We start from the raw sequence: 105,824 nt of genomic DNA, 5'->3' as shown, positions 1-105,824 counted from the left end.
TTAGACGCGAAAATTGAATGCATATTTAGAATTTGTCTTGATTGATGTCAAGGTTAGGAAGAAATGATTTTGCAGTGAGTCAGATCAGTCGGTCGGTCGGTGGGTTTTGGGTGAGTGAGTGTGAGTGGTTTAACGTGGCATTTTTTTATTCCACACATTCACTCGGGTCACTGGAATCGAGCTATCTTATGATAAGAAGGATCGGTGCGCTAGCCTCCTAAGCCTTGTGGTAAAAGCGTTGCTCGCCGCGCCGAAGACCCGGGTTCGATTCCCCACATGGGTACAATGTGTGAAGCCCATTTCTGGTGTCCCCCGCCGTGATATTGCTGGAATATTACTATAAGCGGCGTAGAACCATTTTCACTAACTCACTTATGACCAGGTGAGCTACAGAACAGGTTGTCTTCGATCAGTATATTCAAATAAGGTTATCATAACAGCAAAACCAGGATTCGATTCTGACAGGAACGAAAGTTGATGGTGCTCGAAAATGAGCGCTGACATCAACTGGTCAGACAATACAACTACATTGAGTCATGGTGAAATTTGAGAGGTTTGTTTTATACGTCAGGCACGTCAGTTTTCTTGGATCTTTCTGTTATTTAATGATGGTTTTATAGTCAGGGAAGCTTGGTTATCATCTCCAGTCTTAGGCCCTGAGTTCTGCTTGGCTTCTCCAGGCAAAGGATCAGATGAGTGTAGCCGCCATGAGTCGGGCAATTATCAACGGGCCTAAAAGTTCTTCCTGTTAAATACGTCAAAACAAACGTGTTCTGGAGGTAATGGTAACTGAGAACGCATGCCGCCCTGGCTATATTGGGATCATTCGTCATCCAGTTTACGCTTTTCTCCTGTTAATAAAATCTCGCCATATTGCCTAGTCGCTGGTTTCCCTGATGGGATGCGCAGACGCCCGGGCTTAGGTACCTAGTAGATGTTAGTAATTAGGAGCCCAGTCCGATAAAAGCTTATTCATCAATAGTTCCGTAAGAGATGGGACGGCACCTTTTTAAATGTGTTTTGTAAAGTTTTCATGTGATGATGAATAAGTCAGCAAGTTCCGTATGAGAATGAGTAATCGTGAACTGATCGGCCCGGAAACCCTCGAGTGGACCCGAACATTTGAAAACGTGAAAGTTAATTTAAAGAGTGTAATAAAAGTTCAATATTTAACAGTCGTCTCAGAGCTTGTTGCGACTTTTGCAGGGGGATGAATGTTAAACTTTAGGAGTAATATCCCATTTTATCAACCAGAACATTCACGTTATTAAAATAAACATTTACGGCGATCAAGAATCTCAGTTATAAAAACAAAACAAAAACGATAAACATATAAATAATAACACCCCAAAACAAACACACACACAAAAACCGCAACAAAAACAACACAAAACAAAAACAAAACAAAACAAAAACAACGAAAAAGAAACCCAAACAAAACAACAACGAAAGAAAAAAAAAACAAAAACCCTGTGTGTTTGTTGTTCTACGATATTACACGACAATGACGATAATGACGGTGCCCTTTCAGTGATCGGGTCTAGACAGGACAATCCAGTGATCATGTTATGAGCAAGGCTCCACAATCAGCCATCAGCGATGTTATACCAGCATATGTTGCAGGAGTTCACTTCTATCTTTACCCGACGGCAAAAACTCACCAGGCATACGTTGCTCTAAGCTTAAGAGTCGCAAAATATTGAATTGGTTTTGCGATCGAAATGAGGAAATTGATACAAATGATTAGACTGCGTTTGGAATCTACCTCCCAGACAGGACCGGGGGGTAAAACAGGTATGATATGTTAGACTACAAATGGGATTTAATCAAGGAATGAGAGCATACGCTCATGTTTGATGGGGCTGAAAATTAAACAAACAAGAAATAGCTATTCAGTGCTGATGTTTCTATATAGTTTTTTCAGTTGTGTTTTAGACCAAAGGTTTGAAGTGTTTTGGCAACGGGTTTTAGCCCGGTGACCTATTATTGTGGGTTCGAATCCAGGTTAGTCCTCATCATGTTTCCAGATTTGTCAATACTACATCCGTTCTCGTAGGTTTCATAAAAGTGGTAAACGCTTTAGATCTGGACCAGCATTACTTCGGGTTTTCCTCCCACATTAGGCAGACACGCCATGACATAACTGATTTGTTTGTTGTTTAACACCGCATTCAGCAATATTCCAGCTATATGACGGCGGTCTATGAATAGTCGTGTCTGAAACAGACAATCCAGTGATCAACAGCATGAACATCGATCTACGCAACTGGGATACGATGCCATGTGTCAACCAACTCAGCGAGCCTGACCACCCGATCCCGTCAGTCGCCTTTTACGACAAGCATGGGTTGCTGAAGACCAGTTCCAACGCGCATCTTCACTGATGGCATAACTGAAATAGTGTTGAAAGAGGCTTCAACCCCAGCCCTTATTACTCAGTAAAAATGGCCTGTTACATCTTAATTTGATATGGGGCTACACTTTAGTCCTGGTTTTGTAACATGATGATACTACGATACATCAGTTGATCTGCTGGTGTTGCATGACAGTGTTTAGCAATAACCCAGCGCTTAATGTGGCGTTCTTAGCATGGTGCGCTAGCTTCCCATTCCCGAAATAGTTAAATGGCCTTCGCGCTAGTCTGACAACTATACGAGTACTCTATTGATGTTACCGTTTAAAACTGTATATGTTCCTCTGTGAACAGGTACACAAAAACTATTTCCAAGCACTCAAATTTTCCGACGTGAACACATTGCGAGTGAAAAAGTTATTTTTCTGAAATTGTATCGTGTTGCAAGAGTTTTTATATCGACAGCTGGTATCTTTCCTCGCTAGTGGTTTTCAGTGTACCATGTATAGCTGGTAGATGGTAGATGGTAGATGGGTGTAAAGAGGGACATGGCTGGGAAGGTATGTTGACGTTTAACAGGTGTTACTCATACAAGCGTCCTAGAGCCCGAACGTCCATGTGTGTAGAAGACGGTAAGCGTTTAATTCGATTCTTTTGAAAAAAAAAATATATTGACTAAGTATTTTAAACTGGATTGCATTTGTATGGCACGTTGGTTCCGTGTACTGTTGCCCGCGGTTCTGTGCAATGTTGCACGAAGCCCAGTGTACGGCTGCACGTGGTCCAGTGTACTGCTGCACGTGGTCCTGTGTACGGTTGCACGCGGTCCAGTGTACTGCTGCACGTGGTCCTGTGTACGGCTGCACGTTGTCCTGTGTACGGCTGCACGTGGTCCTGTGTACGGTTGCACGTGGCTCCATTAATATAAATGGTATCGGGAGTTAAGGACAAAGCGTTTGTTTGACGTTTGGAGTTTCAGCTCGTCTTTCCGGCCGCCAACTACGATTGCCGATGTCGAGAACAAACATGGCCCAATAGTCATTCACACCAGCTATTGCCAAGTTAAGTAAAGGGTGACTATTGAGGGGGAAACAACTATTGCGATAACGATAGCCTATTGCAACATACTATTGCGACCAACTATTGCAATACTATTGCAATAGTTTTTTCCCCTTGAATTACCTCATTTGAAGTCATTTCCCAAATGAATGTATAGTTTATATGAAATAAAACAGGTTGAAGTAGTTTCATTCTCTTGACTGACAAGAAAGTTGAAACCCCGATCAACAGGTAAACAGTTAAAACATAAACTCAATGAAGCTGCAAGTCTGTATTCTAAATCAAAGTGAACGAATCTGGTACTTGACGGAAGTCAATTAGTAAACTATCGATAGTCACACATACTATCGATGCATCGATAGTTTATCGTTTCTACCAACGATTAATTGCTATCGGAGTCTCAACAATTGCAATGAATCGATAGTTCGAGGCATCGTTACAGCCCTAGAATAAGTTTTGTATAAATGATTGTCGAGCAATTAATGTTAATTACGTTAGTGATGTCCTTATTACTGACTGACTGAGTTTGGTTTTACGCCGCTTTTAGCAATATTCCAGCAACATCACGGCGGGGGACACCAGAAATGGGCTTCACACATTGATGTCCTTATTAATTTGTGTATGTGCTGATGTTTGACTTGTGCTTATGTAAATGATATTTCCTTCGGGATATTGAAGTGCTATCGTAGACGTTAAGTAACGTTGCTCGCAGAGAGAATCCTTGGCTGGATGACAGTGTTGGGTAGCTTCACTCCTGCTGGTTTCTTGGGCTTCTGGCTTCTGTGGTGGTTGTGATTAACGGCTGAGGTTAGCATTTCAGTACAGGCAATTAGGTGATTCTTGACTATATGCCATGGCCACGTGGTATTTAGCCGCTGGAATAGGATGTTCAGTCGGACAATGGTTGCCCTGAACTGGTTGGAGTGTCATTGGTATTGCTGAGTGAGTGCTAGACTAACAACTAGTCTCTGAAATGAACATATTTTACTGAAAAAAGTTCATAGTAAAAAAAAAAATATATAATGAAAAGGAGCCCTGAGACTTTATTCATTTTCAGAAACTGGAAATCTAGACTTGCCACATTTTCTAGACTTGCGTGGGCTTTCTTGGATATATTTGCTTCAGGGTCTGTATGGCAGACTATGTGAGTGCGTGAGTGCTTGAGTGAGTCGTTGAACTTTTCCTAAAATATCAATTATAGACGCATCACGGCTTGTCAGTGGGAAGTAAACCCAATGTAATGCTGTTCTGTCTGTGAATCCATGGCCACGGGAAAGTGATCAAGGATACACGGATCATAATCGGGGATTCGAACCTACGATTATATGATTCTGACACGCCTGGGGGAACAACTACACAGGAAGTTTGGTACCTTTAAGTGCCCCAGTCATATCACTGACCACAGTCTTATGCTTCTTTTATGTCACCTACAGAACTATTCTCTCTCTGAATGCTGGTGGTGGGGCAATCTGATGGTTAAAGCGTTCCTTCGTCACACATAAGACCCATTCAACAATGGGTACAATATGTGAAGCCTATTTATGGTGTCCCCCGCGTAAAGGCCACTGCAAAATTCACTTATTCTTTTCGCCTGGACTACTGCAACACCATCCTCTCTGGCATTTGTATGGATCAACTGCACAGATTGCAAAGTACAGCTGCAATTATTGTTACTAAGACTAGGCCTAGAGAAAGCATCCTGTACTCGAATCACTTCATTGTCTACAAGTCCATGAAGTCCAATCTAAAGTCTTATATCTATTGGCTTACCAATCAGTCCAAAAGATCATATCTTCATCTGTTACTGCAGTGCCTCAACCTTCCAGAAACCTTCGTTCAGTTGACAAATTCATCCTCTTGTAGTACCTCCCTACAGGTTGAAGACATTTGGTGCCAGATCCTTCAAACACTCTGCTGCCGCGCTATGGAACTCTCCCCCTTCATGTCAGATGCGCTCCTTTCTTGACTCCGTTTAAATCTGGCCGCAAGACCCATCTGTTTCTTAATTGCTGACAATTGTCCATCTTTTCAGTTGTATGTGCATAGAGTATGTCTGTTCGAGTTCAATGCCGTATAAGTGGCCTTATGATTATTGTTACAAAACCTCACTCACTCACTCACTCTCTTAAGGTAAGCACCAAGTCACTCATGCATGCATGTGTTTTGATGAGCAATCGTGAATTTTTCCGACAAGGTTTGCTCATGACTCAGTGTTTCCTTCTGATGTAGAAATATGATGCACTTTGTCAGTCACAGCACGGTGAGGATTTCCAACTCTATATATATGCTAAAGCGCTTCGATTTTCGATACGCGCCCATCAGATGTGGTTAGTAATTATCCTTCACTTCATTGAGGGAATGTAACAGGATTAAGAGGATGCCATGACGAAAGGATGCGTCAGGAAGGTGACTAATGTATTAATCTAATTTCTTTGTGACGACATAAACTTTCTTCTGAATGCACTTGATGATCTGCAACGAAGCTATACTTGTCTCCTTGCATATATATGTATATACTTATCATTCCTGTTTTAATAATGTCTTAAATCTGAAAAAGGGATAGTGAAATAATAAATTTTGAAAGAAAGTATTTTCGTGTGTGTAAAAAGAATTCACAAGATAATCACACGAATTTTCACAAATAGGCGTACAATTGATGTAAGGCTGAATGCTTGTGAACCTCTTTTACCTACCAACTTACCATCGATCTATTTCCTCATCGGTATTGACTAATTGTTATCCGTGGCATAACGGTACAATTGCTGACTGACAGAATGAATGGGACCCGGTTGATCCCGGATTATACCGAGTGCGGAATTAGAGTGAGTGAGGTTAGTTGTTACGCTGCTTTTAGCAATATTCCAGCAATATCACGGCGGGGGACACCAGGAATCGGCTTCAAACATTGTACCCATGTGGGGAATCGAACCCGGGTCTTCGGCGTGACGAGCGAACGCTTTAACCACTAGGCTACCAGCACGGAATTAGAGCGTGTGACAACTCTTCACATGACATCCGACAGCTCACTTTGTTTCTGATCATCTTTGCAATACATGAAACTTTGGTTAGTTTAATCATGATGCATGTGATTCACCTTAGGCAAGTGAGCTTGTATAAAAATTGTTCACCCAGCAGAAAATGGGTACCCGGTGGGATAAGTCATGTGACTATACCTTCTAGCACCTCACATGCAGCTTGGAGTATCCGGGTTATCAAAGATTATGCCTTTTGAGCAGGATATGAAGCCTTAAAGGCGCGTTACAAATATTCTTGATTATACTTAATTAGTATATATCATTTTGGTGCATGTTTGGGTCAACACTGGTGATATACGAAATAGGTGTACGTAGCGAGTTTGAAGAGGAAGCAAATCATGTCGACACCGTGTCGCGATGTACCATTCAGAACTCAGCTCGAGCCATGGCTCGTGTTGCCCGAGTCAGATGTCTGCACTGTAGATGTTGGTATTGGATTAACTTACACATACTCCATCTAATCGTATATAGCATCCTTGTCTCGAAACCAGAGACGCTGAGCTTTTTGCAAACTGTGAAACCATTTCGACTTGAAAGGCTCTTCAATGGCCTTTGGACTATGCTGGTAGTTGAATGTTAGACTGATTGCATTTTCGTCGGACAAATGTGGTAGAAACAGTGTATGTGTCAGTGGTATCTAAAGGGCAAGAGTTCTAGTAATAGGTAAGGCATGGGGCTTTTATGTCCTGTACTTGTTGGGTGAAATATATGTCAGTTTAAAACAATGTGAGGATCAAAGGCGGCATATGGTCAATAAAATATTATTTTTGCCCTATTTTGGGTGAGTGAGTGAGTGAGTATGGTTTTACGCCGCTTTTAGCAATATTTCAGCAATATCACGACAGGTACACCAGAAATGGGTTTTACACATTCTACCCATGTGGGGAATCGCAACCGGGTCTTTACAATGTGTAACCTGACCAGTAGGTGACCAGTAGGCACATCAAGAACCGAAATTTCAACTAATCCAGAGCGGATCGCACATCCAGCCTCTTGGATCCGTGACGTCATATGAGGAATAGCTTTGGATCCAGAGCCGGTCAGCAGAATTCATCTTGGATCATTTTTAGGGGGTAAATTATCGTGTTTATCACAGCCACCATTGGATATAAACCTGAAATCGTGACAGCTTAAATCCATTATATTATATCCATTAAATCCGTTGTGGAAAAAATAGAAGCTATATGTCTCTCACAATCTACTGTCATTTTAATTTCCGTGTATATCTCCGATAATCTGCTTTCACTCTCCACTATATGCCTAGTTATCGAGGATCTAATATATATAGAGCTCACTACCGCCAAAAAGCGCTTTTGAGCAGTTTAAAGGTCACATAAACCCTAGTTACTTAACAACAGTGCACAATTGTTTTCATAGACGATTCTGTCAAAATCGATTGGTCAAAATCGATTGGTGTCGTTAGGCCCCATTTGTATAATGACTGATCCAAATTGATCCCATTTCTGTGTTGTTTTACCTCGATATTTAATCATGTCATGTAAAAATCTGTTTGTATTCTCAAAACAGTGTCGGCCCATAAGTTTTCACATGCAATACAGCAATTAATACTCCCTCGTTGTAACCCGTGTTAGGTGGTATAAACCTACATGTTATTTGTCATCATTCACTTGATGGTCAGTTAATGAATTTATAACAGGTATAATTAGTGGTAACACACTTAGATTACCCGACAAAGGTTCCCATTTGGCATTTCTTGTGTCTGGAGTAAATATTCAACATTATAAACATCGATCAAAGGATTAAACCGATATAACACGCTGATTGATTAATTACTTTTATCTTACACAGCGGAATTGTCAAAAGGTAGTGTTTATGTATGTAGATTTACTAATCTATACTGAATTACACTCTGTCGTGTCGGTGTCTGCGTAAAAACAACGTCCTTCTTTTTCAAAGGATTAACCGGCAATACATTTGATTGATTGCCCATTATTGGCTAACTAAATTACTGTTTTTAAAGAAAGGCGGACATTATGCAATTAGTTGCCAGGTGTGCTATCTTGGGTGACCAATGAGACTATACACCAATACCTGAAAAGATTTATCACTTTTCGTATATTAAACTGTTAAAAGACACATCATTTGGAAACAGTTTTGTGGATATTGATGGATACATTCCTCGAACAAGGTAATGGCCTGATATTGTTCCTATAACTTTAATCTGTTTTAATTTTAATATTTGCATTTTGTTTTATTCATTTGTCGTAGCATTCAACAGAATCATTGTTTTAGCCGTGAAGTGTAATGAGGACAGACAACATGCACTAGGGTGTGTGTGCGAATTATGATTCACATTGGCAAACTATAAAATGTCTAGATATTACAGTTCTGTTATAAATTCACTATAAGTATCAGCAGATCGTCAGCTTTTTATTTAGTTTCAAAATGCATACAAGTGTGATAATAAACTAATTAGGATTATAAGACCAAATATAAAGACGCACATTGACTAGTATCTACATACTGGTGAGTGGACATTAACCATGGGAATGTATAGCAAGAAATTTATCGCGCAGTATTGTGACTTCGACCCCCACCTCGCTTCCGTGGAAGAAATCGTTATGTTATAAGTTGTGTCATGCAAAATCCGTTTGGTTATGATTCCAATACATATTTAACAACGAGTAGAAAGTAGTCTTGATTTTCTAACTTGATGAAAACAAACTATAATCTCATTAATTCTAACAGATTTTTTTTATTTTTAAAAATGGCGGCGCCCTGTCGGGAACATCCGCCAGTCTGAGGATAAATGGTATTTAGGTTTGTTTTCACCGAGTTACAAAATCAAAACTACTTTCTACTGGTAAAAAATATGTATTTTATTGATGGCCAATAGGATTTTGCATGACATATAGCGTATATCATAACAATTTCTCGTGGCAGCGAGGTGGGTGTCAATATAATACTACTTACAATATTATTGTTACTTCGACCACAACCTCACTTCCGAGGAAGAAATCGTTATGTTACAAGTTGTGTCATAGAAAATCTTTATGGTCATCAATCATATGCATATTTTACTACAATTAGTAAGTAGTTTTGATTCTTTAACTTCCGTGAAGCGATCTGAACACAAGTAAGATATCGTTTCAGGCTTCCACAACGCTCGCTTCGCACTCACAAACATAACCCATTTAGCACGAACTGTGGGTCCTGTGGAAATCTGTGCATGGGGACACCATCGCCCGACCCCTAGGAGCAATTCACGACAAAGCAACGATTCGGCATGTCGTCGTTGATGTCGAGAAATCATCAAAATGATGAGCGTGCTACACATTTTCTATACAACTAACTGAAAATCGTTCCTCATATGACGTCACTGCAGTGCTCTGGCGACAGAGTTACGTAACCTGTCTGTGGTTTCGTTGGCGGGCGAGAGGGAAGCAGGCGACTTTTTGGCCACTTTTAATCGCTCGGTATTAATTAACCACAAGTTTTTAAAGAATAAATTTGGTGTTCCGCATAAGACTAACCACAAATCTTTCATATGTAATGGTTAAAAGAGTAACAAAAAACAAAGTTTAGTGGTTCTTTAACAGAACTGGAAATAAGCGCTATATAAATATATATTTATTATTATTATTATTATGTCGCAAGCTGTTAACGATAAATTGCCATTTATATGACACACAGCTGTAGTCCTATCAGACACGGTGTCAACTTCCACGAGGCCAAGGTTGAGTGGGATGTAAACTATTTATCTTGTTCTCTAGATAATTTCCCCCATCTATTGTTTCACAAGGGTCTGTATATCAGACTGACTGAGGTTAGTTTTTACGCCGCTTTTAGCCAAATTCCAGCAATATCACGGCGGGGACACCAGAAATGGGCTTCACACATAGTAGGGGAGACCGGGGTCAATTGTAACACTTTTTACTTAACTTCTTGTAATTCGATACTAGTCGACTGCTCACCAAGTTAATCGGTACTAACTAGTACATTGGCATCTTGGTTTTAAACCTCAGTGTCATTTAAAGTTCACTATCATGTCGTTACAAAGTTATTATGCATAAAATGCAATGACTGCAAGTGTTACAATTGACCCCTAGCACGGGGCAATTGTAACAGGCGGATGGGGCAATTGTAGCAAAGAAGGTTCAAATGTAACAATCTGTTTATTTTCCAAATAAAATAAAAATAAAATGTGGAAAGATGTTATCTTGATCAATTGAGGTGGAAATGGATTAACATTAAACCTTTATCACCATCGACATTTAAAATGTTTTTTGGTTTAAAATTCTTGTATTGGTATGCCCAAAATATAATACCAAAATATGTCACCCGAGGGCTAATACTATCAACATAACACTGGACATGTTCTACTATGATAAAACTAGTAAAGAACTAACATAAAACCTTCATCATAATTTGCTTCATTATCATAACACAAGGGAAAATTACAAGTGTTACAATCGGTAGTAGCAATGTTTCATGCCACGTCACACGTTAACAACTTTGGGCTTCTCAAATATTTCTACGTAATACCTCAATTTTACACTTGTTAATTAATTTCATACAAAGCAACATTTACTGCATTAAGAACCATTTATTACGTTTTGTGAAAATTTTACTTTCCTATGTGAAAAACGATTCTTCGTCAACTGTATCTCGCCATGAGCGAGTAGCTGAAAAACGCCTGGATGCGTACCGCAGGAAAGTAAAGGGAAATAACTCTACTCACCTACACTATGCTTGAGCGAGTAATCGCCCTTGTTACAATTGCCCCCGGTCTCCCCTACCCATGTGGGGAGTCGAACCCGGGTCTTCGGCGTGACGAGCGAACGCTTTAAAATCTAGGCTACCCCACCGCCCCTGTATATCAGAGACACAAACATGTTCGACGTATAAAGGTAGAAATCAGCCGATTTGATGGTTGTTAAGCCAGTGTTAACGAAAGCCATATTTCAGTGATCTTGTGAAAAGCGTCGTATACGTGGTTGTGACATTGGGGGTACGAATTCTCACGGAAGTCACAAGGCGTCATTTCATTGAGGTGTCGGTTTGTTTTGTTGTTGTTTCGATCGGACAATTCAGTGATTGACACCTTGAGCATCAACACAATATGACAAGTATACTCATGGAAACAAATAAGGGAACACATGAAAGTACAAGTGTCCATTTATTCCTTTACACTATGGGTGTAATTCTGGAAATAAATAGGAACACTTGAACTTTCCCGTGTTCCCATATTCGTTCCATGAGTATATCAAAAAAGTCAAAACAACAACAATTAAAGTTTCCTGTTTTAAGCCAAGGGGTATATGGGGTACAGCGTGATTTTTTCATGATTTCAGGTGTAATATTCTAGTAGTCTGAACATAGGTTGACTTTACAGTTATTTATTTTTATGTTTCAGACTAGAACAATCCGACCCCAATTATAACCAGTAACGTAAAGTTGGTCTTGACCTTTGGCCAGACTCTTGACGACCAACTCAAGCCAAACATCAGCGAATTTATAGAAATCACCCAGGTACACCGCCCACTCGTGAGGGATCGTCCAGTACCATGAGTTCTCGGTTCGTGATATATGTGAAAACGGGGGACCAGCGGGGTGCGGGGACGGACGCCAACGTCACCATCGTGCTCCATGACAGCAACGGTGTTAAATCGGAAGCTGCCGACCTTGACAACTTCTTGAGAAACGACTTCGAGAGAGGGCAAACTGATAAATTCTCTCTTTCAAAAAGCAAAACTAACGCGATTGGGCCGGTGATCAACAAAGTTGAGTTTTGGCGCGACAGTTCGGGGATTGGTTCTCATTGGTACCTCGATCTTATCACTGTGGAGAACATGACAACCGGAGAGACATTCGAGTTTCCGGTCCTGCGCTGGATTGAAAGTGACTTCCATTACGTTATCACGCACCTGGACACGTCACTTCCGCAGTTTGACGAACAGAAAGCATTGAGAATAAAAGAACTAAGCAAGAAGAAAAAGGTCTACGAGTACTGTCAAAGAGCGGAAGGGATGCCATCACAGGTAGGCGTTTATCGTTTATGTTTAATGAGCATTCACGGTTTAAATATATCATCAATTCAGCATCACCCATGCTATAATCCATATTCCACTTACCTTTAGTGATTAAAAGCCATTCCCTTGTAGAAATGTCCCGATTTCAAGCGTAAATGTGGTAGCAGGCAATGTTTACCTTCGATACGGAAGTACGCTATTGCAGCTGCGCAGAATTACCGGACTCGCTTGTATCATTCATACTGTTATGAGAAACATTTAATAATAGTTTCGAATATTCCAAATATGCAGGTGATGTGGTGATACACAAATGATAATTGTTGTAATATTTAATGACGTCACAATATGTGATGAACTCATTCGTTTGTCACTGAACATGGTTTTCAAATACATAAATCATATCTGACCGTACTCACTACTTAAATTCGGAATACAACCTTCTCCCTTCAGAGGATACAAAGTTCCAATTGTGAAAACTAAGAGAGCCCGTACATCCTTTAAACAAATGTGAAGATGCCTAAATCAAAGAATTTATGTAAATATGTTTGGTATCTCTCTAATGTGTCAGTAGCTCTGCTGATGTAACACAAATTCCAGAAAAGGCATTAAAGTATTATTCTATTCTATTCTTCTATTCTATAATCAACTGATGTTCTATCGTTGAGGTACGCGTACAAATCAGCAACCCATGCTTGTCGTAAGAGGCGACATACAGGACCGAATGGTCAGGCTCGCTGACTCATGACATCGTATTCTTGCCAGTCAGTGGATTACAGACCACCGCCATATAACCGAAATAGTTTGGCGTTAAACAACAAGCAAACAAACAAATCCCAAGTCAAAACATGGATTACAGACAAGACAAGACAAGATTTTTATTAGGTCAAAGACCAATACAATATAAATATACTGGATATTCGCCTGTGCACATGGCGAGGTACGTATATATAGAGAGAGCAATCATATTGTTATTAACATTATAGCCCAAGAGTGAGGATATGTGTGAACGATTTACAAAAATTCAACTTTGTTTCTTTCATTTAAGATATAATAAATACACTTTGCAGCTTTCAGTACTTCAAAACTGTTTTCACATTTTAACAATTTGATAAACTTAAATATATATATATTTCCAATAAAGTATTACTTAAATGCTGTTTCCGTATTTCTCGATATTTTGGACAAATCAAGAGTACGTGGTACTCATCTTCTATTTCGTTAGTACAAAAGGGACATAATCTATCAGCAAGACGGATTTTAGGCCTTTTTCAATCATAAGCATATGTAAACTGAGTCGGAAATGTGTAAACGCAATTCGGTACTTCCTAACATCAATATTAGTTAAATATTTCTCGATGCACAGAGTTTCCTTAATATGAAGATACAATCTAGTTTCACTCAGAGTTGATAATTGATGTTTCCACATTTGAGAATAAATATCCTTAACCCTTTGTGTAAATTCTCTCACAAAATCACAACTTTCAGGAACATATTGGGCAACCCAAATATAGCCAAAACCAAACCTGAAGAGCGTATCTCTCTATGAACTTGCCCAATTTTCAACATCAGGGTTCTCATTTGAACTATTCAATAATGAATTATATATCAAAACTATATATCTATCTGGTTTACTTCTCAAAATCTTAAGCCAATATTTGATAATCCTGACAAGACGAATAACTTTCAAAGGGAATGTACCCAATTCTCCATATAAGAAAGTTGATGGACTTGACATTTTGACATATAATATGTGTTTCATAAATTTCAAGTGTACCCTTTCGATAGCATTAGCTGCCATGAAGCCCCAAACTTCGCAACCATATGAGAGAATAGGAGAAACAACTGATTGGAATAACTGATACTGAATATCTGGAGTAATGTACGCATAATCGTTGAATATATTGTACAATGAACCAAGTGCCTTCAAACCTTGTTCTGATTTTCTGAGCTTGTGAAAAACTGCCACCTGTTGAAAATACTAAACTAAGATATTTAAAATTATTGATTACCTCAAGAGGTGAACCATTATACGAAAAATAACAACCTTAGTTTTTTCGGCATTTATGGTCAAGCCCCATTTCGTGCAGTAAGTAAACATCATATCCAAATCGTCTTGTAAACCTTTAAGACTATTGCTAAACAGCACCATATCATCCGCAAATATCAACAGAAGTAAACGTACATGAGAAATAACAACTCCCAAGTCATCAATAGAAGAAAGTTCTTCTACTATATCATTAATAAATAATGAAAACATAATCGGCGACAGATTTTCTCCTTGCTTGACACCAATAGCCGACATGAAAAAGTTTGAATGAATATTACTGGACAGCCTAACACAAGACTTAACCTCCTCATACATACTTCGAACTAAAGTTAGAAGTTTTGAACTTATCCCAAGCTTATATAATTTACACCAAAGTGCATGTCTATTTACATAGTCAAATGCTTTTCGATAGTCAATGAATGCACAGTATAATTTAACTTTATTTTTAATTGCAATATTAATTAATCCATGTAGAACAAATATACAGTCAACAGTGCTGTAATATTCTCGGAAACCGGCCTGTTCTTCAATAATTACACTATATTTTTCACACCAAGAAGAAATCCTCAAGTTCAAAATACGAGTAAATAACTTGCTGAAACATGACAGTAATGTGACGCCTCTATAATATCCGGAATAACCTTGCTACCCTTCATGTGTATAGGAACGATAACTCCTTCAGTCCATCCTGATTGGAAATACCCTGTTCTAAAAATAGCATTGAACAATTTCGTCATTACGGGAATCAATATTGATGAGCCATGAACCAAAAACTCATTGATAATACCGTCATAACCAGCTGACTTACCCAACTTCAACATTTTAACAGCAGTGGAGACCTCTTTTTCACTAATATCGACATCTAATTCCTCTATCCACACTTGTACATCATCAAGATCTATTTCTCTGAGAGTATTACACAGCAGTCTTGTTTCCTGCTGACTGGGTTCCGTCCTATTACGCAACTTACTACAATAACTAGTCCAGAATTTTGAGACCAACTCATTCAACTGGATATTTAAATATTAATCAGTATTATTTGATACGTCTAATCATTTGTATATTGCAACACTACGCTCCTTCTAATCCTTGCAAGCACGTCGTGCAGCGTGTTCTGACAAACGGAAATCGTGGACATCTCAAAACGAGGCTCGGCCGCTAGAAAGGTTTGGCGTTCTGGTACGGACTTGATATTATATCAATCACATTGTACGTTCGAAAAAGACACTTAATAAGCGCAAAGAACATATAACAGGTGTAACCAGTGAGCCAGATGAATTGTGAATCATTGTACGACCTCTTCAAACAGGGGCAGTCTATGACGACTTAGATGGTGACATGCTGCCGGTACCTCCACATAAAATATAGAAATACGATTTTTGTAAAGTTCAAAATTAAACTTTCTTATGAAACAAGGAATTGGAATTTCGTGTAACCATAGTTGTTTGTAGAGTCTCTTTTCACTTTCAGACGAGAAAATTCGGATCGGCTGATAAGTAGGTCATTGTCTGAATTGGTTAATGAGACTCGTGTTTCGGCTTGTGCCGGCAGATGGATTCAAGGTAGTTATGGTAAAAGAATGGCTGTATTATACACTGGATTACCGAAGATGGTTTGGACAATTTCAAAGAAAACAAACACAATAATAAGAAACGCAATAACGACCTCATCACATAATGAGCTAATTTCACAGAAGAGGATGGGTGTGTTTTGGTAGTTTTAAGAAAACATTTCCTTCCTTGTCTGTACAATGCTTTCTCGTTTAGTAATGTTGGAAGTGGAAATATGATAGAAACAATCTCTTCAATACAACCAGTTCCTTCCCTGTTCCTGACAAATGTGTCGGATTCGGAGCTCAACACAATAACCTTGTCAAATCCTGCAGCACAAAGACCATCGTGTATTTGGAGATCTTTAGCAGAACCATCACAAGACCTAAATGGTGTCTGGCACCATGGAACCCACTTCACTGTAGGCATGAACACTGTAAGCCAGTTGGAGCCACTGTGCTAGATTGTTGGGGAGCCTAGTGGGTAAAGCGTTCGCTCGCCACGCCGAAGACCCAGGTTCGATTCCCCACATGGATACATTGAGTGAAGCACATTTCTGGTGTCCCCGGCGTGATACTGCTGGAATATTGCTAAAAGTGGCGTAAAACTAAACTCACTTACTCTTGTGTCTTGGGGAAAGGGGGATGGTGTTTCTCAAGACGGCGTCCTTGCATGCGCATATACAGCACGGACAAGGATTCACAAACCGTCATCCGTTCACATAGACAATGGTGTCACGCATGAATGGGAGTACACTCTTTAGCGGCGATGGGAAAACCGGAAATCGTGCTCACACCGAACCGGATGTGTTCCTCCGCAAACAATAGTAGCATGTATACGACGCTGCTGTTATTGCGTATGTGTTTCCTTTCTATAAAATGACGGGTAAACAGGAAAAGGTGGTCGCTGCACCATTCACCAAATACAACCATAATACTCAAGCAGTAATAATATATGTTTATACAACACAATGGCTGAAGGCACGTCCCTATACACCGCTGGCACGTTTTATGACGTTGTCGCGTGACGAATTAGAAAGTCGTTAATATATCCTTATGTATTTACGCATGTAGATTTACAACATGATGCAGTGTTATGTAAGGCCTATAAAATCTGTCCCACAATCAATTAGTCAGAATTACGACATGTCGTATGACGCCTCTTTCCGAGTACGAGGTCATTATATCTGCCTTAGGGAGAACCATAAAGGTAATATCAGACTATTGATAATTGACTCTTCAATGGGAACGTTATTTTTGTATCACCCCATAGAATAAAATAAATCAAAACAAACCAGTAAAATGTAACACAAAACAAAATGGGGCATCATTTGTTTATGTGTTTCACGTAGCCACCAAATTCGGAACAGACAAAATTCTCTGAATAATGTTCTTGATTCTCATTTATTGTAATTCTTATTACAATTTCTCGCGTTCTTTGGACTTGTGGCAGCGACTGATTTAAAGATAAACATTTTATATGACGATGCGGTACGTTTTAGGTTCGATTCGGCGGTGTTGGAATGAAAAAAAAATTTTTTGGGGGGTCGGCAATAAAATTAGAAGAGTCGGTCGGGCGATGAGAAACACAAAAAAAATGAAAATGCTGCCCATATAACAACCAATCGCAACACGCGTACTCGCACTCACTCACCCACGAACGGACGCGCACACGTATAATCCTTTGTACTTATTGATGATGATGGTGCTGTTGATGATACGCCATCACAGTTTCACATCATTATGTTTCTGCAGCAAATTCTATTCATACAAGTGTTTATTTTCTTTTGAATTGAGAATTAAAGAAACGCGTGAAATGGTTATTTTTGAAATAAAAATTAAGGTACGTTTCTGATGACTTTATCTTTCACCCATCAAATTATTGCAATTGTCTAGTATTGTCTCCTTTATATACATGCATGGCAAACAATGTTCCTTGTACGTGTTGCTGATCCAGAGATAAACACGAGGACTTAATTGTAGTGGTTTTCGAGTGATAATTTGATTGAGGACATTGAACACAAACGTTACTTCCTCTTTCTAGGAAAAGTGATTTACTACACAATTGGATATTACCGGATGAAATCATTTACTGCATGGACAGAGTTCCGTGATTGATTGAAGCTTAATGTATTTATTATATATATATATAATTATATATAATTTATGGGCTCACGGCACGTGTAGTTGATGAGTTTTACATATGATACTCTTGGGTTAGGGTGAGGCGGTGGGGGTAGCCTAGTGGTGAAAGCGTTCGATCGTCACGCCGAAGACCCGGGTTCAATTCCCAACATGGGTACATTGTGTGAAGCCAGTTCTGGTGTACCCCGCCGTGATAATGTTGGAATATTGCTAAAGCGGCGTAAAACTAAACGTACTCACTCACTCTTGGGGCAGGGGTCTGTTTTATTCTTTTATATTTTTTGTTGAATATATTTTTCCTTATAAAAAGTTATAAATAGTTTTACACCAAGCTTTTAAAAGAAAGGTTCTCTGGAAATACTGGATTTCTAGAAAATGTTTCCTGACATGACTTTTTGAGTCAAATGTGGATCATCGTTCTTGCAAAATGCCATGGGTTGATGTAGATGAATCTTTTCAGCCTCCTGAATTGCGTGAACATTTAATATGAACATGTGAAAGTTAGATGCCCATGATGTCAATCACTGGATTGTCTGGTCCAGACCCGATTATTTACAGACCACCGGGGGCGGTGGGGTAGCCTAGTGGCCAAAGCGTTGGCTCGTCACGCCGAAGGCCCGGGTTCAAATCCCCACATGGGCACAATGTGTGAAGCCCATTTCTGGTGTCCCCCGCCGTGATGTTGCTGGAATATTGCTAAAAGCGGCGTAAAACCAAACTCAGTCAGTACAGACCGCCGTCATATTGCTTTAAAATTGTTGCGAATGGCACCAGAAAACCAACATCACACAACATATATATGGTGACTTTTGTCTGAGTTTGTGGAGTGAATGTGTGTTGTCAAACGATGTGTGTAGTTTCGGATCTCCATGATCATCGGGTGGTTTTCAAAATGGAATTAGGGGAGGTGGAGAGGCCTAATGGTTAAAACGTTGGCTCCTCACGCCGAAAACCCGGGTTCGATTCCCCACATGGGCACAATGTGTGAAGCCCATTTCTGGTGTACCCACCGTGATATTGCTGGAATATTGCTAAAAGCAGCGTAAAACCATACTCACTCAAAATGGAAGTATATTTCACTGTCTCCTGTTTCAGCAACAGGGAAGTAATATTTCTAGTGAAAATGATGCTCTGTGAGACACCAGGATGGTGTTTGCTGATCCCGGACATGCAGCATCTCATCTTTAAGTTCCTCTATGTCTTGGTATCACAGCACACGCTCTGACATGCGATTGGTTTATTCTACTGCAATGTACTGTCAGTGAGTGAGTTGGGTTTTACGCCGCTTTTAGCAATATTCCAGCAATATCACGGCGGGGCACACCAGAAATGGGCTTCACACATTGTACCCATGTGGGGAATCGAACCCAGGTCTTCGGCGTGACGGGCGAACGCTTTAACCATAAGGCTAACCCACCGCCCGCACTGTACTCTGGTGCGACAGGAACACAGAGAGTAAAGTCAAACATGAATAATTAGAAATATATCAAAGTCAAAGATATTTATTGTACCTAAGGCCACCGGACCATATACAGTTAGTAATACAAGTATATATACAGAACATGTTAAACACATTTCACAAAACAAATTACACTTCAGATTAGAGATTGCTTCTATGGATAACAGCATGATTTACATAAATCGCTAGATTACGTATTAGTTTTGGGGGATAGAATGGAAACAGAGGCAGTTGAAGGATATTTTAACATGTAATTATTTGGGATATATTGTTCTCTTAAATCAGCATAATGTGGGCATACAAAAGCAAAGTGAATTTCATCTTCTACAGCCGAGTTACATAATGGACATGTGTATTTCTAAACTGCTCTCTATTGAAAATCGAAAATTTACTGATAAGTCTAACAAGCCCAATCAAAAATTGACAAATGTGTGTCTGATATTTCTAGATGTCAATTCAGATAGATATATAGTTCTGGTTGAATTAAGCACTTATGCTCTATACAATGGATATATTGAACTATTGTCTAAACAGAAATGCCACTCTTCCAAGACACATTTCCCAAGACAATGCCTAACTCCATGTCAGAGAAATTATGATTCAATCCAGATTAATGCGATTTTAATGAATAATCTTCATATTTGTTTTTCGTTAATACAAAACAGCATATGTTATATTCAGTGAGACAAACATTTAACGCTACGTTGCGCGTTATCCTTTTACGTGCGCATCGAACAACTGCACACATGCGCACCCGGAAGTAATATATTCCGCAGTCAGTGCCTTCCGACCGAGAGATGTGTTAATATGAATGGCCCAGTTTGAACCACTAAATGTTGAGAAAAACAAATGACACATGGTGGCGTTACATCCGCACTAGTCCTGACGCTTGAAGTTGTGAAATAAGTGTCGTGCGAGTACAACAGCTTGATTGCTATTAAGAAACAAATTCTTAAGACATAAATAATAATAATAAATGTATATATAAAATAAATTTGTCTCATTGGTGTATTTGCAATTATACCCTTACAAGAATCGATTTTAATCGTTTGTATAGTTATTTTAGTTTAATATTCAAAATGTTACTGCAATAAACTACTACCCCTTTTACGGAAAAATGGTCCTTTCTTATGAACGATTTATTGTAAAGAATTTATTGAAAAAACATCATTGTAATCATTTGGGGTGATCCCACACATCTCTACTCGGTTGACACATGTCATCGTATCCCAGTTGCGTAGATTGATGCTCATGCTGTTGATCACTGGATTGTCTGGTCCAGACTCGATTATTTACTGACAGCCGCCATATAGCTGGAATATTGCTGAGTGCGGTGTAAAACTAAACTCACTCACCGTTTAGATTTCTTTGTATTTAGATGAGTAACACCACAATGTGCCTTCTTCCAACTATATGATTTTGTTCTGTAAATAATCGCGTCTGCATCGGATAAACCAGTGATTGACATCATGAGCATCGATCCATTCCGTCACGGTTGGATGCCACCGTCAGTCAGCGCCACCACCAGGTACCTTTAGGCCGCCTCTTAAGTCAGTCATAGGTTGCTTGGCATATTCTCACTTTTCTAATCGAATTCCACACGTTTTTTTCTCAGTGTAAATTGCATTGACATTTGAGAAAGTTGTCAAGCATAACGAAGCATAACCACACGCATTTATAAACATCTTCCGGATATAGAGTTTAGCGATGGGCCGTGGGAGAATATCCGTATGCAAGGTGTAATTTTCATCATTCGCGATCATTTTCTGCCACCGTCAGCATGTTTTCAAGCTCTGTCCATGTGACCTTTAAAGTGATACGTTCTTGACCAGGTAAACGTGTGGTTGAGAGCATGAATAACGATCCACATCTTCTCGGTACGACGATAGTATAGCCAGTCAGGTTACACATTGTAAAGACCGTTCCTCATTTACGGAGGGCGGTCGGGTAGCCAAGTGGTTAAAGCGAACGCTCGTCACGCCGACATGCAGTCGACCTGTATATAGGTAACAGTAACACAGACTAACTGGCTTTTACGGCAAACTTAAAGCATCATGAGTGAGTGAGTGAACATCAAGTGAATGAGGTTTACCGCCCCTTTTGGCAATATTCAAGCAACATTCCAAAGATGAAATAACGGTTAAGATTAGAATTAATTCAAGAAATCAGAGCATCTTCCTGTTACTTTATTACGGTAAACGTCAATTTCAGAAAAATGAATTTTAAGTCTAATATCGAGCACAGAATCAAAACTGACTTATATAGGTCAATCGATCCTAAGTGGATAAAAGTCAGGTGGTAACATAATATATATCACTCAGGGGCGGATACAGCATTTTGAGTTTGGGGGTGGGTGGTGGTGGGGGGTTTGCACAGTTCATTTTCATCCGTTTTCACGAGAGTTTCAATGGTCATTTAATAACTTTTCAGGACTAGTACAAGCAGCCGCACATACACGCGCATGCACATCGTCATATGAGCGAAATATTCTCAAGCACGACGTAAAACCCAATTTCACCTCACCGTTCACCTCACTTCAGGATCTTAGATCCGTAAAACTGATAAACAATGTTCACCTTATCTCATTCAGTATTGTATTCAAAACGAGACCAACCATGAAACGGATGTAGTACATCTTATGCTTTTAAAATATTATATCCGTTCCATTATCATTTTTCTTTTCTTCTTGAAATATTTTTAAACGGGTACATTGCTCATCTTTTGTGATCACGGACTTCCAAAGCCACGCTGATGTAAACAAATCGCCGTACACCTTGTCTTACTCATGCCGCAAGATCGATCAATTATTTCAACGAGTTCAACCTATGGCCATTATCTGTCAATGTTAATCGGTTCATGTTTGAGTTCCGATGACTCAAATTCCCCCACACACTGCCCACTAACCGTGACAGCCACATGTGACGTCACGTCACGTGACGCCACCCTCTCTGTATATAGCTTTATTTAGAGTCTAACTGGTTGGATTGATTCGCGTTTTTAGACGCGATAGCACATGGCAGCATACGAACAGTTGTGACAGCTGATCATTTCACCATGGGAGGGTGTTTTAGTGGACCACATTCAGAATATGTTGTGTATGTTAGGACGGGGGACAAGAAAAATGCCGGTACGGACGCTAATGTTACCATCATTCTTCACGATGACAACGGTCACTGCACAGGCGAGGTGAAGCTGGATAACTTTCTTAGGGATGACTTCGAGAAGGGGAGACTCGACACCTTCCCTATTCCCAAGAGCAAACTGGATCGGTTGGGAAAAGTTATAAAAGTGGAATTCTGGCGTGACAATGCTGGCATCGCCAGTGCGTGGTATGTTGAACGGATTATGGTGGAAAACAAAGTTACGAACGACATGTTTGTGTTTCCCGTATTTCGATGGATTAAAGCAGATTACCATTACGTAATCAAACATTTAGACACTTCACTGCCACAGTTTGACGATCAAGCTGGCCAGAGAAAAATGGAATTGGAATCGAAAAAGAAAGACTACAATTATGTACAACGTGCGCCAGGCATGCCCGCTCAGGTAAAAACTCCATTGGGTTAACCCTTTAACGGCAGACTTTATTGTGTCAAGCGATTAACGCGCATGTGCCGCCACGTACGCGTGCCCGTTATGTAACTGTTATCAGTATTTGATCACTGTTTACAATTCATGTTGGTATCTGAATCATAAAATAGAAAAATAACACTGGTTAGATATAACTGAATCATAACTTTAAAAACATGACAGTTGTTAGATCCTGATCTATAGATGATATAAATACAATTTCATAACATAACTAGTTGATGGACTGGTATGCTATGAAGCAAATGGAATGAAAAATTCAAGTCTTTAGTTTAAGAAGTGTGATAATTTTTGAGACAATGCTTCTTGAAAAATCCTATGTTTTAATAGAATTGTTTTATTATTCTATTATTTCAATATTTTTATACAAGCAGTTTCTACATCAGAGTAATAAGCTGATCTCATTAGAGGTGTATTCCCAACAGCCTTGTGCATGCTATATAAAGTGTTAAAATTAGAGTGTGACCTTTTGGCTGGACTAGCTGAGTCCGTTTAGGTGGGTGTTGCCCCTTGCACCTATATCAATGGGCTATTGACACAGGGCCCGCCCAAGGTAATGTTTTTATAGCAACACCAACCCAAATACCTTTGTTGGTATACGACACCCAGTCATGTCGCCATGTGATCTGTTTTGGTTGATGGTAATGACATGAGACACCTCAGCTGTTGATTTGTCTATAATGGTCAACTCAGGCAGTACATGGTGGTCAAACACATATGATTCTGTACAGCTGTCCTGTCTACCAGAAACATGTTTGGTTTCCACCTATATTGTTTGGGATTACACTTTCTTAGTAAAGTCAAAATCTAGTTCTTTTGGGATTCAAACCCAGATTCAAGTGAGACAGCAAATTACCAGCGCATGAAATGAAAGTGACAATTTGTAGACTAGACCAGGTACTTTGTGTACCATCTTTTTGTCAGCTGTAGTCTAGACCAGGTACTTTGTGTTCGATCTTTTGGTCAGTTGTAGTCTATACCAGGTACTTTGTGTTCAATCTTTTTGTCAGCTGTAGTCTAGGCCAGGTACTTGTAAATGTTTAGACTAATGAATATATCATTAAGGGGATGAACACTATTGCTTCTTGATGTAGAAACAAGTTCCTGATGTGGTCATAATTTATCTCATCACTGAATTAAGTCCATGCTAAACGCCACACACAGTTAGAGTGTATGAATTATCATGACAATAGCCTGCTTGTGTCACTGTCAGACTCAAAACCTATTTGTGACATGAATCCAGTGAACTGCTTAAAGGCTAAGTGAATCCGAGACCCAGAAATGCAAGCTATTTCACGCTTCACTTCAGGAAGGATATCAGATATTTTAGTCCAAGGAATTTAAGGATGCATCAAAGGTGTGTAGATATTTATAATTTTTTTATCATAGATCAAGGACACCATGACAACAACCAGAACATAATTCACTGCAACTGAGGGATATCAGCAACATTGTCTGTACTAGGGGTGACTATTGAGGGGGAAACAACTATTGCCATAGCGATGGTCTATCTATTGCAACATACTGTTGCCATAGCAATAGTCTGTTGCGACCAACTATTGCAATAGTTTTTCTCTCCTTGAATTGTCTCATTTGAAGTCATTTCCCAAATATATGTATGGTTTATATGAAATGAAAACAAGCTGAAGTAGTTTCAGTTTCTTTTAATAAGAAACTTAAAAACCAGATCAAGTTTGTTTAAGAGGTAACATGGGCGAATAACTCTAAATCAAAGTGAAAGAATCTGGTACTTTCTGTATTTTGCGCTGCGCATTTATCAACGGAAGTCAGTTACTAAACTATTGATAGTCATACATACTATCGATGCATTGATAGTTTTTCGTTTCTGCCATCGATTAATTGCTGTGGAAGACTCAACAGTATAAGTTACCTTAAGAAAACCGGGTTCAATCCCCACATGGGTACAATGTGTGAAGCCCATTTCTGGTGTCCCCTGCCGTGATGTTGCTGAAATATTGCTAAAACTAAAAGCAGCGTAAAAACCAAACTCAATCAGTCAGTCAGTTACCTTAAGACTGTCATACCTTGGTGTGGACTAGGGTTTGTGTACTAAAGGTATTTGTATGTCCAATGGACGCATAGGAATGTATTTTGGGGTACAAGGCATGAATATGGGTTCCAGGTTGACAATATGTGACATGCTTCAGTTCCAAGTCTTGGACACATATCATGTCATTTTACATCCTCAGAAGCCTGTAACCTATACTGCTAGAAGAAAGTAGAGGCTCACCAGATTCTTTCATGTTACTATAGCTCATGTTAAGTGCTATGATGGATAACTAAAGAACAAGGAAGGAATCAAGTGGGCCGTAAAATTTTCTAACTGGTTTATGTGGAGATTTCATTGTTAGATTGAAAAGATCTGACCTGATGTCAGCTATTATCTTCAGTGATCCTTGAATATTGTTTTTATAACTGATTGCCTTTTATGCCATTAGGAATGTGTTTTGTCAGGTAATAGTGACTGGTTATTCTCTGGTGTTGATGTGTTATATTTGCTAAATATTTGCATCTATTCTCAGAATATGTCATCGAGTAAGAACTATCTTGTATCCAGACCAACCCTGATCCTGAAACCACATGTTCCCAGTAAGAAACAGCCTCTAGCCCATAAATCCACAGCTTGTTATCACTGTGAAGGAATAGTCATTTTCTTACAATATCTGGTAGTGTTGTTAACGTTTGATGTAACTGTAACTTTTACATAAGCTGATCCTTTTCTACAGAATGCTTTTTCTATTCCTCAAAATCCAACGAATCCTCTGTCACATATGTAAGTCTATTTGGACTATCTGAAGCATGCTACTTGATCACCTGTGTCAGACTGGATATCATATAGCTTACCTTAGATTCCTTTAAGAAAGAGACCCAGGGGTGCTGAGATAGACTTGGCCCTCTGTTCATCACAAGCGGTGACTAAAATGGATTGGTTTGGGGTGGGGAGTAAGATAGATACTGACACACTGTGGGATACTACTGGCCACCGAGGTACTTCGATTCAGAGCTTTGTTATACAGATTGCAGGTACTTCTCTCTTGGACTTGTTTTAATGAAATTTTTACATGGGAGAATTTTATACTGTTGAAAGACTGCTACATATTTGTAAGAATGTCAGATTTCCTGACATAGATAATTAGCATAATTTTATCACTGTAAGGTATGTTTGTAATACACACTAATGGGATTAATGGTAATTAAACTGCAAAATGGAGCTAATAAGTTCACCTTGTAAAGATATGTTGGAATTGGTCTTCGGCAATCCAGGCTTTTAGTAAGAGACGACTAACAGGATTAGGTTGTCAGACTTTATAGACCTGGTTGATGCATGACTTCGTATCCCCGTCATGGGTTTGGGGCTGACGTTAATATTGCAGTATATTATACTGCAGTCACAGCAAATAGACAACTAATATACAGGAAGCTTGATGTCATTAGGTTTGTACTTTCTATTAATGGAATCTGTTGCTAATTTCTGAATTTCATAATTTCAGTTTTAACTTGTGTCGAACTTGAAGATGAAAATATGCATTTAGAAAGAATAAGATAATAGATGATATGAACATATAAATACCTCTCAAGCTCAAAGATGTTAAAATATGTATTATATAGGAAAACACAATATACCGTATATTACCATAGATAAGCCGCATTTTGAGGACCAAAAAAGGTGTCTGTAGAACGGGGTCGGCTTATCTATAGGTTACTTTTTTTCTGGTAGTAAGAAAAGGACATGGTATCGCTTCACATGAGTGATAAGAGAAAACGACTTTGTCAGTGAAGACGTCAAATTTGCAATTAAACATCACTAGGAAAGATTATGTACCTTTTCAGTTTTAGTTTGTTTTTAGCTAGGCTTTTGTTTTCCCCACATTCTATTGTATGTATTCACTAGGATTTGAGATTGTGGAATACCAATGTCATATCATACATGTCTGATGCTGTATGTGACATACTTGTCTAAGGAGCATCTACTCGTGGTGGAATGTTAATAATAAGCCTGCCTTGCTTCCCCTTAGGAGTCACAGGGTATGGAAGCTTCCTATCTTCATCGCTGATAACTGAGCCAGGGATGCTCCCATCCACGGATGACGAAGCAGTATCAGTGATAAGCTTATAGGGAGATATGAGTTTTATTACCCAGCTCTGAAGTTCTTTACTGTGTTTTCCCTAGCAACTGGGATGGGAGCTTGTATGTGTTGGTGGTGATGATTAGAGATGGTATGGTGTATGATCAGATATGTGTGGTATGTTGTACTCTGGTATGATTAGGACTATGAAGATGATAAGGTATACCATCCTTAATTTTCTGACATGTTGTCAGTTATGGTGGTAAATGTTTAGGCATATATTGTGGGTTGTTTCAATATTGTAAAACATAATTGGGAATTAAATATAATAACTCATATGAAAATCATTATGAATAATTGATAATGTTAAGGTAAAAATAAATCATATTTTTGATTTTATTCACATTTACCTCTTGTATTTTTAATGCATGATGCAAGAGTTAATGAGACAGTTAAAATCAGAAATCCAGCTAGCCCACTCTGGTCTGTAATGAGATGAATGTAAGGAAAAACATTTGCACCATATCTCACCTGAAAAGAAGATTAAAATGTTGAATGAGGGTAAATTTAACTAAGAGTATGTGTCCGATTTCTTGATACAGTTCATGTCTCTCACTCCTCCAAATCATACTCTGACCCCCCTACAACCCTGACCCCACCCTTGACATCCCTGATTCCCACCCCTGACAACCTGACTCCCACCCCAACAACCCTGACCCCCACCCCTGACAACCCTGACCCCCACCCCAGACAAACACTCACAGGAAACCACACTGATTTATCATGTCTGAGGACAGGTGTATCTTAACTCTGACTGTTAACTGCAAAAGTAGTTTTGTCAATAAACCTTAAGCGTTGTTGAGAGCTGTATCCGGTATGATACCTAAACCGATAAGTAGTTATTAATCTGTTAAACTGATATGTTGGCGCTAAAGCAGACATGTTTACCCTTGACAGGTTAGGAAATAATAGTTGTGCCCATACAGGGATGATTGGTAAGTTCTGAGCCTAAAAGTAGTGAGTGAGTGAGTGAGTTTGGTTTTAGGCGGCTTTTAGCAATATTCCAGCAACATCACGGCGGGGCACACCAGAAATGGGTTTTATACATCGTACCCATATGGGGAATGGAACTCGGGTCTTCGGTGTGACAAACGAACGCTTTAACCACTTGGCTACTCCACCGCCCCTGAGCCTAATAGTAAGGGAATTAGATAATACTGAAGTCTTTTGTGGTCAGCAGGGCTTGTGGCATTTGAGAAATGGACAAAATTCAGAATTACTGTTGAGTTAAGAGTGTCTGGATTCTTGTGTGTGCTGTTTGTTGTGTGTTGCTCTGTGAAAATCTGCATCAAATTAGGAGCAGGACATCAAATTACCCTGTAGGATCTGTCAGGTAACTGGAACCAGATATCTCTGTTTAGACGTATCTAATGGTTAATGTGTCTGTCCTGTTTGAATATGTCATGCATGATGACATGGACTGTTGCTTGTGTTATCAATCACTGGATTGCCTGACCCAGACTGAGTTATTTACAGAATGCTGAGTATCAGGACAGGCACCAACTGTAGCTTGATGACATCCTGGTTAGATGACAATCTGTCTACCTGATGCAACACTTTACTAACAGGATATACCATCATTCTCACTGACTTGATATCAATCACTGGATTATCAGGTCCAGATACGATTATCTACAGACTTCCATCATACAGTACCTGTGAAGGTCCGGGTTAGAATGAGCCTTCAGTAACCCATGCTTGTCGTAAGAGGCGACTAATGTGATCGGGTGGTCAGGTTCGCTGACTTGGTTGACACATGTCATCAGTTCCCAATTGAGCAGATCGATGTTCACGCTGTTGATCACTGGATTGTCAGGTCCAGACTCGATTATTTACAGACCGCCGCCATATTGCTGGAATATTGCTGAGTGCGGCGTAAAACTAAACTCACTCACTCCATCATACAGCCAGATATTGCTGAATGCAACATTCAGCAACAATAAACTTGATAGGTCCACTCATTGTGGACAGGTGAGAAAACTGCTAAAAACAAAACTTTGTTTTTAAGAAGGAAGACCACTCAGGTCAGCTGATTAATAGATAGCCAGTACTTTGCTGACCCATGTCGTGTTTGTCGACAAATATTACAATGTTTTGTTTATCTTGGGAATATCATGTACGTGACTAGTTGATTACAGGGTTGTCTCTCGTATAGGATTTACGATTAAATTATTCATTAGAACTCCAGATGTATAGTGGTAGCCCTGCTTTTTATTTATTGCCATGACGATTAGTGAATGGGGCCTAAATTTTTAATGCTGGCTCTATAATGTCAACACGTCTAACCCAAGCGAACAAGTCAGTGGTTTTAGATACCTTGGCATTGCCATTGAAAAAAACAATAGTCATGGAGAGGATGATATTTACTTAGACCTATTCGAGCTGTCCTCTTTCATGCCTGTGCAAGCTTTTACCTGTTTAGAAATTTTCTCCAATTTAGGTCAATATTTTCTATGGTTTATTGGTTTAGCTCTGTTGAACATTCACACATGAAGTGATTGATGATAGATGATGGCAACAATGGCGTGATCGGTCGGCCCATACACATTTACAACAACGGCTGCGATGTGTTTTTACAAGCTGTTCATGCAGGTCAGGAACATGACTTGTTCCATTTTTTTTCGTAACTTTTGTATTTTTTCGAAGTCATGACAAGGAATCGGTTCAGTCTGTTACAGCCATGGGGTTAACACAAACGCCATGTGTAGATAAACATTTGACTTGATTGTGAGTCAGTATAGCCAGTTATTCATGAAAATTAGATGATATTCTCCAAATGTTGTATTTGACAGCATCATTAACCCTTGTGATAATGATAAGACTAATCTACTAGACTAAATATTTCAAACAAGCACCTGTTGTTTAACTTTCACATTGGAGATATATTGTGATATGACTATAAATACAGTAAATGATTCTGTGAGGATGAGATTTAATTAAGCTCTCATGAAAAGTTTTTATCATTTAGAAAAATATTTTTTTAACTATAAATAATACAATAACTACAATAAGGCCAGACCAATTTAATTTCTTGTTTTATGGATTTTTGTCCTCACAAAACCTAAAGGCAGGAGGGAAAAAATAAATAAATAAATCACCAGTCAAAGTAATATTCCTTTTAAGTACTAAAAGTATTTTACTTTTGGCAATTTATGAAGTGTATATGGGGCAAAAAACAATCTAAACAAAATTTCTTGTAAGTTTACATTTTTGGCCGATAAAAAACATTTGGGATTTTATTTTTTGAGCGGGGAAAATTCATTATTATTATTTTTCGTATTCTTGGAAAAATACGACTGGAGGATCCGTGAAACAAGAACTAAAATTGGTCTGGCCTAAAGTAGTTTTTTTTCACACATGAATGACAGTCATGCTTGGTTTGAATGAAGGAAAGATATTGCCTTCGATGATATTCTTCATTCTGCAACAAAGTCTTCCCTTGTTAAGTCATATTAATTTTTAACCTAATGGATAGAGTATTGAAAAACATCTGATGTCATAAGACAAATGTACTTCTCACCTGTTTGACACCTTTGATTATTGATTGGCTTGATGTATTTTTATGCATTCGTTTGATGCTGAAGTTAATTACCTATAAATAATTAAGTAGCCTCTTGACACGTGGATCCTAGTGGGTGATTCTGATGGATGACATACTCTGTAGCCAGGGGCGGTGTTTATACCTAATTGTGGAATGGCTTCGACATATTTGTGTTCATGAGTCAAGTCCACATATCTTTATGTGTATGATCCTTGTTGGGTCATGGGGTGATTTAAGAACCCTTATATATAAGTGCCTCTCTTTTTGACTGTCTGTGTAGTGGAGAGAAGTGGTGAAGTGGATGGAACGACTTTGTCCTGAGAGCAGAAGGCCTATTCCAACAGATATTTAAGGTGGTACTTGTTGTTGCCCTGGCTGGTGCTTGCTTAATATTAAACAAGGACTCGTCAGTACTGAGTCGGTTTGCTGAGTCTGATAGCCTTATTGAACTGTGTCTCTTTGTACCGGGAGCAGAAGGTCTGCAGTTGTGTTGTACCAATAGACATTAAAGGTGGAACTTGATGTTGCCATGCCTGGCGCTTGCATTAAACAAGTCACTATAAGTACAATCATCTTGAAACATGACAGTAAACCCTGTTTCAACTCGGTCTTGTGTTTAGGGGTGGTGATGACATTCCTTCTACCCAGATTTTGGCAATCTTAAACCGAGTTCATGAATTCGCTCCTACACCGTTAACAGTAAAATAAATTAAAGCATTACTGGTACATTTTTTAATAAGAAAAAAATGTTTTAATAAATGTTATCAGTACTTTAATCCATTCTTAATGGCATTAAACATTTCATTAGCACAACACCAAAAGTTAATGCTTTATCATTGAACAGTAGTGTGAGAGATTCTGAAACCTGAACGTTTACAAAAAGGTATGGTTTTTGTATCCTCCCATGAACTAGTCGACCTACTTCAGAAAGATTAAAGTAGATTCATATGTTCAAGTGATTAACATTCAAATTTCCGATATACACTTAATGTTGTAAATAAGCCAACAGCTTTTAAGCCTGTTGACAATATGAGACATAAACCTGGTAGATGTTATGAAAGGTTGCAGTGTCTACTCAATCAAACACTTAAGATTCTAGAGTGACTCGGGACAGGTGAAGGCTTGTGACCTAGTTTTTGAACCTTCCCACACCTATAACGGCTCAGCTGATATAAATAGTACCATCTAGACCAGCATCCCCAATATAGATGCTGACAAACCTACCATGTTCCTGGAAGTACATGACCATGTAACTAATATATTCTTTAACAACCAACCCAGCCTGGTCTCATTAGCATGAAATATGGTCCTGTGCTTGGAGCTACGAAGATAGGATAATCTTTTTAAGTGTTCTTTTGATGTTTTTTGCCTGCAGGAACAGGGCTAACAAGAATCATTTCCAATTTATTTGAAGTTTTTAATATATGATTATGACTGGCAGAAGAAGACATTCTGTAATTATACATACATGTTTTTCACATTCATGATATTCTGAAGTAATCTTTGTTACCTTCTGTTATAACAGACACATGAGCTTATACTCCAGATTCCTACGATGTTAATATGTTGAATAATTTGTCATATATATTTGTCAGCTATATAGCGGCGGTTAGTAAATAATTGACTCTGGACCAGACAGTCCAGTGATTGAAATCATAAGCATCAATCTGTGACATGTATCAACCAAGTCAGCGAGCCTGACCACCCGATCCCGTAAGTTGCATCTTACGGCAAGCATGGGTTACTGAGACCAATCCTAATTCGGATCTTCGCAGGCATATGCATATAGGGAACCTATGAAACGTTCCCTTATACTGTTCTATCCTGCTGTGTTTTGCATGGATAGGTACTGTTACATTGTATTCTTGTATTCTTTTGTTCTTTGTTACATATGTATCAGACTCCCCACTGTGCTGTATCACAATGTATCACATTATGTTCTACCTTGTATATGCTGGTGCCTCTGTGTAACAGTTGTTGTTTGGTAGCTGTGGGTGTTAAGGTGACAACAATGTTGTACATGTAGTAAAATTGACACAGTGTTTTCATTGTGTTCAGATGTGTTACAACCTTTAAAATAGTTTCCTACATAGGAAGCGATGTGTGAAATTAACTGGACCTTGAAGTATCTTATTTAGTCAGGTTGCTCTAGGGTCAACCAAATCATTCATGGTCTGTTGCCTTGGTGATATGATAACATGCACAACAGAAAACTGATACCAAGCTTTGAAGAAATATGAAATGTTCAGTGCCCTGTTGACTCTGTAGTTGCTTGAGAACTTTCAGATACCTCATCAGTTCACAGTTCCCTGAACTACAGATTACAGTGGTGGGGTAGCCTAGTGGTTAAAGTGTTCGCTTGCCACTGTGAAAACCCGGCTTGATTCCCCATATGGGTACAATATATGAGGCCCATTTCTGGTGTCCCTCGCTGTGATATTGCTGTAATATTGATAAAAGCGGCGTAAAACCATACTCACTCACTCGTCACGCCAAAGACCTAGGAATCGATTCCCCACATGGGTACAATGTGTGAAGCCCATTTCTGGTGTTCCCCACCGTGATATTGCTGGAATGTTGCTAAAAGCAGCATAAAACCCAACTCACTCACTCACTACTCACTCACTCAGTCCCTGAACCATATTATTACCCATTCCATCTACCCCTTTCTGTAACAATAAGCAAGTCCTGGGTTACCTTTGGTTGTGAATCTCCCACCTCACTGGGGCTCCCGGCTTTTCAATGAAGTTCTTTGTTTCTACAGAATTATATGTTATCAAAGACTAGACATTATTCTATTTGCGAATCTGCATCAGTGTGGCAATGATGGTGTTGGACATGTGTGAATGTTGACTCTATCTCTTCTACCTGCGCCCTTTGGAAGTAACATTGGAATATTACAAAATAGATACCTTTATTGAAGTTTGGAATCCAAAATCCCATCCACTGACTTGAAAAAATTGTCCCTCTATTCAACCCACAGGCACATGATAGAAATTCAATATCTGAATCCCCTTACTCAAGTTACAAGTTCGAGCAAATTAAAAAGCCCAGTTTCCACCCCTTGAAATGTTTGACGGGAATGAATAGTCCTTCGAGATTTTGACAAATGCACTTGTGATTGTGCCTAACCTTAAAATACTCTTTAAAGGGTGAAGAGGATAATGCAAGGTACAAAGTTATTCTTGTAGTTCTTTGTGAACTCTGTTATGTCGATCATTTACTGAAGTTTTGGAGAATGCAAGGAATTCCTGCTTGTATTGTCCAATGGGAGATTTGATCATGGCTGTATACCAGAGTGTATGTTATCCATAATTTTAGAAACAGGTTCACCTTAGGTCAGGATTGAAGGAATGAGTTTCCTTTCCATAGACTGGCTATTGCAGAAATATTCTGCATTCATAGGCCATAACATGACACTGGTTGTTCCAACAATGGATTTCTGTCCACACCTTGGAATTTTTGTGCACAGCACTATGAAACAATACCTTTTTCTAGCATATTAAATTCTAAAGATATGGTTGTACTTGCATTAACTATAGAGGTATGATAGAATGCACTCCTACAATGTTCCATAAAGATATAATCTATTGCTTTCATCACAGGTAAGCACACCTGTATATAGATGGTTACTGATTGGTTTTTCCACATTGTAGGAAGTAATATTTGATGAATCATTTAGGGTGCATTCCTGTCATGACATTCCACAGTGTGATGGCGATATCACCTGTATGTGGACTCGTTAGGGCCCTGGAACTCCCTGATCCAACACAGTCCAGGGGCCCGATCCACAAAGCGTTCGGAAGCGCTAAGAACATTGTAAAACCTATCGTAACTTTAAGACAGAAATCTTAAGCGATCCACAAAGCTATCTTAGTGAAAACATCTCGTAAAGTTAAGAGAAAATTAAAGAACGGCCAGCGCCTATCGTAAATCAAACATTTCTGTCGTAACTTGAGAATTAAAATGGCTGCATATTTTCTGCTCGGCTTAGTTGAAGAAGAGTCAAAACCATCACGACCAAGGGTATTTCAGGACCGAACTCGGGTTCTCGATACGCTGGATGATGACAGCATAGTCCGGTGATATCGTCTACCACGTCATGCCATTTTTGAGCTTGTAAACTCACTATCACCATATCTTGCTTTCCAAACCGAGCGTTATGATGCATTGTCGCTGGAAACACAGCTTTTAATTGCCCTCAGATATTATGGTAAGGGATCGTTTTTCTCTGAGCTAGCGGACTTGCATGGGGTATCCCAGTCCACTGTGTCACGGGTATTTACCCGCACAAACGATGCTATTGTCAAACATATGAAACAAATATCATTCCCAAAGGCAGCATCCGACCAACGAGCCACCAGGAATCCTTCTATAACATTGCTAGATTTCCAAAGGTGCTTGGGTGTATCGATGGAACTCATCCCTATTATGCGACCCAGCGATGACGAAGAAGCCTCCTCAGCAGGAGAGCGACGATCTTTATTTACGACAATGCTCATAAGATAATGAATTTTCGAATGGATTAAGAACGCTTTGTGGATCGGTCATAAAAATAAGGAAAACTTTCTTATTTGCGATCGTAAACTCTTACGAATAACGTAGGCTACAAACACTTTGTGGATCGGGCCCCAGGTGTGTGTAATTTCAGGGTGTATTTGGGTTGTAGGGGGTGAGGAGGGTGGTGGTCAGTTTGTCGTGATATCCGACAGTATGATGGCAATATCACCTGTATATGTACCTCGTGGACCAACAGAGACCACGTTCGTGTGATATGTTGCAGGGTGTATTGGGGACTGTGTTTAGGGCTAGGAATTATCAGTTTGTTGTGATATCTGGCAGTAAAATCACCTGTATATGTACTTAGTGGACCAACACTTTACAGGTGCATGTGATATGTTGCAGGGTGTATTGGACACTGTGTTTAGGTGGCTAAGGGATTTGATCGTCAGCTTGTCATGATATCTGGCAATAAAATTACCAGTGTATGAACTCAGTGAACAACACCTTCCAGGTGTGTAACAGGTAATGTAGCCCCTATGTGAGTGTGCAGGAAGGAATGGTGCGTAGGGACCTACTGTTTGATATTGTGGAGGTGGGACTCCTTAGGATGATGTCATAAAACATGTGCTGAAGGTGGGGCATGAAATAAGATCAAGAAATGTATTTTCTGGGTAGGTCATGTTTAATCAGACACTCTTGTTTCTACAGCATCTCTGCATGAAATGAAATCACAATCTCCCAAAATAGGTCTCCCCAAACTTAGAAATGTCAGTCTCCAATATGTGAGCCCTCCTGAGATCGGAACTGAATGGACAAGAATGAATCTTGGGAAGGTCCAGTACAGTGATGTAGACCATCCTAGAGGCAGTGATTCAGTGGGTAAATGTCGTGAAATGTCAGCCTTGGGACAACATGACTGGGGTGATGGGAAGACGGTGTCTGCCATGCACTACTGTTGGGGGGAAGTTGAATCGGACATTCACCAGATCACGGTGCATCCTCTCTGTGTATTGTCCTTGGTTAACCCTTTCACAACCACTGTCCAATAAGGGTTGGCGGCTGTTACTTCAATATTTCAATGCAGGAATCGAAATAGTGCTGAATTTGCGTGCCATGGCACGTGAAATGTTGAAATGGCACGGGTAAAATATTTTCAGTGTGCTCTGGGGCATGATAAAAACTGTAGTACTAGAAATAATACACGATTCATTTAATGGAAAATTTGAACAACTTAAATGACTCAAAAGCAATGTTTGCACCTCATCAAACTGTTTATCTATGTCACTCCGAATCTCACAGCTTCTATCCCTGTATTGGGACAAGATGGTACAAGGAACTTGAAATCTGTGTCCTTAGTGATATTCTGGTATTTAAAAGGTCTGTGAACTTAATGAAACTTAACCCTTTATGGTATTACTGACATCAGTTTCTGTGTGCCGAGTTCTCCCTTAATGAACCTTTGATTGGCGGTTCACATTCAATTGAGTATGGTTTTACGCCGCTTTTAGCAATATTCCTGCAACATCATGACAGGGGACACCAGAAATGGGCTTCACACATTGTACCCATGTGGGAAATCGAACCCGGATCTCTGGCGTGATGAGCGAAGACTTTAGTCATTAGGCTACCCCTCCGCCCCTCACATTCCAGATTTGCCCTGAATATGTCTCTAAACTTGTCATCACCAGACTTATACTAGTGGCTTTCACCAAAGTGAAATATGTCCAATCCCTAACTCACACAATTTATCAAATTTTGAAATCTGATACATGTCTCAGTGTTCATGTTAGTGAAACCACAGTGAATTAATAATAGTTTCTAAAAAAATTAAACATAATTTATTCGATTGCTTGTCAGAGAGTAAAAATCTTTGATCATGTTCTTATGGGTTGATCAAGAAAATTTGATCACAAATTAACCATTTGCATGATTTTTTTCGTCATGCTTGTGGATCATTATTCAGTTTTCCTCTTTTCTCTTTTTTTTCTGGTCATGCTTATATCAAACTCAGCTGAATTTTACTGTATACTAATTCCATGCAGGTGCCAGACATGCAATACTGCTATTGAAGCACCATTTACATCATTGAAAGGATTTGATGGAAATTAAGCATTTGAATACATGATATAACCCAGATATCGTCTGACAATCTTGGCAGAATGTGAAAACTGATTGAAGTTTACTTGGAGTTGAAAGGGTTAATTGACCAGCTGTTGTTTGATAAGGATGACACAACTATCTCTCTACATATAAATTGAAGTATGTTTAACACCCAACCTCCTGTCACCACGACCTGCTTGTATCAATATTGATGCACACATTATACACCGATACCATTGCACCAGACCAGTTTATTGTAATTGCATGGAGCGCATATATTTTGTTAAATTAGAATATATTTTGACATTGTTGTGTGTAATTGCTAGCTTTAATATTTTTGAAAAGCCAAAAAATTATTATGTCTGACCTTGTCATGGTGTAATCAAAAGAGCAAATGTTTTTTAGAAAATAAATTCAATATATTTTGCATTTATGGGAGGTATGAACTAAAAAATACAAGTTTATACACATTGTAAATCCGTGTTGAAGATATATGCCAAGTGTGCACACCATTTTTTTGTGTTTATTTATGCTTGCTATCAATATAGATCATAAGATCGATAATCGTTAACTAAATATCAATCAATTACATGTAATGATAAATATCGGAGACATAGGTTTGGGCAAAAACACAAGACTCATCCTTTCCATTTTCAGCCATTCGAAACACAGTCGTCCAATTTAGCCTAAATATTTTGGTGGGTGAGGGTTGTTATGGAAACAAATACAACAATATTGCTTGGATAGCCAACAAACCAAAAGAATCACTTGTAGTTATTATATCGATGCATACAAGTCTACATAGTTTTGTGATATCCACTTGACAGTGCAGGCCACTCATGAGGATTTGAATGAGTCAAGAGTGCCAGACTTGAAGTACTTTCACTAAACTGTGTACCACTTAGCAGCCTTTTACTGGCTAAAATAGAGGAAACTAGTAGAAACTCTGGTCTGTACTGGATGGAGTCATTCTAACTTTGGCGACCCGTGAAGGTCTGGGTTAGAATATTCATGTTCAGTAAACCATGCTTGTCGTAAGAGGCAACTAACGGGATTGGGTAGTCAGGCTCGCTGACTAGGTTGACACATGTCATCGATTCCCAATTGTGCAGATCAATGCTCATGGTGTTGATCTCTGGATTGTCTGGTCCAGACTCGATTATTTACAGACCGCTGCCATATACCTGGAATATTGCTGAGTGCGGCGTCAAACTAAACTCACTCACTTTAACTTTGGCAGTGTAAGATGGTGTGTCAAAATGTCTTGTCTAGAAATCCTTGCATTTATATATATATATATATCTATTTAGTGAGTGAGTGAGTGAGAGTTAGTTGTTAGTTATGTTGGTAGAAAGCCTGAAGCGATGCAGGTCTTACATGCTCACCACTTTGTTGAAACCCATGGTCACGGGAATGATGTTAGCAAGCCTATAAACATATTGGGACGACATGAGATTTTAACCCATAATCATAGGTTCCTGGTGGGCCCAAGGGACACAACTCTGAAAGGCAACTGGCCCACTACAGAGGCTTAGACTTACCTAGGGCCATTGAATGTAGCATTTGCAGTAGAATATCTTTTTTATATCAATATACCCATTAGTTTTCTGTCAGTCCTGCTCATATCCATGAAATCAATGTTACGGTGGGGTAGCCCAGTGGTTAAAGTGTTCGCTCTTCACGCCGAAGACCCGGGTTTGATTCCCCACATGGGTACATTGTGTGAAGCCGATTCCTGGTGTACCCTGCCTTGATATTGCTGGAATATTGCTAAAAGCGGTGTAAAACGAAACTCACTCACTCCATTAAATCAATGTGACAAATGTGGCAAGGAGAATTATTGTGGAAATATTACTGTTTTATTGAACATACAGTCATGTGTTTGACACAATTGGGCAATTAGTCTCATTTTCATTCTCAGTCAAAATCTTGGCAGTTGTGAGTTATTTTGCAGTAAAGATAAGCTGGAGAGTAGTAAGACAATCACCATACATGGTTTCTGATGGAATGGAAAGGATTCATTCCCTGGCGACATATGCCAACCAAACCATAACAGCTTGTGCAGCCTGTTACACTGATATAAACGCATGTGTTGTATTATGAAATAAGAACTGGCAAAAAATACTTGTTTAAACAGATTTATTGTAATTAATGTTTTCTTGTAAGAGTGTGAAACCCAGCTTCCTTGCTTTTGCTGTAGAAAACATTTCTATACTTCGTATCATACTAGTAATTTACTGGGTATCATTTGTTAAAATTTGCTAAAGTATCTCGTTTGCAGAATATTGGACAACAATGTGTTAATATTGACTCTTACACATGTCGGACAAATTTAGGGGGTGCTATATTTCCAATATGGAAGAGGGGATGTTGCCTCACCTCTTCAAAACAAGTTGAAGAATACTCACTGTGCTGCAGTCCCAACCAGGCACCAGTATAGGAAGTATCCGTTCCTTACTGGACGTAGTTCAGTGATTGTAGTTTCCTTAAGTCAGCCACCCATGAGGTTTGGTTTGGTTGGTTGTTTTATGCTGCACTCAGCAATATTCCAGCAGTCTGTAAATAATCGAGTCTGAACCAGACAATCCAGTGATCAACATCATGAGCATCAATCTATGCAATGGGATCCGCTGATATGTATCAACCAAGTCAGTGAGTCTGACCACCCGATTCCGTCAGTTGCCTCTTACGACAAGCTTGTGTTACTGAAGATCAATTCTAACGCAGATCTTCACGGGTCAACCCATGAGTGTCCTAAGAGGCAACTAACAGAATGGGGTGGTCCGATTCACTGATTTGTTGTTGTATTCCAATTCCATCGACAATGTTCATGATGTCAATCACTGGATTATCTAGATCCAGATTCAATTATTTGCACAGTGGTGTAGTGGTTAGCATGCTGGCCTCTCATGCCAAAGGACCGGGTTCGATTCCCGGTGGAGACACCAAAATTTGTGACCTGGGTTTCATACTGTGTTGTGTCCCTTGGCAAGGCCCTTCGTCCACATTGCACTAAGTCCAGCCAGCTGTTCAAAATGGTTACCTGAGAAGTGGATGTACGGACCTATAATGTAACGCCAGAGAGCAGCATCGTGTTGGATTCTAGACGCAAAAAATTAGCATTATTATTATTATTATTCATGTTGTCATGTACCTGGAGTAGTGTAACAACACACGACCAGCCAAATGCTTATATTTACATAGATACATAGTGGACACCTTTTATGTGTATATCTGATTATTGTTGGGGTAGTGGGGTAGCCTAATGGTTAAAGTGTTCCCTAGTCAAGCTGAAGATCCAGGTTCGATTCCCCACATGGGTAGAATGTGTGAAGCCCATTTCTGGTGTCCCCTGCCGTGATATTGCTAGAATATTGCTATAAGAGGCGTAAAACCATAGTCACTCAATTAGTCCCAATTTTTCCAAAATATGTTTTTCAAGTGAAACTTATATCATTGAAGATAACATCATTTGTCACTTTATGTAATTCCTTCGCATTTGACCTAGAAAATCCATTAAATAAAGAGTCATGATGACCTTATCTGTTAGCATTCTCTGTGTAAAGCTGACATACATATGGACTGATCATCTGCTGTGTTAAATGGACTGTGTCTTCTCTATGTATTGCAAAATGGCGTAAAATCCCAGAAACATGTAATATCAGGTCACAAAGACCTCCCAACGTACTATCAGTTATGTCTAAATTGTTGCGCAACATGAAACTGCAAATATTACAGATCCTTCAGGTAGCTTTACTAGCACAAGAAACAAGCTTTATGTCTCCTTGTTAATGTTTTGCATCTGGTACCAGAATGCATGGCTGCCATACCACACAGCACAGGAACTGAGAGCAAGGGGGCAAGGTCTTGAAGTTCCCCTCCCTCAGCTTATATTCTGTCTCAGTCACTCAGCCACATTCCCTACTGCCAAGCTCACCCTGCAATGCTAAAGCCCTAAACGAAGCAAGTCTAGATTTCCTCAGGTTCTCACTAGGGCTCTTAAGACGCCATAATTTTAATTTTGTTGTTTAATACAGATTCTGAGCTAACATTTAATGGGTCAAAATAAAGCACACAAATTGAGTAGGTGAATATTTTATATTCTAGATGATTTAAAAATGTTTGGGGTGCGTCAGTTTTAGTGGCAATGAAATGAATGCCAACTATTTTAATGGGGAGGATGTTTACCATTTTTAAATGTTAACACGTATACATGTGCCTCATACAGTGAAGGCTTTCCGGTCTGTAGGTTGTCATTGCAACCAGACATAAATTTGAAATGCATTTGATTAATAATTATTTTAAACATTTACAGTTACTTGTATTGTAACTGTTGTCTTTGCGCTGTTGTTTTATTCTAATTATTCAGCATTAATGTTATTGGGATGACAATATATGTTAAACCTATAAAAAGAATTAGGATTGTGTATATGACTTTGGGCAGTCAAATCCATAATCAGGTATTTTTTAAATGTTCTTTAAGATGGATCCATATCCGAGTCACAGATTAATTTAAATTTAGAATGAAATTAAGCATCATTCTATAGATTTTCCTTTTTGCTTTGCAGGTATATATTTTTATATATATTTATACACTGAAGCTGATTCATATCTCAATGTTGGACCCATGAAGGTCCGGGTTAGAATGAATTGTCAGTAACCCATGCTTGTCATAAGAGGCGACTAATGCAGAGATGCCAACCCTTACGCTTTAGGCGTAATTATTACGATTTTGACCATTAAATTACGCCAATACACTTAATCTGCGAAAATTACGCTTTTCTACTCGTTTTTCGAAAATCAGTTAAGTGGATAAATTTTCACAGGGAAGTGTTTCGTAACGCACAGGTGCAGGGGTGCAGAAATGGCCTTGCACCGATAGGAATCGCTTACTCTTAGCATCGCACTCATTCCAATTAACTTGCAAGGAATTAAAGTATGTTGAGTCACATGACCAACAATTTTCGATGTATGGAGATTCATAATGATTGGTCACATGTGTTTCTGTCTAGAATCTTCCTTTCGTGAAAACGTGTACCATGTTGGAGCGATCGGCAGACAAGTATTACACTTTTTAGGTCCAATTACACTTTTTGACCTCTAGTATTACACTTAGGCCCCAAATAGGGTTGGCATCTGCTAATGGGATCGAGTGGTCAGACTCACTGGCTTGGTTGACACATGTCATTGGTTCCCAATTGCACAGATCGATCCTCATGCTGTTGATCACTGGATTGTCTGGTCCAGTCTCGATTATTTACAGACCGCCGCCATATAGCTGGAATACTGCTGAGTGCGGCGTAAAACTAAACTCACTCACTCTCGCTGTTGGCCACATGTCATAAAAGGGACACAAGAGGTCAACCTCAGTGACCAAGAAAGTCTGGTGTTAATTTTGAAATTTGACTCACCCATTTCTTTTCATGGCAGTATGTTTTAATCTTCAAAGGTTTCTCAAGTAAATTTGTAAACTGTCCATACACTTTTAAAGTATGTATATTGTCATTGAGAATAGAAATAAACATAATATAAATCTCTTAAATGGCGGAAATGTAATCAAGTTCTGTTCTGTTGAAATTATGTAATGGTTCTGAGAGGTGTGATATAATCACGGAAGCATGTAGATGAACGTCTTGGTTGCTAACGCTGTTATGAAAGGTAGAAGGATACTTGATGAAGTTAGAGAGGAAGGGCGTGTCTCACTCAGATTCTCCATCTTGGATGTCTCATGAGCTGTTTTATAACAAACAGCGGACATTTGCTATTGTGGAAACTTGGACACTGGGGATACTGTGCGTTTTTGTGTCAGACCTGAGTTCAAACATTAAAATTGTGTCAGTATTTCAAACTCCATTTCTGGAACATTTTCTGCAGTGAGCATTTCTGGGATTCTTAGTAACCCATGTAGAATCTTACCAGAGGCCCAGAAAAGCTGCTTATCCGGGTAAAATACACATAGAAAATTTCCAATTACGCATTGAAAAATAATTGTTGCATACCAATTACGCATTTAAAATGTAAGATATGCAAAAAGTTTAAAACAAATGCGTACAGAATATATTTATAAAAATCACTTGCGTAATGAAAAAGACATCGATTGCTATCAAGTTGTACTGTTAGTATAGGACAAGTGTTGTCTTGTCAGTATAGGATGAGTGATTTTTTTATGAAATCATTTCCCTTATATTAAAGTTGGTTTTGATTAGGTATGACATAAGGCAGGACATACCTGCTTAGTAAACTTACTCAATGACATATTACTTAGGTGAGTAAAATGACTGAAATACGCACATATTTGAAAGCAGTGGGTAACGGAAAATGAAATACCCACTCAACATTCATAATACCCACTCCAAAAAAAGACAGTGGGTACAGTACCCACATGAGCTAAATCGTATCTGGAGCTCTGATCTTACTACACTATGAGAAGTGTCTACTTGAATATTGGGTTGTTTGGCTGGTTTGTTGTTTAAATGCTGCACTCGTCAGTATTCCAGCTATATGGCGGTGGTCTGTAAATAATCGAGTCTAGACCGGACAATCCAGTGAACATCATGAGCATTGTGATACGATGGCATGTGTCCACCAAGTCAGCGAACCTGACCACCCGATCCTGTCAGTTGCCTCTTGCGACAAGCATGGGTTGCTTGAGACCAATTCTAGCCCAGACCTACAGGGTGTTGTATGTGTAGCGATTCTGCCCAAGTACTGACTATCATTACAGATCTGTAATACTGCCTCCATGGCTGTTTGGATTGAATAGCTGTCTTGTCAGAATGGAATGTCAGGGGTTTGAATCCTGGCAGTGTCATACCACACAATTTTAAAAGAGGGTACTTGTTGTTGCTCAGCCTGTGTTCTGTAAGGGGATAATACAGAGACTGGTTGGCTTGGAGTCTGTATTCTTTGGAGTATCAAAGTTAACCTGTTGCATGGTTTGACAGTAGGCTGGCGCTTAAATACAATATAAATTCAGACTCATTCAAGTAAACGTTCGCTCACTCACTGATAGAAACATGCATGGATGCATTCACACTCACTCACTCACAAAATCTTAAAACGTTATTAAACCAAGTTACATGACAGCTGCATGGTGGGACTGTACCCAAGTATTCCCAGCTGATACTTCTACACCCAGATCACCCGATGAATGGTTGCCAAGGGGAATGTGTGTACCTGTCCCTTATTAATTAGATGTCATGACAGGTGTGACTTATTTATGAATGATGCTGGAGATCGATCATCGCATATCGACCCCTCCCTAGATTCTTCACATATTGTAATTATGCAAGAGTTTGTATACAATATAATCACAAATGATGGCGGTTAATCTGTTCCTGTGCTAGGAGTGATTTATCATTAACTTTTAAAAAAATATCTCCAGATTTGTAATTTAAGTTGTTGGATAAATTATGGAAAAGTAAATTGTTTGAAAGCTTTTGAAAGCTTTAGTGTGTACGACACAGGATATGAAGTATATAACTCTATTAAACGATCCTCTCAGCTTTGGACAGGGAACAGACAAAAAATGTCTAAAAAACCCAACCAAACACAGCCTTATATCGTGTCTACCTGTGTACGAATATAGACATTGCTCTCAAGCACCAGCCATAACACATTTGTGTGGAGAGATCCAGTTGAAGTTAGAGGGACAATAAATCATTGTAATTCGATGTCAACAGAATTTCATACCAAACAAGTTTTTGCATTAAAATGTTGAGCACTGGAACAGTATCGCGTGACACAACCTGAAACCCCTTGCATTTCAGGGGCTCAGTTTATGCTGCAGCCCGGACTGAATGACAGGCGTGTGTGGCTGCCGGATGTTTTGGGGGATTGTGTGTGTTGTAGCTGATATTTCATATTGTTGTGCATGTTTGCCTGCTGCGTTCAGTAGGTCAACAGTTTTATCAGTAGTTTGATCTATTGCAGTGTTAAAGGGGTTGTGTTATCTCAGTATGAGGAGACTTCTAGTTAGTGTGAAAGGAGCTTTCTCATGTCAATGTAAGGGGTAAAGACAGTGCCCAGTCAGTGGCATAAACTAATGCTGTGTTAGGGAGTCTTGTCATCTCAATTTATGGAGTTCAGACAACATCTAGTCAGCGTTAAAGGAGCTTTCTCATGTCGGTTTAGGGGGGCAAAGACAATGCCTATCTAGTCTGTCTCACAGTCCCTGAACCACATTATTTTCCCTACTGCCTAGCCCTCCCTGCAGTGCTAAAGCTTGAAATGAAGCAAGTCTAGATTTCATCTTTGTTCTGAATCGCCCGTCACTGGGGCTCCTTTTCAATTGAAATGGGTTTATTTGTTGTTATTAAAATCAAATATTTTCAGAGACTAAGCATTAGTCTAGTGCCTAGTCAGTCGTATAAGCTAATACTGTGTTAGGGAGCCTTGTCATCTTTATTTATGGAGTTCAAACAATATCTAGTCAGTGTTAAAGGAGCTTTCTCATGTCAGTATAGGGAGCTAAGACAATGTCTAGTGAATGGCCTAACCTAGACTAACAACTAGTCTCTGAAATGAACATATTTTACTGAAAAAAAATCATAGTAAAAAAAAATTAAAATATAATGAAAAGGAGCATTGAGACTTTCTTCATTTTCAGAAGCTGAGGAAATCTAGACTTGCCACATTTTCTAGACTTGCGTGGGCTTTCTTGGATATATTTGCTTCAGGGTCTGTACGACAGACTAGGCCTAACCATGTGTATGACTTTAGACTTTTTCATAACTTCTACATAGAGAGGATAATCAATATTAAAGGTGCCTGTCACTCAGCACGTTCAGTGTAGAGAATCAACACACAAGAGCAGTGGCTTAGTCTAACACTGTATCCATAGGGTATTAAAATATTTATATAGGATACAGAATATTTACTTTTTATCTTTACAGATATTGGTGATGCCTCCGGATGAACAGTTTTCCTTTGAATACAAGGTAAGGTTGTTTTCTGCCAATTTGTTGGAGGGTGAATATATACTGGCTTTTTTTACCCTGAACAGAAGAGCCATGATGTGCAGCTAATAATGATATTTTTTTGTGTGTGAAACCCCAGTCACAATTATTTTCCCAATGGACCTTAACATGCATCCATAACACTACTCACGTTGACCTCTGTGTGTAGTCCGTTTCACAGAAATGAGAATAAATTAAAATGGAAACCAACTCAAATGTAGAATTATTGGGCAATCTAGCTTGCCTCAGCTCTTGACTAGATTGCCTGCCTTTTGGATGGATGGATGGATGGATGGATGGATGGATGGATGGATGGATGGATGGTGGGTTGGTGGATGGATGGATTTATTCTCTCTCTCTCTGTCTTACTTTCACTCACTCTATCTGTCACTTTCTCTCACTCTCTCTTTCTACCTCACTCTGTCACTCTTTATTTATTTATTTATTTATTTATTTATTTATTTATTTATTTATTTATTTATTTATTTATTTATTTATTTATTTATTTATTTATTTATTTATTTATTTATTTATTTATTTATTTATTTATTTACAGGACTAAATGTCGGTCTACTCTCTCTGACACAGTTGCTTTGTTATCAGAGTCTACAGGAAGCATGTGTCTGTGTGCACACATTGTCTAGGGGTCAGATAACATGCAGGGCTTGAGATTATTGTTGAGACTCTCACTGGTTGAGTGTTTGCAGATTCAATGCCATTTCCTGGTTTACATATCACTCTGACGTATCAACTAGTGAAACTGTTGTATTGGAGATGACGGGAACAAGGATAGTTTGGCACATTTGTAAACAAGAAACATCTCTTTTCTGTATGTTCATTTTAATTAGAAGTTACTACAGGTATAGGAATGTGTTTAATAGTATATTTTATTAATCATACTATCATCATCAGTGTAATCAGTTGGCCATCAATTTCAATGCATTTATCACCTTTATTTGTCCAAAAGCATATTGTTCAAAGCTTCTTTTTATAAACAAAGTTTAAGAGAACTACATTTCCAAGTGTGTACTTCATGCACTAGACTCTACCTCCTGTACTCTCTTCCAAGTGGAGACACCAATAGACCAGAACATAGATTAGGATTCTGTTTGTTCTGATCTTTTGAGGTTTCTTTGCACCAAGCTTTGTGGGTCAATTCAAAGGTAAAATGTTTCCCCATGAATAGCTGAAACATAGGACCTTCATATCCATGCTTGTCACAAGTCTAAAGTGGATTGGTTGGCTCAGTTCAGTGGCTTTGTGTCATCATGACCTGTGGGCTGCTGCTCATGATTTCAGCCTCTGTTTGTTTGACAAGGACTGTTTGTAGACCCTTTAGTCATATTAAACTGGGGGCGGTGGGGTAGCCTAATGGTTAAAGTGTTTGCCTGTTAGGCCGAAGACCCAGGTTCGATTCCCACATGGGTACAATGTGTGAAGCCCATGTGTGGTGTCACCTGCCATGGTGTTGCTGGAATATTGCTAAAAGCGGCATAAAACATACTCACTCACTCACTCACTCACTCACTCACGGGATTGGGTGGTCAGGCTCACTGACTTGGTTGACACATGTCATCGGTTCCCAATTGCTCAGATCGAGCTCATGCTGTTGCTCACTGGATTGTCTGGTCCAGACTCGATTATTTACAGACAGCCGTCATATAGCTGGAATATTGTTGAGTGAGGCTTAAAACTAAACTCACTCACTCACTCACTCACTCACTCACTCACTCACTCACTCACTCACTCACTCACTCACTCACTCACTCACTCACTCACTCACTCACTCACTCACTCACTCACTCACTCACATTAAACTAACCCAGCAGAACATAGCAGAAATACTGTTTGAAGCCGTAATAAATGAAACCATCCCACTCACTCACCCGTTAGCCACTGTGAAGGTACCAGAAAAGTAAAGGATCTCAGAACCCCATGTTTGCCTCCTGTAGATGTACTGGACCAGTACAGGATTCCTACACCTAGGTAAAGACAGTATAGGTCCCCAGAGAACAAACACAAATGCTTCCCAGGATTGTTCATACACAGATTTATATTATATAAGAGAGTCTTATTTAGCTGGAATGTTGTCGACAGCAGAGTACCGGTAGTGTGGCACTCACTATTTCGAAGTAATGCATACTTGACAAGTAACATGAACCTGGTTATGGTCTATCTCTTTTATAAAACAAGATGCTTCTTTAGGCTGCTGTCTTCAGTGGCAGCACTCTCATTCATCTCAGCCTAGGAGTAGTTTGAGATTTATTGCCAAGCTGGAAATTTACCTTTTATTCCTCATGTGTAACAGTGAAAATCTCATCAACCCTCAGGAATTGTGTTACATTCCCCAGGATAACAAGATGACCCTTGCCAGTAGCCATGGCAAATTAAGTTATGTGGTCTATTTCACATGGCAAGTGTACGTATCACCTGTCTGAGTTTATCTGGTATTGAGAGAAGCAAGTTACGGGAGACTAGGTAAAATTAACATAGCAAGCACAATAACACAAGCAGTTGTGGTGGGTGATGCAGAGCGCTGAGGTCACAGATAGGGGGAAATTTGTCTCCGAGAGTTGAAATGGTTGAGGGACTGTGTTCTGCTACTTGACTCCAAAGAGTCACAAGGGCATCGGTCGTTCCCTGCACTGAAGCTAATCTGTTACATGTGATGTTGGGGCGGTGGGGTAGCTTAGTGGTTTAAAAACGTCCGCTCGTTACGCTGAAGACCCGGGTTGATTCCCCACACAGGTATAGTGTGTGAAGCCCATTTCTGGTGTCCCCCACCGTGATATTGCTGGAATATTGCTAAGAGCGGCATAAACATAACTTACCCATTCACTGTGGTGTTTCCCTGTGCAGTGACTTTTATTTATGCCTTGGCTTACAAGTAGTTAATGTGCCCCATAGAATGAAGTGATCCCAGGTAATAACTGTTAAACATCTGCCTCACAGCCATTTCCGTGGTACTCTCCTCAGGGAGCTGAGAACTGAATGCCTACTGATCCGTTGACAGTGTTAATACAACATCAGTGAGCATTCTCCTGGTTCATGGAATTCATTAAGTTATAAATACACCTTTAAAATTATAAGTAACTTGGACTGGGAGATGGTATCATCATCATCATCATCATCATCATCATCATCATCATCATCATAACAATTATCATCATTAGTAGTATCTTGTTTCAATGGGTATTTTAGAAGGATGACTACCAAAAGTTTGTTTTTTAAAGTAGAATATATATATTTTTTATGTATTTAGCTCACCGTGACCGTCAGTGTTACAGATCTTTGACCATGGCCTGTAAGTCAACCCATCATTTAGTACCGAACATAAAAGTGTCTTCTCCAAATCTAGCGAATGCGTCACTGTCATTTGTTTTTGGGTTCTTTTTGTTATGAAATGGGTTTTTTTTCCTTTTCAGTGGGACATTTTGACAACCAAAGTCCAGCTGATTGCTACCAGCAAGATTGTTTCCTTCTCCGCTGGAGAATGGGACAGCCTCACAGCTCTGACAAACGTCTACACCAAGAAAATATTCCACACACCTGCAGTAAGTGTCATGTACTTACACATAATTGTAATATATTGTTGACATACCAGGGAAATATGATCTTTTATAACTTAGCATGTGAAAGAGGATTGGACAGATGGTTGGTCAGGTTCAATCATTTGAATTATAAGTCAAGGGTCCTTAGTAGTCTGTCGTACAGACCCTGAAGCAAATATATCCAAGAAAGCCCACGCAAGTGTAGAAAATGTGGCAAGTCTAGATTTCCACAGCTTCAAAATGAAAGTTGCAGGGCTCCTTTTCATTATATTTTTTTTTTCTTACTATGAACTTTTTTCTGTAAAATGTTTTTATTTCAGAGACTAGTCGTTAGTCTAGGTCCTTATCTAAGTGATTGTGACACATGTATATCATGGCACATGTGTATCGTGACACAAGTGTATCATGACATAAGTATATCGTGACAAGTGTATCATGGCACATGTGTATCGTGACACAAGTGTATCATGACATAAGTATATCGTGACACAAGTGTATCATGGCACATGTGTATCATGACACAAGTGTATCATGACACAAGTACTTCATGACACAAGTGTATCGTGACAATCTTATTGTTACATGGTAATCTTCATGTATAGCTTGTGTAAGTCTACACTGTTGTGTACAGGGTATAGTGTATGTAATGTCCAGGAGCTCTCTACAATGTTCCTTTGATCCGCAGGGGGCTGACAGATGGAGCAATGATATCTACTTCGGCCACCAGAGGATCGCCAGTCTCAATCACTCGCTCATCAAGTTGTGTAAAAGCATTCCAGACAAGTAAGTCCTTTTTAAGAAATCCCTGACCCATTACCAGTGTAATTCGCATGCATGATCAGAGCAAGAACAGAAGCTGGTTCTGAACACCCGGTCCCGTTAGTCGAATCTTACGACAAGCCTGAGTTGCTGAAGACCAATTCTAACCTGGATCTTCACGGGTCATGTGTCTCCACATTACATGTTGTCTTAGTCGTAATCAATACAAGCTGGAGCACCAGAGCGGATATATCTCGTAATAAGAAAAAATGATTGTATACTTTTTTATGAATATTCTGTATGTGTATTTATCAGAAACATTAAAGTCATGGCGTCTGTTTTTGTAAATTTACCTCAAGACAGCCCTGACAACACTGTGTCTCCTGTTATATCACGTTCGGTAGTCCATGCTAGATGCCGTTTCTTGAGCAATCTTGGAAAGTCGCCAATATTACTACCTTGATAGAAGTAGTGGTTTCCTGGGTCATTTTTATAGTTTCAAATGTTTGGAATTCTCATTAAATGTTTCCATGGCAGCTACTCAGACTTGATGGTAAATTGCGATACCGCTATTTCAGGAGAAGTTCTAGAAAAACATACAATGCTTTTTAACCAAACTTGGCACTTAAGAGAAGATGTAGTGGTGAACTGGTGCCTTTTTGGTGAATTGTTCTCATGGTGTAAATGTAACTGGTCCTTCTCTTCCAGATTAGCAGTAGATGAAGACATGCTCAAGCCATTATTAGAAGGAGAGACAATTGAATCAGCAATCCGCAAGAAACGTTTGTTTATCTGTGATTATGAAATATTGAAGGACCTTCCTCATCGACCAAACTTTGTTGTAAGTATTTAATGTCTAAAGTGAGTGAGTGAGTGACAGCTTGAAGCAGAATGGGTTATCATGACAGTTTGAAGCTGGGCAGGTTATCATGACAGTTAGAGGCCAACCAGAATTGGCATGACAGTTTGAGGAGTTTATCATGACAGCTTAAAGCATGACAGGTTTAAATGACAGTTTGCAGCAGATCAGGTTGTCATGACCACGAAAAGCAGATCAGGTTGTCATGACCGTTTAAAGCAGATCAGATTGTCATGACCGTTTCAAGCAGATCGATTGTCATGACAGTTTAAAGCAGATCGGATTGTCATGAATTGCCATCACAGTTTGAGGAGGTTATCATGGCAGTTTAAAGCATTACAGGTTTAAATGACAGTTTGCAGCAGATCAGGTTGTCATGACCACGAAAAGCAGATCAGGTTATTGTGACAGTCTAAAGCAGATCAGGTTATAATCAACGTCTAAAGCAGATCAAGTTATCATGACAGATTAAAGCAGACCAGGTTGTCATGACAGTTTAAAACGGCTCAGGTTATGAAGCAAAACAGCTTATAACAGTCTAATAGACAAGTTGAAATAGAGTTTAGAAATCTATGATATATGTACATAATTCTTTGATGACCTTTGATGACTTTATTCACATTGTTTAGCATCACTTACAGTTATTGCATTAGAAAGTTAAAGTCTGTGTTGTGTCATCCTGCCTGTTGTTTAATATTGATAGTCAGGGAGTTATATGTACTATGTTGCCGCTTGACGTCAATTAAGAGTGCTCTCCAGGGTAGGTTTTGTCTGCCAGTGTTAAATGTCATATAGTTTGTCTACAATGATTTGCAGCAGTGAAACCACTAGGGGACACAAGCAATCCAGGAGTAACGGTTCCATGTGATGGTGAATTTGTTGTTGATTAATTTGCTTTCACTGCTGCTGGTCTTCATTTCCTTCTCTGACATGTTCCACGAATGAAAGTGGGCGAGGTTAGAGGTGCATGTCAGTGATGACTCGACTGTTGACAGTACTATATTATACTTGCAGATGTGTGCTCCCATTGGCCTGTTCTTCGTTAACAGTAACAAGCGTCTTGTTCCCATAGCAATACAACTCTTCCAGGAACGGGCACCAGACAATCCTGTAAGTTTACAAAGTCCAATTGCAGGAGGAACAGAGACCAAAGATTATTGTTGACCACTTTTTTATTCAAGTATTTTACCCCCATCATACAGAAAAGAACCCCAAGGAAATATGACAACTAATGACATGGCTGTGCCGTTTGCAGATCTAATTTTGTTTATTGGCAAATTTGAGATGTGAACATTGCATCCTGAAAGCTTTGAGTTGCAGCCAGGAACAATGTGTGGTGTGCTTGAGTCCATTTGTTTCCCCTCACTAGAAAATGATACGAGAAAAGGTTTGGAAAAACATATGGGAAGCAAACTATGTAACCACAGCCTTTTTTGATGACTGGTAGTGGCCATTTTGAATTTATTTCACTGCATCAAGTAATGGGGGCTGGGATTTATCTAGACCTGCCTTGAGGGTAATATTTGGGCCTTATTGTGCAGCAAATATCTGTAAACATTCCAGGATTGGACTCAAACATTTCTGAATTCATGCTCTGGAAATTAGGACTGCTATTACAACTCACCTCTACGAATTAATAAAATAAAGTGATTTCTCCCAAGTTGCCTGCAAAGGGCAATTGGTTTCGATGATTTTATAAATCTTTGATGGATTTTTGTCAGTAGAATGATTAAGATGAGCTGATGGTGTACAGGATTTTACATGGTCATGTACCCGTGAAGATCCGGGTTAGAATTGGTCTTCAGCAACCCATGCTTGTTGTAAAAGGTGACTTACAGGATTGAATAGTCAGGCTTACTGACTTAGTTAACATATGTCATCGTATCCAATTGCGTAGATCAATGCTCATGCTGCTGATCATTGGAGTTTCTGGTCCGACTTGATTATTTACAGACATCTGCCATATAGCTGGAATATTGCTGAGAGTGGTGTTGAACAACAAACAAACAAACAAACAAACAAACAAGGTCGTGTACACATCCAGTGAAAGGTATTAGAAGTGTTGGCAGTGTGATACACCAGTGTGATATACTCGGTATCAAGATGTTATAAATATGCAAATGAGTTCACCAAACAGGAAATACTTTTAATATACTCCATATACTGCTTGATAAACTAAAATCTAATGTTCCCTTAAAGTTTAGATAGATGTTTGTCGTGTGCATGCTTGGACACAAACATGGCTGCAAATCATATTGCAGTTATTAATACATCGAGACGTAAAGAATTGTGTTCATCATGTTCATGATTAGTTTCTTCCGTATCTTGAACTTCTGCCATTTTCAGAGTAATAAAGAAATACACATTTGTATTCCTATATTGTAAATATCAAATATTATCAATAAAAATATGATATTTACAATATTGGAACATTTGGCTAATAATAGTCTGTATTTATCATTACACGTCATAAAGATAATTTTTCTGGGAATGAACTGTTGACAACCTCCTGCCAGAAACCACAATCCCTGACACCCAATTAAGAATAATATATATGTATTAACTCCAATGGTGAAACATTTGGCTAATGGTCTCTCTTTACGATTACAAGTGATCAAAATCAAACGTTTTCTGGAAATATACTTGTGACACCACCTTACCCACCCTAGCTGTCCTACTTTATAATGATCTACTGGTTAAACAGAGTTGGATTTCAATGCAAACATTTATAGTGAGGTATCTAAGTTTTCGGTATTTGTGACGTCAAACATGTTTCCGTTCCGTGACCATTGTGCTCTGGTGGTGTTACAGAACCAGCTGTTTACAGAGTGGTGTATAATTTGCAGTTGGTATGCCCAGGTCAACAATATAGCCCGTTATTACACCACACCCTCTAATTGTTTGTTCGGCATTCTTAAATATATAAATCATGACGTATTTGTTCAGGAGCTGTACTTGATAAAACTGTCAGTCTCAATGGGTGAATGACCTACAAGGATAGGTGGAAATGTTTAAAGTTAGCATTCTCAAATTATGTACCTCAGCTCTAAAAATTGCTGGTTAATAACATTTGGGTGTTTCATACAGATGAGTGAGTATGGTTTTACGCTGCTTTTAGCAATATTCCAGCAATATCATGATGGGGGACACCAGAAATGGGCTTCATACATTGTACCCATGTGGGGAATCGAACCCGAGTCTTTGGCGTGATGAGCCAACGCTTTAACCACTAGACTACCCCACCGCCCCATGACATAGTGTTATGAAAGAAATGGGCAATCTTAACTTGTTTTGAGTAGTATATATGATTATGATTGTAATGATGGTTAGTAAAAGCAGGTTTTAGGATAGGAATGGTCTTAAAAGAGAAGTGAGTTGGTGGTTAACGTCTCTTTGGAAAATATATGAGTTATACCACATGTTACTTTATATAGGTGGGAAGCATGAGGTCATTCAGGTCTGTTTAGATTTTTACCATATTTTGAAACCCATAATCACCAGTATAACAGTAACAAGATTAGAAATGATAATGAGTGAGTGAGTTTAGTTTTATGCCGCTTTTAGCAATATTCCAGCAATATCACGGCGGGGGACACCAGAAAAGGGCTTCACACATTGTACCCATGCGGGGAGTTGAACCTAGGTCTTTGTGTGATGAGCAAACACTTTAATCACTTGGCTACCCCACCGCCCCTGATAATAAGGGTAAACCAATTAAATAGGTAAGAGTACAGAATATAGTGGTATTTCTTTCTGTATGGCAAAAGTAAATGTACTTTTGTGGTTTTAATGTGTATAATATGCTCTCTATAAACCAGACGTATCAGAACAGAGTGTAATAAGCAGTGTTTAATGCAGGCACCTCAATAGTGAGATATCATGTAATACTAATTAATTATGGGAAAAACAAATGAGAGCAGTATGTATGTTAAGAAGGATTTGTTTGCGTTCTGGTAATATATGGGAAAAGAGTGTATGGGATAAGCAAAGAGATGGATGCTGCTGTAATTCTGGCCCTTGTATCAGTCCAACCTCTGGTAGATTTGATGTGTTTGTTTGTTTTACGCTACACTTAGCATTTTTCCTGTTATATATTTGGGGTCTGTAAATAATCAAATCTAGACCAGACAATCCAGTGATCAACAGCATGAGCATTGATCTACGCAACTGGGATATGATGACATGTGTCAACCAAGTCAGCACCTGACCACCACATCCTGTTGGTCGCCTTTTACAACAAGCATGAGTTGCTGAAGATCTATTTAAACAAAGATCTTCACGGGTACCTCTGTGAGAACTAAGGATTGTTAGAAACATTAACTTTGCTGCCAGGTAATTTAAATGTATGGCCATTACCCTAAAAAAGCATTAGTCAGGTGTGACAATTGTTTTTAAAACCTTTAATCAATGAAGATCTGATGAAGAGAGTATTGAATAAGACTAGAGGTCATTGAGTGCTGTCAACCGTTCACTTATATGGCTGCAGGTGTATGGGTTAATGTGTCCTTGTGTTGTGGATTCACTGTACACGGTGTAGATAGATATCGCATAGACTCCCCGATTATATATAGATAGAGATAGTAATCCATTCATTGATATCACATCCATCAGACTGTATTTTCAGTGTGTGGATTTGAACTTGGCAGTGGCAGTATATGGTACATGAAAGGCCTTTATGTTGGCTGGTGACAAGAGTATTACTTTCACGACTGCTGGCCTTTGATAAGGTGGTACAGTCCTTGGCCTTTGTTTGTGGACCTTCAGTATTCAGCTAGTACACTTTATATTGGGGTTAGTGGATACAGACCAGTGATACTGAGTAGAGAAGATATCACTTATATTTGTCTAAGTGAGCAATATACCAGTGTTTAGATGTAAGTTTGTGGCTTTGGAAAACGTTGATTTGAATTGACGTTTTTCTTCTCATGTGGCTTACAATGGCACTTCAGTCATTGCCTGCAGTGTTCATTCAAGTTGACAAGGAGCAAGACCCCATTGTATACTTGTGATTCAGTCAAAAATCAGCCTGTTGTTGGTTTGCTCATTCACATTAGGTCCTGGTTGCTGATCTCCAACTTCATGGGTGGGAGAATCAGTCTTTGACTTACCATCATAAAATTGCTGCCTGTTTTCAAACCATTTTTTTTTTTTAAAAAACCCAGTCTTTAAATACATGGCACCTGGTTGTCATTATTGAAATGCTGTACTCATTAAAAGACACCAGAAAGAGCTAAGATGATTTAGTTTGTGACTTTTTAAAGAAAATGTGGATTGTATTTGATTATTTCTCATTAGATGGAAGTGGAGTAAGGAATGACTGGTTCTGTAATGTTATGGTATCCATTTTAAATAAGGTAACTAATTCACAGAATTATCAGAATTTAAAATAATTTAATTTATTTTAAAAAAGAGGCCTGAAAATAACAGATGTTATAATTAGTTCTTCTGAGTAACTATTAATAACATTGTGTATTTAAGGTACTAGTCAACTGCAAGAGAGAGGTGTATATACTACTCAAAAGATGATTAGGAATACAATCTTTCCATATGTCTACATTATTGTTCTGTTGTGTTGATAACAGTTTAATGATAGTCACAGGAAACAATTGGGCATTCTCTAACTTCATTTAATTAGTATATAAACATTTTGAGTCTTGGGGGAGACACTCAATGGCAGTTTATGATGTAAACAACTTGCCACGAATGCATTATTGCCAAAATCAGTATCCTTTAAGGAAACTTAGACTATGAAGTATTATCGGCCGGCTTGGATAACGCTTTGGGTCATCCTGTGGCCTATACACACTGTGTGATAGTTTGGGGAAGTTCAAGTTGTTTAAGGAACTTGTTGTCAGCATTACCAGGGGCAGTGGGTAGCCTAATGGTTAAAGCGTTGGCTCGTCACTCTGAAGACCCGGGTTTGAATCCCCACATGGGTACAATGTGTGAAGCCCATTTCTGGTGTCCCCCGCCGTGATGTTGCTGGAATATTGCTAAAAGCGGCGTAAAACCAAACTCAGTCAGTCAGTCAGTCAGTCAGTCAGTGAGCATTACCATGATCACAAAACATATTTTTAGAAAGCATAAATATTTTACTGCATTATTTTACTGCAATAATCCTTTTGTTTGTAGGTGTTCGTCCCGACAGATCCTCCCAACACCTGGGCAATGGTGAAGATGTGGTACAACAACTGCGATGCCATGTATCACCAGTCTCTCACACATCTAGGTAAGTCGTCACTCGTCCTCACAGCTAGGTTTTGGTGCCTTAGACTACAGCATGATATAATTCAAACACCCCCTTGTCTGCCGACTTGAATGATATGAATATGACACTAGCTCCAGTTAGCATTCAGTGTTCAGGCCTAGAGTGAAAAGGGTTCCATGGTGCCGGAGACCATTCAGGTCTTGTGATGGTTCTACTAGAGTGAGTGAGTTTGGTTTTATGTCGCTTTTAGCAATGTTCCAGCAATATCATGGTAGGGGGACATCAGAAATGGGCTTCACACATTGTACTCATGTGGGGAATCGAACCAGGGTCTTTGGCACAATTAACAAACGCTTTAAACTCCTAGGTTTCCCCACTGCCCCTTTTCTGCTAGGGATCTCCAAATGTAGAATGGTCTTTGGCATCACGCTTACCTAGATGTGTAAGTCATCGCTAGGGCTGCATGGTATACTGGTATGTCGCAGTATGCTTTTCAAATGATAAGTATTACAATAATTTTTTCTGAGAACGGGTATGTTGGGTAAAGAACATATATGAAGTTTTGTGATTATCTTTATGATCTAAAATAAATCTACACAGACTTTCATTCACAACAGATGTTTTCCTTCATTATTCAAGCACAAAACGGCATAGTGTAATACTATAAACTGTATAAAAGAGGAAAACAGAATCCATGACCATGCAACCTAATTTTGAGATTGCTGTTATCAGAACCATAACATATATGTTTAGGGACTTAAAATGTAGAAAATAGGATCGACATCCACAATTAGTGTCACTCACTGTCAAACACTTAAGTTCCCCATATATCACAATATGTATTACAGGCATCCCTCGCCATAGCTCGGGTCTTGGGGTCCATGGATGACCCCACGCGTTATTAGACACCCGCGTTATAGTAACGATTACATAACGCGGAACAAAGGCCAAGTAAAATCGTATTTTCCATGGACATAACAAAACTGCTATTTTGTGTATTGTGCCCAGTCAAAACTATATCGTATTGTTGGAGGTGAAAAACACCAAAACTTTGTAAATCAAAAATAGATGTATGTACATGAAACTTGCAATCAAACATCACAAGACATGATAATTCAATTGTTGTTCCTGTCATGCTACCTGTTATTCAACTAAGCCGGAAATAGCAATCAGCTGGGCACACATCGATGTTTTGGTCCAATGTACCGGTGATTCAGTTAAAAACGATCCGAAAATATAACATCAAAGAATTTCTATTCCATTATCAGAATAAATTTATATGTCAAGCAGTTATTCTAACAGAGATCTTATATATTGCTATCGTATAAGTATAATGCATGTTTTCTACGAACATTTTTTAGCATAATAATTAGCATTGCTGAGCACTTTGGGTTACCTGACTGGATACATTTTACGTAGGAGACAGTTTGACAAGTTACTGCTGACTTCCCGCGGTACGTGCCACTTTGATTGTAAAAACAAAATGTCGGCAATTAATTGTCAAATATGACTTCAATGAGTCAATAACGCGGGTCTTGGGGTCAATGGATGACAAGGCTGTAATCTGTTCGCGATTGCTGAGAAAAATGTGAAATTGGTGCTATCGCGGTAGGCGCGAAAAACGGACCCTCATGAATGTGGTAAGCCGGGCGTTGTATGGAATGAGGTAATGCCATTTCACTCACGGTTTGGGGTGGTGGGGTAGCCTAGTGGTTAAAGCATTGGCTCGTCACGCCGAAGACCCGTGTTCGATTCCCCACATGGGCACAATGTGTGAAGCACATTTCTGGTGTCCCCTGCCGGGATAATGCTGTAATATTGCTAAAAGCGGCGTAAAACTAGACTCAGTCAGTCAGTCAGTCACTCACGGTTTTTCCGTTGTTATTGTAAACAGTTTTAATGAATGAAAATGGGATTGAATTAAATCAAATAAAATGTGTTTTCTGACATCATACATTCTCGGATGGCGGTGTTTACCCGCGCAATTACGCGGTGTGTTGCATCATAGCAAACGTTGTAAGTACTCGGCTGATGATCGACATGTCTTTATAATAAAGTTATTACGATGTTTCGCTGTTCATCTATTATTATTGAAAAAAAACCCTGCATGTTTTAAGCATCTGAAAAACCATGGATATGTACGATAAACACTGTTAATTGCAATCCGCACTGAATTTCACTAGTTTACAACGTGATTAACCAGAGCTCAAGAGCGGATTTGTTGATGTGCTATTTTTGATGACGTGAATATGTGTGATCACTGGGCAACTTTTTTATGGGAGCCACGGATTACCCTGCGGTTTAACTGAATCTGCGGTATCACGAAGAGCGTTATTGCGAGGGATGACTGTATCTAGGTTTTGGTGCCTTAGAATACAACAGGATTTAATTGAAACCAAATCACATTTCTCACAAGTTATTTGTCATTATTAAATGTCACCTTGCTGCACCTCGAATGGTATGAATGGTATGAATCTAGCACAGTGGCTCCAACTGGCTTACAGTGTTCAGGCCTAGAGTGAAATGGGTTCCATGGTGCCAGAGACCATTCCTGTATTGTGATTGTTCTTGCGATAGAGATCTTTAAATGCGGGATGGTTTTAGTGCTGCAGGTTCTGATTTGCTAATTGTGTTGAGTTCCGACTCTGACACATTTGTCAGGAACAGGGAAGGAAATGGTTGTAATCATATTTCTAAGAACATTACACAACAAGGAAGCATCATCCAGACTATCAAACACACCCGGTTCATCTGCTTATGTGATGAGTTCATTTCTGCATTTCTTGTTATTTTATTTGGTTTCTCTGAGATTGTCCAAACCATCTTTGGTAATCCTGTGTATAATACAGCCATGCTGTTACCATAACTACCTGAGATCCACCTGCTGGCATGGATTTGTTTGTTTGTTGTTTAATGCTGCAGTCAGCAATATTCCAGCTATATGTCTGTAAATAATCAAGTCTGAACCAGACAATCCAGTGACCAACATCATGAACATTTATCTACTGGAATATGACATGTGTCAACCAAGTCAGTCAGCATGACCACCCGATCCCGTTAGTGACCTCTTAAGACAAGCATGGGTTGCTGAAGGCAAATTACCCGTATCTTCACAGGTACTGTTGGCATGGTACTGTGACATCTTAGCCTGTTACTTCCATATATTCTCTCATATCTGGGGCGGTGGGGTAGCCTAGTGGTTAAAGTGTTGGCACGTCACGCCGAAGACCCGTGTTCGATTCCCCACATGGGTACAATGTGTGAAGCCCATTTCTGGTGTCCCCGCCGTGATGTTGCTGGAATATTGCTAAAAGTGGCGTAAAACCAAACTCAGACAGTCAGTCTCTCATATCTTGGTTTAATAGAAATTACACAATTTTTTGTGTTTTTGGCATTGAACTCAAGTCAAAGTTATGTCAGTGAATAGTCCTGGGTATGTATCATAATGCAATGGAAACATGATACACTGGATCATGAGGGATGTGATTGACTTTAAGTCGTTCAGTTGTAGTGGATGCTGAATCCGAAAATGAGATTGGCAAAGCATTAGGAATAATGGAGTCAGGAGTTAATTCCCCAGTTAGGTCCTCTGTTTCATTGTAATTGCTTCATGAAATGCATTAATATATATAAAGTTCATGGAATTTTCAACACAAGCGGAACCTTATACCCTTTACAAAGTTTGGGAAGTGTCCCTTGGAACCATTCCCTGCCATTATTGATCCGAGCCAGAGTATCGCAGCCAGAATGACTTGTTAATAGGTTGTGTTCTGGAATTACAGTGTAATGGTGTTCTAAGTCTGGTTTGAACCCAGTTGACATTAATCAGTCCAGCTTTTATTTCATTTTATTCTATGGTTTTACAATTCCAGGGATCCACAATACCCACAGCTCATTTGGCTCAGTCAATACATTAAGCTGTTAAAATTTTGATCATTGACAGGATATTTGTTGACATTGATTTCTGATGCATTTAAACAGTGTCTATTGAAAAGTTAATCATTTTGAGGCCTGGCATGTCTAAAGTGTACATGATCGAGTGAGAGTGTATCGTTGATGGCTGGGTGTTTTCAGGGGTGGGCCGTAACGGAAGCTGGCCGTAATGCTGTTCGTGTGTATTGAGTAGGGATGGTGGGAAGTATTGACGGGCGGGTATTGTCCGGCGGGTATTGTTACCTTGATTTGATCAGTCTTGTGTGAAGGCAGCGCTGGTGGTATTGTTCAGTTCCTGGTGCTCTTGTCAATGGCTCATTGGGTTTTGAAATCACGAACATTATGGCTTAATCATAGGTACACAATACCTAACCCATCCCTAGCTTGTTATGTATGTGTGCCTAAGTGTCAAAGCAGGTTTCATAAGGCCCCAATATTTATTATGTGTTTTTCTTTTCATAAATCAAGGCAATGCATAATAGATCAAGACCTTGCTTAATAAACCAATATCCTGTAGAGTAGATCAAGACCCTATATAACAGATCAAGACCCTGAAGAATGGATCAAGACCCTATTGAATAGATCAGGACCCTATAGAATAAATCAAGCCCCTATAGAATAGACCGAGACCCTATAGAATACATCAAGACCCTATGGAATAAATCAAGACCACAGAATATATCAAGAAAGGAATCCTATCTAGAATGTTTCTTATTGGTTCACCCATACTCAATACAGTTGGGTTTCAATACTTTACAGAGTTTGCCCTACTGATGCAACAAGTTCTTTTTCTTTGAATGATGTTTTCAGAAAAAAAATGACATTTTTACTTATAATTTGTTCCAGGGTACACACATTTGCTGATGGAAGGTGTCACCGTGGCAACACATCGGAACCTGTCTCAGTCGCATCCTCTCTTCAAACTCCTCGCACCACACTTCCTCTACCTGATAGCTATAAACACGTGAGTACTCCACTTGCAGCTCCTGACAGGGACATGTAGAGAAAGAGCTAAACACACTGGGACAGTGTATCAGTACACATCAGTGTGTTAACTTCAGGAATGAGTGAAACTAAAACATTTACACAGGAACTCTGAATCTTTATTTGAGAAAATCTGTGATATTGCTGCCCTCCAAAAAGATTTAGGTTTTGACAAACATTTTGAATACCTGTATTGAATACTTACATCATCAATACAAAATGCAAGATACAAGATATTTTATTGCGTAAACGTTCCATGTAGAAACAGTGACAATATTCTATAAACTACATAAAGGAGATATATTATAAGTCAGAGTAACAAGACAAATACTAATACAAGTGTATATAATGACAAAGGATATTATATATTTGACTAATTAAGAGACCAGAAAGTCTAATATTAACAGATGCTTAGTAAAAAGACTGTTTGGGTATTATTTAAATTACGTTTCAGTGTACTAAATTCCGTGAAAGCATAATGAAGGAAACACACAGGAAGGAAATGTATTTGTGTATCTTCATAAAGGACACTTGGGGCTTAGGCTTGACATTTTAGCGATTTTGGGATATGTGTTTTACTGAGTCCTGATTCTTAAATATACATATTGTTCTGAAAAATTAAACAGACCTAAACATGATCAGTGTGTTGAATTTTCAGAAAATGAAATTGGTCAACTCTTGATTTTGTTGAAACGGGGGATAATTTGTAAACAATTTTTGTAAACCCTGAAATAGAAACATGTTTACCCCATGGAAACAGGGCTTAATATGTTAAAATTCTGTAATCTCTGAAACAGAAATGTTTTAGCTTCCTACAAAAGGGGCTCAATATGTTAAAATTCTGGAATCCCTGAAATAGAAACATCTTTGTTTAATGGCCTTATATGTTACAATTCTGTAATCTCTAAAAGAGAAATATTTTAGCTTCCTTAATATGGGGCTCAATATGTTACAATTCTGTAATTCCTAAAACAAAAACCTTTAGGCTTCACTGAAAAGGACTTAATATGTTCCATGTGGTAATGAGTAAATCCTCATGATAAATCAACATTCACTGACACCCATCACTTCGCAGATCAAACATGGACAAGGCAGATATCACTTAGAGAAACCATTCCTCGGATCGTAAAAACAAATTGCATAACAGGAATAATATTACGTGACTACGTTTGTGTGCACATGCAAATGATGTCACAACAAATTGCTCGTAATCAGGAACCAATTGTCCAAATCCAAACAACCCATGACAACTATATATATGCATAGTAAAGCATTAAATCTCAGGGGTGATATAATTCTGTATCATCCTGTGTGGGATCAATCGAGCAATCAGATACAGATGTTGGTGTGAGTTAGGGGATGTATTTCTGTTTATTCAGCTTCTGGGCAGTTTGGAAATTACTTTGCAATGAGTGTCCAACACTTCAGGCAATGGAGACAGTTAATATTGTTTGTTTTGTGTGGAGCAATTATTCTTGTTGTGTTATTAACACCGTATGAGGCTGTTTGACATATGGATCCATAAGTCTGTGAGTTTTTTTCTGAAGAGCTGAGACTGGCATTTAACAGGAACAAGTGTCAGATTTGAGAACGTGTCATGCTGCACATTACTACTGTCGTGTTTAGTGATTTGACTCATGCATACAGTGTGGCCTTGATAAATTATTCAACACCCTGAGAGTATGTTAAATGTTGTTATATGACATTATATTTATGAATATTGGGGCGTTGAGGTAGCCAACTAATTAAAGCACTTGTTATTCACACTGAAGACATGTGTACGATTCTCCACATGGTACAATGTGTGAAGCCCATTTCTGGGTCCCCCTGTCATGATGTTGCTGAAATATTGCTAAAAGAGACATAACATCTTAATCACGCACTTTAAAATATGAATTTCCCCTGAGATGATAAAGATTTACCTGAATTATCTCTTACCTCATATGAATATACCTGTATGATAAAATATCATGGCTAGCTATTCTCGAAACGTATTTAGCCCTATGAACTTCTTAAGCCCATTCTTAACACGTTGGCTACAAAGTTAAGAATTCTTAGGGCTACAAACGTTTCGAGAATAAGGGCCCTAGTTGAATTTTAATAAAGTCAGATTTGGAAAAGCAGGTTGTTTTTTGTGCACAGCATACAGCATAATGTAACATTTGTGGTCATCAGAATCCATAAGCTCTCTGGACAATGTTTATGGATTGGGACCCAGACAGATCATGGAGATCACACATCCATAATTGTGCTTCTGGTTCCGACACATAAGGGAGGCAACTCTGCCCATAGCCTTGACCCAGAGACCATATAATATGGTCTCTGCTTGACCTTAAACCTTACCTCCTGTACTGTTAATTAATATGAAGACAAGGATTCTCACACAAACTGTCTAACCTATAAAAAGAGGCCATCAACAATGAGTGTCAAAACCTATTGTCTGAGAGCCAGCACCAAATTACTCACATACTTTAGAGATAAGGAACTGTTGCTGGGCAACAAGATGTGTGATGTAAGAAGTGACGAATTCCAGACTGTGGTAAAAGAGCTTTTATAATCAGCTGACTGGTTATATACTTATATATCAGCCTGGATGGATGTTATTTATACAAGTCTGGTTTCTTTCAGCCGTGGCCTGGAGATGCTCGTCTGTGAGGGAGGCTGGGTGGACAAGACAATGAATGGTGGCATGGCTGGAATGTTCGAGCTGATTAAGAGAGGGTATGTACTAAACTAACGCTTAGTCTCTGAACATATATAATTTTGATTGTAACAAATAAATCCATCTAAATGAAAAGGATCCCCAGGGAGATAAGAGATTTCTGGGAAAATTCTAAACTTATTTAGGGCTCTAGCATTGCAGGGAGGGCTAGGCAGTAGGGAAAATAATATGTTTCAAGGACTGTGAGACAGGCTAGGTATGTACAGGCATGTGTTATCACTGACATTTTGCAGGTGATACAGTTTTCCTTTGTATTCAGTTCTCTGCTTGTGTTGACAGCCAAATAGTTTTATTAAATATTCAGATATTTAGTACCTTTCATTAAAATAACAGATGTAATATTTTCTAATTTTAATTTTATGCCTTGAGGTTTGTAAATGATCTAATAAAAGAAAAGGCAATGATGTTTTGTCTCTATGGTTGTGAACCATATTTACAATAGTATTGCAAGAGTTATCTCCCTTGTGTCCTCAGCCTGGAGCAATGGCGGTTGGATGTTCATGGAACACTACCTGAAGATCTGCGACGGAGAGGGGTCAGTATACATACTTATTCCCACTACACACAATGTTATAATCAGAGGATTTTACGTGATGTATAATTCCTGCGTATTTGACTCAAATACTGTACGCTGTTACAGGTCATTGGCTCCCTCCCTCTGCAAGCATTCTGCGTTCTGCTGTTTATTTTGTTGACAGTTACATAGACAGATTCTTTAATACAAATGCATAAAAACTGTGATTTACAATGTGATTAGGTTGTCTGACACAACATCCACAGTTTAAGATCGATTGGGTCATTGGATGAAGAGGTATTTACAAAAAAACGGGTCCACATGCATTTCATGCCAAACTATAATGGATTCCTTAATAAATTTGAATATAATGAAATGGCGAAATACGCCAGTTATTTTATGTATTATAATCTAGTTTGGTGTTACAATAACTTCAAGTAAGGTACAAGATTAAACACTGACAGACTCAGAATCTGTACTTAGTTACTCACAGTGCTCTTACATTTTGTGGTATTTTCTTTTTATGAAAAGATACTTTCCAGTACTTTCAGATTGTTCTTATATATAAGTTCCCTATCTTAAACATGTCTCAATTTATCCTCGCATCTTCAGTGTATCACCCATACATGAACAGTTTGAAAATCAAAAAATGAAGTACCAATGATGATGATGATGATATTGTGATAATATGTAATTATGTAATTCAAATTCTGCAATATTATTTTTTTCTTTTTAAGCTTGATGATCTGAGTGTGTTGCCTGGTTACCATTTCCGTGACGATGCATTGTTACTGTACAAAGCCATCAATGCTTATGCAAGCAAATATGTCAAGCTGTACTATGGTGAGTATTAATGAGAGAACCCATGAAGATCTGGGTTAGAACTGATCTTCAGTAACCCATGCTTGTCGGAAGAGGCGACTAAAGGGATCGGGTGGTCAGGCTCGCTGGCTTGGTTGACACATGTTATCGGTTCCCAATTGCATAGATCGATGCTCATGCTGTTGATCACTGGATTGTCTGGTCCAGACTCAATTATTTACAGACTGCCGCCATTTAGCTGGAATATTGTTGAGTGCGGCGTTAAACAACAAACTAACCAACCAACTATACAGAGAAAGAACCCAGTGTAAAAACCACTAACACATTGAATAAAAATATCTGAAAAGTTATTTGAACAGATGTTTTATATAAGTTATATTTCTAATCTTTTGAATGAACTGGCTTTAAAACAAAGAATAGCTTTTTTTAATTTCTTAATAATTAATAAATGCATGTCATTTGATTAGTTTGGGAGAAGCTTGTAATTCAATATTCTAGTCGACTTTGTTGTTACTTGGGTATGACAGAAACCTATGATTGTGGTTTCAAAACCCAGTTCACCCAAATTACGATTCTGTTTTGGTTTCATTAGAGTTGTCTGCGATTGAAGTTTTCTTCCCCTTTTAAGCTGACACAATTTCATATATCTGAAATCACAGGGGTTCAAATCACCGGTTAGACAATAATTTTTAAAAATATAAATCTATACTTTTGCAATCATATGCTATGAATAACATATATTCCAAACTTGAACAAAATCAGTGAAAAAAATTTTTAATAGAAAATTCTACCTCTACACTCATTACATAATATACACAAGGGGTGACACTCCCGATGCTAAAAACCTGATCGAAAACCAGACAATCCAACTATTTTAAAGGCACTATTTTACACCACACACTTCTAAAAATAAATAATGCATTAACTCTCAATAATACTAACTATCGGCCCTCAGGGAAGCTATATCATATAACCGGGGCTGTGGGATAGCCTAGTGATTAAAGCGTGTGCTCGTCACTCCGAACACCCGGGTTCGATTCCCCACATGGGTACAATGTGTGAAACCCATTTCTGATGTCCCCCGCCATGATATTGCTGGAATATTGCTGAAAGCGGCGTAAATCTAAACTCACTCACTCACTCACTCACTATATCATATACCCCTGTGACTGGAGTACTGTTCAAAGCAGCATTTAAACCCACTCCCATATATTTTGAAACCCAATGTTTGAATACATTTAAATGTTATGCTGTTTTGATATTTTAGATTCTCCAGAGAAAATCACGGATGACTGGGAACTTCAGAACTGGGGCCATGAACTGACAAAAGCTCGAGAGGAAGGAGGCGTTGGCTTACTGGTAAGAATTCTACATCATTACTGGTCAAGATTGGTTTCATATTTTGTATTCTGATCATAAGCAAATATACTATTAAAAAAAGGTAGGGTATTCCATTTACCACGCATACCACTAGCCAATGCCAATGTATGCGAGAAAAAGTAATATATATCCATACAGATGAAATTGTCACATTTTCCATTAATTTCTCTTCCTCATCTGTTTCCTCCTTGGCTTCATCATTTGCATTTATCAATCTTGTAAATCCAATATCCCCTACTTTTTTGGAATGGTATACAAAGAATATGAAAACTTTTGAAAATGGTCCAACATTGTCCGATATGTTGCCTGGTAACACCATTAACCATGTTGCTCATGTGGATATGTGAAGACCTTTGGTCATTTTAAGACCAAAGATATGTTTGGACCAATATCGAACTTGGCACCTTGTAACAGGCTCCCTCTTTCACATCATGTTGCTTGAATAAAGATGTATTTGGTTGATTTTTGAACTTTTCATTTTTCCAGGGAGTTCCTGCCAATGGGAAGTTCACGACAACAGACCAGCTGATTATGGTGCTAACGACAATCATCTACACATGCAGTGTATCTCATGCGTCTACCAACTTCCCCCAGTACGAGGAGTATGCCTTCCCCCCAAACTACCCTGGTCTCATGAGGGGCGTGCCGCCAGTTGACAAGGTGAGGAGGAGGCGTCGGCATAACACTGGATACACTGTTGAACAATACTGGATACACTGTTGAACAATACTGGATACACTGTTGAACAATACACTGTTGAACAATACTGGATACACTGTTGAACAATACTGGATACACTGTTGAACAATACTGGATACACTGTTGAACAATACTGGATACACTGTTGAACAATACTGGATACACTTGCACATTATTGGATACACTGTTGCACATTATTGGATACACCGTAATACTATACTGAAAACACTTGGAAATACTGGATACTCTGATGCTCCACACTGTATACTTTGTTGAACAATACTGGATACACTGTTGCACATTATTGGATACACTGTTGCACATTATTGGATACACCGTAACACTATACTGAATACACTTGGAAATACTGGATACTCTGATGCTCCACACTGTATACTTTGTTGAACAATACTGGATACACTGTTGAACAATACTGGATACACTTGCACATTATTGGATACACTGTTGCACATTATTGGATACACCGTAATACTATACTGAAAACACTTGGAAATACTGGATACTCTGATGCTCCACACTGTATACTTTGTTGAACAATACTGGATACACTGTTGCACATTATTGGATACACTGTTGCACATTATTGGATACACCGTAACACTATACTGAATACACTTGGAAATACTGGATACTCTGATGCTCCACACTGTATACTTTGTTGAACAATACTGGATACACTGTTGCACATTATTGGATACACTGTTGCACATTATTGGATACACCGTAACACTACACTGAATACACTTGGAAATACTGGATACTCTGATGCTCCACACTGTATACTTTGTTGAACAATACTGGATACACTGTTGCACATTATTGGATACACTGTTGCACATTATTGGATACACCGTAACACTATACTGAATACACTTGGAAATACTGGATACTCTGATGCTCCACACTGTATACTTTGTTGAACAATACTGGATACACTGTTAAACAATACTGGATACACTGTTGAACAATACTGGATACACTGTTGAACAATACTGGATACACTTGCACATTATTGGATACACTGTTGCACATTATTGGATACACCGTAATACTATACTGAAAACACTTGGAAATACTGGATACTCTGATGCTCCACACTGTATACTTTGTTGAACAATACTGGATACACTGTTGCACATTATTGGATCCACTGTTGCACATTATTGGATACACTGTAACACTATACTGAATACACTGTTGCACAATACTGGATACACTGTAACACTATACTGAATACACTTGAAAATACTGGATACTCTGATTCACAATACTGTATACACTGTTGAACAATACTGGATACACTGTTGCACAGTACTGAATACGGTGTTGCATAATACTGGATATACTTGCTAAATACTGGATACTTTGTTGCACCATAATGAATACCCTAGTTACTTTCATCCAGTTGAAAAAAGAGTGTTAGTTAGGTTAATTGAAGCACTCATAAAATATAGATGAGCATCACCATATTACCAAGTCATGCACTTTGTTCACTTGTTCACTTGTTGATCTAAAGTTCAACTGCCATGGCACAGATTGTCGTCACCATACAATTAAAAAGCATTAAAGTGTTATCAAAACAGTGCATTTTTTGGCAGTCATCACTTGCAAAAGGTCTTGTGGATTTTCCAACAAATGCCATCTTCACTGTCAGCTTACTGAATAAGTGTTTAGGGAAGCCCTACCTGGAGCATGTATCTTCTTACAGGTTTGGGAGAAAACGATGCTTCTGTTGCCTTATAGCTGTTGAGTAACACACATGTGACCCAATTCTGTTGTTTCATGATTCAGTCTCCGATGGAAGAGAGTGACATAATCTCAGCTCTGCCAGACAAGCCCACGACCCTGGACATCATGACTGTCACCAAGATTCTCAGTCAAAGGGGCACCAAGAATCTCGGAGACTTTGAGGTCCAGTACATCTTTGACCCCAAGGCCAGGGACATTGTTGATGCGTAAGTGTTGACCCCAAGAAGTGGCATAAATCGTTTACCATGAAACCCATGAGCAGATTAATGTGATGATATGCCAAGGATCATAATCTAGTTAACTCATGACGGGCAGATCTTAACTGTCAAAGGGAGACAACTCAACTTTTAAAGCGAGCCCACAAATTGTACATGCAGGATGGAGTTTGCTGTAAATGTTTTCTTTGTGAGGTTCATTAATACTATCATATATGGGGCTGTGGAGTAGCCTAGTGATTAAAGCATTGGCTCATCATGTCGAAGACCCGGGTTTGATTCCCCACATTGGTACAATCTGTGAAGCCCATTTCTTGTGTCCCCCCGCCATGATATTGATGGAATATTGCTAAAAGCGGCGTAAAACCATACTCACACACCAGTGTATCATATATGACAAGTCTATTATTTTCTTCATTATTTCTTCATTAATCTTTCAAATTCATTTTCATTTTTATCCATTTTGTGAAAGGAGTCTTGTCTTCTTCTTCAGTTTATTCAACACCCATAACTTCACTGACTACATTCTTTTTTTCAAACAGTTTCCGTCAAGACTTGAAAGAAGTTAGCAAGACAGTGAAAGACAGGAATGAGACGAGGAATCCACCCTACATCTATCTGGACCCTGACATTGTGCCAAACTCCATCAGCATCTAATCACAGACAGTTCATCATCTGATCATTCATGTTGTGCCCCAAAGATGACCACAGCAAACCATTCATATTGTACCCATTACAATACAGCTTAATACAGCTACAATTTGAAACTGCACTTTTTCAAAATCTGAAGATGCCAATTTACTCCATCCCTACTCTCTTTGAATTTAATCACAAGAATTTTCTTAGTATCCATGCACAGTTCTTTTAGAACTATATGATCCTTGAAGTAGTTGTTATACTACTAGCACTTGTCCCATTCACATTTTGTGGATTCCACTGAGATCTTTTACATTGTAGTCCCAGTATCATTACTTGATGTAGTTCGTTGATCACTGGATTGTCTGGTCCAGACTCGATTATTTACAGACCGCCGCCATATAGCTGGGATATTGCTGAGTGCGGCGTAAACCTAAACTCACTCACTCACTCACTTGATGTAGTTAAACCTTGTTAACCTGGATGATGCCATTCCTAGTGAATTAGGGGCTGTGGGGTTGCCTAGTGGTTAAAGTGTTCACTCTTCAGGCCGAAGACCTGGGTTCAATTCCCCACATGGTATGATAAGTGAAGCCCATTTCTGGTGCCCCCCACTGTGATATTGCTGGAATATTGTTAACAGTGGCGTTAAACCAAACTCAGTCCAAGTGAATAACTTTTCAGTAAAGAAAATCCAGATTGACAAGTACCAAAATTTAATGAGTTATGACCCTTGGTATGATATATTTACTTTCCAACTAGTTGTAAGGAAAGCAGGGTCTCCAGTTAACGAGGTTCAACTCTGTACATCTTGCAGTATCTGATCTGAGCACTGAGGCTTGTGATTTTGAGCATGACCGTCTTTAATATGTAGTTTATAACATATTTGCCATATATTACATCCACACCCCAAGTAGTTTGTAGCCTATTTTACCACATGTGATTTCAAAATGTCCGCCAACAATGACTGCGAAAGGAGAACTTTATCAGGGATGAGAATTTCCCGCGGATCCATGGAATTCAGAGGATTTGATCGCACTGGGGTCATTGGATCTGGCATGGGGACCTCCGGCTCATGTTCCTCTTTTTCCACTTATACCCATTCTCATCCCTACTTTATTATCAATAATATTTACGTGGTGATATGCAGTTAAGTCAGCTCTTTCATTCATATATATACATACTGATGGAAATAAATGAGGGAACACATAAAGGTAAGTGTGTTCCTTTATTTCAAGGTTTTCACCCACAGTGCAATACAATGCAAGCAAGGAAACCTGGAAAGGAATATAGGAACACTTGTACTTTCATGTTCCCTTATTTATTTCCATCAGTATATGTTGTAATTTGAAACCTCTGATTAACCAATCAGAATCAAACTTTTCCCACCTTAACAGAATGGTAATTTGTTTAACATTGTACCTGTAAAAGGTGATGTTTTAGGTAGGTCACCTTCTATATTCTGTGTATGATATTCTCACCTTTCATGTGTAATCACTTCTAAATGCCGTTCAAAGACATTGTACCTGTTATCAGAGTAGATTCTTCTTACCACCAATGTGCATTGCAGTTTGTTATATTGTACTTCATATAGTGTATTAAATGTTGTATGTTCATAAAAAGGTTTTCAGAACTTGCATTTCAACATATGAGGTTAAACTTGTGACTACTTTATTTTGACATTAAGATACATTTGTGTATTAAGTGTTTTAAAAACAATATTTATGCTTGAGAAAATTGTATTTTAATATTTTCATGATTCAAGGATATATGAAACAATAAGTTATAACCAGAGCTTGAGTATATTATATTATGATATATATATGTAAATGTTTTTGTGTCATGGGTCAGTTGGCCTGAAGAACAATAAAACATTGTCATTGTCATTGCATTTACTCATAGATTTATCTGGCTTTCTCTTCTAAGTACAATAGATGTACTGACGCTTCATTTGTATTTATATATTGAACTATGAAGATTGAACTTTTGAAATACAAATAATTTTTAAGTTATGTCACACATTTTTATGTTTATAACCTCAAGTTCTCACTGTTATAAGTATTTATTAAATCATAAGCATGTCTTTCTCATAAGTCATTTGATAATTCTCTGAAACATGTAGTTATGTATTGTGATAGTCATTATTCCTTTTCATGAATTCAGAATGTTATTCGTTCTGATAGTTCATTTCTCATATTTTCAACTTTTAATGAATCCTGCTTGCAGTAACCATAGCAACTGCAGCCATGACAGTTTGTTCAATTTGTTGTTAAGAATGTTTTATTTTATTTGTTAAAGATATGTTTTCATGGTCGTGTATATAAGAATGCATGTATTCTACAGTGTTTTATATATCAATGAGATATAATTTACATGATTCTGTTTTATTTTATTCTTTTCTTATCATTTTGTTCACATTTGAAGAAAGCCATTCACAAATTAAAACCCTTTCTGCCTTTGACTCATGTGCAAATATGAAGTACAGTAAAACATGGATATAGCGAACATGGATATAGTGTACAAACGGATATAGCAAACAAATTTAAAAGTCCCGTCAATAGTCCTTTATAATATCATTAAAATTATACGGGAATCACAAACTCGTGAGTAGCGAATTAACGGCTATAGCGAACTGATTTACTACCCCCAAGACCCAATTAACGAAGTGATTAGCGAACTCACTCAGTGTCAGCTCAGTGTCAGCTCAGCCACTTAGCGGTATACATTAAGCGGCAAACATGTCCGGGAGTGAAACACTTAAGTTGTTAGTCACAGGGAAGTCAGCAAAGCTTAGATGCTTCACAAATGTACACAGTTTGCCAGTAACGTACAGATCAAATACCAAGGCCTGGATTACTGGTGAATTATTCACAGAGTGGATAAAAAAACCTGGAAAAGAGTATGACGAGACAAAAACGTAAGATCCTGATATTTGTAGACAATTGTCCTGCCCATCCTGTTGTGAAACACCGGACACACGTCAAACTGGCCTTCCAATAAAGATTTGCAGCCTCAGCATATACATGTCTCTACATCTCTACAATCCAAGATGGCGGTCAAATGTGAATAATGAACAACGGATATAGCAAACTAAATTTCTTGGTCCCTTGGAGTTCGTTATATCCATGTTCTACTGTATCATAATCTGAAGGGGGTGGTGGGGTAGCCTAGTGGTTAAAGCGTTCACTCGTCACTCTGAAGACCTGGGTTCGATTCCCCACATGGGTATAATGTGTGAAGCCCTTTTCTGGTGTCCCCCGCCATGATATTGCTGGAATATTGCTAAAAGCGGAGTAAAACTAAACTCACTCACTCATAATCTGAAACTGGACCTAATACATCAATATATTGTCATCATAACATGTTCATTTCTATTATTGATACCTTTCGTTTTCTGCTATTTTGGATTATTTCATATTCTTGTTTATGATTAATGTAGATGCATTTTTAAGGTGATGTTTTATATTTCATTGCTACAATTGTTCAAGCTTGATCATAATTTTGTACAACAGGTGACACTTTTATGTATATTTTGACATCTCATTACATTGTTTTTGTTATTGAAAATACAAAATATTGAATATTAAGTAAAATAAATTTTTAATTTCTGTAAATGTTGGAATTTATGACTTTGTACTGTATAATAGCGAAGAATGTTATTTGGACTGAGATTATGTCCTTGTTTTCTTCCTGAATTCCAGTAGCAAATTGTTGCATGCTGTTTTCCCTGTACTCACACATTAAAGGATACCATCAATTGACACCCAGAGGCTGGAGGATGTAGAGTAACATGTGACCTGAATGTGTAACATAGGAATTCCTTGTCTCCACATAACATCAGTGTTATAAGGGTGCATTGGGGTAACCCAGTGGTTAAAATAGTCATGCTACAGGCTCTGGGTACAATGTTTAAATTTCTTTAATTCCCAGCTGTGACATAATTAGAATGCTGCTAAACGTGGCATAAAACCTTACCCACTCACCAAAGTTGGAACTACCATGAAGGGAAACCATATGAATGCCATAGGATGATAATGTAAGGTTTTTTCCTGATTAAGTGGTTGGAATTAGTGCTTGATAGCTACTTTTAGACAAGGAATTTATTCTACTGCCCTCTTAACATTTACATGACAAGATCCGAGTTATTGATGACCCAAGTGAAATGGTGATATTTTGACATTTTGGTCATAACTATAGAAACTAAAACAGAAATATATAATGATGAAAGTTGATCCATTTACTGTGGTCAGTGATAACTACTTTTTGAAATACAGATGTGAGAAGATGGAAACAGATGAAGGATGACTTCAAGAAATAAATTGAGTCAAGATATGTACTATTCCAATTTGTGTAGGGATATTGTAATCTTTTCACAATACACAAAAATTATTCTCATTAATTGTCAAGTGTGTAGTGAAACAGAATGATGTCTGATTAACCTCAACCAAAGTTGAGTATGTTGGCCTTCTGCAAACCTACCATTTTATAGTTAGCTGTGTCTGGGATGTTTGTTAAAGCCATAAAATTTTTCAACTGGCACTTCAAAGCATAAATCCTTCCTCCATCCACCATAGTTTGATTTCCAGGCCAGTATACTGTACTCATTATTTGAAGACTTGATTCAGGATGGTGGGGTAGCCTTGTGGTTAAGGCGTTCACTTGTCACACCATAGACCTGGGTTCTATTCCCTGCATAGGTACAATGTGCGAAGCCCATTTCTGGTGACCCTGCTGTGACGTTGTTGGAATATTGTAAAAGCGGCGTAAAACTAAACTCGCTCACTGAAAACTTGATTCTTTCATATAACTGTGACATGACAGATGAACTCATGTAATATAAGAGAATCGGTTGTTCTTATATTCTTTTCAGAATATGTTACAAGACACTTTGAATAAGTGACAGTTCTAGGTGGCCATGTTGTGAGTGTGTCCCCAGCTTCACATATTGTCTGGGTTTGAATCCCCCCTAACTTGTATAAGCAGTATTTCTTTAGCGGCATTATCTAGTCCCTATCTCTCCTGCACTGCCTACCCTTGAAGAGTAGGTCTAAGGTGCCAAATGTATTGTCTCCCTTGGCCAAGCCAGGATTCACAGATCATAGGTTAGAATCCTAGGTCTATTAGCACCAGTGCTTTTGGATGTGGATGGTGAATGTCTCAAAAGTCAAGATGACGAGCCAATGCTATAGCTCCGGAATACTATTTCAAATCAGTATTCATCACCTATGTTCTTGAACAAGAGGGGCGGTGGGGTAGCCTAGAGGTTAAAGCATTCGCTTCGCACAGCGAAGACCTGGGCTCGATTTCCCACATGGATACAATGTGTGAAGGCCAATGATGTTGATGGAATATTGCTAAAAGTGGCGTAAAACTATACTCCCTCTCGAAGAATTACAAAATGGTCACTCTAAACCCCTCCATGTCATGAACTGAATACCATTCAAAGGTACTGCAGTCTGCTGGGCCACCCTATGATTGTGGTTTCTGAGTTCTGAGTTCAGTTTTATGCCACTTTTAGTAATATCACAGCGGGGAACACAAGAAATGGGCTTCACACATTGTACCCATGTGGGGAATCAAACCCGGGGTCTTCAGCGTGGTGAGCAAACGCTTAAACCACTAGGCTACTCTACCTATGATTGTGCGTTCCAAGCACAGAACTGGTCTGATAATGTTTCTTGGTTTGTCCATTCTGTATCAGGGCACCAGCAATCTTGATTTCATCTTAGCGTCAAGATTATTGTCACCCACATACCTTAATGTAGACTTAGGACACGTGACAGTTTTGTACTACACCCATGCAGCCAAGTGGTTAAGGCGTTTGCACCTCACGCCAAAGACTGGTTTGATTCCCCACAATGTGTGAAGCCCATTTCTGGTGTCCTGGAATATTGCGGTGTAAAACCATACTCACTCACACTAATCTAAAATCAGCATCACAATGGGCTTTCCTCCACATGCAACCATGGGAGGCTAAAAGTCTAGAAATCAGCATTAAACTTTAATTGTTCACTCAAGGGTGAGTGAGTGAGTTGGGTTTTACGCCGCTTTTAGCGATAGAAATGTCCTGGCCGGGAGACACCAGAAATGGGCTTCAAACATTGTACACATGTGGGGAATCGAAACCGGGCCTTCGGTGTGACAAGTGAATGCTTTAACCACTAGGCTACCCAACCACCCCTCACTCAAGGGAATCAAAATGTGGATTTACTGGCCACAATGGCTGTCAGTGACCCCTAATACTGGATATGTGGCCCTGATATGACTCTGTCTCAGGTCATGTGTGAACATGGATGGCATTAAGTTATGATCTTATTTCAGGGATTAAAAAGTTATTAAAATATGTTCTTGTTTGGTAGGTTTATATGTTATTTAAATTTTATGATCTGTACACAGCTGTTGGTATCTATTCTCCATGATATTTATACAACTCTTATTTTGAAGGGGATGTTTTGCCATTTCACTGAAACACTCAACTGTTTCTCATGTGTCAACATTTAATTAGAATGACATCTCTAATTTTGACTTTCAAATATGGAGTGATATATACAACCCATATTATACATATTTTGAGGCTGTATATAATACACTCTTTTAGCTAGCCCTCATTATTTGTTTTTCAGGCTCAATAACTCTTTTTCTTTTAACTGAGGCAAGTTAAGGCTTTATTTTACTTGGAAGTATTTAAACTTCGACAAGTGTTTTCCCAATGCAGTTAGTCTTGAGGATGAATTTGTATTATTAAATTCATTTAGGGAGCATTCATTTTAGTGAGGGAGGCGGGACAGATTGTTTAAAGAAAGTTGAAGTTGAAGCATTGTTGATGGGTAGCATCTTTTCCTTTTTTCCAAGTTATCAACTGGAGATGTCATTGATTTGTGGCCAAATTATAACTGAATGTTCTCCTGAAGATTTATGGAGCTAAGATTATAATGGATCATGACATATTTGAAATACCCACTAAGCACTAAATGTTATAGGGGCAGTGCGGTAGCCTAGTGGTTAAAGCGTTAGCTCGTCACGCCGAAGACCCAGGTTCAATTCCCCACATGTGTACAATGAATGAAGGCCATTTTTGGTGTCCCCTGCAATGATATTGCTGGAATATTGCTAAAAAAGTGGCGTAAAACTAAACTCACTCACTCACATACTGTCATTCTGTTGCATATTCTTAAACAAATGTATTTTACAACCCAACCACCAACCATGATCCACTCTCCTTATCATAAAACCTAGACGGGTAATGCCATGGTCTTCAAACCAGGCCAAGTGGATCTTTCCTGCAAACAATCATTGTTTTCTTTGATCTTGTTATTGAATAATCAGTTCCAATACATGTGATAATAATCTAATTGCCCCATATTGCTCACAGTCTTGCTATCAATATGCATTCCTAATAAGTATCATTTGAAAGATATACATGTTCAGTCTATAATTGCCATATGATTTCATGTGAAAGGCCAGGTAGAGTGTCGGATTAAACTCAAAGTTTTTCCTAAAAGAAATGTTGAAATGGTGTATTGTTTGTATTAGTTTAAAAGAATTCTAAGTATAACAACTGCAATTTATTCTCTGCATTTAAACAGCTATGTACAGTGATGCACTCAGTGCTATTAAGCTTATTATGTGTTTATTTCTTCATGTCTTATTTACAATCTTTATCAAATGCAATTTTGAAAATTAAAATATTATCAAAGCACATACCTTGTTATTCTATATGATATTGTGTTAAGCAGATTTTTAAATAATGCTAGCAGTTGGTCCAGGTTAGGCTGTCTCTCATAAGAGGAGACTAAGGGGATCGGATAGTCAGGGTCGCTGACTTGGTTGACACATGCCATCGTATCCCAGTTGTGTAGATCGATGCTCATGCTGTTGATCACTGGATTGTCTGGTCAAGACTCGTTTATTTACAGTATGTGCCTTCCGTCTTTCTTATCATAAAAGTTTTTCGTACCAGATATATACTAGGCACATAAAGAAACTGTGCATTGTCAAAATATTATCCCAGTTGATAAGTACGATAACAATGTCAAAGGTACATATAAACTGTAATGGAGGGATCATGAGACCATAACAAGTCGGGAGAATTTCAACTGAAAAGTCAATCACTATGACGTCACGAGTCCACAAGCGGGACAGGGGTCAAACTACCATGTCACAAGCTCAATAACGGGTATGTCCACCATCGGCATTGAGAATGGCAGTGCATCGACGATGCATAGAGCCTATCAAACGTGCAAGGAAGGCTCGTGGGATGTCACGCCAGATTCTCTCAAGTTATGTTGCAAGGTGAAGGACGTTATCTGGCAGATGAGGAAGATGGCGTAGACGTCGATCCCAACATGTTCTATCGGGGAGAGATCCGGTGAAGTTGCAGGCCAAGGCAGTAAGTCAACGTTGTGGTGTTGCAAGAAATCCATAGCAACCCTTGCCGTATGAGGACGGGCATTGTCCTGTTGGAATGTTAACCCAGGGCCATGATGTTGCAGAAAAGGAATCGCCACTGGTCAAAGAATCTGATCCCTGTAGCCCACACCAGTTAAGTTGCCGTGAACAATCACCAAAGGAGTTTTCTTTGGCGTGCTGTTATTCCACCCCAAATTATCACGGAAACACCACCAAAGCGATTCCTCTCCAAGACACAGGCCTGTGCATTATGTTCTCCCACGCATCTATAGGCACGTTGACGTCCATCACTATGGGAAATGTTAAACCTGGACTCATCTGTAAAAACAACATTTCTCCACCAAAACAAGGGTCTGCGGACATGATTTCGGCACCACATTCGGCGAGCTTGTCGATGACGTTGTGTCAGGATAGGCCGTATGGCGGGACGTCAAGGTCTGATCCCGTGATGACGTAAACGTTGTCGAACTGTGTTGGGATGGATACGGTGAAGTCCTGGGATGGTTCGGGCAGTCATCACTGCAGTCTGAAACCTGTGGCGAAGATGGGTCACCCTTATCCATCTGTCCTGTTTTGGCGTTGTTACACGTGGACGTCCAGAACGTGGCCGATCGATGACATTTGTGTTCTGGTAGCGTCTCACCAGTGCAGAAATGGTGTTCCGGTGGCAGTGGAAATGTGCAGCCACTTGTCGTTGAGACATTCTCCCACGGACCATCCCAATGGCCTCATGATGTTGTGCAGACGTGAGCCTTGGCATGCTATGCGTTTAAATAGCCGTTTAATGTTTTGAACGATCGCAAAGGGCAGGGGTTGAGCTTTCCAAAGTGACAGTATTGTGTGGCATTCATTTGCTCTGTTTCTCTTTCCCGGGCTGCACGTGCAACAACGTCTTGCACGTCTCAAGGACGAAACCACTGACATCCCGGAACGTGGCACGTGCATGCATGTTGGAAACATATCACTAATCTCTGAGTTTAAATCCTAATGTGTCTACACAGGTTAGATAAATTTAGATTTTAAATTTTTGTATGCACAGTTTCTTTATGTGCCTAGTATAGATCACACCTTAAATTATTCACATAACGTGACTCTAGCTTTCGTCAACCTCGAAAGCTTGTTTATGCTACATTGTTGGTAGGACTGTACATAACTTTACCGGGCGCATTTTATCAGATTAATTAACGCGGGAAGAACGCGCCTCGCCGGATTACTGACGGTACTGTACTGATGGAGTCCTGGATGGGATGAGACGTGTTCCAATTTTATATAATCGGATCACACTGACTAAAGGTAAGGTCTAACCCTAAACCCTACAGACCGGAAATGGTTGTTTGCCTTTCAAGACGCGTCAGCTACTTAACAATCGGAAAGGGTATCTAACCCTAACACTAAACCCTAAGCACCGGAAAGGATCGTAAAGGGTCGTTTGCCTCTGAAGTTGTCTGTCTCACATACCCTAACCATATCATTTTCCCTACTTCCAAGCCCTCTCTGCAATGCTAAAGCCCTAAATCTAGCAAGTCTAGATTTCCTCAGGTTATCTGGTCTCCCTGGGGCTCATTTTTAGTTTAAATGGGTTTGGTTCTTTCTATCACAATGATATATATTCAGCGACCAAGCGTTTAGTCTACCTCTCATGAAGTGCAATTATTTAGAGGAGAGCACTGGAGCGTGAGGCAAGCTGTGACATGGCGAGACAGCGGGCGCTATAGTGCTATAATTGCTCCAAGGCGGGCAGTCATTGCTGGCTGGGGTTGCGCCTGTCGCTTTGCACCAGGCTGTACTGCATGCATGTAGCCTTGCTCCAAGACTATACTGAATGTAACCTTGCTCCAAGGCTGTACTGAATGTAGCCTTGCTTCAACACTCTACTGAATGTGGCCTTGCTCTAAGACTCTACTGAATGTAGCCTTGTTCCAAGACTCTACTGAATGTAGCCTTGCTATAAGACTCTACTGAATGTAGCCTTGATCTAAGACTCTACTGAATGTAGCCTTGCTCCAAGACTCTACTGAATGTAGCCTTGCTCTAAGACTCTACTGAATGTAGCCTTGCTCTAAGACTCTACTGAATGTAGCCTTGTTCCAAGGCTGTACTGAATGTGGCTTTGCTCCAAGACTCTACTGAATGTAGCCTTGCTCCAAGACTCTACTGAATGTAGCCTTGCTCTAAGACTCTACTGAATGTAGCCTTGCTCTAAGACTCTACTGAATGTAGCCTTGCTTCAAGACTCTACTGAATGTAGCCTTGCTCTAAGACTCTACTGAATGTAGCCTTGCTCTAAGACTCTACTGAATGTAGCCTTGCTCTAAGACTCTACTGAATGTAGCCTTGCTTCAAGACTCTACTGAATGTAGCCTTGCTCTAAGACTGTACTGAATGTAGCCTTGCTCTAAGACTGTACTGAATGTAGCCTTGCTCCAAGACTGTACTGAATGTAGCCTTGCTCCAAGACTGTACTGAATGTAGCCTTGCTCTAAGACTGTACTGAATGTAGCCTTGCTCTAAGACTGTACTGAATGTAGCCTTGCTCCAAGACTGTACTGAATGTAGCCTTGCTCCAAGACTCTACTGAATGTAGCCTTGCTCTAAGACTGTACTGAATGTAGCCTTGCTCCAAGACTCTACTGAATGTAGCCTTGCTCTAAGACTCTACTGAATGTAGCCTTGCTCTAAGACTGTACTGAATGTAGCCTTGCTCCAAGACCGTACTGAATGTAGCCTTGCTCCAAGACTCTACTGAATGTAGCCTTGCTCCAAGACTCTACTGAATGTAGCCTTGCTCCAAGACTCTACTGAATGTAGCCTTGCTCCAAGACTCTACTGAATGTAGCCTTGCTCCAAGACTCTACTGAATGTAGCCTTGCTCCAAGACTCTACTGAATGTAGCCTTGCTCCAAGACTCTACTGAATGTAGCCTTGCTATAAGACTCTACTGAATGTAGCCTTGCTCTAAGACTCTACTGAATGTAGCCTTGCTCTAAGACTCTACTGAATGTAGCCTTGCTCCAAGACTCTACTGAATGTAGCCTTGCTCCAAGACTCTACTGAATGTAGCCTTGCTCCAAAACTCTTGAATGTAGCCTTGCTCCAAGACTCTACTGAATGTAGCCTTGCTCTAAGACTGTACTGAATGTAGCCTTGCTCCAAGACTCTACTGAATGTAGCCTTGCTCTAAGACTGTACTGAATGTAGCCTTGCTCCAAGACTCTACTGAATGTAGCCTTGCTCTAAGACTGTACTGAATGTAGCCTTGCTCCAAGACTCTCTACTGAATGTAGCCTTGCTCCAAGACTCTCTACTGAATGTAGCCTTGCTCCAAGACTCTACTGAATGTAGCCTTGCTCCAAAACTCTTGAATGTAGCCTTGTTCCAAGACTCTACTGAATGTAGCCTTGCTTCAAGACTCTACTGTAGCCTTGCTCTAATGTGAATGTAGCCTTGCCTTGCTCTAAGACTCTACTGAATGTAGCCTTGCTCTAAGACTGTACTGAATGTAGCCTTGCTCTAAGACTCTACTGAATGTGGCCTTGCTCCAAGACTCTACTGAATGTAGCCTTGCTCTGAAGACTCTACTGAATGTAGCCTTGCTCTAAGACCTTGCTCAAAGACTACTGAATGTAGCCTTGCTCTACTGAAAGACTCTCCTGTTTCTGAATGTAGCCTTGCTCCAAGGCTCTACTGAATGTAGCCTTGCTCCAAGACTCTACTGAATGTAGCCTTCTGCTCTAAGACTTGCTCTAAGACTCTACTGAATGCAGACTTGCTGAATGTAGCCTTGCTCTAGACTCTACTGAATGCAGCCTTGCTCCAAGACTCTACTGAATGTAGCCTTGCTCCAAGGCTGTACTGAATGTAGCCTTGCTCCAAGGCTGTGACAGCCTTGCTCCAAGGCTTGACAGAATCTGAATCTGTATCGAAATGGCTCACTGACAAATATAAAAGTCGTTATCCATAAAGTGTGTCTATATTGTTATTCCCAACTTGTAAAATGCCTACCCGTGAAGGTCCAGGTTAGAATATTAATCTTCAGTAACCCATGCTTGTCGTAAGAGGCGACTTACGGGATCTGGTGGTCAGGCTCGCTGACTTGGTTCACACATGTCATCGGTTCCCAATTGCGCAGGTCGATGCTCATGCTGTTGATCACTGGATTGTCTGGTCCAGACTCGATTATTTATAGACCGCCGCCATATAGCTGCAATATTGCTGAGTGCGGCGTCAAACTAAACTCACTCACTGTGTAATGCCACTTAGATATGGTACGTTAAATCTGGAAATGCCGTAATCACGTCCAAAACAAAACCCTTGGAAATCTCCACCAGTAGATTAAAAAGAATAAGTATCGCACCACATTTGTGGTGCTCTGGCGTCATCAGTGTACCTATTGACCTTATGTCAACAATGGGTTGAACAGGTATTGCCCTTATGTCAACAGCGGGTTGAATGGGTATTATCCTTATGTTAACAGTGGGTTGAAAGGTATTGTCCTTATGTTAACAGTGGATTGAATAACTATTGTAATCGAGACGCACCTGTGACAATAATGTATTGAAATCGAATTGAATAGCCCAGTGTACTGCCAAACTTTAAACTATTTACCAATAATAGGAAACATGACGGAAGAAAACCGACCTCTGGGGGTATCCTAATAGCGGTGAAAGACTGTTTACAACATCATGTATCTTTAGCCAATTCACCTGATAATGATATTGTCGTGTGGTGTAAAATAGACAGAACACTCTTGAAGCTAGACGCAGACTTAATACTCGGGTGTGCATATATTCCTCCGGAGGGCCGTAAACACTTTACAAATGATATTTTTACTATCTTAGAAAATGATATTATTAACATGTGTAGTAAATCCAACTATGTTTGTCTTACTGGTGATCTGAATTCACCCCCAAAAACTCTAACTGACTGTTTCAACATAGACGAGTTTATTGCAGATAATACAATAGATGTTGAGGTTATTCACTCCAAAATACGAACCCTAAAGGAACTTGATGTGCCATTAAAAAGAGTCTCCGGGATACGACTGTCAACTCTCATGGATATAAATTATTGGATGTTTGTAAGAACACTGGGTTGTACATTGTCAACGGACGAATAGGATCTGACCGAGAAAAGGGGCAATTCACCTGTAAAAATGCTAGTGTGGTTGACTATTGTTTAGCAACATCAGAAGTCTCTACTGTACTAGATACGTTCTCAATAGCCGAATGAGATCAAACATTCTCAGACGTTCACTGTGCTTTAGAGTTTACTTTGCGTCTTAAAAATAATGTGAACGATGTACAGAAAACTGAGGATGATAGTGACATCAATTATGTACATTTTCATACTACAATCAATAGATGGAACAATGACAAAAGCACTTAATTTTCCAATCATATTTATTCCAAATGTATCGAATTATTATGCTTTGAAATTGACAATGTAAAAGCTGACAACGTGCAAGAATGTATCACTGATGTCACCAACTCACTATCTGAAAAATTAACCTCTGCGGCAAAAGCAATGTCTGGGTGTAAAAATATTCCCCAAAATAGACAACAATCGAAACCGTGGTTTGATCAAAACTGTAAAGCGGCAAGAAAGGAGTATCATAAAACTAAGCGTATTTTTGGCAAAAACAAGTCTGACTCAAACCGCAAAATATTTAATACGGCGTGTAAAAAGTATAACAGAACTCTGAAACAGTCAAATTAAGCCTACAAAAGGCAATGTGCAGAAAAAAATACGCTTGGCACAAAAATCTAATCCTAAAACATTTTGGAATATTTTCAAATCTTTCTAAAAAAAGCGTAATAATAATGTCAATATTGAGTTGGTGAAGCTTTTTAACCTTTTAAAGGTATGAATGAGACTGATGAAAGCGATGATGTAAACATTGACATGCGTGAATTGAGTAAATGTGACATATTAGATAATCCAATTACAGAAAGCGAAATAGGCTTGTGGTATTGACGGTGTACACACTGAATATATCAAAGCAACGCTTGATACTCTCATGCCTGTATATGTTAGATTGTTTAATTGTGTGTTTGATTATGGAGTTCTACCTGAATCTTGGCTACTCGGTTACATCAGGCCAGTCTATAAGAATAAAGGGTGTCAAACCCTAATAGTTACAGAGGTATAACAATTGTAAGCTGCTTGGGCAAAGTTTTCACTTCCATACTATTGGAGAGATTACAAAACTTTTCAGATTCCATTGAACTTATAAGTAAAGCACAAGCAGGCTTCCGTAAAGCTTTTTCTACAACATATCCTGTTTATTTACTGAAATCCCTATCGATATATATAAAGGTCTTAATAAAAAGTTATATTGCGCTTTCATAGATTTTAGTCAGGCCTTTGACACGGTTTGGAGAAATGGTTCATGGATTAAAATGTTTAAAAGTAATATAAGCAGCAAATGTTTCAAGATAATTTACAATATGTATCAACAAATTAAATCCTGTGTAAAACAAGGTGATTCTACTTCACCATTCTACTGTAATATTGGCGTTAGACAGGGTGAAAATTGATCTCCATTTTTATTTGCTCTCTACCTTAATGACCTTGAAACCTTTTTATGTGAACACAATGTAAATGGACTTGATACTGTAAATTGTTTTATTGAGAAACAGCTTGGCATGTATATAAAATTATTAGCACTATTGTATGCAGATACTACGGTTTTGTTATCGGAAAGTGCTGAAGAATTACAATTAAGCTTAGATAATTTCTCAACATATTGTACATTGTGGAAACTTAAAGTTAACTTAGATAAAAACCAAAATTGTAATATTTTCAAAAGGCTATGTAAAGAACAAATATAGGTTTAAACTTTTTGATGAGGAAATTGAAGTTGTCCGAGAATATCTATACTTCGGAATTCTATTTAACGGCAATGGTAAGTTTGCTAAAGCAATTAAGATACTTGCAGAACAAGCAACACGGGCGATGTTTTCTGTTTTTAAAACTATTAGGGAACTTGAAATCCCAATTGACTGTTAGCTGAAACTTTTTGATCAATGCATTTTACCAATTTTATTATATGGGTCAGAAGTTTTGGGGTATGAAAATGCAGCTATTTTAGAAAGAACGCATCTGACATTTTGTAAGTACACACTTAAGGTAAGACAATCTACTCCAAATTTTATGGTTTATGGGGAACTCGGTAGATATCCTATTGAAGTAATGATTAAAACAAGAATAATAAGTTACTGGTGTAAAGTCATTACATCAATACATAAGTTTCCTCATATAGTGTATAATGTAATGGCTAATGTGTCGACTTGTTTGGGTATTCAATTTGATCTTTTAAATGTAGTGAAAAGTATACTTCAAAACGTTTGGTTATCTTATTTATGGCAGTCCCAAAGGTTTCCTTCCGCATCCTGGCTAAAAAACTATGTTAAATACACACTTTTAGATCAGTTTAAGCAATCATGGAATGCTGACCTGCAAAACTCATCAAAAGGCAAATACTACTCCTTATATAAGCATACTGCCAACTTAGAACCTTATTTAATGAGTCTCCCATTGAAACAACGTATCTGGTTAACAAAACTGCGAACATGCAATCACAGATTACCGATCGAAACCGGCAGATGGTATAATATAGACACAGAAAATAGAATTTGTACAATTTGTAACCAGACTGTTATATGTGACGAATTTCATATTATATTATCATGCAGAGCTCTAGATGATGTAAGAAAAAGTATACTCCCTAGCTATTTTTGTAATAAATGTATTAAAATATTGAATGTGTATAAATACATTTGAGTATGTGATGCTCACAGTAGTAATTTAAACTGTTTGTTGAATAAAAATGTTCTAGGACAGATCTCCCCTTTTCCATTTAGTAACCAATTCCTTAGTGTAAATATCATAATATACATTATCATCGTATCTTCGCTGTAGCTTTAACATGTGTTTAGTACCTTGCACTAATTCCATGTTCCCATTTGTTTTGAGCATACACACACACACACACACACACACACACACACACACACACACACACACACACACACACACACACACACACACACACACACACACACACACACACACACACACACACACACAAACACACACACACACACCGACGTTGAATACCGCCCCTAACAACTCTCACCTGAGGAAGAACACAGATGGGGCTAGGCCCGTGAAGATGCCGGGGTAGAATAGATCTTCAGCAACCCATGTGCTTGCCATAAAAGGCGACTATGCTTGTCGTAAGAGGCGACTAACGGGATCGGGTGGTCAGGCTCGCTGACTTGGTTGACACATGTCATCGGTTCCCAATTGCGCAGATCGATGCTCATGCTGTTGATCGCTGGATTGTCTGGTCCAGACTCGATTATTTACAGACCTCCGCCATATAGCTGGAATATTGCTGAGTGCGGCGTAAAACTAAACTCACTCACTCACTCACTCACTCAGATGGGGCTATCATTCGCGTATCGATTTAGTTACCTATGTGTTTCTCAGTAAACGTGAAACTTTGATAAATGTTTGTTGTTTACTCATTCACATGAAACAGTTGTGGATGTGTGTCTTACATCTCGTGGTTAGGACTGTGCTTTTACAAAACAGTTCGATTAACTTGATAATTATGATGAACTCACTTTTCTATACATTAATACTTAGATAGGATCATCTTAATCTTATGACTAATCACAGCTGTTTTGAGAAAGCCTGCTTCACTTGTGAACGAGCTCGAGTCCATGTTCATCCTACGCACGTTGACAATCTGTGCTCTTTGTCCTCTGTATGTCAGGAGAACATCCGAAGCAAATATACTGAGTCAAAAAAGAAACTACACATTCTTTCTTCAGGGCACTATAAAAGAACAAGAGATGGTAAGATGGTTAAATTGTTATTATTTCATTGCTGAGATCTGTGTGATGTACTCGATGCCCTGACAGTGCCATAATCAGTTCCATTAGGCTACACCGCCGTTCCAAAACATGAGTATGCAGAATGTCAAGTCACAAAAATAAAAATGCGAAATGTCTCAGTTCAATATCGTGTATTGCCGCACCACGCATTCACCACTGCCGAACACCGTCTCCTCAGCGACTGCCTGATGCTTGTGAACACGTGGTTGGGGATTCTGCGCCATTGCTCTTGCAAGGCAGCGCCAAGTTCCTGCAAATTCTGAGGTTGGTTCCTAAGACCACGAAGCCTTCTCCCAAGTGCATCCCAAATGTGCTCTATTGGATTAAGGTCAGGGGACCTCGATGGCCAGTCCATGACGTTGATTCCAGCGTTTTGAAGGAAATTTCGTGTCAACATCGCGGTATGCGACCGAGCATTATCATGCTGGGACTGTAGACCTGGACCATGAGCCGCCATGAAAGGAACGAGTTCAGGGGTGAGCACCTGGTCGCGGTAAGCAGCAGCTGTGAGGTTTCCACGGAGGACCAGAAGTCGGGATATGGACGTCGAGAATGGAGATTGGCAGCCCGCAACCGATTTCGAATGGTCCGTGAGGACAGTCGACCTCTAAACATCTCAGCCCTGGTTCGTGTAGCCGGCAGAAATCTGTCACGTAGGTGACGTAAGACGATTTGACGGTCTTCTGCTCGTGACGTCACAAGTGGACGACCCGACCTTGGGCGATCAAAAGTGGTGCCAGTTTGTTTTAGACGACCTCGCAAGTCATACACAGTACGACGGCTGCATCCCATTGCTCTTGCGACGTCAATAACTGATCTTCCCGCTTGCAACATACCAACGGCACGTTCACGTTGCACATTTGACAATCGTGGCATTTCAAGTACCGTTAGAACTGTGGTTTAAAAGTGTTTTTTCAATTCTTGAGGCCAATGCAAACACGTGCATATGAAGAAAACTTCGATGCGAAGATCACGTGATCGACTGCACGTGCAAAACCTGATTTGGCACTAACGTCATTTGCACGACGAATGGATGGGTTTTGCTAACGTTTTTCTAGAGTCGAAAGATAGGGATCCCATTTCGGATACATAGATGTATCATCAGAGAAAAATTATTCATTATTTTTCAAATTACATTTTTGTGAAGTGTTTTTTTTAACTCAGTATATGTTGAGATGAATCAACACAGCTAAACGACAAACATGCTATGGTTGAAACCTTACAATCGCTTCTGTGAGCGTAGTGCATGTCATAAAAATATCCCAACTGAGAGTCTGATGGCCAAAAAGTCGGGCCGGGTCGGGCCAAGGCGGGCCAAATATATTATTGGCTAATAAACCCATTAACGAAAACCATGATCAATCGGAAGCCACAAACGCGTATCCTAATAAGTTTATTACGAGTACATCGGCTACAACTCAGGAAGACGAGAAGCCTGTGAACGGCTGACCGAGGTTACGTCCAAAAGTGGAATCGTTAAACGAAACAGGATTTAAAACTTATAAATGCTTCAGTCAATTCCGATACACATTTCCGTCGGCCCGAAAATGTTTTTAAATCTATATCCAATCACATACCACCCCATTAATTCACTATTCATCGTATTTAAAGCATGCCCACCTTTAAATGATACTATCTCTTCCCCACACTCTCAACATTATCTCGGCTACAATTGTTCGGTCCGGCTTGGCTTGAGCCGTCAAAAGCAACTTAAACCTACCACACGTATCTTGAATTGTGTTTAAATCAATAGATTGGTATTATATCTCCCTAAATATCGCTTTGTAATGTTATAAAATGCAACATGTAAAGAAAACTGCTCCGTTAAAGTGAAGCCCTTGTCTCTCATGTTTCAACCAGGGAGACTCTATAAGTAGAGTATCCCTGTTTCAACATAGCCTCAATCAAAAGTTTCTGTTCGGCCCGACTTGGCCCGGGCTGTCATAAACAAGTTAAACCTCACACATGTATCCTGATTTGTATTTAAATCCATGGATTAGTATTCTATCTACCTAAATACCTCTTTATTGAGTCTCGAAAACGTAGTATTTTGAGCAACGCCTTGCTCAAAGTGATGCCGTCTTTCCATGTTCCCAACATGGTTGCTATACCAAAAGCGTTCGGTCCGGCTTGGCCCGGGCTCTCAACAGCTTAAACCTCACACATGTGAAATGTGTTTACATCAATAGATTGGTATTACATCTACCTAAATATCACTTTGTGATATTATAAAATGCCTAATGTAAAGATTGTGAAGACCTTTTCTCTCTCCATACTCAACATAGGCAGATATTTGATTTAAACAGTATTTTATTTCCCGAAAGACATGTGATTAAACATGATTAAGTAACAAAAAGGAAAAAGGCTCAGCAAACAGGCTGCGTCAGCCTATGTAAATGCTTTCCTAAACATAATCTTGCAGAGAAGGATTTTATAAGTACATTTGTGGAAATAAGTAATTCAATAATTTCAAACTAAGTAAAGCATATGGTACCACACTTTATGGAAAACGGTTGGTATCATTTAAGAAACTGTAAACCGATTTTATTATTAATTCGTTTTCATACTGGGACAAAGATTCATCGCCGCTTAGAATAGCATGTAAACTTATATTATTTTTAAAGAAGTATTTATTAAATGTAAACCTATCATATAGAGGACACTGAAGGAAATAATGGTAAGCATCTTCTCGAGTGTTCCCACAGGAGCAGGTTCGGCTGTCTGACAAATATCTATCAAACAAGTGAGAATTAAGATCACTGCAGCCCAGGCGCAAACGACAGAGAAGAATTTGACCTCGCCTGGGACCATACGATATATAATTCTTAATTGTTGGGGATAATGTCATGTCACAAGATATCCATTTCTTAAATTTTGATAATGATTCTACATTTCTAATATTGATGTCTAGCGAATTCCATGCCTTAACAGTAGATGGGAGAAAAGAATTATTAAAGTAAGATACACGCCCTGCATTACAGTGGAGATTATCGGAGTTTCGCAAATTATAGAGGCTTTGATTAGAAACATTTGGTGGTACCCATATTGAGAGATATTGTGGTGTTAACCCATTTACCATTTTGTAGAACATACATAATTTATGATAGTGGCGTCTTTCGACTAAAGAACAATATCCCGTTTCAGCATAAAGTTTTTCGTGACTGGTGCCTCTCACTGCACCTGAAATAGTCCTAAGGGCATCTAAATGTAGCTTCTCTATCAGATGAGCCTGCTCCTTGGTACAATTATCCCAGATGGTATCACAGTAGTCAAATATAGGCAAAATATATGATTTATACATAGTTTCAAGTGATATTCTGTTCAGCCTGTGTTTCAAACTTCTCAGACAATTTATTAGTGGACTTGCTTTGGCTAGTATATAATAAATATGATTCTGCCATTTTCCATCATCTTGTATAATCAGACCAAGATGTTTATGTTCACAAACTTCAGAAATCGCAGCATTATTAAGTGTTAATTGAAGTTTCGGACTTGCATTAGTCTTATTGGAGAATAACATAGCTTCTGTCTTTTCAGGGTTGAACTTAACCTGCCACTTGGAAGCCCAGTCTGAAATACGTTCAAGGTCATTATCAAGCAATGTCTGTGTCCGAAACGGATCTTCAATTACTAAGTTAAGGGAAGTATCATCAGCAAAGAGTTTAACGTTACGTACTATTCCGTTGGTTAAATCGTTTATATAGACGAAAAATAATAGTGGCCCCAAGACAGAGCCTTGAGGAACACCAGCCGATACAAATTTTGGACTCGATTTGTGGCCATTAATCACAACTGACTGTTTTCTATTACTAAGATAATTTTCAAACCAAAGCAGTAGTTTTCCAGTTATTCCTATGGATTCAAGTTTTGATACCATCCCTGCGTGCCAAACACGATCGAAGGCCTTGCTGATATCACAAAAGACAGCTCGGACTTCTTTACCCTCATCTAGAGCCTTTGATAAAACGTGATAGAGTTCAGTTAATTGGTACACTGTGGAGTCCCCAGGTTTGAGGTTTCGATGTGATATCATTATCCATAAAGAAATTATAAACGTGCTTGAATATACACTTTTCAAATACTTTAGCCAAACAACAAGATAGAGCACTTTTCAAATACTTTAGCCAAACAACAAGATAGAGCAACTGGCCTATAATTATTACAATCATGCACACTTCCTTTTTTGTGAAGAGGGACAACTGCCGAAAATTTCAAAATGTCGGGAAATTGAGAATGTTTTAGGGATAGATTCAAAAGCTTCGTAACGGGTCTATGGAGAGGCCGAGCTAAAACTTTTAATAATTTATTGCTGATATTATCAGGACCCTTAGCTTTCTTTGTGTCTAAACACAGCAGGATATCATACACTTCATTTTCCGTAAGAGAAATTATATCTAATTTGTTTTCGCTGTGAGTGGGAGGAGGTGAGTCGATATTAGGTTCGTCATCTTGGGCTTGTTCTGTGAAGTATTCATTAAACGCATTAGCAATGTCATCTGCATCTTCTAGAACAGTACCGTTGTGTATGATAGGTGAAAACTATTTACCTGAATTTCTATTTTTCTTAATATGCTTATTTACTAATCGCCACCATGATTTAGTTCCTCTCTCGGTGTTAATGATATCATCAAGTTTCAAATCATATGCGCGTTTAGCTTTTCTAACTTCCGAAATGACTTTGTTTCTAGCGACTTTAAAACATTCCCAATGATAGGTATCATTTTTTCGTTTAGCAACTTTATGTAGGCAGTTTCTTTTCCTCATTAATTTCCGCAGATATCCGTTCATCCATATACAGTCTCGAGGTCTTATAACTACTTCTTTATTTGGAATATATTTATTGATTAGTCTACTGAGCGTAGATGTAAAAGTTTCAACAGAGATATTAATATCATCACTAAACAGAGTGTCCCAATCGGTTGATGATATACTATCACTTAACCCATCGTAGTCTGCACGGTTATTGTCATAAATTGTTCTCTTAAATGCATCCTTGGAGTGTTTCCCAAATTTTAATGAAACATAAACTGGGCAATGATTGGACTGGGAACACCAGAATCATTTACAATACCTGAGGCTGAAGTAAGTATAATATCTAACAAGGTGCTAGTGTTTTGCGTCACCCGTGTAGGGTCAGTGATCAGCTGAACTAGGTCATACATGAGTTGAAGATTATTTTTCTTGTTATTACTCATATCAAGCATATTGGCATTGAAATCACCTAGTATGGCGAATCTAACATTTCTGTTTATAGCCATTGCAAAGGAATCATCAATCAGATCCCAATAACGATTGCTTAAGTCAGTTCTATAGAATGTGCCAATTAGAAGTTTATTATTGTTGGTTATCACCTCGACCCAAATAGCTTCTAAGCCGGGAATATCAAGATCTGCTGCATGTTTATAGAACAGGTTATCCTTCATGTAAATCGCGACCCCTCCACCCCTTGTCGGTCTATCTTTACGAAGTGGCGGATGATACCCGGATAAAGCTATAGAATCATTCGTTACGTCATGACTTAACTAAGTCTCAGATAAACAAATGACGTCATAGTGACTGTATTTGGCAGCAAGTAGATCAACTTTATCTCTCAAGCTACGTATGTTTAAATGGATAATACTAAGATCAGGACTCGGGTTTGGATGTACGTCTCCACAGTATATCAATTATAAAGAAATCATTACAAAGTAACGAGCACCTAAACATATACATAGGACTATGCAACAACAAGTAAATCTATCAAAACGGCGACTATTTCTACTAGAGGTAATAGCAGCAAACGACCCTACTACCATCCTATACTGAGTTATGTCAACCCCCATCGATCTGTCTTATGAACAATATGAAGTTGGAGGCAGTAGGACGTGCTGCTTGGGGAATATGCTTCGTGTAGTGAGGTAAAACATTATGTGGAACATTTGAAGTATGAGAATAGTAAATAGAAAATGAGGTTGTGGTACCAACATGCAAGGATAACTTCTGTTTAGACATCTGAACGTGCGTGAAATAGATGGACGTAGTACAGGTCGGTTGGTAAAGAAACGAGAAAAAAATAAATACAATCAAAACTCCAAACAATGGAGAACGTGGGAGAGTAGTCATATCAATGACTTTGGCACGACCTTACCCATATGAAGAAATATATAAATAAGTCGACTTACTGGAACGTTATTTACAATTCAATAAGTACCCTAAGAGTTTATGATAATCCCCCGGGACAAGTACTGACAACTGTACAATATATTGGAGATAAATAAATACAGAGTAAAACAGACCAAGATGAAAATACCAACAAACAGACAAAACAAACATACAAAGACCACAACATGTAAATAATGACGTGTCAAGTGTATTTAGGGACAGTAAAACAGATACAATGAGATAGTTGCTTTCACTTTTCCTATTGTCTATAATTGTGAACAGCTGCTATGTATGCATGTTCTGAATGAAGAGCCCGTGCGGGTCGTGTTGCATGAGCTATGCATGCTCAGCTTACACTGAGTGTGGATACCTGGTGTACCTGGATAATGTTATTGACTGAAAGTTATAGGTATGTAATTTTATTAATATGTCATTTATGGTTATTTCAGATGTTGCATGGGGAGTTGAATATTGCATCATTTGAATAGTCTGCGAAGTTGTCCGACGAGCAGGGAAAGTTGTTAATTTGTTTGATGCTAATATACACACTTGCATTTCAGGGATTTTTTATCTATTACTTTAAGGTTCATTTGCATATGTGTTAAGTGGACATATCGGCTGTGCTTCTAGTAGGTTTTCAGCATCAGAGTGTTGTGTTTATCGTAACACTGTGTTTTTCACTACACTGTAAACATGCCTGAGCCTGATCACAGAGATGAGACGTGTAGCTTCACATATTTCCTGATAATGTGTGGCTGTAGACACCTTCTTATGTGTGCCATCTTTCATCTTGACAATGAGGACACCCCCTGTCACCCAGGAGGATTCCACCCTCTTCTCCTTGACAAGATCCTCGCCTGTCGTGCTAGTGCAGCTCTCTTCCTGGTTAGATCTTCATTGATGAAGAGCTTACTGCCTGGTCACACCCGCTGGTCTTTCAGGTTCTTCCTGTTAGTAATCAGGCTTTGTTTGGTGGTGTTAGATAAGAAACGTATGATAATAGGTCTTGCTCGAGCCTGAGGTTTAGGAGGGAAGCGAGGGACTCTATGGCTGACATCAATATCAGAGGATGTAATATCAATTCCACTTGCCTTTGCCACATCAATAATAGGCTCGTTTGTGTTTTCACCCTGCTTCACAGGTATACCCACCACACGGATATTGTTACCTCTGGAGTGTTGTTCAAGTCTATCTAGACTTTCAGTAAGGGTGTTTATAACTTTGTCCTTTTCCGTGATGCAGTCTTTTAGAAGAGTACTTTCATTCTCTAATTCATTGTTCTTCTGGACAATAGCGTTCATCTCTTGTCTGAGTGTTGGTTTGATAGCCTCACCGACATAGAACAGGTTATCCTTCATGTAAATCGCGACCCCTCCACCCCTGTCGGTCTATCTTTACGAAGTGGCGGATGATACCCGGATAAAGCTTATAGAATCATTCGTTACGTCATGACCTAAACTAAGTCTCAGATAAAGCAAAATGACGTCATAGTGACTGTATTTGGCAGCAAGTAGATCAACTTTATCTCTCAAGCTACGTATGTTTAAATGGATAATACTAAGATCGGGACCCGGGTTTGGATGTACGTCTCCACAGTATATCAATAATAAAGAAATCATTACAAAGTAACGAGCACCTAAACATATACATAGGACTATGCAACATAACAAGTAAATCTATCAAAACGGCGACTATTTCTACTAGAGGTAATAGCATTCTCTAATTCATTGTTCTTCTGGACAATAGCGTTCATCTCTTTGTCTGAGTGTTGGTTTGATAGCCTCACCGACAGTAGCTCCTATCACAGACAGAACTGTCTTATCTTGTAGAGCAGCCAAGAATTGGTTGATAAACGCTAGCAATAAGGTTCTTATCGGTAAACAAATACTGCATCGGCAGTTCCCCTGGTCACCATCATGGAATTAGATAGGGTCACTAGATGTATCCAGACACAGACTGCCAGAACTTAAAGTTACACTGTCTCTTGATTAAAGTGTCGGTCACGGGTGAAGTGGACACGTCTGAACGATTTCGTTTAGTGGAGGTGAGTGTTGTATCCATTAAGTGTTTCAGGCGTTTGATAATTGGTAGTATGACAGAGGTTACATACACAACATGTTACTCCCGTGAGTTCAAAAATGGCTGAACGCATGAATGAATTTGCCCACTACTGTCGGCATGTAGAACTCTCTATATCATGATGTATTTCAGGGGAGATACTTCACGTTCTGTTAAACGTGAAAATGTTATTTCATACCTTTAGTATCAACATTTGTCCCATAGGAGAACCTTCTGTAAGGTCGCTACAGTGAAAGAGCAGAAGGCATGGTGAGAACCGAGAGAACACGTCCACTCGACATGATGACGTCACCGGAGCAGATATTTAAATACTCATCTGTACTGAAAAGCAAGTAGACGGTAAATGAAGGTTCTGCATCAAACCTGAGACTTGACCTTATGGCACATTAATAGAAAGTAAAGTAAGTATTGAATGAATGCAAACAATAATCCCTATCTGAATAACATACCGCCAGCGAAAGAGCACAGATAATATCTGAAGCGAGCTGCTTCTGTCCTGCTGGTTCTCAGGTGAAGCCCATCGCAGGCAATGTGGACTCCTGCCTTACTCTCCCCGGAAGACATGAAGTTAGGGTGTTAGCCGACATGGAGTCAATCCATTCTCACCACAAAAGTGTTTCACTTTGTAGTTGAGGGTGTAAGCCTCTCGTTGAGTGCATCATGATTTCCACGGCCTTGTCGCCATCTATTCCGATATCTTCGGGTGACACCGGAAAGGAGTACCACAGCTCGCAATGAAACATAGTATACAAACATTATGTGCATCCACCAGATCTTTTGCCCACCCGCTGAAATCTGAAAAAATCGAATTTATCTAAAGAAATAATCTGTAGTTGGACACTGCCTTGGACTTTTGACCTTAGTTGGCAACCCGCTAGTATAAGTAAATGTGAGATTAAAAAAGAAGTTGTTATCCATAAAAACGTAACATATATTCAAATGTCAGATTGAGCTTGACAGTTTTAAACGGGTGCATAAAAATAGATGACATACCGTAGGTTCCTGTTTCCTTATAATGTCAACCAGTTTCGAGAAGTTGTCCAAGACCTCACCAGGCGTCCTGGGCCTGTACGCAAGCTCATTGATCCCAACGTGGACGATGATGAACTGGAAACAATGTTGAATTAAAACTCACTTCAGAAATGACTCGATTTGGGCGATCAAAACATAAGATACGCCTTTTAGCCTGCGATATCCTCAATGAGGTTGGGTATATTACGACTATACTCGCGTGAAATAATCTACATTCTGTGCAAAATCCGACATTCTTCAACTGTTTCCTACCTTAAAGTTCTCCATGCCAACCCAAGTAATGCAGACATTTTCAGATCAGATGATTTGAAAATAGGCGGCTACTACCCAACTCGGCCAATTTTATAGGGATGCATTTGGAGAACGTTAGGTGAGGCACTGTGGATTTAATGAAAAACATGCTTCCTCCCACTGCTCTCTCTAATACTTCTTTTTGTCTGTATGCGTGTTCAGGAAAACAGGATTTCCTGAAACGCTTGAGTAACTTCTTTGCGTGGCAAAGCTCTCACAGTGACAACAAATTTCTCCTGAGCCTGAGCTGGACAACACAGTGTCATTACCGTAGATGTGTTTTCATACTTTCGTATGTTCAAATTATATAACCATAACATCTCATGCGGCAATTCCGTAACATATCTCATTTTAGCTGATACTTTCAGATATTTATTAAGTTACTGATATCTTTAAATCATGTCATGAATAGCTTCAGCCGGCTATCTATATCTGTAATTTCTGTATTAATTGATGTTTTATATTGTGGAAACTGTACGGAGAACATCCTGTATTCTGAACCACTAAAAAATTCCCACCTCTTTCAAGCATTCCATGTCATATAATTGAGTATAATATCTTCAGATATTTATTAAAGTTATTATATGTGTAAAATCATATCACTAATAGCTTCAGCCTGTCATCTGTATCGGTACTAGCATTCATTGATGTTTATACTCTGGAACATGTACGGAGAACATCCCCCATACGCAGCATAACACGAGTGGAATCATATATATATATATGTATGTATGTATAATAAAACAAATGTCTCATTTTAGCATTTCTAATTTTGTCAGTGACCCATCTGTGAAAAAAACGTTATTAAGAAACGGTGGAGCAATCAAAACGCGGAAGGCCACTGACAGGTAATTATGGGCAACAATGGAGTATGTTAATTGAATCACAAAGACCTAGCTAGATTGCAACCGTGACAAGGGGCAATTAAGCAAGCTGGATACAGGTGTAATTAACAGGTGTATTAATTTCATTAGCCCGCGCAGAGCCAGGGTGAACACGGGCTTCACTTTAAGCAAAGTGTTTGCTTCAAATACGACGCTTTGAGACTCTATTAAGAGGCATTTAGGTAGGTATAATGCTAATCTATGGATTTAAATACATATCAGGATACATGTGTGAGGTTAAAGTTATTTTGACGGCCCGCCAAGCCGGACCGAACGCTTGTGATACAGTGTCTTTGTTGAGAATATGTTGAAAAGAGAACTTCACTTTGAGCAACGTTTTTGCTTCAAATACTACGCTTTGAGTCTCCGTGAAGCGACATGTAGGTAGATATAATACTAATCTATGGATATAAACACATTTCAAGATACATGTGTGAGGTTTAGGTTGTTCTGACAGCACGGGCCGAACAGAGACTAAACACTTTTGATTGAGGCTATGTTGTGAATGGAGAGAGAAAAGGGCTTCACTTTTACTTTACTTTATGAAGTGGTATTTAGGTAGATATAATACCATTTTGTGTTTCATGTGTATTAGTAAATATAAGCACATGCATACGCTTGCTATCTGATTTGGACTGGTATTTTTACAATGAAAACACATAAGAATCTTTGTGAATGCATGCTGTGTTTGATCCTTTATAACATATTACGAAATGTTGTGGATTTAAAATATTCCTTTTAATATACATAATCATGTCATATTTTCCCATTGACACTCGCCAATATCCACTTCTCTGTAACATAAACATCCTGTGCTGATTCAGCATGAGACAATAAAGGTTAATTAGGGAACCCCAATATCTTAATTAAGGAAAGAAAAGCAGTCAAAACACTGTCACTTTCTGCCCAGGGACCCCAGGATGTCACACGCTAAGAGAAGTAAGCAACCTTCCCACATATAGAGACATATCAAGGAAAACACATAACAACAAGACCGGGTCTTTTCTACAGGAATCTCTGTATGTAGTCATTGTTGTTGTTTTTTCATCGTTAACTTTACATTTTCAATCAAACTTTGTGCATTTGTGAAGGCAGGAATTTGTATCTACCAAATGTGCAGATTTCGTTTTAATATTCTGCAATCCATTTTAGTATTACCCGGTGGCCAGGCCCGACTTTTCTTAGCCCGACTTTTAGGCCATCCTCTTTAAAACTCTCTGACCTACATTGAACAATAGCACAGTTTGTACATCGATCAAATATGTTAGGGCAAATACTGACAAGCCCGCTTCTTACAAACAACCGTATATCCCCGAGATACAACCCAGAATCCAATTTTTACGTAAAGTTACTCCACTCTACGATCACAAACGCTATCTAGGTTGTATTGAAGGAAATACGTCAAAAGGGTAATTTTGACAGACGACGGAGGCACGTGACAACACTGAACCATCGTAAAGTAACACCGAGATTTGATTATGTGTTACTCTCGACCGGGTCACTTATCACAACTAAGAAAAGAAGACACAGATGGATACATTATCCGAGGAAAAATTGCTTAATGATAACAAAAGCTTTAATGATCACCTAGCATACATGAATGCACCAGACGTCTTCCAGCATTTAAGAGACTCAATCTCCTCGGTGCTCTCTCCTCACTCGTTGAGGCCTCCCCACTCGATGGAGTTGTTCCGTCAACAGGAGATGTGGAGTTAGTCACTGGACTGAGTGTCCGACGCTAGCACAGGGCGAGAGGCGGTGAGGGTAGTCATTGACGCTTGGGTGGTGTGGAGTTAGTCACTGGACTGAGTGTCCGACGCTGGCACAGGGCGAGGAGGCGAGCAGGGGTAGTCATTGACGCTTGGGTGGTGTGGAGTTAGTCCACTGGACTGGAGTGTCCGACGCTGGCACAGGGCGAGAGGCGGCAGGGGGTAGTCATTGACGCTTGGGTGGTGAAAGTTAGTCACACTGGACTGAGTGTCCGACGCTTGCACAGGGCGAGAGCGGCAGGGGTAGTCATTGACGCTTGGGTGGTGTGAGTTAGTCACTGGACTGAGCGTCCGACGCTGGCACAGGCGCGAGGCGGCAGGGGGTAGTCATTGATGACGCTTGGGTGGTGTGAGTTAGTCACTGGACTGAGTGTCCGACGCTGGCACAGGGCAAGAGGCGGCAAGGGGTAGTCATTGACGCTTGGGTGGTGTGAGTTGAAGTCACTGGACTGAGTGTCCGACGCTAGCACAGGGCGAGAGGCGGCAGGGGTAGTCATTGACGCTTAGGTGGTGTGAGTTAGTCACTGGACTGAGGGGTCCGACGCTGGCACAGGGGGCGAGAGGCAGCCAGGGTAGTCATTGACGCTTGGGTGTGGCGAGAGTTAGTCACTGGACTGAGTGTCCGTTGCTGGCACAGGGCGAGAGGCGGCCAGGGTAGTCATTGACGCTTGGGTGGTGTGGAGTTAGTCACTGGACTGAGCGTCCGTTGCTGGCACAGGGCGAGAGGCGGCCGGGGTAGTCATTGACGCTTGGGTGGTGTGTGAGTTAGTCACTGGGACTGAGCGTCCGACGCTGGCACAAGGGCGAGAAGGCGGCCGGGGTAGTAGATCATTGACGCTTGGAGTGGTGTGAGTTAGTCACTGGACTGCGTGTCCGGGACGCTGGCACAGGGCGAGGTGCGCCAGGGTAGTCATTGACGCTTGGGTGGTGTGAGTTAGTCACTGGACTGAGTGTCCGACGCTGGCGCTGCCTGGGGCGAGAGGAGGCGGCCCGGGGTAGTCATTTGGCAGCAGGTGGTGTGAGTTAGTCCACTGGACTGAGTGTCCGACGCTGGCACAGGGCGAGGAGGGCCAGGGTGAGTCATTGACGCTTGGGTGGTGAGAGAGTTAGTCACTTGGACGGAGTGTCCGACGGCACAGGGCGAGAGGCGGCCGGGGTAGTCATTGACGCTTGGGTGGTGTGAGTTAGTCACTGGACTGCTAAGTGTCCGACGCTGGCACACAGGGGCGAGGAGGCGGCAGGGGTAGTCATTACGTGGCGCTTGGGTGGTGTGAGTGATAATAACAAAGATATTGCCATTATAATTGTATACAGAAACCATCCATTAAACTCACTTATCCATGAGGTTTGTGATATACTATCAAAATTCCGTAGGTCCCAACACCTGCCATTATACTCGGAGACTTGTCCCCAACTCTTTATTATATTTTATGATTAATGACATTTTCCCAGAACTTCCAAATTTCTACAGCTAAAATTTTGACAGACGACATTTTATTCTGGACCTCCTCCTCCACGTCTGTAAAACTACATCACCAGTAAAACCTATGCTAATTCATATCAAAACATTCATAATTTGGTCAACTCAGCGCCAAAAAAGTTTAGAGACCTTACAGAGCCCGTCAGTTAATGGGCTACATTGATTGTGTTGGACACTTGTTCCGGAGTATGGTGATCGTGTGTAACATTCTAAGAAACTGAAAATGTGTCAATGAAATAATGATTTCATTTTATTGAATACAGATATAGATATATAATATCCTTGAGTATATTTCACCGTATGAATGCATTTTTTATTTAATGAATCAATTTCAATTTTTATACAAAAAGTACAAAATAAAAGAGAGTCAAAACATATAGCCATCATTCACTTTGATGGTCCAGTTAATGAATTTATAGCAGGGTATACTTAAGTGAGTAATAACTTGCCACTCAAATTACCCGACAAAGGTTCCCATTTGGCGTTTCTTGTATCTGGAGTAAATACTCATCATCATAAATTGAGGTGTATGATGTGTCAAATGTATGACATCTTATGTAATATGCGCATGGAAGTAAGAAGAAATTATCAGCTGAGTCAAAGACAAACATCGATCAAAGGATTAACCGATAACACGCTGATTGATTAATTAGCTTTGTATCCTGCACAGAAGATTTGTCAAAAGGTAGTGTTTATGTATGTAGATTTACTAATCTATACTGAATACACCTGTCGTAAAGTCTCTTTGTAAAAACAACGTCCTTTCTTCAAAGAGGATTAACTGCCAATACATTGACTGATCGCTCATTATTAGCTAACCTGGATTACTTTTTACAGAATGCCCATCATCATGCAGTTGGTTTTGCCAGGTGTATTGCTATCTTGGGTGACCAATGGGACTATACACCAATGTAAAAACCTGAAAGGATAGATCACTTTCTGCGCAAATTAGACTGTTAAAAGACACATGACATGGAACAGGATTCTTTGTCAGCTGCAGAATGAATGGCATCTCATTCCTTTATGTGGATATTGATGGATACATTCCCCGAACAAGGGTAATAGCTGATATTATTGCTATAACTTTAGTCTTAATATTTGCATTTTGTTTTATTTATTTGTTGTTTCATTCGACAGAATCAGTTTTTTTTGCCGTGAACTGTAATGAGACAGACATCATACACAAGGTCATTACTTAGGGGCGTGTGTGTGGAATATGATACACGTTGGTAATCTATAAGATGTCTAGATATTACAGTCATGTTAAAATTCACTAAGTGTAGCTTAGATCGTGTGCATTTTATTAAAAGTTTCAAAGCTGCATACAAATATGATAATAAACTATTTAGGATTATAAGGCTAAAATATAAAGACGTACATTGACTTCGTTATTTCAGTTCTATGTTTTTTACCACTTTGTAGATGGTTAAAACTTAAAGAATGTTTTTTCATTTATTCCCATCAAAATAATGCCATTTAATACAACATTCAGATTGACTGGTAGTGAACCCAAGCTCCCACTACTCCCAAAAACTCCCCATGTACTTAGTTGGCCTTACTTTCAAAACAATGCTATTATATCAGGCTTCCTCACTTTAAATTCAAGGTCAAACTATTTCTTAAATCAAATTCTACATCCATTTTGCGTTAAGCATTTTTTTTTTTTTTTTAAAGTCAACATTACTATGAAATCAAAATGTTACATCAAAATCAACATTTTTATTAAAGTAAATATTTTTTTTGCCAAGAAACCAAATTATTCATCAAAGTCTACATGAATTTTACAACAAAACCAACATAATTATCGAGGGATGAAAAGATTTCATCTTTGTTGATCAGTCTCTACTTATACTATCAGTTACCACTGAGGGGCTTGTGTAAGCAGAAGCAACGAACCAGTCATGAACTCTGGGATATCATCCGGGTACTGACTGGAGAAAAACAATCACAAAAGCAACAACCAGTCCACGGAAATTGCTCTGGATCAGTGCCCCTTTTAAATCAATTCCGATTGCAAGTCAAGATTGCCCCAGCTACAAAATGGTCAAATTGCCCCAGGGGGTAGTCAAAATGCCTTTAATTTATTTTAAAATGATTAAATATAGGACATGCATGCATAGTTTTGTCAACTTTGATGTTATGTTCTTCATATAAAAGTACATACATAGTTATGAGTCAACTAATGGAACATTAATCAAAGGAAATATTACTTCCCTAATAACTTTTAGATGAAGAACATAATATCATGGATGATCAGTTAATAATATAGGGGAGTGGGCTTAATTGCTGGTTGGAACTGTATCACATTTTGCTGACAGACAGTATTTTGTTAAATGATATGGTCTAGTTTTAAAATTATTTTGACAGCAAGCGATGCCTCCGTTTCGCTTAGGATTCTTCAATACTTATCTTCACTGGAAGATTGTCTGTGCAAGATGTAAAATCGGATCGTATTCATACGGTCTAACATTTATTTCAGAAATGACATCAGGAACATCTATGCTTTACTGCTTCAAGATCCACTGTTAAGTTGGGGGAGGTAAATCAAAGAGGAAGCAAATCAACAGGCTTATGGGCACATGACGTCATGTCACGTGATACCCCTCTGCTCATTAACTGTCGGATTGATGTTTCAGTAATAGGCGGAAATACGAGTACGTTTATCGTGTTTTATTTGCTATTTTACAAACTTTTTGTTCAATTTTAATCCCCGAGAGGAATTAGTCTTTTAGAAGGCGTGTACCCCTATCAAAGTTGTGTTTTCGTTCGTATTCTCAGCTTTAGTATCCCATTGTTTATGCTGAGAGAGAATTCTGCACTTAAAGTGAAGGACATGTGTACTCAGTCCTCGTGTCCCCGTCACGGTTGAGGGAGCAGAGGTTAGCCACCTGATGTAATTAGATTGTTGGCGCAGAGAACAGTAATCGTTCTGGATCAGATTACTTACTTTAATTTATACTACGAAGCCACCACTGACAGTAGGTTGTAACAGGAAATGATAAGCGTATATGTGAATCTCGTGAGTACTTCTTCCTTCTTCAGCCCTAGCAAGCTTTTGGATTTTCAAACCCTATGTGTGCATGTCTCTTTCATATGCGCCCGATTCCAGATAGTCAGTTTATTTCTCCCTGCCTAAATCTGTCTGTTTTACTTGAAGAAGCGGAAGGAATTGTGGCTCTTTCCATTGTTCGATGACTCCGTTTGCATCCCAGGCAACGAGAATTGGGTACAAGAACTTTGCCTAGTGTAGAACTTTGCACACAAGGAAATTTGCCCACAGGAACCATCCCCACAAAGATCAACATAT

General features: G+C 39.2%; 1 protein-coding gene across 2 annotated transcripts; it reads left to right on the top strand.

The window, feature by feature from the left end:
• Window positions 1-11,824: 11,824 nt before the first annotated feature.
• LOC124254639 (allene oxide synthase-lipoxygenase protein-like) lies at window positions 11,825-72,244 on the top strand. 2 transcript variants are annotated; one of them, XM_046688481.1, is made up of 15 exons: window positions 11,825-12,449; window positions 46,415-46,459; window positions 49,903-50,031; window positions 50,714-50,811; window positions 51,496-51,628; window positions 52,661-52,756; window positions 57,779-57,875; window positions 62,634-62,751; window positions 65,400-65,492; window positions 65,968-66,028; window positions 66,745-66,850; window positions 68,097-68,188; window positions 68,696-68,869; window positions 70,721-70,884; window positions 71,436-72,244. In XM_046688481.1, exons 1-15 carry the CDS (start codon window positions 11,976-11,978, stop codon window positions 71,548-71,550), a joined length of 1,995 nt encoding a protein of 664 aa, XP_046544437.1. In that variant the 5' UTR covers window positions 11,825-11,975; the 3' UTR covers window positions 71,551-72,244. The 2 variants fall into 2 exon arrangements, with proteins under 2 accessions (XP_046544437.1, XP_046544436.1); XM_046688480.1 differs by lacking the exon at window positions 11,825-12,449 and adding an exon at window positions 22,581-23,186.
• Window positions 72,245-105,824: the final 33,580 nt, after the last annotated feature.

The sequence above is a fragment of the Haliotis rubra genome, unplaced genomic scaffold, assembly GCF_003918875.1.
Source record: "Haliotis rubra isolate DU_JTF1 unplaced genomic scaffold, ASM391887v1 Scf579, whole genome shotgun sequence".
Taxonomy (NCBI): domain Eukaryota; kingdom Metazoa; phylum Mollusca; class Gastropoda; order Lepetellida; family Haliotidae; genus Haliotis; species Haliotis rubra.
This window is presented reverse-complemented; position numbering and strand designations above follow the sequence as displayed.

Excerpts from the sequence above, each read along its gene's own strand:
- LOC124254639 (XM_046688480.1), top strand. The coding sequence starts at position 22,695 with ATGGGAGGGTGTTTTAGTGGACCACATTCAGAATATGTTGTGTATGTT. Across the intron at positions 52,757-57,778 it reads AACGGGCACCAGACAATCCT|GTGTTCGTCCCGACAGATCC; the intron begins GTAAGTTTACAA and ends TTTTGTTTGTAG. Across the intron at positions 65,493-65,967 it reads TTCGAGCTGATTAAGAGAGG|CCTGGAGCAATGGCGGTTGG; the intron begins GTATGTACTAAA and ends TTGTGTCCTCAG.